General features: G+C 43.1%; 1 protein-coding gene across 1 annotated transcript; it reads right to left on the bottom strand.

Moving 5' to 3' along the window:
* Positions 1–2,534: 2,534 nt before the first annotated feature.
* kbtbd8 (kelch repeat and BTB (POZ) domain containing 8) lies at positions 2,535–57,997 on the bottom strand. Its single transcript, XM_060910210.1, has 5 exons — positions 57,925–57,997; positions 27,783–27,884; positions 12,509–12,716; positions 6,628–7,745; positions 2,535–5,794 (listed from the first exon to the last, which is right to left on the bottom strand). The coding sequence occupies exons 1-5, from the start codon at positions 57,995–57,997 to the stop codon at positions 5,331–5,333; spliced, it is 1,965 nt and encodes a 654-aa protein (XP_060766193.1). The 3' UTR covers positions 2,535–5,330.
* Positions 57,998–123,544: the final 65,547 nt, after the last annotated feature.

The raw sequence follows: 123,544 nt of genomic DNA, 5'->3' as shown, positions 1-123,544 counted from the left end.
CAATATTATATGCAGATATTATTTCTGCCAACTCCAAATCATCAGTCATTCCAGGAACGTTTTTAAAACAACATGCAGCACTTTTTTAGATATCGTGCTTCCAGAAAAATCACTGCGCCAGTGTCACTTGTCGAAACCATGAATCACACCTGTTAGTTATTTAATCCAGGGTTTTTTTCTTTCAGTTCAAGTAAGTTTCCTTTGTCTTGGTGTGAGTCAAATAATCAAGCCCTTCATTCAAGCTAGTGTGACTTAAAGTGCCATTCCACCATTGGATGTATTCTTTGGCATAAAATACAGTATATTTTATGACAACATGACTCGACAGAGAAATCTTTTAGCTTCATCTCATCTCATCTCATCTCATTATCTCTAGCCGCTTTATCCTGTTCTACAGGGTCGCAGGCAAGCTGGAGCCTATCCCAGCTGACTACGGGCGAAAGGCGGGGTACACCCTGGACAAGTCGCCAGGTCATCACAGGGCTGACACATAGACACAGACAACCATTCACACTCACATTCACACCTACGCTCAATTTAGAGTCACCAGTTAACCTAACCTGCATGTCTTTGGACTGTGGGGGAAACCGGAGCACCCGGAGGAAACCCACGCGGACACGGGGAGAACATGCAAACTCCGCACAGAAAGGCCCTCGCCGGCCACGGGGCTCGAACCCAGGACCTTCTTGCTGTGAGGCGACAGCGCTAACCACTACACCACCGTGCCGCCCTCTTTTAGCTTCAAAATGATATATCAAACATAATTTTTTGACAACGACAAGTATATTAATTTTGCGACCAAAGTCACCTACCCTTTTAATTTCTGCGCGGTAGTGAAACGTGATGTCATCGGCAGGTTCCCCTTCTTGTGTACCACGTGTCGGTCTATTTTTAGACCAGGAAACGCCCAAAGTGAGAGAGTCATTTCTCCTCGTATATGGGGGCCAAAAAAATTGCGAAAAATGTTAATCTTTCAGTTAGCTAGATTTATTGGTATTATTTTGATCGCGTTCTATCCGCCATTGCTGATAATATGTGCCATGTCACACATCACGTGGTACACAAGAAGGGGAACCTGCCGATGACATCACGCGCGGAAATTAAAAGGGTAGGTGACTTTGGTCGCAAAATTAATATACTTGTCGTTGTCAAAAAATTATGTTTGATATATCATTTTGAAGCTAAAAGATTTCTCTACCTAGTGATACCATTTATATATGTTGTCAAAATATATTGTATTTTATGCCAAAGAATACATCCAATGGTGGAATGGCACTTTAAGTCTCACATTAATTCAGCTATTTTTCTTACACTGGTATCCCAAAAAAAAACCCACGATGAGATTTGAACCGGGAACCTGAATGAAAGGAAGTGAAAGCGGTCTGACAATCGCCCGTTTGTGTTTATCTGTTTCAAAAGAATTAAACAAGCAATCCAGTCTTCATAAACAGACGTCTCTGTGTGACTGGAAAGTAAAAGAAGCCCTCCAGGAAAGCGTGTTTGGCTGAAGGTCGACAGAGTCAGCGGGCTGGGGATGGAGTTAACGCTGTACCTGAACACACTCCGAATGAGACCAAGTGCTGGTCAGCTGAAGGTGCTGGTCTTCTTATCTTAATGCTGTAGATTATGATATAAAGTAGATTGCAATTACTACTGTAACAGGACATTACAATGTAGTTCTGACCTTGTCATTTTAATGACAGTATGCATTATTACATGGTAATTACATTTCTATTACCTTGTTATGACTTGTAACACAGGGGGCTTGTAATTACATAGTTATTAGATACTTATTACATTGTTATTATGCAGTTGTTACATGGTAATTACATTGTTATTACATGCAAATCTGGCTGGTGCCACTCAGGGTTGCTTGCCTGCATTGTAACTTATTACATTGTAATAATGGTGTCATGACATTGTAATAACATAGTTATTACATTGTTATAACTTGCTATAGTGCCTTGTATTTGCATAATTACATATTTATTACATTTTTTTATGTCACGATACACTTAAAATAAAAAACGAGAAGCAGGTAATGATTGCATTGACAGGTAATGCAATTGCCCTGCAATTACATTGTCATTACTGTGTTATTACTGCAGTTGCCACTTAAGGTGTTTTATTACATTATAGGGATTTAGCTGACGCTCTTATTGTAAGGAGCATTTCAAGATTCCGTGCCTTGCTCAAAGGCACTTCAGCTATTCGGGCTGGTCCGGGGAATCAAACCAGCAACCAACCTTGAGGCCATGGCTTCACTTTTATTATTACAATTTTATTTGTACTTAATGTTGCAATGTTATTCAGTAAAAAGTTATTCTGACTCATCTTTGTCATGTGTTATCGCTCACTCTGCAACTGACTGCCCCACCCTTGAGCACAAAGGCTCATTGTATGGGTTCATAAGCGTGAAAATATGGTCATAATCCATCTGGCCGTCCTCTCTTATAATATGCCATTTACCACTCCAGCCACGGTGGGACACTAATAAGCTTTAGACAACCTGTTCTCATGAACCCACACAGGAATTTTTCTTGAATTATTTTATTTTTCAAATTATGTGCAATGTGAATTTCACAGTTGAGATCAAAAGTATATTGAACAAACTCATACCATAGAGCTAGGCAAACAATAAAATAACAAAAAACACATAGCTATGTACGCAAAGACAAGGAGGTTGATTGGCTTTTAAAGTTGTAGCAGACATCAGGAGAAGTGGAGCTCAAACCCTTTGAAAGCTTTATACATTTTGATGAAGATGACTGGTGTCTGGAAAAGTTAAAATGAGTTCTGTGTTGTTACAGTGAGCATCTGTAATGCTTTGGGTTTTGTTAAAGTTGAGACAGCCATTAAAACAAAAAAGGAGGTATAAACAAAAGAAGCTACTCAGAAAGGAGGGAAACCCCTCCCCTCTGGAGTTAAAATAAGAAACTCATTAGCCCAAAACACAACCCAAACCTACATCTATTCAAGTTGAAGGTAAATTAAATCCTGTTTCAAACAAAACACCTGTGCAAGTCCAGCAAACATATGTTACAGTATTTTACATGAATATCAAACTGTTGTCAGTACAGTACTGGGTATAAATCAGTAATTAATCCTGAGAATGGTCCGGTTCTGGTTCTCCTGCTACTGAGCTTTGTGTAGAAATCTTGATGAAGGCAACTTATTGCACCAGAGTCACAGCTAAGCTCGTTCAGCTTCCATCTCTCCGTCAGAGTTCGAGGACTCCAGACAAGAAAACGTCACGTGTGCTTACACCGCTACCCTCACTCACACGTTGGCCATGTCATCACGTCCGTGCTGGATCGAGCCTGCATGCTTTTTGTGAAAGTGAGTGGGAGAGATGGGTTTTCCGAAGTGGCTTTGCTGTGTGACATCAAAGTAGAGCGTGTGATTGAGACTGAAAATGAATGTAGTGCAAGATCAGCATGCCACAGGAAACGACGGAACAAACAAGTTAACAAAACCAAAATGAGCAATCATGCTCCAACACTTCGAGCTACAACAGGACTTAACCCAGTGGCTGTCTTTAAAAGGGGGGGGGGGGGGGGGGGGAGAGTATTTCTGTACAGGATTGTCAAAGAAAAAGCAGCACCGAGAAACCTTGATTTCTGAAAATTATCCAGAGGATAGACAGACTGATGTTCTTCCCAAATAAGGAAACATCCAAGATTACGCCACCTCGCACTGGAGTCATGATATTCCAGGATAAAAATCAAACTCCATAAAAGGAGTCTGCACAACTTTGACCGTCTAATGCATGCCCCTCCCACCAGAGAAGACGTTAAAACATTTCACTTTTTTTCCTCTCTTAACGATGTCTTGATTGCAGACCACCCATTGAGTCATCCCAATTTTATTTTTTTTTTTAAACTCAATTTTTCTTCAAAATGCAAAGATTAATGCATGTGAAACAGGAAACTGCTGGCATCAAACTGGGGGGCTACCCCCCACCCCACGAACTTAATGGCACTCCGCAGACCTGTTTGGACATCAAACCTGTTAACTGGTTTTCATTAAACGTACAGCTAAAATGGTCCTCAACAAAACCAGATTCTGAGCTTCAAATTCAGCCCAAGTTTCACCACAGGCTCAAATTTATCTTCCCTACATTATATACAATTTATTTTCCCTTCCAGGTATAAAGTGGGTTGGTGTTTGTCAGGACTGGAGTTGAGAACCCTGGTTTTAACCTTGGCTTAAACTGGACCAGTTCTGCGGTACACGACACTGATCCACTCCAATATGGAGGCCGAGTACAACATTATACTCTCGCTAAAATGGCACTGGTGACAAAAAAAAAAAAAAAAAAAAAAAACACCTTTGTATACATTTTGCAGGTTCGGTGCAAGTTTAAACCATGCATCAGCTCGTCATTGTTCTTCAGATCTCAACGCAGTTGAACTGGGGGCTTTTTGTCCCGTTCTGGAACACAATTCGCAAAAATTGAGTTGCGTTGGAGCACCAAACTCGATCGAACCGTGGCTCTCCCAAGGTGTAGGCTCTGAGAAACACCAAAATGGATTCATGGGGAAAAGATTCACGGGGTGCAGCTAAGACTGATAAGAAGAGAGAAGGGTGGGAGGGGGAGTTTGAACCTAACTTAAAAAGCAATATCCAAAGAAACTAAAAAAAAAAAATTTTTAAAAAGCCATTCAGTTACCAAATGACTAAATCAGAGTTAAAACCAAAAGAGAATTTCTCCAGAATTGGTTTAAAGGATCTTTGAGAGGAGAGAAACAAACAAACAAAAAAAAGACCCCAGTACTCTAGCTACCTAACGATGGGCGCCTCACCCCACCAGACCCGTATGAATACAATATATAAAAATGTCTATATAGCCATTTATTCTTATTACTTTGTCATTTGACACACGTAGCAAGTCCTTTCCAAAAAAAAAAAACCCCTCACCTTAGTTCCACTGCACACCAACAAACAAACAAAGGGAAGGGGGAAAAACCCCAAAAAAAAAAACCTCACCTACACCTTTGAGATCAAAGGGGAACAAAAATGGCTCAAGACACAAACGATGTGATAATTGCACTTAGAATCGGTTTGTTTTAAATGTAAAACAAGCAACAGTGAGGACACTTTGTTCTTGTCTCTTATCGGTTAAAAATACTGCCGTGTTCACAACAAGCACTCCTCTGAGGTCACTGAATAATCGCTCAAATTTAAGACTTTCCTCCTTCTCCTCCTGTGTCCGGAGACTCAAACAGCACCATAGATGGGGAACAGAACTACTGACTCCCCCTTCTCCTGAAGGACAAAAAAAGAAAAAAAAAAAAAAGTATATCCCTGCTTCCCACTTCCTCCGGAAATCAAAGCACTTTCTGGAGACACTGAGGGTACAGCTTGGCGACGACGCACTCAAAATGGCGGCCGAGATCCCAGAGGCGCTCTGGTGTCTCATAGACTTTGCTCCAGCTATCGTCTTCTTGGTCGTACTGGTACAGAGAGTTCTTGCGGCTAGTCCGGAACACGTGCTCCTCTACCGTGACCTGGGTGGCGCGGACAAACAGGTGCAGGTGTCCTCCTAACATCATTGCTTTGATGTAGGGGCTGGCAGCCTGCTCGAAGGGCAAATCCTGTCTCTGGCTCCAGCTGTTCTGCTCGAGGTCAAACACCTCCACGGTGAAGGTGCGCTGGTGGTTGCGGCACACGCCGCCGATGTAGTAGATGCGGTTCTCATGCAGTGCTGCTAGTCCCTGGCTGCGCGGGATGTTCATAGGAGCCAAGTGGCCCCAGTAATCCTTACGGGGGTCAAAACAGAAGAAGTACTCGCCTAAAGGGAGGAAGAGAGGGATTGGTAAAAGCAGTGCAGAAGAGAACAAGCGAACAATCAAGGGTTCGAGACTGAACTTGGTTCACAGACACGTCAGGGATCAGACAACCCACCGCATCAGAGCATTTTGGGAGATTACCCGACAACCAGGTGCAGGTCAGTACCTTCAACCTGGACAAGTCCCTGGGGCTAAAGCGAAAATCGGTGGCTGAGTAATTCTGCTTCTTATTTCTGGGAAAGACCTTCGACTACACACAGGTCTATCAGGCGCAACAAACGTGGTTGGCATGTTAAGTTTGAAGCTTCAGAGATTCCTTATGTAATATTTATGCCCAATCTCCATTGGAAAGAGCCTCTAAAAGAAACCTAACCCTCACTTGGAAATTAATGGGTGGACCTTTGAAGAAGTTCAAGCAACATTTTTTTTTTTTTTTGGATGGGAAAATAAAGAAAAACTAGCTCTTGGTCAGTAGCCTGAGGGAAGACCTTCAAGTCAATCAATGATGCAAGGGGCTGCGATAAATGGAGTCCAAGGATCCAAAGACTTGACCATTCAGGACTGAATCATGGAGTGCAAGGAGACAGAAACCAAATCATTCAGCCAACTTGCACTGGTTAGGTCAAATCCAATTTATAGGCCACTTGAGGCAGAACAATTTACAAGGACTAACAGCAACCAGACGCAGTCTGCTGAGGATGTTCTTCTCAGCCAAGGTAAATCTCTCTGAAGCTTGACCAAATTGCAGGTGGTCAACAAATTTATCAAAACATGACCGAGATTATTAAGAAATATTCAAGACTCAAGCAAAATCTAAAATATTTAAGATTCTTACCTTGGAGCACATAGATGCGATCCTTGTACTCCACAGCACTGTGGAACTCCATGGCAACAGGCATCGGACTAACTGCAATCCAGCAATCATCCCTGGCGTCGTAGCATTCGACAGATTTGAGAGCATTGCGCCCGTCTCCCTCGTAAACGCGCCCTCCGAGGGCGTACACCTTCCCGCAGCAGTGTACGAGACGGCATCCAATCCTCGCTCTCAGCATGGGTGCGCGTGCCAGCCACCGGTTGCCTGCGTGCTCGTATTGCCAGACATCACTTTCCGCACGATGATCGATACACGTCTCGCTGCTTCCAGGCCGATAGCCTCCAGCGATGAAGAGGTCATTCTCAGGCGTGACCAGGATGCCGACCTCGCGCAGATCGTTGGGCGGTTTGCACAGCTTGTACACCTTGCCAGTGGCCGTGTCCAGACATGGTACTGTCTGTTTTTTGGCCGAGTGCTTGTGCGCTGCGTCAAAACAGATCACCATCTCCGATGCCGTCATGCCGAGACGTTGCGGGCAGCCATTGGCACCGTTCGCTCTGCTCTTTTCCGTCAGCTCCGTGGGCAGCGCCAGGGAAAAGGGGGCTGGGATGCGGCTCACAAAGGCTTCGTCCAACAGCGGCAGCCGGATGCACTTGGCGAAGATGTCCGCTAGGAACGGCTGCCTCCGTACGGGGTCGTACTCCAGCCAGCGCACGATGCCCTCGTATACATGCTCCTCCTTCTCCACGTTGAGGTTGTCACTGTCCAAGATCCCCACCAGCTGCTCCTTGGTCAGCTGCAGGAACTCCGGTTCATCCACAGCGCACAGGAACTTCCTGCGCACGTAGTCCTGGGCTCGTTCGCGGAGCTCCCGGTGTCCGTACGTGTCAGCAAACATGAACACGCCGATGCAGTTCTGTGGCTCCAGCCGGCTGATCATGAAGTGAGCGCACTGGTCCTGCAGCGCTGGGATCTGGAAGAGACTCGCTGCCGTAAACAGAGCTTGCACGTTGTGCTCTGACAGGGCAACGCGTGACGTGTAGGCGTAGTCCAACACCAGGCTCATGGACTCCGACTCCACGCCCACGATGCGCACCTCGCGCTGGCTGCTCTCCGTAAGGCCACTGGTGAACATTGATCTGCCGTGACAGAAGGAGGGGGGGAGGGGGTCAAAACGAGAACTGATAGTCATAGATTCAGAAATGTTTGCATTAATGATTTTAAAAAATTTTTTAAAGGCATTTTTTGTTTTTCCCCTTCATGAAAGACACCAGAATTCTTCTTTCAAGGAAGAATAATCATTATACCTTTCAGTTGCACGCATTCAAGTTGTTACCAAACGCTTGACCTCTCAAACAAAGGTTACACAACTATGTCACTATTCAAATCACGCTGAGACCTGTACATAATTTAAACGTACAGGTTGCCAGAAATTTTAACCTTTAGCTCCTCCTTTCAAAAGGAGTGTTTTTTTTTTTTTTTAAAAAACAAGGCAACTTAGAAAAGAGCACAATTTTATTTGGCCTGAACAAAGGACAAGCCGCTTTAAGTCACCTTTCTTTCATAGGTGTCGAGCCATTTGTAGAATTTTTACTTTCCTTCTTAGTCCCTGATGTATTCATTACCTCGCCTGCGACAGAGTACGCGGGACGAGGTGTTGTAATTAGGGATGGCGAAAACTTAAAAAAAAAAAATCTTGACCGACCACCAAGCCTCATTAGCCGGTTAAAGTCTGTTAACCTAGGAGTTTAAACAGGGATGCAAACGGCCCACCTTTTTCACAGCTGAATCGTGCAAAGATCCGATTTTTTTTTGGGGGGGGGGGGCGTTGGAGTGTCTGAATAATTTCATCAGAGTAAATTCTGTATGCTCAAAGGAAAGCAATCGGCTCTGCACGATTCAGCCGTGAAAAAGTCGGCATCTGCGCCTTTAGTTTGTGTGGAGAGATTTGATCTGCAATAACATGCATTGTTGGCTACAGACCGAAACATACTTTCAGAATGCACTGGCCAAGGCAGGACTAAACTCCATGCGCCTTCTAATTAGCCTAGTAAACTAGACCCACCCGCCTAGCGGTAGAGCTGTGCAATATATCGTATTTTTATCACGATATCGATATTGGTGTCAAACGATATCAAAATTCATAATATCGATATGAAACGATTTTTTGTCATTTGTCGAAAGGGACGTGCATAATATTTCTACAATGGCAATAAAACAATAACATTGACGTGACAGTAAGGTAAAACGAACCCTTCTGTCCCCTAAGGCACACCGTAGCCTTGCATACGTCATCCATTCTACTCCCACGATATCTCCGCAACAGTAAAAAAATCAGTTCTTCTGTTTTCATACGTGTCGGGTGATTTGATATATTGATTTCTTAATATGTTGTTTGATTTGCTTGCTAATAGTTATAATAATACAATTAACATATATTTACGTCATATTTTTGGATGTGGGACTGGGTAATGTAAAAATGGCATCTACGGAAGAAAACAAGCACAACAATATTAGCACATATCCAGCTTGCTAGCCGTGTTAGATGTATCAAACCGTGTGGATTTAAGTGGAATAATTGCGAGTCGTCCTGTGGTCAAGGCAGCGTTTTAAGGTAAGGCAATTTGGTTATTAATGTTGCCCGCCGCGGCATGTTGGGTTCATTTGATTTTGACTTGTGCATCTGCAGCTCGCATCATGCTTTGAAGTAGGTTCTGCTAAGGACGGGTTTATTGCGCGATGTAGACGGACTCAGATGTAATTACATTGTTTTTAAAATTCCGTGCGCTTAAAACGGTGTCCCCCTGCTAATCATGTAGCCCTAATCATGTGTTGCTTTTACTTTTCTTAATGGCGAGTGAAATATCTCTGCAAATGGTATTTCAATGCTGACATGCCAAAAAGATAGCGGAGTCCACATTTGGAAGATGAAGGAAGAGAAGCCTATTTTCATGCATGTTAATTCTTAAGGACTTGTCTCTATATTGTGCGTGTTTAATGTTGGTGTCTTAACAACACACAAGCTTACGTTGTAGTGTGTGTGTGTGTGAGAGATTTTATCCTTGGCTGGCTACGAGCCAGTGTGGACGTTACGCAGTAATCACTGGTAATACCAGCGCTGGCTCCATCCTCTGTGATCGGAAATGTTGAGTGAGGAGAACGTGAGCCTTGTGCAGGCGATAGGACCTATGCAAAGTACGCGCTTGCACAGTAAATAGTTTAAGTAAAAGGCGTTTCAGGGTACAACAGGAAGGGTTGACAGGTAGCCTATGAGGCCTGTACTATAAAAATGTGGCCCGGTGCCTCAGGTGTTGATGATCAGGGCTTTAAAAAAAGGTGTATAAATATCGTTTTAAAAATCGCGATATCGATATTTACTGAAAAAATCGTGATATTGATTTTTTCCAATATCGAGCAACCCTACCTAGCGGCCAAAAATATTTTTGCCTACGAGTGGGTCTACCACATCAACAAAACACCCCAGGCATCAAATTGTGCCCGCCAATCACAACGCAAGGTTTTTGTTTGGATTCTTTGGGCGGGCTTTTGCAGGAGTGACGACAAAGCTGTGCAACGCTGGAGAAAGCACAACAGGAAAGATGGCTATGGCTAGTGAACAGCGCTCGTTTGACTCCGCTTTGGAATCAGTTTTAGAAGAATTAGACTTGGAGTTTTCATTGAAACATGAGCAGGAAGAGGCTCTCCGCTCATTCCTTTTCAAGAAGGACGTTTTCGCTGTTTTGCCGACCGGCTATGGCAAAAGTCTGATCTACCAGCTGGCTCCGCTGGTAGCCAAAAGGACGGGGCTAGTTTGTGCAGTACAAAGAATTAAACAGCTTTGAAACATTACTTTTTGATTGTTTCTTATTTTCCCGTTATTTTAAATTTAAGGGAAATTATTATTTCACCAAAAACACCACTAAAAAATAAAAACTCTCAAACAGTTTAAGCAAACCCTTGAAAAACACTTGAAAAAAATAAATAAATAAAGTGTATGTTAAGTACGTGGTACAGACTCCAAACTTGTGGTCATTATCTCCAAACTTCTTAATATCTAGAACCTGTTTATTAATTAATACACATTTTGAAAAAATTATTTATTTCAAGGCCTCCCCCACTGCTTTCTGTCGCTCTGACTACGTCACTGTTGCGCTGATTGGTCAGAGCGTTGGCCTATACGCACAGAGACAGTTTCAAAGACAACGGGTTGTTCCTACCCACACCCTTCGGAAATGTCTACAACCGAGACCAGACTATTCACATTTAGTCTGGCTTGCCAGGCTACCTTCTAATAATAATTAAAAAAAAAAAAAAATAAAGTAATTTGTAAGCTAAAAAGCCTGTGTTTACACTTTCTTTTGCCGAGTGGCAGCTGTGTTCAACTGGGGCGGGACATGACTGAATGGGTGTTTCTGATTCGTAAGCTGTCGTCCTTACACCGCATGGCACGCCCCAAGCGTTTACAACACAGAATTCCAAGTCCTCCGCTCCAAAATCAGCAGCTTCAAAACGATTGATTTTTTTTTAACTGACAACCAAAAAAAAAAAATTAACTGGTTGACATTGATTTGGTCAACCACCGGTCAAATGGTCATCGGTTAACATCCCTAGTTGTAATCAGTGCAGTTTGTTTACTTGTGTGTCTGTTAATCTAGCATCTTGACTGTTGCACCAATTGACTTGAAATTTTCAGGGTAGGTGGGCAATGGTCCGTACATCTCATCTCATTATCTCTAGCCGCTTTATCCTGTTCTACATTATCTGATTAAATTTTGGGGGTGATCAGGTCAAGGTCAACCTTTCAGTCAAAATAACATTTTCCATTCCATCTCAAAAACGGTTACCGATAGACAGAGGTTTACTGTTATGAGCATATAGGAACTCCCATATGGCCTTTCATTTGGCACCATGCTCTTTGACCGAGTGATCCTGAAAGGTCAAACTGGGTTTTCAAAGGGCTTTCATTTTAAAAGTGGCTCACGATCGCCAGATATTTACCATTATCAACACAAGTGCCGTATGGGATTTCAGCTGCCACTGTGACCTTCGACCTTGAAATGTCCAATTCAAGGTCATGTACTTTCATAGAACTATAACCTGACAGGTGATGATTGAGAAAGGTTTCCATCATCAACACATGGCTGTAAAACAAGTGCTGCCGGGCGAGGTTTGTTTTGCCTGGCAACACCTGTATTCGAGGGCCATCATCATCGGATTTCTGATTGTAAGTGTAATCTGTTTGTGCTGTTATATTTTAATTAAAAAAAAAAAAAAAAGACCTTAAACGAAAACTAGCTGTGAGATTCATGGAAACTCCGGACTTGGGGTCGGTTTCTGTCCTCTTCCCCTGACTTATTCCACATTCCTTACGATTATTTTTAGCTTGTAAAAATATTTCCTGAGCACCACTCATTTCTGGAACCCTGTAGTTCTTTTCTCAGAACCAACGTAAAGCAGGCAGGCCACTGGGGATATATCTTTTAAAAAAAAAAAGTGAATGTCAAGCCAGGGGGGTGTGGGGGCAGGCTACACCCCCACTGGGACGCAGGGGTAATGCCCTGCTGTAGCGCACATTTTAAAACTTGAGAAACTTTTAGAATAAAATGCATGAAAACTTTCAAATAAGAACAATTTTTCACACTTTCAAGAAATCTTATGCCCACTATTCGTATTTCATCTGACTGGCTCCACTCCTCTGACTGGTCAGTCCGTAAAACACGGAATCGGATGCAAAATAGCAAATATTATGTTTGCACATTCACCGCAAGTCAACACCTCTCCCGGTTTTTGAGCATTTTGGCATACCACAAAATTTATTCAAAACCACGAATTTTCGCAGATCCGCGACCAAATAGCGTGCCTGGTAAAGATAAAATAAAGATGAATCATATGGAACATGTACCTGAAATAAGGACTGATGGCAGCAAGCACGTTTCTGTGACAGGCAAAGGTCTCACCATGGTCCACCTCTACGACGATGTCGGTCAGCTGCGCTTCGTCGTACAGGGCTTTCAGCTGCTGGAGAATGGTGCAGGCGTGCAGGGCGTCTACCCCGTTATAGCTTGTGCTTGCAGGAGTCCCATTTTGTACTTGTAACAACTTTCCAACTTCTGCAGCAAGAAGACGGAAGCAGAGGGCACAAGTTACAACTCGTACGTCAACGTGTTCAATAATTTTATCAACCACTGAACACCCTGAACACTAACCGACCAATATTTAAAACAAAGTTTAATGAGTTAAAGCAAGATGGCCTTTCGATTTCTTAAAATCGGTGAAATTTCGTTCCCTCTGAAATTTGCTCATTGTGATCTCTCAAACCATCAGGCCATTCTGCAGCTGGGAAGTTATTTAATTTGAGGGGATTAAAGCAAATAAATGTGCATGAAATCGCTCGCTTCACACAGTCGAGCAGACAGAGGAAGTCCGCATGTGTAGGTTTACCTTTGACCGTGCACCAACAATTACATCATTGTCGCTAAACGAACAGCTGATCACACCAAGGTGCTCGCTGACCGCTGATATTTATTAGGGTTTTTTTGGTCCCGAGGTTCCTTTCCTTCGTATATAACATAACGCCTTTTCTTCTCACTTTCTTTCCATTACTGTAGTCAGTCTTTCACGTTTCATTCGCACACTCACGTCCTCCATTTTTCTCTCCTGTTTCAAATTTGTACCCCACAATGCCTTGTACAAATGGGGAAAGCCCACCACGTGATGCATGACGTAGTATCTTGTACTGGGTCATGGTGAAGCAGGAAAAAATAGTGGAGAATTCAGGACCACATGGCTTTAAAATTCATGAATTGTTCCTTCCCCCCCAAACTAAAAATTGGAGTCTGTGATTCGAATTCAGTAGCTTTCAGTCCACTAAACAAAAGTAACTGGGAGTCAGGAAAATTCTTTTTATGACCTTAACTTAAAATCTGAAAGGCGGTACAGCTTTAAAGGGACGGAACTGCACAGGACCTAAATGGAAAGAAGAGCTTCTCAAACATGACCCATGACTCAAGAAAACTAAAACAGCATCATGACATCCTTCCCATGACGAATTCCTGAACCCTTCATGGCTACATATGAAGGCGTGATCAAAAGGTTCCAGGACTGTTCCTGTCACAAATCAAATCGGTATGCTGGACGAGTGCCACTACCAGCTTACTAAAGCTTCTCGACTCCATCCAGAGGAAAGCATGACGCATCATTGCTGTGAAAGAATAGGCCAGACTGGAACTAAAACATCCTGTCCTGACATCAACGACGTCTGGTGGCTGCTATTGCTGTGATCTACAAGATGCACACTACTGTAACTCCTGCCCACCAGACCTGAAAAGGATCGCTCCTCAGCTGTATGTGATCAGACATCCAACTCATACCAGCCCATCTCTGTCTTTCAAAACTCTTGTTCATCACTATTTGCTTTCCGTACCATGATCTCACAGGGAGAACTTATTGGCTGCTGTGAACAAATCGATGGACCCTTTTGGTTTCCCATTATAATGCTCTGTTGCCTGTGTTAGTTCATACCTCTTGTGCACCATAGTGTCATGTGAGCAGTAACTCGTGAGTCAGTACACTGCATGACCTCACATCGCCACGTTTTCGTTGTAACATGGACATGCGCGCCCTGAAACGCTTCAGCAAGCAATGACGTAATAATCTGGAGGTGCTTCAAGAGGCATCTGCGCTTCAAGAGGGGCAGGAGGTCACTGGAAGACGACGTTCTTGCCCTCGTGACACCCAAATGCCACTCAAAACTAGCCTGGCTAACGCGACTTCAAAGCTCTACGAGCTATTGGTCTGGCCAAGCTATTAAGCCCAACCGTTTCCCAGAGCCCGTGGTTGACCCGCCTCCCTGAAATGCCCCAGTTTGCTACTGGTCGAAGCCAGAAAAGGCTGTAACGAAGCTTAAACCAATCACATCACTCTTTCCTCTGACGTATGCGACGCGACCGGGCTAACTGGTAGATTAAACTCTTACCGAAGCCGGTCGGGAGCAAGGCGAAAACGTCCTTCCTTTCAATAAATACCTCCAGGGCTGCTCTTTGCTCCGTTTTCAATGAGAACTTCCTGTTGAATGCTTTCAATACAGCATCTATGCGTGAATGAAGCGCTTCCGGCATGGATTCTGTAAACAATCTATGGCTTCCGGTCGCAGTTCTACTACGTCAGTGCCTTGAACACGCCTCTACCCAGGGCCGTTGGAGATGCTCAAAGTTGATTGGTTCCCGATTTTTCGGGAGCTTGGAAGAGCTGTAGATAGCTTGCCTGGCCAGACTAAGCTCGCAACAGGCCCTCGTGTTGCGTCATGCTTAGGATGGGCGGGCCCAGGCTAACTCAAAACATCTCCCCCAGCTCAGTTCTTCACGGCTAGGGGCTTCGATGAAGCGCTCCCCGAGTCGGACACAGAATTTGATGCTCTCTGATCGGGAGTAAAATCGCAAACATGCACGTTGTCACAAAAACAAATAACCGGTCCTGATGTCACACGGCATACCAATTCACGAGAATTACTGTTCGCTCATGCTGCACACACACAACCTTGCTGTGCTCCGTTTGTTCACAACAGGAACAGTCCTGGAACTTTCTGATCGTACCTCATACTCCGATCCGAAAAGGAAAAAAGGCTTCTGCAAACAGATGAGCGCAATAAACGAGAAGCACCTCTTCCACCAAGCTACCCTTTGTTCAGAAACTGAAACAGTTTGCATTCCTGGGCCACAATTCGTTTGATAACCCTTTTCCCTCCTCCTTTCTGGAAGAAACTACATGGGTGGAGCTTCCTGTATTCAGCGGGATTATTTATTAAAAAAAATAAATAAATAAAAAAAACCACACACCACTGTCCTCCTCTAATTACTAGTCAAGTCTCGTTTTTAAATAGCAAAACGTTTCTGTAACACATCAGTTCTGTACGTGTGTGTAGCAGTGTTTCACTGATTGGAATTAGGGTCTTGTGCATCAGACTTTTTTTTTTTTTTTTAATCCTCCATGGTCCAGAAAGATTTCTGCCTCATCCTGTGTACTCCCACAGAAAGCCTGACAAATCCCACCTGCCCCTGACGGCATTATTTTGATGTTATTCTGTCAGGAACCTTCAGAAAATTCACAAATTACTAATTTTAGTTTAAATCACAGCAGTTCAGAACAGAATGAAACACATTTACCACATCTCACACCCCCCATGTGAAAGAACCTGGACTTTCTCCTTGTCCCACAAGCTTCATTTCATCCCCAACCACCTGCCTGAAGATAAAAACCACCTGCTCCTGCAACTTTTACAATCAGATCCCACAGGATCCTAGCCTGGGAAATCCCATGCTGCTTTGCACAATCGTTCCGATCTGAAAAGACAGTATGGAAACTATGGTCTAAAGGCTCGCCTGAGTTAGGGAGCCAATCAGAGAGTGGGGAGGGGTGGAAAGACGGTGACGCGTACTATTCGACAAACAGAAGCTTATAGTTTATTTAGGACTGTTTACAGATCACATTTAATATGGCGGCGAGCAATACGAACCAAACTTTCGATCAAGCTTTAGACACTGTTCCGAATAGTTTAGAGCAGGGCTTTTCAAAGTGTGGGGCACGCCCCCCCGGGGGGCGCCAGAGTTCTTCGGGGGGGAGCAACGCGAGAGACAAAATGGATCGGTTTTTAGTACCTAAAGCTACAGTGAGTGAGGAGACAAAGTCTGGGCCAAGCAAAAAAAACAGAGCCTCCAGGATGTTGCGATTTGCAACTTCAGCGCAAATTCAACCAATCCCCGCGAATTCAGGGCGGTGTTGCAATTATATCCAATCACCGCAACTTTCCCGCAAATTTGACCAATCGTTGGCGTCGTCTTGAGGTGACGTCGACAAACTACCTTCCGCCTTACTTCCGTGTGTTCAAGAGAAGCAGCATGCGCGTCATGTTGCCAGATTGGACGATTTCAAGTGCATTTTGGCAGGTTTTGAACATATTTTGGACTGGAAAACGTCAGCAGTATCTGGCAACACTGAAAGTGTGTTATGTTTACAGTGAAGGACTGTGTGCACTTTATTTTTTTTTTTTTACTTAATACAAGAAGTTAATGGATGCCAACATTTTTGCCAAAATGGTATTTTATTTTCCATTGTTTAGGCAGCTTCAGCATCATACTGTGAGATTCTGTTCAAATTGTTTTTTTCTTCTATGAAGCCTGAGCCATTTATTTTATTAGTTTATAATTATTGTTTAATTTAGTCTTCAGGAGAGACTGCCTGCACACAGCTGAGGCATTTATATTATATTTTAAGGAAACTTCATGTTGTGCTGTGAGGTTCTCTGCACTTTAACTTTTGAACCAACAGGTGCATTTGGATGAGTAAAGCCTATTTTTCTGCATTTTTGTAGTCCTGGTAATCTTTTATATTGGTAAAGTTGTTGATAGGACCATTTCTCAGTGTCTTTTTTAATTAATAGTTTTTCAGTAATAACTTAATATTTAACATATCACTCAATTTTAATCACAAAAAGAGAAAATCGCAACAATTTCTCGCAACTTTCACTTCCTCCCGCAATGTAATCACAACAAAAAACTAAACAATGCAACTTTCATCGCAATTTTTTGGAAAACCCCCCCGCAACATCAGACATTTTAGCCCGCAACAATCACAAAAAAGGCCCGTGGAATCCTGGGGGACTGGAAAAAGAAGGAAGTATGACCACGATTATTTAAAGTTTGGATTTTCATGGACTGGATCTGAAGATGCTCCATTGCCACAGTGTGTTGTCTGCCAAGAGATGCTAGCTAACGATGCTATGGGATGTTTAAAGTGTGTAAAACAAGATGTTTTAAAAAGCACAGATGTTTAAAATGTGAAAAAGGAAAAAATAATGTGTACAACAACCATTTTTTTAAAAATACGAATGGAACATTAAGTATAGCAACAACAAAAATTGTAAGGGGGGGGGGCGCTGTTTATTTGCTCTCTGAGGGGGGGCTCACTCTCCCACACTTTGAAAACCCCTGGTTTAGAGTGAAAGTTTGTTTAAAAAAAAAAGCGTTTGGCGTTACAGTCTTTCGTTGACACGAAGACAGATGCCTTTGCCTTGCTCCCAACAGGGTTTGGTAAAAGTCTGATTTACCAACTAGCCCCTTAGTGGCTAAGCAGATGGGGTTTAGCCAAACCCCGGTCGTTGCAGTAGTCTCACCACTGACTGCCTTAGTGGAAGACCAGGTAAAGGAGGCAGGCGATCTCGGGATTTCTGCGGCACAGCTTGGTCCAGAGCAGGAAAATGCTATCAAGAGTTGCCTCTGCGTTGCTCCAACTACGTCACCGGGTACAACTGCCATGATTGGCCATGGGCTACATATACGCCAAATGATAGACATTCGCAACATCCAATAAACGGCCGTTGACAATCGTAAACCACACCTCCCCTACGAGAAATTCAATAGGCGGATTCCAGACCATATTTCACTTGTGATATGGTCTGGTGTTAACCAGACTAACAGGATCCCGGTCTCAGCACACACCTCAAACACTGATGGCAAAACAGACTCGATGCAAAAACGCACACGAAACTGGACTGGTCCGTGTTCCCTCTAGAGGAAGTTTGATTCTTTGATATGCCTCTTGTACTGAAAAAACTGCATGCAGTTCAACATTAAGTAAAGCTTTACCCAAAAACAAATTATACTTCAAGTATTTAAAAAAAAAAAAAATTTAGTACTAGAGTTAATTTTTTTTCCCTGAAAGCATTTTGATGAAACACCAAGTTAAACAATGCAGAAGTCAGACAAATCTTAGCGTTTCCGGGGTTGAGTGAGTGATGCACCTGAGGCTCCATCATGGCAAGAGCATTTCTAAAAGGAATTATAGTGACTAACATTCAGGCTTGTAGTACTCGAGTCTGACTCATGCCCCAATTTTAAGGACTCGTGACTCAACTTGGACTTGAGCACTGACGACTCAGACTCGTGCATTCACTACATTCAGACTTGTAAATTGGAGACGAGGACTTGGATTTTTTCCTTTTTTTTGTAACATGCCATAATAATTTGGCATAAGATATTTATAGCGACATTAATTTTTCTACTACCGTATTTTCTGGACTATAGAGCGCATCTGTATATAAGCCGCATCCGCTCCATTTTTAATAAAAAAAAAAATTAAGAAAAAAATTATTATATATATATATATATATATATATATATATATATATATATATATATATATATATATATATATATAAAAAACACAACACACACGCCGCACCGGGCTATAAGCCGCAGATATCCATGTTGAAAAATTAGATATTTACTGCATGTACAGAACGATTTTGTACTGTAAATGTACATGTATGTACCTGAACAGATTCTTTCCGAACAGTGCCTTTTAACACGGCAGCAACTTTGCTGATTAAAACGGAACAGAACCAAGAGAAAATAACCGGTATTTATTTGCCTTCATTTCTCCTGTGTTTGAAACCACAAGTCACTTTAATCATCTTCGCTGGATTTGAAAATAATTACCAGTTAGTAATTTGTCGTGCGTGTTCTATCTGCTAAAGATCTGCTAATTCTTCTTTGCATTGATTTTTCGTCTATCTTATTTTTGATTCTACTTCCGGTTAGAGCGCCCCTAGCGGTGGAAGAAAATTCCACAGAATAGCCGCACCTTTGTATAAGCCGCATGGTTCAAAACCTAGGAAAAAAGTAGCGGCTTATAGTCCAGAAAATACGGTAATTTCGTGCAAGAATGTCACACCTGTACGCCTTGGCGTGTGCATCAGATAGACTCTTGGGTGCGCTCCGGACAGCGCGCGTGCCAAGCGGACTCTCGTGCACGCCGTAAACGACTCACTTTCACAGGATTGAGGCACAATCAGCACACCTTTATAAAAATTGTGACAACACACTTACTTTGCAAAGTATTGTGTTGCATTGCTGATACATTACCGAGCCTTATTTCCTTGTTTGGTTTCCTGATCTCCTGTTTGTGCCTCACTCAACCTATCGCCCATTTCGCAATTTTGCCTGCCATTCTGGATTGTTTACCTCTCTTCACTTGAATTAATAAAAACACACCTTTTGCACTTACATCCGTCTCCCAACCATCTGATAGAATACTTCACACTCCCTGTTAATGGCGCTGAAACAGACACCGTCAAATGGTGCGGTTGGAGTCTTGTTCTCTGACTCGACCTGGACTCCTGTTTTTTTAAAAACACAACTTGGACTTGAACATTGGGGACTCGAGACTGAACTCTGACTCGACTACAACACTGCGAACATTAAAACAAAATTACATAAATAACGAAATAAGCTGCTTGACAAACATGACAAACTCTCGCACTTTGTGGTCACGCTGCCTTAAAATCCTCCTCCACAGAATTTTGAAAGTAAAACCCTTCCCTTGTTGTGTTTAAACCAGGACAGCAAAGTAAAAGGTGCTTATTTGTCAAAGATGTCTGACAAAAATACAAAGTCACGAGTCAGCCTTGAATGCCCAATCCAACACCTGGGATACACCACATGATCATGTCTGGTTTTAAACGAAGTGTCTTCTTGAAGGCAGGGTTCATTTACTTTCACAGCATTCCTGCAAATTTACCAACAGCTTTCACAAAGCAAACCGAAGGCAGAAAACAGGAACTCGTTCAGGATGTGCATCATTCTGGTTTGGGGTCAAGTAACGTTTCATAACCACTGAATAACTCAGTGAGGTAGTTCTTTATACACTTATTATATGGACACACGTGCTTTACTGGGAAATATGCCAGTCGTATTTTTCATACAATCTACATCCGGGACATGGAGAACCAAAACCGTCACAAATCTCTACAAGTCATTCATGAAGAAATTGATCAATTGTTTTGATAAACTTTGGGTAATTTTTGTCAAGGTGCCAATACAATAAAGAAAAATCACATGTTGGCTTGAAGATATGAAGTTTATCTTCTCATATTGAAAAATTCATTTTTCACACGAACTACTTTTATTCATTGATTATACAGTGATGCTTGAAAGTGTGCGAACCCTTTAGGCCCCGGTCACACCGCCCGAACTTTGCTGGAGCGTTCCTGGAGCGGTGAAAAAAAAAAAAATTCATCACCGCTCGTAACCGTTCACCACCGTTTAACAAAAGTTGGCCCCCGTTAAAGCAACGCCGTACACGCTCGGCCACCGCTGATGTTTCTCGAGGGGCCCTCCTACCGCTCCGAAAGTTTTGAGCTGCACAAAATATTGCGAGCGGTGAGGAGGGGGCAATTTTCCGCCCCGGCAAAGTTCACCCCCGCTCTACCAACGCCCAGTCAAAGTTTGGCACCGCTAGACGCAAGTTCGTGGACGCTTGGGTCCGCTAGGCCAACACAGAAATCTTGAACGCTGGACCACCGCTGCTTCGCCAGCGTTGCCCAGGCAGCAATTAAACGTTGCACAAACTTCGGTGGAGCAGTTGTAAGCATTTTACGAGTGGACACGGGGTTGCTGGAACGGTGTCGGGCGTTGAAGCAGCTATCCATGGCGGTGATGAACTTTGGTTTGGCGTTGGTATAGAGGTGTCGGAGCGGGACCAGAATTTGGCTATAAACACGGGGAGAAATGGACCAGGAGCTCATTTGGAATCGAGCTGCCATTGAGTTCAGACCTCATCTATATCGAATTAGCTCAAAGTTACAGTAAAACTGCATCACCATGGATGCTGAGAGACTTGCTATGATTGGTGCTAAACCAACTTTATACCCCCGCCGAGCCAAAGCCCGCATGCGCAGAACACCGCTATACCAACGCTCGCGTCACCGCTAAACCAACGCTCGCTACCGCTAAACCAACGCCAGCTTCAGTGGTGCACCGCTAAGCCAGCGCCCGTGTTTTCGATTTCTCATTTTGTGCGCGGTGACGAGCGTTGTCGAAATTCGGCCCCCCCCCCCCCCACCGTTCAAGGAACGCTCCAGCAAAGTTCGGGCGGTGTGACCGGGGCCTTAGAATTTTCTATATCTCTGCATAAAAATGACCTAAAACAGATTTTTAACACAAAGTCCTAAAACTAGATCAAGAGAACCCATTTAACAAATGAGAAAAATGTACTTGGTCATTTATTTACTGAGGAAAATGAGCCAATATTACATATCTGTGAGGAGCAAAAGTATGTGTACCTTTGCTTTCAGTATCTGGTGTGACCCCCTTGTGCAGCAATAACTGCAACTAAATGTCTGCGGTAACTGTTGATCAGTCCTGCACACCGGCTTGGAGGAATTTTAGCCCGTTCCTCCATACAGAACAGCAGCCGGTTTCACCAAGTTAGACAGCGGGTATAGTCGGGCTTAGCATAGATGTCTAACAAATACTGTCGCACAAAGCAGTTAAGACTCCGACTATCTTAAGTCGTACTATGCTGCAAAGGATTGTGGGTATTTTAAGACTCTTCAAAACAACAACAAAAAAAAAAAATGGCGGACAGTGGTCGTTCAGTGCCGTTTAGCCACTCGGAAAATCTGGCTATATTAGAGGAATTTAATTCCTACAAAGACGTTTTATTAGGCAAATTCAGCGAAGAATGTAGCAATAAGAAAAAACAGTGTGGGGAAAAAAAAATAACAGTCTGTGAATAGCGTTAATCCATCTGCGAGAAGAGATGTTGCTGCGGTGCGTAAAAACACCCCCACTGGAGGAGGGGGTTTGAAGAAACTAAAAGTAACCACCGAAATGGTCATCAACATTTACGGTGACGAGTCGCCCTTATTCTGGGGAGTGAAAGGAGAGCGGAGTAACCGGCTTCGCCAGACCCAGCAGCAACTCCCTTAGCAACGTTGAAGCTGAGGCTCCTTCACCCTCAGAGTTGTCATCACCCAGTACCTGCGCGGATGTGACACTACACGAAGAGCCTACCAAAAGGAAAGACTGCAACTTAAATTGAAGAGACTCGCGCAGATGGAGGAGTGATGTAGTAATGTATGAGAATGAGAGAGAGGTTAATTATATGCATAAATGAATTGGTATTTATTGTTTGTTCTCTACTGAATACTTTATAGTTAGATTATAATAGCCTAAATTTGTGCATTACATACTTGCAATGTACTTCACTGCCTTAACATTTCAAGCCTTCTTGTAGTTATTGACATTGATGGCACTTATGGCTTGACTTTTTTTTTTAATTAAATTTTATAGCCCTTAGACCCATATTAGACTGGGGGGAGGGTGTCTTACTTTTTAAGCCTAAAATTAGACTTAAAAAGTTAGTCTTAACTTTTGTGAAACTGTCTTACTTGCATTAGACTGGTCTATAAAGAAACTTAAGACCAATCTTAACCCATAGACCACTCTAAACTACTTTAGTGAAACCGGACCCAGCTTCAGCTCTGGGATGTTGGTGGGTTTCCTCACATGAACTGCTCGCTTCAGGTCCTTCCACAACATTTCCATTGGATTAAGGTCAGGACTTTGACTTGGCCATGCCAAAACATTAACTTTATTCTTCTTTAACCATTCTTTGGTAGAACGACTTGTGTGCTTAGGGTCATTGTCTTGCTGCATGACCCACCTTCTCTTGAGATTCAGTTCATGGACAGATATCCTGACATTTTCCTTTAGAATTCGCTGGTATAATTCAGAATTCATTGTTCCATCAATGATGGCAAGCCGTCCTGGCCCAGATACAGCAAAACAGGCCCAAACCATGATACTACCACCACCATGTTTCCCAGATGGGATAAGGTTCTTATGCTGGAATGCAGGGTTTTCCTTTCTCCAAACATAACGCTTCTCATTTAAACCAAAAAGTTCTATTTTGGTCTCATCCGTGCACAAGACATTTTTCCAATAGCCTTCTGGCTTGTCCACGTGATCTTCAGCAAACTGCAGACGAGCAGCAATGTTCTTTTTGGAGAGCAGTGGCTTTCTCCTTGCAACCCTGCCATGCACACCATTGTTGTTCAGTGTTCTCCTGATGGTGGACTCATGAACATTAGCCAGTGTGAGAGGCGTTCGGTTGCTTACAAGTTACCCTGGGGTCCTTTGTGACCTCGCCGACTATTGCACGCCTTGCTCTCGGAGTGATATTTGTTGGTCGACCACTCCTGGGGAGGGTAACAATGGTCTTGAATTTCCTCCATTCGTACGCAATCTGACACTGGATTGGTGGAGTCCAAACTCTTTAGAGATGGTTTTGTAACCTTTTCCAGCCTGATGAGCATCAACAATGCTTTTTCTGAGGTCCTCAAATCTTTGTTCGTGCCATGATACACTTCCACAAACGTGTTGTGAAGATCATACTTTGATAGTTCCCTGTTCTTTAAATAAAACAGGGTGCCCACTCACACCTGATTTCAATCAATGGGATGACAAACACCTGACTAATTTCACCTTCAAATTAACTGCTAAGCCTAGAGGTTCACATACTTTTGCCACTCAGATGTGTAATATTGGATCATTTTCCTCAATAAATAAGTGGCCAAGTATAATATTTTTTGTCTCATTTGTTTAACTGGGTTCTCTTTATCTACTTTTAGGACTTGTGTGAAAATCTGATGTTTGTTCCAATTTATCCAGAAATATAGAAAGTTCTAAAGGGTTCACAAACTTTCAAGCACCAATGGATATGCCACTCAGCTAGCACGATACTGAACGAGTCGAAAATCTGATATACCATGCAAAAAAGGCCAGCCAATATTATTACTCCTCATACACGGTCCTTTCGGGTGTTCAACACATCTTTCTCTTTCAAAATCTTCTGTACTTAATAACGCAAACCTGGCGGCCAATATTAGCTTATAAATTATCCCAGTCGCTCACTCACTAGCGCTAAAGTTTTACGTCTCCGGCGTGCGACGTCATGTCTTCACAACCGTGCAATATCGTAAACCATATTCAACGCTCCTTCTCCATTGGATAGTGAGACATAACACACATAGGATAAGCGATATGCTAACAATACTGCATGCTATCAAGCCAAATGAATGAAACCCACTAGAAGGGAATGGAACATGTTTTTATTCCATCAAAAAAAAAAAAAATAAATAAGTGTCCTGGATGGATAATAACTCCTGATATTTCACTCTGATGACATCACTCCCAGTGTTTTCCTGTTAACGAGACATGCTTTGTCAAAATGGCGAACCAGTTCAAAATTAAAATTCTTCTGATGAACTTGTGCATGTCTGGATGTGTCCATACAATATAAAGAACACTACACAGCGGTGCGATGATAAAGCTCATCGGCTCGTGTTGAAAAATACAACACCTCATTCGTGATGTATACATTCACCACTCGAAGATAAACATCATATCTTTGCACCACTGTGCAATATCCTCTAGATGTTCAAGTGGTTTTAAACACAACCAAACTGGCTTGTCCAAAAGCTTCATTTTTTGTCAGTATCAAAAGCTTCAATGCCATTACAATTCAATTAAAAAAAAAAGAAAAAAAAAGATCAGGAGAGCACTGAACAAAAAAAAAAAAAAAAAAAAAAAAACCCTATTAACAGAGATATGAAGCCACTATATATTTAATACTCATCATGAATGTAGCTTTTATTATTATTATTAGCAGCAGCCATTGAGGTCATGGTCCTCTCGATGTTGTTTATTGTTTACTTGATGCTCATGACTGTTTACGTCGATATTAAAGTGCACATCATGGGTAAATTCAGGAGCAAGATCAATGTAATTCTCTTATTCTATATTAAACTCTGGTCAAATGTGTCACATTTTGCGCTTTTTTTTTTTTACCTTACGCAACACCAGAAAAATTCAGTTGAAATCAATTCATACGAGTTGAATTGGTCCGCCTCTGAAAAAACTTGGCATTTGGATTTCCCGGCAAACAGTGATTTTCATGACGTCGTGTGCGGGATGCCTCCCTCTGAATCCTACGTCAGCGCTGGTTTGTTTATGAGAAAACGACCTGGTGGTTTTCTGCAAATTTCTTCGTTATCACGTAATTATTAAAATGGTTAACAGATGTATCATAGGAGGGTGTAACAACACCAGTCTTGATGGGATTAGTACTCATCGTTTTCCAAAAGACTGGACAACGAGAGAGAAATGGGAGCTCTTCGTACGAGGCACGCAGAAAAATTGGCTACATGCTACAGCATTATTTGTGGTGCTCACTTCACAAGGCCTGACAACTTTGAGAACTATTTGCAGTGGGAAATAGGCTTCACAAGGCAACTTGATCTGAAAAAGAGACACAGTTCCATCTGTCAGAATGCCCAAAGCAACACCGTCTCCATCTGTCTCAGCATCAGCAAAGCAGCCAGCTGTATTCGTCTCCCCTGACAGAAGGAGAACTGCCGCATCCACTGAGGCCCTCGAAGCCGAGGACCAAGCAGAGCCGAGAAAAAGACCAAGAAAATCGGCAGTTCACAAGTTGACTGTTGCCAGGGTAAGAAATGAGAGAGACTATACTCTAATGCCACTTTTCCACTACAAACGCGGCTGAGCCGTGCCGTGCTGAGTCGAGCTGAGCGGGGCTGTTGGAGTTGCATTTCGACTACAACCGCGCTGAACCGTGCTGGCTGGAAGTGGGTGGACACATTGGGTGGAGTTAGCGAAAGTGGGTGGACGTCAGGTGATGTCGTTAAGCAGCGCAAACAGTGACATCAGTGAGCTTTTAAGTGGTAGTCTCACGACCCGAATAGTAAACAATAAACATGAAGTCGTTAGTGTTGCTGGTCTTGGTGCTGTGGCTTGTTGTCACCGACAACGCGGACAGATACTGGCAAGAGCGTATAGATGAGGCGAGGCGCATAAGGCTTCAGAAATTCTCGTAATTCGTAATTATTCTCCTTCCGGGTTTACGGTGTTTACAGATCCCAGCGTGCTCGCGGGGCGTGTGTGGGCATGTGAGGACACTCCTCCTCACCAATCAGTGCACAGGGGAGTGTCTGCTCACGCCCCTAGCCTCACTCGGCTCGCTTCAGCCCCACTCCAAAACCGTGCGAGTTTTAGGGGCTAAGCAGGGCTGAAGCGAGCCGAGTCGTGCTGTTTTTTGGTAGTTGAAACGCGAGCCGTGTCGGGCTGAAGCGAGCTGAAAAAGGGTAGTGGAAAAGGGCCATAAATTAGGTGTTTGTGTGGTACACATAAATGTTATTTATTGACGCACACAAAAGTAAACACGAAAGCACTGGGCGAGAATACACTTCAGGCGACAATTCCATATTTCAATGCAAAATCGCTAGCTGCTAAACTTGGTGTACACAGGCTGTGCACTGAAACTGTACAAGCTCCGCAGGTGACGTCACGAATGTGGCTCCAGACTCCCTTGGGATTTTTCCAGACCTTTCTGCTGTAGACAGATGGTCTTGTGCAAAATTACCCTTCTGGATGTGTGTGTAAATGGACATAGTTTAATATTTAAAAAAAAAAATAGAAAAAGAGGTCCAGGATATGCACTTTAAATGGTGCTTTCGTCATACAAAGGTGCCAATATTTTCGCCGAAATGCCCATACTCGTAGAAACAAACAAACAGTTTTACTTTAAAAGGGTTGAAGGTCTTTCCTGGAGACCAGTAGCTTTAACTCGTGGTTTGTAATATATTTCTCCTCATCTTTAGCATACGAGCTAACATGACAACTCATTGTCAATTAGCCAAAACAACTAGCAGGTGGCTGCTAGCCAAGACAGCAGGCTCTTTTTTGCTGACTAACCAGGTTTAAATTAAACTAGTTTCAGCAGAACTTTAACTAGTACCTTAGTTAAAATAAAGAAATAAAAAAGCTTTCCTCTCAGGAAGTCAGGTCACAATGACACGTCGTGAAAATCCCAAACCAAACCTGACGTGTTTCTGGGGACGAGTTTAAAAAGCCCACGAGCACAAACCCCACCACAAAAGGCTGGAGGTTTATTGTACTAACGGTTCCGACCAGCACAGAACCGAACCCACTTGACTCAACACCATGTCAGAAAAATACTCACACACCCAGATGTGTGTAAACACACAACCGTCACACAATACTGAACAAGTTCTAACATTCTAGCTGTGGTGCTAATCTGTCCAGGCTAGTTTTGCTAGCTTAGCTTAAATTAGCCAGCAACAGCAACCGGTCTGTACTTTTCCCCCGGCGACACAAACACTCAAACCGACAGCCTTTTAAACCCCGAACACGCTGTTCCCCCAGAGCAAGCGAGCGCCATCTTAAACATAATTCACAATTTTGTTTTTTCCCTTTCAAACTTTCAACATACGAAGAGAAATAAAACTGAGTAACTCTAACCTCCACCGGCAGCCATTCTCGCCCAGTCCGTCTCACTGCGGCTGGGAAAAACGTCACCTGTCGATCTCAGCGCCCCGGAAATAAACACCAGCCAATCAGCGTCTAGAAATGTCTTTCGCCGACCAATCACATGACGCCGTGTCCATATTTTCGACAGTGCATTAAAAGCGATATCAATCACCAGCCCTGGGATTTCATGACACTCCTGATGATTATTTATTTATTTATTTATTTATTTATTTATTATGCAGCACTACTGAGAGATAGAGATTTATTGAAAAATAAAACACCTGACTACTTTCTAGAGACACTCTGAGAAATGTTTTAATTGCCATTTCATAATAATAATAAAAAAGTGGGCGGCACGGTGGTGTAGTGGTTAGCGCTGTCACCTCACAGCAAGAAGGTTCTGGGTTCGAGCCCAGTGGCCGGTGAGGGCCTTTCTGTGTGGAGTTTGCATGTTCTCCCCGTGTCCGCGTGGGTTTCCTCCGGGTGCTCCGGTTTCCCCCACAGTCCAAAGACATGCAGGTTAGGTTAACTGGCGACTCTAAATTGACCGTGAATGTGAATGGTTGTTTGTGTCAGCCCTGTGATGATCTGGTGACCCTGTAGGACAGGACAGGATAAGCGGCGACAGATGATGGATGGATAAAACACCTTACTACTTTCTAGAGAAACTCTGAGAAATGTTTTAATTGCCATTTCATAATAATAATAAAAAAGGGCGGCGGCACAGTGGTGTAGTGGTTAGCACTGTCGCCTCACAGCGAGAAGGTCCGGGTTCGAGCCCTGTGGCCGGCGAGGGCCTTTCTGTGCGGAGTTTGCATGTTCTCCCCGTGTCCGCGTGGGTTTCCTCCGGGTGCTCCGGTTTCCCCCACAGTCCAAAGACATGCAGGTTAGGTTAACTGGTGACTCTAAATTGACCGTAGGTGTGAATGTGAGTGTGAATGGTTGTCTGTGTCTATGTGTCAGCTCTGCGATAACCTGACGACTTGTCCAGGGTGTACCCCGCCTTTCGCCCGTAGTCAGCTGGGATAGGCTCCAGCTTGCCTGCGACCCTGTAGACCCTGTAGGATAAATGGCTACAGATAATGGATGGATGGATAATAAAAAAGCCACTAACGGCGATAAAGGGCTTTCGCACTTGGCGCTATGATGTCTTCTAGCCTCACCCAAGGCAAATAACCTAAGAATCATAAACTTTTGCCCTATTTTCACAAGTACACAAAATTTCCTGAGCTTTTTTAATATTTCCAAAGTGTCAAATCTGTATTTTTGAACTAGGGGGCACTATGTAGTTAATGAAGCCCACCTAGACTGATTTACCATCCATCCATTATCTGTAGCCATTTATCCTGTTCTACAGGGTCGCAGGCAAGCTGGAGCCTATCCCAGCTGACTATGAGTGAGAGGCGGGGTACACCCTAGACAAGTCGCCAGGTTATCACAGGGCTGACACAGAGACAAACAACCATTCACAATCACGGTCAATTTAGAGCCACCAATTAACCTAACCTGCATGCCTTTGGACTGTAGGGGAAACCGGAGCACCCGGAGGAAACCCACATGGACACGGGGAGAGCCAGCTATTGGGCTCGAACCCCGGATCTTCTCGCTGTGAGGCGACAGTGCTAACCACTACACCACCGTGCCGCCCCCTGATTTACCATATCAACTCAAATTATATCATCAGACAAATGCATATGCAAAGTTCCATGAGTTTTTAGCCATGGTGAGCCCCTCAAAACAACACGGAAAAGTTTAAAAATCTCACATTCTATCCAGGGCGGCACGGTGGTGTAGTGGTTAGCACTGTCGCCTCACAGCAAGAAGGTCCTGGGTTCGAGCCCCGGGGCCGGCGAGGGCCTTTCTGTGTGGAGTTTGCATGTTCTCCCCGTGTCCGCGTGGGTTTCCTCCGGGTGCTCCGGTTTCCCCCACAGTCCAAAGACATGCAGGTTAGGTTAACTGGTGACTCTAAATTGAGCGTAGGTGTGAATGTGAGTGTGAATGGTTGTCTGTGTCTATGTGTCAGCCCTGTGATGACCTGGCGACTTGTCCAGGGTGTACCCCGCCTTTCGCCCGTAGTCAGCTGGGATAGGCTCCAGCTTGCCTGCGACCCTGTAGAAGGATAAAGCGGCTAGAGATAATGAGATGAGATGAGATGACATTCTATCCAGCATGGCTGACCTCCTGTTGGGCAGAGTCAAATACAACCAAGTGAACTTTGTCCTGTATCACAAGAGTATTGATCACACCAAATCTTGTGCCCATCCGAGCAACTTCATCTCAACCATAGCTTGTTCTCAGGGGTGCTATGGAGCTCAGGGACCACGCCCAGTCCCTTGCTCAGTGTAAATTTGTGATTTTATGCACATTTGATCCAAAATTCTTGAGTTTTCAAGCATCACAAGTGAGTTGGCACACGGAGAAAAGAAGAAGAAAAACATGCTGAAAACAATAGGGCTGCCTACAGCCTGCACCTCGGTGCTCAGACCTTAATAAAGCATGACTAATTGTGAATATTGAATCCATTATTGAAATTTTGTTTTCATGGCAAACTCACTGAAAAAGCATTAAAAAATGCATGAGAAATCTTAACAAAGCATGTGGATTCAAAATAGTGTCAGATTCTGACCTATTTAAAATGATTTGTGATTTTCATTTGATGTTTAGTTGCATAAACTTGAATAAAGTCTTCCTTTTAGCCCCAAAACTGATACTTCCATCTGATCTACATTCTACGAATTTGAACTAATCAGGCCAGTGTGGTTGGATTTTGTTCAATTTATGATGAATGAAGTCCTAAGAAAATGTATGAACCAATGACTATCGATATATGAGTGGACAACATGGCACAGTGTACACGTATTTTCTGTTTTTTAAGCCTTTTTTGGTCAAAATGTGAAAACTGCAGAGTAAATACAGTCGGATGGACAGTGCATTCGCCTCTCACCCACCCATATTAGTGACGGACACTGTACGTGAGCGTACACATCTCAAGTGCGAATTAAGAAGGCACGTTGACACATGCCAGAATCAGACGACACGATTTTTCACATCTTTCACCTTGGTCACCGTGACAGATCAGGGAATCATAGTGCCATAAATTCTTGCCATGTGTTGATCAGGAGACTGGCAACACTACAAGTTTGACCCTGATCAATCATTGGTCACGTCCTTGTATATCGTCAGGGAGGAGGGTCAAGGAATTGTCAATCATGGTTATCATGGAAGACGTCGGGGGAGTTATCAAACGCGGTGAGAAAAAATAAAAAACTTCTGACATGTTAGACTTTTCATTGGGGTGTCATGGGCCATCACAGACCCCACACCGCTGTTCTTCGACTATGTCACACTACAAGTCCCGTTCGTCATTCCCTATACGTTCATGTTCAGGCCTGACAGTGGAAATTTTCCAGCCACAACAAAACTGTGTCAAAAATCATGTCATCTGATGAGTGTCATCAGAAGTAAACTGTTAATAATTAATGAATATGCAAAATGCTAAATTCTCTCATCTCATTATCTCTAGCCGCTTTATCCTGTTCTACAGGGTCGCAGGCAAGCTGGAGCCTATCCCAGCTGACTACAGGCGAAAGGCGGGGTACACCCTGGACAAGTCGCCAGGTCATCACAGGGCTGACACATAAACACAGACAACCATTCACACTCACATTCACACCTACGCTCAATTTAGAGTCACCAGTTAACCTAACCTGCATGTCTTTGGACTGTGGGGAAAACCAGAGCACCCGGAGGAAACCTACGTGGGCAAGGGGAGAACATGCAAACTCCGCACAGAAAGGCCCTCGCCAGCCACGGGGCTCGAACCCGGACCGTCTTGTTGTGAGGTGCTAACCACTACACCACCATGCCGCCCTTAAATGCTAAATTGTATTTGTATAATTTTAGATATATAAATTTTACTGTTGAATTAGAAACAAGTGTTGCAGTCAAGACCACTGAAATCGAGACCAAGTCATGACTGAGACCAGAGTGTATCGAGACCAAGACCAAAGACCAAGACTTTGAGGGGTTGAGATCAAATCAAGACCAAGACCAAGGCAGGGCGAGACCGAGTCAAGACCAGAGCCAGACCAGTGTGTGTGAAAGAGTGTGGGGGAGGGGTGACAGCCGTTAACAGGAAGAAAAATTTTGAATTACCAATGAGTCACGTTACTGGTTGCATTTGAAGCAGGAAGTTTTACATCCAATCACAGTAACGATGTAAACAAATAAATCAGGCAATGCACAGACAAATTTAGTGAAATCTCCACAGTTGTGGCTGAAATAAAATCCCGAGTCCTCTATGTCTGAGACTAAGAAAAGACTGAGTAAGAATACGGTCGATTCCGAGATGAGACCGAGACCTTCAAAAAGTGGTCTGGAGACCAAGACCGGTCTCGAGTCCTACAACACTCTGAGAAGGTCTGTCCAAACTTTTGCCTGGTACTGTATTCCTGAAAATCATTCATGGAAACTAATTATAAACATGAAATTTTCCCACCTTTCCCATTAATGACCATTGGAATGGGCGTGGCTAAAAAATTATACTGCAGCCAACCATTAGAGGGTCTTCAAGATATTTTGGGTCCCTGTTATAACGTCCAGTCATGTACTATCTCCCATCACTGGTATGATCTGGTTCATCTGAAAAACCATAGCTCCTGCTCGGTTTATAATGTTTCATAAACTCGACGCTGACTAAATGCTGTAGCTCTACTCCGATATCTGTTATCGTGTTGAAATAAATAGCATTTAACTCAATTTATGCCCAATAAACATCGAGCAGAATCGTGCAAATTGTCTCCGATGAAGCTTTCAGAGGAACTGAATGAGAGACGATGGACAAGAGGAACAGATTAGTAACCAACAATCAAGGACAATAATAATGAAACAGCCACGATGTTTTATTTCGGATTCACCCAGATGAGATCGTGAGTGAAATCCCTGTGACTATTTGAAATAAAACGACCAAGAACATCTGTTCAAAAGTCTTCCAGATGTTGCTCAAACTGTTCACTCACATCCCTCAGAAAACATCTGCAAATGCTCCAAGAACACTCAGGATTCTTGTCCTAATTGTTCCATTTGTTGTCGCAAAGAGAGATATTTCTGTTGAACACCATGTCCAGAAGATTCATTCATTCAGCCATATAATGTCTATAATATTAGGTGATACATGTACACGTAAAATTTAGTATTTTCTATATTTTCCACTGCTTGTATGGAGGTGCTCCATCTTACTTCTGCACTATGTTTGCTCTTCCTGCATATTGATGGATTTCTCTGGATGCTATATGCTAATTCACAGTGAATGCACGCCAACATACAGTGAATGTATTACACCAACATTGTTCATCTATATTTCTCTCCCGTCTTGTATTTTCTTTTTTAAGTCCAGGTTTCTGAAACATCAATTACCTACTCGGGATGAAGAACGTGTTGCGAAATTTCACCTGATTAGAAACCTTTGTGTTTTTTAAAACGTAGAAGAAAATAACCAGTGAAACTGACGCCAATACAGAGTCAGTCCCACTATCAGCTTCGTGCCAAACAGGGAATGTATTCTCCCATGAATCTGACACTGTAAAATGACACAAAAAAGGGAGTCCAATAAAACAAAACTGCAATCTACACAATCCATTTCGCTTTCTTTTATCCATTCAGGCTGTGAAATTGGACCGAGCTGCTCTGAAATGAAAGGACGAAAGCTTCCACCGTACTTTTGTCCCCCCCCTCTCATATCTCTTGCCTATAACCTGCTCTTTAGACATATAGAAAACCAATTTCCTGATACAGGTGCATGAGATGTGGTCAGGATTGCATTTGGTGAGAACAACGGTGTAAAAGGGTAGCGCAAAATGCCACCTTCGGTTTGGACAGTCATATTGTAGCACTTGAAGGCATGAACGTAAAAAAAAAAGAAAAAGAACCAGAGGCAACAGCAGCAATGCGAATCCTCACAATTTCTTACAGTAAAATGGTTTGTGTGTAACTCCATGTGATAGGCTGTAATCTGTCTGTGTCACTTGTTGCACTGGGGTAATTTCTGGATCAAAAATTGCTTCAACTTTTTCAGAACTTTTTAAGGACAGTGATTATGACAGTATAAGGCTTCTTGTTTCTTATTTCTTGTTTCAGTTGACTAATTTTCGGATGTATGTTTAACTGTATCATACAAATGTTCAATCAATCTGCAGGAGTAAAATTATGAAACATTTGGTTGAACAAGTAAGAAATAAAACACTTGACAGTGAGCTACGTATTATCCTTGACTTGGAAGTGATGTCCAAGCAAAAGAGAAACCCGGATGTTGGCCATGTTGGTGGAGATGCAAACGCGGAGTCAAGCGACGTTGCATACAAAACATAGTCACGCATGCACGGCTCTCTTTGTTTTTCCACAGCTTTAAGCGTTCTTTTAGCTCTGCCGTATCTTTGTGCTGTATATGGTCGTGGTCACAACAGGACTCGTGACCGTGGCACGTTCCGATTTTTTAGAACTCCGTCTGTGATTCGGAAAGAGGACGAGGAAACTGAGGCTTAGTACGGAGAGGAGACGAGCACGGCTGAACAACATCGGCAGGGCCGATCTAACAGAGGCTAAAACCAAAACAGCTCGTGTTCGCAGTAATCATTTTACCTCAGCTGAGATTCAAAAGCTTTCTCGATAATATCAGGGAAGGATTTTATTTCGTGTTGCTAGAATTTTGCAATAAAATGAGCGTTCTCTCTTGTCGTGGTTCACTCAGTCGTTGTTATAATTTTAATACGTGTATTACCATTTCGCTTCTAGGAGCGCCAGCAAAATTATCCGATAGAAACAATCCAGACTGGGCGCCCACTCAGAAAATGGGCTATGTTTTGGCCGAGGTCGGACTCGATTCTTTGGAACCAGATAGAACGCAATATCTGGGTACTCGATCGTCGGTAAAAGCATCTTATCTTCAGAAAAGTCTGACTTTTTTAAATAATATGGGTCAAAATCACACATATCTATCTTCTCTTTGTATCGAATCTTCACTCAAGTGTTCAAATCGTGGTGATACTGAGAAAATTCAGCATTGTTTACAGATGCGCTTTCAGCGGCTGCCGTCCCAGTCGCCTTGTATATCCACCATCATGGCGGACGCTCATGACGTAGCACGTTTTGACCACATGGTTGAAACTCATCTATAGTTGTTTTCGTCCTCTTATACATCAACAATTTACCAACAGTTACATTTCTATTTTGGTTAAAGTCCATGTTATACTTTTTCCCCTCATATTTCTGGTTACATTTATTGTTGTGAAACATCCACGAAACAGTGAGTTCCTGTTCTTACTTCCGTCAGCAGCTATAAACAGTCGTTCCTTTGCTAGCTAAGAAAACAAAAAGTTAATAAGACAAAATAAAGCTGTTATGATTGAAACAATAACATATTTGAAGGAACTGACCAATCAGATTTGAGAATGCAAAAGTATAATAACAGTACCATTTCCGTTCATGAATTTGGAGAAATAAATACTCAAAATATATTTTGACCAAACAGGACTGTCAGTCCAGCAGCACGGTGGTGTAGTGGTTAGCGTTGTCGCCTCACAGCAAGAAGGTCCAGGTTTGAGCCCTGTGGCCGATGAGGGCCTTTCTGTGTGGAGTTCGCACACTGTAAAAAAAAAAAAATCTGCTTAGTTCACTTAAAAAAGTAAGGCAACCTATTACAAGGGCTTTTTCGAGTAAACTCAACTAAAAAATAAGAGAACTTATTGTAAAGGTTTTTCTGAGTGCACTCAAAAAGGGGACAGAACTTGCAAAATCAATTTGAACTAAAAAATATTTTAACTATAAAAAGCTTTTTCTACCAACTATTGTCAGGACTTCAAAACACAAGTTAAGTTACTAGTTGACACAACTTAGGATAAAAAGTAAGGAAAACCCAAAGCAACAATTAATGCAATCCAACAAGTGATTTATTGCAAAAAAACAGTGTAGAAGCACCACACACACATCACAAGTAGTCTCAAAACTGTCAAAAAAAACTGCCTAAATGTACCTCGATATACACAAATTGCACGTTTTTGAACTCTGTTTTTTCCCCTCTAATCAGAGCACTTTGACTACACACAAAACTTAAATATAAAGACAAATTAAACCGGGTGGCACGGTGGTGTAGTGGTTAGCGCTGTCACCTCACAGCAAGAAGGTCCTGGGTTCGAGCCCCGGGGCCGGCGAGGGCCTTTCTGTGTGGAGTTTGCATGTTCTCCCCGTGTCTGCGTGGGTTTCCTCCGGGTGCTCCGGTTTCCCCCACAGTCCAAAGACATGCAGGTTAGGTTAACTGGTGACTCTAAATTGACCGTAAGTGTGAATGTGAGTGTGAATGGTTGTCTGTGTCTATGTGTCAGCCCTGTGATGACCTGGCGACTTGTCCAGGGTGTACCCCGCCTTTCACCCGTAGTCAGCTGGGATAGGCTCCAGCTTGCCTGCGACCCTGTAGAAGGATAAAGCGGCTAGAGATAATGAGATGAGATGAGACAAATTAAACCTTTGGTGCCAGACCTTTTAAATATCATTCCTCCAGGAATGATGATGTAATGGTTACTATGACAAAATAAAAATACCTTGAAAACCGAAAAATTTTCTTACAATACTTATATAAAATGGTATATAGCATGATGGGTATCCTGAAGTCCAACCTCAAGCTGTTTTTGTTTGAATAGGCATTTGTGAAAATAGAGGAATTTTGGGCAGGCACCAAAGGGTTAAAAAGCAATAAACTACCATTCAAAAGTTTGGGGTCACTTTGAAATGTCCTTATTTTTGAAAGAAAAGCACTGTTCTTTTCAATGAAGATCACTTTAAACTAATCAGAAATCCACTCTATACATTGCTAATGTGGTAAATGACTATTCTAGCTGCAAATGTCTGGTTTTTGGTGCAATATCTCCATAGGTGTATAGATAGTTTTCACATGACGTCACAGAGTCGGGGATTCCCTGGTGGCAGCCATCTTGGAGGGCAAGCTTACCGTACGGGTCACTGAGCACACATTGTAGCGCGCAAGTTACATTCATTTATATATTATTTACATTTATAGTTACATTACTACTATTTAAAGCTAGCAATGGTGCACACCTGTTGTATTCACGGCTGTCGTAATAGGTCAGATGATGAAGTCAAGCGGAGCTTTTATGGAATTCCCACTGTACGGGAGCACGAAGGCGAGCAAACAAAGAAACTCAGCATACAAAGGAGAAATTTATGGCTTGCGAGAATCAACCGCAAGGATTATCAGCCTTCCAAACACAGCAAAGTCTGCTCTGATCATTTTATAAGTGGTAAGTTGTTTAAATAAACAGTCAATTGTGTTTAAGTTTGTTTTTGGAAACCAAAACATGTAAACAATCTCTGAAGAATGCCTAACTGGAACCGCTGAGTGTACGTTTACATTGTAATGTACACTTAATATCGCTCGTTTGTCACGTTTCTATTTGAAACTTGTCACTTCACTCACGCAAGGGTCATTTTTGAAAAACATTTTAGGTCTATTCTGTATGATTTGATTTGTGTTTGGGATGCAAACAGCGCGCCTTTTGGCGGATGCCGCCTGAATCGCGCAGATCCGGGGGTTTTTTTTTTAGGGGGGGCGTTGGAGTGTCTGATTATAATTTCAAAGTAAATTCTGTATTAAAATTACTAAATAAGCAAATCCGTTACAGTCCATGAAACAGGAAGTATAAGGATGAGAAAAAACAGTTTAAATCGGGAAGCTGCGCACATTTGCTCAGCCCGAGCGGTGTGCAGGACTGCGCAAATGTGCGCAGCTTCCCGATTTAAACTGTTTTTTTTTCTCATCCTTATACTTCCTGTTTCATGGACTGTAATGGATTTGCTTATTTAGTAATTTTAATACAGAATTTACTTTGAAATTACAATCAGACACTCCAACGCCCCCCCCCCCCCCCCCCAAAAAAAAAAAAAAAAACCTGGATCTGCGCGATTCAGGCGGCATCCGCCAAAAGGCGCGCTGTGAATATATAAAGTTGTATATATCAGACAGCCTTTAAAGTTTGATGAAGTCAGTTTCAGGCTTTGGAGCAGGCTTTGGCAGCCCTGCATAGTCACTTGAAAATGCATCTTTGTCCACTTCGTAGGGGTCAGTTCCCCCAATCAAAGCCAGTTTGGCTGCATACCATTGTCGTGAGATGTCGTCTAATGTATCTATATACTTCTGTTTGCTTGATTTTGCCGACATTGATCTTTATTTTAGAAAACTGACTATACAACTTCATAAATTCGTCCGAGATAACGTAGCCGGTAATGGCGATGGTCCGTTTTGTTTGCCCTCCAAGATGGCAGCTGGGGGGCGTTCCCCGGAATGCCGTGACGTCAGTGAAAACTATCTATAGAGGCCCATTTCCAGCAACTCTCACTCCAGTGTTCTAATGGTACAATGTGTTTGCTCATTGCCTCAGAAGGCTAATGGATGATTAGAAAACCCTTGTACAATCATGTTAGCACAGCTGAAAACAGTTGAGCTCTTTAGAGAAGCTATAAAACTGACCTTCCTTTGAGCAGATTGAGTTTCTGGAGCATCACATTTGTGGGGTCGATTAAATGCTCAAAATGGCCAGAAAAATGTCTCGACTATATTTTCTATTCATTTTACAACTTATGGTGGGAAATAAAAGTGTGACTTTTCATGGAAAACACAAAATTGTCTGGGTGACCCCAAACTTTTGAACGGTAGTGTAGGTATACCAAATATCACTAAATAGGTGCTGCAGTGTTAACATCCTGAGTGCGAACAATAGGCTTCTGATAATACATAACGAGGGAACTCTGATGCAAGTGTATGAAGGCCAAAACACGGGCTCAAATGGCATTGAAAAGAAAAAATACTTTTTCAGTAATGAAGAATGAAATGCACGTAGTTGCAAACAATCAAAAATTGTATACAAATATTAAAAAAAATAAAATTAAATCTAAAAGGTCTCACAGTATACCAAGTTCAAACAGTCAAAACTCGAACAATGTGGTGTGAGTGTCACATGTAAATCAAATTAACGCAGACACGCCAGCATTTTACTTCTTAGAGACTGTGTTCGTGCAGAACAGCTGTTACCTCCAAGGTCCATGAAAATCTTTTGTATGACCTCATTTGAGATTCTTTGGATATTCCATGTTGACTGCATACAGGAGGCCCAACAAATAAGCAAATGCAGATGGGACAGCCGTAATATCCTGAAGAACAACAGTCTCTTCCAAAATGATGGCTGTGTTGATGACAGTAGGAAGAGACTTGACTGCTGCAACATCATCTTTCTATCACTGTGAGGATTCCAATTTTCACACCTTTGGTGTAGTCTTCTTCAGCATCTGTATCCTGATAGTGTGCAAATACAGAAGACACCACTGATTGAGGCCAAGTTTACATTAGACCGTATCTGTCTCGTTTTCTTCGCGGATGCACTGTCCGTTTACATCAAAACGCCTGGAAACGCCGGGAAACGGGAATCCGCCAGGGTCCACGTATTCAATCCAAATCGTGTCTGGTCCGGTGCTGTGTAAACATTGAGGATATGCGGATACGCTGTGCTGAGCTCTAGCTGGCGTCGTCATTGGACAACGTCACTGTGACATCCACCTTCCTGATTCGCTGGCGTTGGTCATGTGACGCGACTGCTGAAAAACGGCGCGGACTTCCGCCTTGTATCACCTTTCATTAAAGAGTATAAAAGTATGAAAATACTGCAAATACTGATGCAAATACTGCCCATTGTGTAGTTATGATTGTCTTTAGGCTTGCCATCCTTCCACTTGCAAGTGGTAAGTGACGCGCATGCCCGACATGCACTGAGATCACACACACAGCGGCTCAGTCCCAAATCACTGCTCGTGCGCTTCACTCGCGCGCTCTGTGAGCTGCGCAGGGCCGGAGTGCGCACCCTCCAGAGGACACTCGCTGTTCAGGGCGGAGTGATTTGGAGCGCAGGATGCCTGCGGAGCCGAGCGTATCCGTGTATTGGCGTTGCTATGTGCACGCGAATCGTGTATTGGTGTTGCTGTGTGCACACTAATCGTTTTAAAAACGTTAATCTGATGATCCGCTGATACGGTCTAATGTAAACCCCACCTGAGTCAACCATAATTAAAAGGAAAGCTGTACAGATTAATCAGTTTGTTACACACAATCAATAGACTTAACTTTAGAAAGTCATCATAAATACACTACTTACGGTAGCTTATGCACTATGATAGTGTGGATGCAACTGTTTTAGAATGTACTGTAGTAACAATAAACATTAGTTTACACATTGCAGTACAATGTGTCATTCAATATCTGGGGAGAGGGAAGAGGAAGGCAGCACAGTGGTGTAGTGGTTAGTGCTGTTGCCTCACAGCAAGAAGGTCCGGGTTCGAGCCCCGTGGCCGGCGAGGGCCTTTCTGTGTGGAGTTTGCATGTTCTCCCCGTGTCCGCGTGGGTTTCCTCCGGGTGCTCCGGTTTCCCCCACAGTCCAAAGACATGCAGGTTAGGTTAACTGGTGACTCTAAATTGACCGTAGGTGTGAATGTGAGTGTGAATGGTTGTCTGTGTCTATGTGTCAGCCTTGTGATGACCTGGCGACTTGTCCAGGGTGTACCCCGCCTTTCGCCCGTAGTCAGCTGGGATAGGCTCCAGCTCGCCTGCGTCCCTGTAAAACAGGATAAAGCGGCTAGAGATAATGAGATGAGATGAGGGAAGAGGAAGACAGGGAGGCCAGAGAGATGGATAGAGGACAGGGACAAGTTGGTGAGAAAATGTGAGGGGTTTGGGGAGAGGCAGGAAAAAAGAGGGGAGCCAAGAAGTAGAGGAAGAAACACAGGTGACGAGAGAAGACAACATACACAGAGAATAAGAGTGATTATTATTACCAGACATTTCTTGAAAAGACTTGTTGAATCTTCCCTCAGGTACAGTAGAGGGGCAATCCTTCCAAGGCTACTCTTTTCCGGTGTTCTGCAATCGCCATCACCTGAGCACACATAGAAAGATTCAAATTATTTAATACCCACATTTTCATAATTCAGAATTAATCTGTAGTACTTGAGCCAGAGGGTTGGCCGGTACCATCTTCGGGCAGTAAGGCACATAGTGATTTTTGGAATGCTATACAACCTTAGAGTTAGAAAATAAATGATAGCATTGCATTGGTGGTAGCTTTGTATGTGTCATCACCCTCTTTTTACCCATTATTAGTCTATGGGGGGATATATACATGTTACATGTTGATCCTGGGATTGAGATGCTGGCCTCTTCTGCCCCTCGGACCTGCTTGATCCATCCTGGTGCCCTGTGTCTGGTCGGAGTTTTATCGCACCGCTCCTGTGAAGGACGGCCCCATGAGGACAGTTGAGGGTTATACCTGTTAAAACTGTTAATATTATAGTCAGGCTGTCTGTTGTTGCCCAAATGAGGATGGGTTCCCTTTTGAGTCTGGTTCCTCTCGAGGTTTCTTCCTCATGCCGTCTGAGGGAGTTTTTCCTTGCCACCGTCGCCACAGGCTTCATCATTGGGGATAGATTAGGGATAAAATTAGCTCATGTTTTAAGTCGTTCAAATTCTGTAAAGCTGCTTTGCGACAATGTTTATTGTTAAAAGCGCTGTACAAATAAACTTGATTTGATTTGATATATTATGGGTGAATAGGGTAACAAATAGATATCGCCTCAAAACTTCCCCAGTTGATTATTTACATTAAGCTATGAGTAAGCCATGAGCTAGGGGGGCTTACAGTACACCTCTACCAACCAAACAAACCTTTTGTGAAGGTCTTGCTATGCTGAATATCAAACAATGCTGGGATGCACTACCTATTAAAGCCCCATGAGTGAACATTGAAAATCAGTGAAGTACTGAAGACTATGCATTGTCCATGGTGTGAAAGAAGGTGGGACGCGCCTCAGTGCTTATTAAATCACATCTACAGGGTGTAGGCTTCTAGAAAAACTATAGGTTAGGCGGTTGACTTAGATTAACGTGTTTACCCTTACCGTACACACTGAAATTCAGATAATTATTGCTTTTATTTAACCCTTTGATGCAAAACATATGCACACCCCTTCTAATGCACAACACGGGTCAAAAATGACCCGCATTCATTTTCCAGGTCATTTCATGCTGACTGAGTTTTTCTTTGCTCTATCTTTTGAAATCAATTTATTTTATGATTGAATATTCCAAGTATTCTTTAAATATCTTGTTTTTAATTACCACAAATCATTAATTTAATTTTTTCTTTCCTACTTTATGAACAAAAATACTTTTTATATTACTACACATGGGTCATCCAAGTGTGATTTAAAATTAAATGTCTTAATACTCATCTCATCATCTCTAGCCGCTTTATCCTGTTCTACAGGGTCGCAGGCGAGCTGGAGCCTATCCCAGCTGACTACGGGCGAAAGGCGGGGTACACCCTGGACAAGTCGCCAGGTCATCACAGGGCTGACACATAGACACAGACAACCATTCACACCTACGGTCAATTTAGAGTCACCAGTTAGCCTAACCTGCATGTCTTTGTACTGTGGGGGAAACCGGAGCACCCGGAGGAAACCCACGCGGACACGGGGAGAACATGCAAACTCCGCACAGAAAGGCCCTCGCCGGTCACGAGGCTCGAACCCGGACCTTCTTGCTGTGAGGCGACAGCGCTAACCACTACACCACTGTGCCGCCCCTGTCTTAATACTATAATAATAATTTGTTTCAAGTAATTACTTTAGCAGTGAATGGGGCCAGTTATTTATTTATTAACTATGTAGTTAGCTAAGCCAACTACAATAAAATTAGCTAACTAAAGTAGAATATGTCAGCAGCTCGGTAGCTAATAGTAATTACTTGTAACTTTCTGACAAGTAATCTACTCACTCTCAAGGTAACCTAAACATCTCATCTCATCTCATTATCTCTAGCCGCTTTATCCTGTTCTACAGGGTCGCAGGCAAGCTGGAGCCTATCCCAGCTGACTACGGGCGAAAGGCGGGGTACACCCTGGACAAGTCGCCAGGTCATCACAGGGCTGATACATAGACACAGACAACCATTCACACTCACACCTACGGTCAATTTAGAGTCACCAGTTAACCTAACCTGCATGTCTTTGGACTGTGGGGGAAACCGGAGCACCCGGAGGAAACCCACGCGGACACGGGGAGAACATGCAAACTCCGCACAAAAAGGCCCTCGCCGGTCACGGGGCTCGAACCCGGACCTTTTTGCTGTGAGGCGACAGCGCTAACCACTACACCGCCGTGCCGCCCCTAACCTAAACATAATCAATTTTTTTCTAAGGTAATGTTGGAACAATTGAAAAACATTACTTACATGTATGAGATGGGCAGAGGGCGCTGTGCTGAGCTGTGAAATGTCTGACACAAGCACAATTCACAGTTCCAACCAAACGCTGTAGTAAATGCATGCGGGTCGGTTCTGACCCATGTGTGTAAACTTGATGTAGAATTACTACAAAAGCTGTGCTTGTTCATAACTTCAGAAAGGAAAAATAAAAATGATGATTTGTGCTCAACAAAAACAAGATATTTACTGCATATTTGGAAAAGTAAATGACAAAATGAATTTATTTCAAAAGTATATCATAGAAACACTCAGCCATACATGAAATAACCTGGAAAATGAATGCAGGTCGTTTTTGACCCATGTTGTGCATTAGAAGGGTAGTGATACAAAAAGGGTTTTTATTCAAAAAGTAAGAAAGGAAAAAATAAAATAAGGATGTATGATGATCAAAAACAAGTTAATTGAGGAATACCTTGAATACTGAATGATGGAATTAATTTATTGCAAAGATATAGAAGATAAAAACTCAGCCGGGTCATTTTTGACCCATGTTTTGCATCAAAGGGTTAAGTGACATCCCATTCCTAATCCATAGGGTTCAATATGACGTCGGTCCACCCTTTGCAGCTAGAACAGCTTCAACTCTTCTGGGAAGGCTGTCCATAAGGTTTAGGAGTGTGTTTATGGGAATTTTTGACCATTCTTCCAGAAGCGCATTTGTGAGGTCACACACTGATGTTGGACGAGAAGGCCTGGCTCTCAGTCTCCGCTCTAATTCATCCCAAAGGTGTTCTATCGGGTTGAGGTCAGGACTCTGTGCAGGCCAGTCAAGTTCATCCACACCAGACTCTGTCATCCATGTCTTTCTGGACCTTGCTTTGTGCACTGGTGCACAGTCATGTTGGAAGAGGAAGGGGCCAGCTCCAAACTGTAAAAACAGTCTGCATGCCTAGGGGCTTGATTTTATACACCTGTGGCCATGGAAGTGATTGGAACACCTGATTCCGATCATTTGGATGGGTGAGCAAATACTTTTGGCAATATAGTGTATTTTGTACTTTACCTATGCTTCAGTGTAATGTTCCAGGTCGGTGTAGAGAAGTTTGAAGCCACAAATAAGGTGTCTTCCTCGAGATCTTCCCCGCGCACGCAATCTACCGCATGGAGTAGTTTTTCATCCTCCTAGCCTGGCCTTGCGCGCCTTCTGGTTCAGTGTGGAATACCCGTAGCAATTTAAAGCACGCATGCGCCAACATGATGGGGTTTTTTTTGAAGGGGACTTTGCAGACACAAGCAATTAAATATTTAAGTTGAGTCGACTGAGTCACAAAAGTCTGTGAGATAAAGTTATAAAACTTGATAAGATAAATTCATATCATGAGTTTAATATGTTTTTCTGGTCTTCTCAGTTCTGTTTACTCCTTTACATTTTTTGGCAGAAAAAATGCAAGTTCTATTTTTCACACTGCATGTTCTCCCCGTGTCCGCGTGGGTTTCCTCCGGGTGCTCCGGTTTCCCCCACAGTCCAAAGACATGCAGGTTAGGTTAACTGGTGACTCTAAATTGACCGTAGGTGTGAATGTGAGTGTGAATGGTTGTCTGTGTCTATGTGTCAGCCCTGTGATGACCTGGCGACTTGTCCAGGGTGTACCCCGCCTTTCGCCCGTAGTCAGCTGGGATAGGCTCCAGCTTGCCTGCGACCCTGTAGAACAGGATAAAGCGGCTAGAGATAATGAGATGAGATGAGGATCGTCAACCCAAAAATATACGTTCAGTTCCAGATTTTTTGCCACCCTTTATCAAAACAAGTTTCTATATAGGGGCACTTACTTCTGGAGTCTCCAGAACTGCAGAAGAGATGACTACAGCAGAATGGGATGCAGAAGGCATGCATGCAAAAGTGAAGCAGGGGGTCTAATAGTCGTTTAAACGTGTGTGTTTTTGTGCAGGAAATGGAGATAATAGGTTATTATAGACCTGCGGGACTCTGCATGGAGCATCTACAGATGTTCAGAAGAAGCATTCAGCCTCCCGTGTCTCTCTCCACCCGCTGTGATGAGGAGAATAGGTGCACGACGGGATGCAGCGGTAAATACCAACCTGCACTCCCCGCTTCATGTTTAAAAAGTGTTCCGAAGCCCCGTCCTCCCTCTGAGTCATGAGCGAGAACTCGAACATCTGCCGTTACTGCATCCATCAGTCATGTCACAGAGCAAACGGTGAGCCTCAAACTCTCTCTGCAAGCTCCTTGATCACCTGGTCCACAGAGCCAAATTATCTCACCGATTATTTCTCACTTTGTTTACATGAAGACACAAAATCTGACAACGTGGCACAGCGATCCTTCACGGGGATGTCGCTGAGGGGGCCTGGAAGAAGAACGGGGCTGTCACAGGGATCATTTATACACCTCGGCGTTTGCCAAAATGTTTTCGACCTCAAAAGGCTTTGAGTTTGATCCACTTGGACGATGTGGTCATCGGTTCTGTTTCTGGACATCTGAATTTCAGCACAGCTGGTGATTTCTTCTAGAAGACTCATCACTTAAATACTGTTCCAGGTTTATGAGGTGTGTTCGAGCAAAGAAACCACTAAACTCTGTTGGACCTCCAGAACAGAGATGAATTAATACTGCTGTGAGTGTTAATTAAACCCTGGGGATTTTTCTGTTTTTAGACCAAGACAATAAAAACAAAGTCGTCAAATAAAGAAACACCAATTGCTTCTAAGCAACTTCCTGCTCACATTCTCTCTGAGTCTCTGGAAACCCTTCCAAATAAACACAAAGATCAGGGGAAAAGCTAATCGCATATCGTTACTGTATATAATGTTGTACAAAGGAAAAAAAAGACTCATAACATCACTGACAGCATTTTAAAAGTAGACTGACTTTCAGATTTTTCAAATGTAGGTCATAAAAAGAATTTTCCCAACACCCAGTTATTTTTGTTCAATGGACCGAAAGCTACAGAATTCGAACCACAGACTTCCAATTTTATTAGTTTTTTAAAAATAGAATAATTAATTAATTTATCTCCACGTGGCCCGAAATTCTCCGCTATTTTTTCCTGCTTCACCATGACGCAATACAGGATACTACATCATGCATCACGTGGTGTGCTTTCCCCGTTCACGCAAGGCATTGTGGGATACAAATTGAAACAGGAGAGAAAAATGGAGGACGCGAGTGTGCGAATGAAACGTGAAAGACCGACTACAGTCTCATCTCATTATCTCTAGCCGCTTTATCCTTCTACAGGGTCACAGGCAAGCTGGAGCCTATCCCAGCTGACTATGGGCGAAAGGTGGGGTACACCCTGGACAAGTCGCCAGGTCATCACAGGGCTGACACATAGACAACCATTCACACCTACGGTCAATTTAGAGTCACCAGTTAACCTAACCTGCATGTCTTTGGACTGTGGGGGAAACCGGAGCACCCGGAGGAAACCCACGCGGACACGGGGAGAACATGCAAACTCCACACAGAAAGGCCCTCGCCGGCCCCGGGGCTCGAACCCAGGACCTTCTTGCTGTGAGGCGACAGCGCTAACCACTACACCACCGTGCCGCCACCGACTACAGTAACGGAAAGAAAGCGAGAAGAAAAGACGTGATGTTATATACGAAGGAAAGGAAACGCAGGACCAAACTAATAAATATGGGCGCTCAGCGAGCACCTCGGTGTGATCAGCTGTTCGTTTAGCGACAGAATGATGGAACTGTCAGTGCACGCTTAAAAGGAAACCTGCTCATGCACACACACACACGGACTTCCTCTGTCTGCTTGACTGTGCGAAGCGAGCGATTTCATGCACATTATTTGCTTTAATCCCCTCAAATTAAATAACTTCCCAGCCACAGAATGTCCTGATATTTTGTGAGATATTACAGAAATAAACATATATCACAATCACCACATTTCAGAAGGAACTAAATTTCACCGATTTTATGAAATCGAACAGCCGTCTAGCTTTAAGCTTGTATGTTAATAATTACAGTATGCACTCACCGGCCACTTGATTAGGAACACCATCCATCCACCTGATGTTTTCAGCAGTTCTCTAATCAGCCAATCCCTGGACATGCAGATCCAAATCAAGAACTTGAGTGAATGTTCACAATGGTCAAACATCAGGATGGGAAAAATTGTGATCTCACAGTGAAGTGTGACTTTCTTTCACTGTAGCATGGGTGTTGGTTTGAGCCAGATGGATTGGTTTGAGTATTTCAGAAACTGCTGATCTCCTGGAGTTTTCACACACAACAGTCTCGAGAGTTTACACAGACAGAATGGTGCAAAAAAACAAAAAACACTAAGTGAGTGAGTGAGTGAGAAACAGTTCTGTGGGTGGAAACAAACACCTTGTTGATAAGAGAGGTCAGAGGAAAATGGACAGATTTATGGTTTGAGCTTTTTTGCCAGGAAGAATATAGCAACTCGTATAATCACTCTTTACAACCGTGGTGAGCAGAAAAGCATCTCAGCAGAAAAGCAACAGCAGAAGACCACGTTGGGTTCCAGTCCTGCAGCCAAGAACAGGAATCTTAGAATCAAGAACAAGTTCCCATTAAAGTGGCCAGTGAGTGTACAACCCCGATTCCAAAAAAGTTGGGACAAAGTACAAATTGTAAATAAAAACGGAATGCAATGATGTGGAAGTTTCAAAATTCCATATTTTATTCAGAATAGAACATAGATGACATATCAAATGTTTAAACTGAGAAAATGTATCATTTAAACAGAAAAATTAGGTGATTTTAAATTTCATGACAACAACACATCTCAAAAAAGTTGGGACAAGGCCATGTTTACCACTGTGAGACATCCCCTTTTCTCTTTACAACAGTCTGTAAACGTCTGGGGACTGAGGAGACAAGTTGCTCAAGTTTAGGGATAGGAATGTTAACCCATTCTTGTCTCATGTAGGATTCTAGTTGCTCAACTGTCTTAGGTCTTTTTTGTCGTATCTTCCGTTTTATGATGCGCCAAATGTTTTCTATGGGTGAAAGATCTGGACTGTAGGCTGGCCAGTTCAGTACCCGGACCCTTCTTCTACACAGCCATGATGCTGTAATTGATGCAGTATGTGGTTTGGCATTGTCATGTTGGAAAATGCAAGGTCTTCCCTGAAAGAGACGTCGTCTGGATGGGAGCATATGTTGCTCTAGAACCTGGATATACCTTTCAGCATTGATGGTGTCTTTCCAGATGTGTAAGCTGCCCATGCCACACGCACTAATGCAACCCCATACCATCAGAGATGCAGGCTTCTGAACTGAGCACTGATAACAACTCGGGTCGTCCTTCTCCTCTTTAGTCCGAATGACACGGCGTCCCTGATTTCCATAAAGAACTTCAAATTTTGATTCGTCTGACCACAGAACAGTTTTCCACTTTGCCACAGTCCATTTTAAATGAGCCTTGGCCCAGAGAAGACGTCTGCGCTTCTGGATCATGTTTAGATGCGGCTTCATCTTTGAACTATAGAGTTTTAGCTGGCAACGGCGGATGGCACGGTGAATTGTGTTCACAGATAATGTTCTCTGGAAATATTCCTGAGCCCATTTTGTGATTTCCAATACAGAAGCATGCCTGTATGTGATGCAGTGCCGTCTAAGGCCCGAAGATCACGGGCACCCAGTATGGTTTTCCGGCCTTGACCCTTACGCACAGAGATTCTTCCAGATTCTCTGAATCTTTTGATGATATTATACACTGTAGATGATGATATGTTCAAACTCTTTGCAATTTTACACTGTCGAACTCCTTTCTGATATTGCTCCACTATTTGTCAGCGCAGAATTAGGGGGATTGGTGATCCTCTTCCCATCTTTACTTCTGAGAGCCGCTGCCACTCCAAGATGCTCTTTTTATACCCAGTCATGTTAATGACCTATTGCCAATTGACCTAATGAGTTGCAGTTTGGTCCTCCAGCTGTTCCTTTTTTGTACCTTTAACTTTTCCAGCCTCTTATTGCCCCTGTCCCAACTTTTTTGAGATGTGTTGCTGTCATGAAATTTCAAATGAGCCAATATTTGGCATGAAATTTCAAAATGTCTCACTTTCGACATTTGATATGTTGTCTATGTTCTGTTGTGAATACAATATCAGTTTTTGAGATTTGTAAATTATTGCATTCTGTTTTTATTTACAATTTGTACTTTGTCCCAACTTTTTTGGAATCGGGGTTGTAGCTTACATGATTAAACCATTTCATAAAAGCTAACACCAACATTTCCATGGTAATCAATAGCGAATTACCTCATTGTTGATTATTTTCTGATAACCGCACATACTGCACACACTTTATTCCTTCCATCCAACCTTTTTTGCAAGGCATAAAACTCATTCGAATCAATTTTCTCTGCAACACCTGATTTCCTTTTGGTGATCAATAAAGCTCAGTCTAATCTAATTTAATGTAATTTAATCACATAAACCACTTACAGAACCAGTGAGTTGGAGATGAATTAACACCCAGAGCATCACTCGGACTCCAGCCTGTGTGTACCGTGGTTTTACTGAACGTTTAAAAACGATTTCACGCTGCGCTTTTTAGGACATCTTTAAGGTTTCTCTTTAGTCTCTTGGTGTTTTAAAAACTTCAGGGATGCATCATTAAGTGTGATGACCGTTTCTGCGTTTACCCTTCAGGTTTAAAAAAATGCGCACAAATAAAGGGAGCGACGGCTCCTACTGAGAGGGCGACTCATTTGTTCCACATGTCCAGGCTGATGGATTCAGTTTTTACAAACTCCTGCTTTATTTAGCCTCTCTTTAATTGTTAAAAAAAAAAGGCACATGCGAACACGGGCCTGCTTCTCCTTCTTTCTCTCCGTTTCGTAGCCTGTGGCTCTGGTGCATGGTTGAATGGTTCGGTGGTGGGAGGGTGGGTGGTGTGAGACCTCCTGCCTTGAGCGCCTGTGCTCTAATAGTGCGACTCGGATTAGAAAGAGTCGAATCCCCCATGCAGAGAGCAGAGCATCCATGTGTAAAAGCTCAGGCAGGAGATCCATCAGCAAATCCGATTGCACTGTAAGAATTCTGGGCTCCTGGTAGAGATGAGGATTTTATTTCTTTTCTTCTTTTCACTCGTCCCTGGGAAGACTGTTCCATGAAATGTACTACACCAATGCAATCAAACGCAACATGGCTCTAGGACCTTTTCGTACCATGGCAAAGTGGCGCACCTTTTTAGGTTTGTGATGTCTTGGGGAAGAATATTCATGATGTTTGGTACTGCTGCTTCCATGGTTCCCTTTGGGATCAATAAAGTACATCCATCCATCCATCCATCCATCCATCCATCCATCCATCCATCCATCCATCCATCCATCCACATTCATAGAAAAATAAATCTAGTGTCCTTAAGGGTTCTTCATGGGAACTCGAAAAGATTCTGTGTAGTACGCTCCAACTGAGATTTTTCACTTCAGAGAGGGTTGAATTCTTTTGGGAAACTTAGAATCCTTAAACACCGATCCATCCATCCATCCATCCATCCATCAAAAAGGATCCTAGTATAATGCTTCTTCAGTGGAACACTTAAAAATTATCTTTTGTGGTATACAACTCAATCAGTTCTTTTCAGAGAAGGCTCCAAGTTGAGCTCTTTTAGAAAGCTAAGTACCTTTAGCTACCCATCCATCCACACTCATCGAAAAATAAGTCTAGTATCCTTAAGGGTTCTTCATGGGAACTCGAAAAGATTCTGTGAAGTACTCTCCAACTGAGATTTTTTATTTCAGAGAGGGTTGAATTCTTTTAGGAATCTTAGAACCCTTAAAGGCGTCACGCAGTGGCAATAAAAGTTGCATTATTCTGCACCAGAATGCTTTCAAGATTCGAAATAAATTGACCGTCGATTTTTCAAAAGCTTCCCACGGTTGTAATCGGTCCTTATTTGATCATGCCCATCACTTGAAATTTTCCGCGTTCGCAGCGCCCCCTGTCGGTCAATGGAACAGCTGCGTGACGTCATACCAGTAACCACTCGGTGCAGTTGCAATGACGGACACACCAGAAAATAGGAGCGATGCTGAGGAAATTAGCTTTGATTTTACCGATACAGAAGAAGAAAATGGCCCACAAGTAGAGATTTTGAGAGCTGAATGTCCTGGTGGTATCCAGCCTTACAGATTTGAACCTGAGTGCTCATCTTCAGAAGAAAATGAGGACAGTTCTGACGACAGAAACGAAGATGAGAATGAAGACCGGCGACTTGAAGACTTGTTTTAGTTGGTTTCTCTGACTAAATCACTACTTGTGTGTATTTTTAAAGACCATTTTCACTTGAATTAGAATGCTGTGTGATTAATCTATGATTGTGTGTAATACTGATAGCTGTAGGGGGTGAAAGTATAGCTAGAAAGATTGAATTCTAGCAACTTGACAGCTTGCGATCTCGCGAAATGCAGTGGGCCTTCTGATACAGTAGACCCCTTGATATTCCAGTTTTCATCATTTTCCTTTTATTGCGGTTGATTTTAACTTGATATTCAGTATGTTATAGGCTGGGAGTATTGAGCTTTGTATTGTTTAGTAAACGTACAATCGTCAGTAATAAGTGATAATTATTAGTTAAAGGCAGCTCTGTGGCATAAATCTTTCAATTAATCTTCTGTCATCCATTTGCTAAAATTATGTGCCACGTGTTATCAAGACAACACTTCATGTGACAAAGAAAGATATGACAAATACATAAATGTATGAAAATCATTTTGTACAATTAATGATTGATACATAGAAACACTTAAAACGTGTGTGGCAGCGGGGGCGTGGTCAAGCGCCGGTCTGTGACAGGAGGGCGGAGCCAGGGAAGGTGAGTGGCAGAAATCACTACACCTGACGGTAATTAACCTGTGTTGTGTGTTTTCCCAGTAACCGCGCCCTATTTAAGGAGGCAGAGCTCATCCCGGGACAAGAACACTGTGTGTGTTTCGCTATCAGATTAAAACTGGCGGTTATACTGAAAAGTCTGGCAATAAAAAGCCTATTTGTGTCTGAAGCGTTGTCCTGCCATCCTCTGTGCTCCACCCACACTTCAGAGAGCTCTACAGTGGTGCCAAAACCCGGGACAAGGTGGAGCACCAACCTCGCAGCCCCATGGAATCCTCCCCGTTCGCGGACCTGGTCCACGCCCTCGCCACGGCTCAGCAAAGCCAGCACCAGGCACTCGTCACGCTCCGAAAGGAGCAAGAGCGGCGCTTCGAAGCCCTGGTGCTGGCCCAGCAGGAAGATCGCGAGGCGTTCCGGCATCTCCTCGCGTCGGCGGGGTCCACCAGCGCCCCGGCCGCGGGCCCGTCTCCCCTCACCGTGACCAAGATGGGCCCGCAGGACGACCCCGAGGCGTTTCTCACATTGTTCGAGCAGGTCGCCGAAGCCTCGGGGTGGCCGATGGAGCGGCGCGCCTCCTCCCCCTCCTGACGGGAGAGGCGCAGCTGGCCGCGCTATAACTCCCCGCCAACCGCCGGCTGGCCTACGCGGACCTTCACCGGGCCGTTCTCCGCGGCGGTTGGCGGGGAGTTATAGCGCGGCCAGCTGCGCCTCTCCCGTCAGGAGTGGGAGGAGGCGCGCCGCGCGCTGCTCCATCGGCCACCCCGAGGCTTCGGCGACCTGCTCGAACAATGTGAGAAACGCCTCGGGGTCGTCCTGCGGGCCCATCTTGGTCACGGTGAGGGGAGACGGGCCCGCGGCCGGGGCGCTGGTGGACCCCGCCGACGCGAGGAGATGCCGGAACGCCTCGCGATCTTCCTGCTGGGCCAGCACCAGGGCTTCGAAGCGCCGCTCTTGCTCCTTTCGGAGCGTGACGAGCGCCTGGTGCTGGCTTTGCTGAGCCGTGGCGAGGGCGTGGACCAGGTCCGCGAACGGGGAGGATTCCATGGGGCTGCGAGGTTGGTGCTCCACCTTGTCCCGGGTTTTGGCACCACTGTAGAGCTCTCTGAAGTGTGGGTGGAGGACGGCAGGACAACGCTTCAGACACAAATAGGCTTTTTATTGCCAGACTTTTCAGTATAACCGCCAGTTTTAATCTGATAGCGAAACACACACACACACTGTGTTCTTGTCCCGGGATGAGCTCTTCTCTGCTCTGCCTCCTTAAATAGGGCGCGGTTACTGGGAAAACACACAAAACACAGGTTAATTACCGTTAGGTGTAGTGATTTCTGCCACTCGCCTTCCCTGGCTCCGCCCTCCTGTCACAGACCGGCGCTTGACCACGCCCCCGCTGCCACAATGTGTTTTTAAAAAAAATAATTTTTTTCTATCAATACCTAGCCATGACCTTGAAATCAGATCCATTGATAACAAAAGTCACAAATAGTGTTCAGTGTTCGTTGTTACAGCCAAACACAACACACCGATTAGGCATTTTGTATCACAGAATATTAATACATCATTTCATAGTGTTTTGAGTGTTCAAAACTATCCACAAACTGAATAAATCCACAAAATCCGCAATGGAAACAACTCTGGTAAACGCACGCTATAGAGAAAACATGGGGACAGGCCAGCATCACCCAAGGGAGGTTACTGGTATGACGTCACACACAAGTTGACCTAGTTAACGGCTGGCTGCCTAAATTTGGCTGTGCGCGTCAACTTTAAATGCTTGTAGCGGGCGCATCGTGACACTGAGATCGCGGGAAACCGAGGGGCTTGAATAACCCACCAAACCCGACATTTTGACACATGATATAGCCTGATTGCTGAAATTACCGCACGAGGCCTTTAAACACTGATCAATCCATCCATCCATCCATCCATCCATCCATCCCCCATTCATCCATCCATCAGAAAGTATCCTCGTATAATGATTCAGTGGAACACTATAAAAATTCTCTTTAGTTGTGTACAATGGAATCCTTTCTTTTCAGAGAAGGCTCCAAGTTGAACTTTGTTAGAAAGCTAAGAACCCCTAGCTACCAATCCATCCATCCATCCATCCATCTATCTGTCCACACTCGAGTGGCTCTTGTATCTTGACTCCTTCCATGTTTTTGGTTCTTCTTCTGGGGAACGCTTAAAGATTCTCTGTCATACCCTACAACTCAGGAATCCCCTCTTCAAGAGGGGTCTTTCATGGAAGAACCCTTAACTATTCCAAGAACCCTTGAAGAAGGGTTAAAACAAAGGGTCAAAAGTACCATTTCTAGTTCCCTAAAGAAGCTTTCAGTCCCAGTCCATGATTATTTTGCAATTTTTGTTTCTGCCACAAAAAACATAATAATCGCATTTCACATTATAGAAACATTTATGGCATGAGATGGTTGGTTTTTTTAGCAATCTATCAGTCAGAACTGCGTGATTGGGAAACACTTCGCTGTTTGATGCGACACAGATCTTTTGAGGGTTCACTCAGAATGACAAACTAAAGAACCCTAAAGAGGTATATACCTACCTAAGGACAGTCTTTGGATATCCTGTAGCTAGCTAGCTAGCTAGTTTGATAGATAGATAGATAGATAGATAGATAGATAGATAGATAGATAGATAGATAGATAGATAGATAGATAGATAGATAGATAGATAGATAGATAGAACCCCGATTCCAAAAAAGTTGGGACAAAGTACAAATTGTAAATAAAAACGGAATGCAATGATGTGGAAGTTTCAAAATTCCATATTTTATTCAGAATAGAACATAGATGACATATCAAATGTTTAAACTGAGAAAATGCATCATTTAAAGAGAAAAATTAGGTGATTTTAAATTTCATGACAACAACACATCTCAAAAAAGTTGGGACAAGGCCATGTTTCCCACTGTGAGACATCCCCTTTTCTCTTTACAACAGTCTGTAAACGTCTGAGGACTGAGGAGACAAGTTGCTCAAGTTTAGGGATAGGAATGTTAACCCATTCTTGTCTAATGTAGGATTCTAGTTGCTCAACTGTCTTAGGTCTTTTTTGTCGTATCTTCCGTTTTATGATGCACCAAATGTTTTCTATGGGTGAAAGATCTGGACTGCAGGCTGGCCAGTTCAGTACCCGGACCCTTCTTCTACGCAGCCATGATGCTGTAATTGATGCAGTATGTGGTTTGGCATTGTCATGTTGGAAAATGCAAGGTCTTCCCTGAAAGAGACGTCGTCTGGATGGGAGCATATGTTGCTCTAGAACCTGGATATATCTTTCAGCATTGATGGTGTCTTTCCAGATGTGTAAGCTGCCCATGCCACACGCACTAATGCAACCCCATACCATCAGAGATGCAGGCTTCTGAACTGAGCGCCGATAACAACTCGGGTCGTCCTTCTCCTCTTTAGTCCGAATGACACGGCGTCCCTGATTTCCATAAAGAACTTCAAATTTTGATTCGTCTGACCACAGAACAGTTTTCCACTTTGCCACAGTCCATTTTAAATGAGCCTTGGCCCAGAGAAGACGTCTGCGCTTCTGGATCATGTTTAGATACGGCTTCTTCTTTGAACTATAGAGTTTTAGCTGGCGACGGCGGATGGCACGGTGAATTGTGTTCACAGATAACGTTCTCTGGAAATATTCCTGAGCCCATTTTGTGATTTCCAATACAGAAGCATGCCTGTATGTGATGCAGTGCCGTCTAAGGGCCCGAAGATCACGGGCACCCAGTATGGTTTTCCGGCCTTGACCCTTACGCACAGAGATTCTTCCAGATTCTCTGAATCTTTTGATGATATTATGCACTGTAGATGATGATATGTTCAAACTCTTTGCAATTTTACACTGTCGAACTCCTTTCTGATATTGCTCCACTATTTGTCGGCGCAGAATTAGGGGGATTGGTGATCCTCTTCCCATCTTTACTTCTGAGAGCCGCTGCCACTCCAAGATGCTCTTTTTATACCCAGTCATGTTAATGACTTATTGCCAATTGACCTATGAGTTGCAATTTGGTCCTCCAGCTGTTCCTTTTTTGTACCTTTAACTTTTCCAGCCTCTTATTGCCCCTGTCCCAACTTTTTTGAGATGTGTTGCTGTCATGAAATTTCAAATGAGCCAATATTTGGCATGAAATTTAAAAATGTCTCACTTTCGACATTTGATATGTTGTTTATGTTCTATTGTGAATACAATATCAGTTTTTAAGATTTGTAAATTATTGCATTCTGTTTTTATTTACAATTTGTACTTTGTCCCAACTTTTTTGGAATCGGGGTTGTAGATAGATAGATAGATAGATAGATAGATAGATAGATAGATAGATAGATAGATAGATAGATAGATAGATAGATAGAGCAGAAGGATGGAGCTTGCATTGGGTATTACAGTGTGATTGATTCTCTGGCCGTGTGTCCAGTGGGCAGGTCCTGTTTCAGGTCAGACTGTTTCAGGTCGGGATCATGCTCTGGACAGAAATGTGTGCTCACTTCAGCAAAGCCATGACCTCCTCTCTGTCCTTGGACCATGGCATAAAGGTAACAATGAAAAACGATAGACAGCCTTTTGCTTATCTGGAACTGGATATGACAAGCAGAGGATGATTTTTTTCTTGGAGTCTTAGGCGTCCTGATTTTTGTGTCTTTATTTGCTTTCTTTGACAGTTTCCTTCATCGAGGTAAGGACAATGCACTTAAACTAGTTCGCCACTTTCCGGATCATGATATTCAGACCAAAAGATAACGAGACAAGAAGAACTTAGAGAACAAGTTAAAATATGTCCTGTACCTGGAGACTATAAAAAGAAAGAAAGACCTCTGTAAATATTCATTGGACTGCACCTGTTTAATACCTGTATTAACTGTTCTCTCAATCTAAAATTAAATTCATCACTTCTTCAAAATAACCTCGCTCCAAGCGTTCCTGGGAAAAGACACGGCGTGACCCACATGGAGCCGTTCATCGTTCTTTCATTTATAGGAAGCTTTTATGATTGTTAGAGTCATGGTGGATCTGGAGCCAATCTCAGGAACTCTGGATGGGAGACGGGAATAAACCCAGTCTATCACACACACACACATTCGCACACCTTGGGGCAAATTAGAGTAGTCAATACACCTAATAGTGTGTCGGAGCACACCCAAGAACCCAAAGGAAACCCACATGGACATGAGGAGAACATCCAGAGAAACCCAAGCTCAGGATCGAACCTTTTGTAGCTCGCTAATGGAACCTATTTGGCATTGTGTGAAAGAGTGTGTGTATTCTAAATCGTTTTATCCCTATAGTAGATCAGACTCCTTGCTACAAAGCTGGATTTCAATCAGCATCGCTGATTCACAATTTTTTTCCAGTCCTCCAATGAAATGTACGTTTTCGGCTTAGCATAAAAGAATTCGACATAAATCTAAATTTGGTTAAAATTCTGTATCTCTCACATGGCGTTGTGTTGAACTGCCCATTCCTATGGCGTATTTATTTACTGATGGACGAGGATGTTCGGTTGACCGTGTCTGATCTGCAGTTAGCATATCAGTCAGCGATTTATTCACCTTCAGTGCATGAAAACATCTTTCAGCGATACGCGAGACGCTGAAAACACAAACACTCCTCCGATGTTCTGCGTTGAAGCCAATCCACTCGATGTGCCATAAAGTGTTGAGATGTAGTCAGTTATTTAAAGGTCATTGGCTTTGACAACATGACAACACTAAGCAGGAGGGCAACTCGTTTGCATTTCAGCCCGAGTGGGCGTGTGCTTGCGTGCCAACAAAAAGATTGCGCTTCAATAAAAAGATGCTTTGACTTTTCTTTTTTTTAAGTCCAGAATGCTAAACAATAAAATGGCTCGAGTCAGAAGAGGTATTCTATGGTTAGATAAAGGCGTTGTGCTTTTCTGTTTTCATCCCTACAGCCATACATCATTGTTAAATAAGCCTATCAGCGTGTGTACGGAGGATGTGTTTGGGTGAAAGAGAGCGGATCCGGAGAAGCTGGAGCGTTCCTGCTGTCTGCTCCAGCGCCATGGCAGGAATACTAATGACCCGGGCTTTGTGTGGCGGAGTCCCTGACCTGGAGCGCGATGAAAGAGTGTGTGTCTGAGATACAGCTTTTAGGCAGCACATTACAACATCTATACAAGTTATTTTCTCTGAATATCAAAGAAGATCAATTTCAGAAGGCCGGACGGAGAGCAGCAGGGTTTGGGAACGGTTCGGGTTCGACTGTGGAGAAAACTTGATTGAACTCCATCGCTCTTTTCCTCCAGCTTTCAAATGCAGACGCTGCAGGATGAGACTTTGGAGCCAGACACACCAAATCAGAAAAACAAAGGATGCGTCTGGGACGGTTTTCACTCATTCATCAGTCATCGAGTTTCAGTTCACACCTCCGGGCTGTGACATCCTGTGATGTTTCATGAGTGTGAAGAACTTCACGAGAACCAACAGAGAACCTCATAATTATAGAATATATATGATGAAATTCCAAGTTATAATAAAAAACACAAATATATTCATGGATCTGACACCTCAAACACTGAGTCTGGAGCATATTTTACATCATTAATGTGTCTTGCACATGAACAAACACAGGACTCTTTGAGAGAACAGAACCTCTCACCATGAGCACGTTAACATCACATCAGCATCAATTCATTAATCATTAATCATATTAATGATTGACAAAAACTGGGTCTCGACACGACTCGTTAGAATAGCGATCATGAAGAATCACAAATTATTATTTGCGACAATTATTGCGGAGTTCACTGGGTTCCTCTTTCACTATATTTGACCATTTGAGAAGATGCTTTTTTCCACATATTTAATCATAGAGTCTTTTAAATAATCATAAATATCGAAAATATAACAAAATCACCGATGAATGGATAGGATAAATGGAAAGGAATCTTTCAATGCCTTTGAAAACACTTTAAATAAATGAACGAATAGATAGATAGATAGATAGATAGATAGATAGATAGATAGATAGATAGATAGATAGATAGATAGATAGATAGATATTCATCGAAATCATTTGAATGAGCAATTTGAGTTAACACACCAAATAAAAACCAACGTCAAACTCAACTCTTGAACATTTCTGCCAATTATTTTTGAATTACTTCACAAAAATGGATTAATTTCACATCAAGATGAGCACAAACAATATTTCGAGACCTGTGTGAAAGTATGAAAGGCATTTTCACATTTTATCTCAGGATTTCAGGTTCCATGACAACACCGAAGAAACAAAATCATCAAGAAAGATCTTAACCATTTCAGGAAACCCTGCCTTTCTGAAGAACCTTTGGAGAACTCATGAAGCACAATTCCTGCCTGTTCAGCAGCACAAATACTCTGTCGGTGTTTACTCAGAGGCTGCGAACATGAGCACGGCTTCTGTTTCTCTGTTAAAACTGTTAAGGAAAATATGTGCAGGAAAATAAGTAGCGTTGAATGAAATCTGCTCAGTTGAGTCCCATTTAGCTGCCTGATCAAACACATGGCAGTTTTACTCAGCAGCGTGGCTTCATAGGACAACTACAGCACACACACACACACACACACACACACACACACACACACACACACACACACACACACACCAAACTAATGGGTGGAAACTGTGATTGCTGGGGAATGAATCATTTTCAAGATGCAGCTCTGTAGAAGAGCAACATTGCCATCTAGCAGTGGAAACAAAGATCTGCACATGTGCAAGTTGCTGGAGCAGAGCTTCTGAACGGACAGGACACAGGACGCTGCATTTGATGAGGGATGAGTATGATTCAGTTTTGACACTCGTATGTTCCTTACATCTGCACAATTGACCTGCCAGACTGCAGAATACAGCAGAAAGCTGTCACCATGACCTCTGAACAAACATCTCATCATAAACCTGAAATCCTGCATTAATCCAAAATTAACACCTTTTGGATGAATGCAGGTCGGTGGAGATCTAAAAACCATCCCTGCAAAGCTTTGCTGCAAGAAGCGGACTAAACGTGAGTCAGTGTTTAACACAAGTGTTATGACACGATAATACGTGTGAGCCAATCAGATTAGAAAAGAAATTGGGATTTTATTTGTTTGTTTGTTTGTTTGTTTATTGAAAATACGTTGATCTGGATTTCAAAGTTGAATTATTAGAATGGCACAAAAGGTGCGAGAAATCTGAGCAAAAATCAAACATCTCAGGAATATAGGGTCATTACACAATGGCAAGTTATCTATCTATCTATCTATCTATCTATCTATCTATCTATCTATCTATCTATCTATCTATCTATCTATCTATCTATCTATCTATCACACTGTAATACCCAATGCAAGTTCCATCCTTCTGCTCTATCTATCTATCTATCTATCTATCTATCTATCTATCTATCTATCTATCTATCTATCTATCTATCTATCTATCTATCTATCTATCTATCTATCTATCTCCCACTGATACACACACCATCTAACTTTCATACAAATAGTTCAATCATGTGATGCATATAACACACACACACACACACACACACACACACACACACACACACACACACACACACACCTATAGACAGGATATACTGTATATAATTTTGTTAAAGAAAGAAAGAAAGAATATATTTAAAAACAGAAATAAGTAACAATAATCTAAAATTATTATTATTATTATTATTATTATTATTATTATTATTATTATTATTATTATTATTCCTTAACATCTACAAACTATTCAACAAGGAAAATTAAAATAACTCCAACAAAAATTTTCAAATGTCCAAGCAGCTCCTTCTTGTCATCTCAATTTAATTTTCCAATTACAATAACCATCCTACTTTCCCAAGCAATGTTGTTGGTTTTATTTTCATCACAACATCACCTTGTCACGTTGTCCAGCTGTGAGACGAAGCAGCCAAAGGTTCCTCCAGTGTCAATATTTTAATAACTTCCTACAAATCATGTGGTCATCTGGTCCCCATAAACACTTGATTACATGTCTACACACACACACACACACACACACACACACACACACACACACACACACACACACACACACACACGGCCTGATTAACACACTGCAGACACGAACGGCGCCTGCTCTGGTTACACAGGTACCACGTTTGCACAGAAAGGGATGCGAACCAGCATGAAATGAGCTCAAAAGAGATGCTAATGTGTCGGAGTTAACATTCTAACATGAACTCTGGGTCCTGCTGTGGGGGTGGACTGTGTGTAAATGAAGTGGGGAGTGTGTGACTGTGTGGTAATTCACATGTGTGCAGAGAGAGAGAGAGAGAGAGAGAGACAGGGAGACAGGGAAAGAGAGAGACAGCTGGGGAGAGAGAGAGAGAGAGAGAGAGAGAGAGAGAGAGAGAGAGAGAGACAGGGAGACAGGGAAAGAGAGAGACAGCTGGGGAGAGAGAGAGAGAGAGAGAGAGAGAGCAAGAATGAGACAGAGAGAGGGGGATAGATAGATAGATAGATAGATAGATAGATAGATAGATAGATAGATAGATAGATAGATAGATAGATAGATAGATAGATAGATAGATAGATAGATCGATCGATCGATCGATCGATAGATAGATAGATAGATAGATAGATAGATAGATAGATAGATAGATAGATAGTGAGCAAAAGAGAGTGAGAGAGTAAGAATGAGAGTGATCGTGAGCAGAAAAGAGAGAGCGAGAGAGTGAGTGAGAGAAAGTGAGTGAGTGAGTGAAAGAGAGTGAGTGTCTGTGTGCATGAGAGAGGGAGAGAGCGAGAGAGCATGAGCAAGAAAAAGAGAATGAAAGAGAGTGAATGATAGATAGATAGATAGATAGATAGATAGATAGATAGATAGATAGATAGATAGATAGATAGATAGATAGAGTGAGAGCATGAGCAAGAAAGAGAGAATGAGAGAGAGTGAGCGAGAGAGAGTGAGAGAGTAAGAATGAGAGAGGGAAAGATAAGAGAATGAGAGAAAGAGAGTAAGAATGAGAGAGAGAGAGAGAGAGAGAGAGAGAGAGAGAGAGAGAGTGAGCAAGACAAAGAGAGTGAGAGAGTGAGTGAAAGAAAGAGAGTGAGTGAAAGAGAGAGAGTAAGAATGAGAGAGAGGGTAAGATAGAGAGAATGGGAGAAAGAGAGTAAGAATGAGAGAGAGAGAGCGTGAGCAAGAAAGAGAGTGAGAGAAAGAGAATGAGTGAGAGAGTGATTGTGTGTGTGTGAGAGAGACAGAGAAAGAATGAGAGTGAGAGAGAAATAGAGTGAGTGAGAGAAAATGAGAGAGAGAGAGAGAAAGAGAGGTTGAAAGTCCTTATAAAAGTCCATCAGGCTCCACTTTGACCTAAACCTGTCGATAAAGACTGTATAGTGATGATGTAATGATTGGATAACATGCTGGAAAACACAACACCTGCTCACACGGAAACGTGAATCTGAAATTGAACACCTTCGTCTGAAAAACTGGGCGTAACTTTATCACCGTGGATGCCGCAGTGTGTAAATGGCTTCCATTAGTGACACCTTGCACTAATTCAATCAAAAGCCAACTGAATTTCCTTTTCCTCTTCAAGTTATTTCCATCATAACAATCTCATTAAAAAAATTATACATAAATAAATAAATAACTCATACACCCACTCATGATCCACCATAAAAAGAGAGAGCGTTTGAGATCTCGACACGTGCAGCCCCTCGCGGCTCCTCATGCACACGGCAGGAGATGAAACGGGGGGAAAGAATCGCCATCAAACACCTACACAAACGCAAAAGACAGAACGATGACCTTTGATCACGCAGCTGTTTGATGTCTTCACACAGAATTAGCATCAGGATCAGCGATCCGGGCGGCGAAAACGGTTTTTGTCAGACAAACATCACAGCTAGGAATTCACTTTAGCCCAGGAGGTCCAAAGTACAAAAGAGAGAGAGAGAGAGAGAGAGAGAGAGAGAGAGAAATTTAAAAATCTCACCAGTGTGTTCTCGTCCTCCACTCTTCCTTTTCCTGCTGCAAAAATGTAACTCATTGTATCGTGAGCTTTTAACGAAAATGGCAGCCATCATGAACTAATAAAAGGAAGGACTGACCAAACACGAGCAGAAACGATCTCCGAGGTGAGTCGACTGCCGAAGTGCACTGATGCTGTTATCGGAAAATAATCAACAATCGACTGGAACGACGATAACCAACCCGGAGTTGATTATTTTCCGATAACGGCATGTCTTGAAGTGAGGTTATTCCAATCCATGTGTATTTTCTATCCATTTACACTTCCATATGTTTGTGGAATAAAAAAAAAAAATCAAGACTTGTCATGTTTGTTCGCTTGTCACGTTACTGAGAAACCAGAAATGAGAAACTCCTCATTCCTGAAGACCAAACCGGAAAACTTTTGACTGTTCCACAGTCCTGACACTGGAGACAGGAAAAATAAACTTCCGGAAAACGTTAACAAGACATCAAAATGGGTTTTTCTTTGCGAAATACAGTAATAAGCTTTTTATTAAATAATCTGTTTAATATTATTGTATATGTGTGAATACAGTTGAGTATAAATACAGAGGTGATTCTAGAAAATCGCATGCACCGATTGATTAGTCGAGAAATTCGGATTGTTTCTCAATAATCACCTCGAGCGACTCGGCAAAATGGCGGCCGAAAAGAAGTTTGGTCTAAAACTTTTCAAAGGTAAGGTGGAATTGTGATTTATTTTATTGATTTTAAAACAAAGTGACTCGGCGTAGATAAGCGACAGAAGTCTGAGCCGCAACGTTATTCCATTTGCATGCTGCTTTAAGATGATTTTTAAAATAATCACCTGTGTATTTAGACTAAAACAATTATCCGTCTCAGGCTCAGTGAATATCGGCGAATAGTAACCTCAACTTCGGCGAATAATTATTGAGTTTTACTTTGTAGGCTGGGCGGCACGGTGGTGTAGTGGTTAGCGCTGTCGCCTCACAGCAAGAAGGTCTGGGTTCGAGCCCCGTGGCTGGCGAGGGCCTTTCTGTGTGGAGTTTGCATGTTCTCCCCGTGTCCGCGTGGGTTTCCTCCGGGTGCTCCGGTTTCCCCCACAGTCCAAAGACATGCAGGTTAGGTTAACTGGTGACTCTAAATTGAGCGTAGGTGTGAATGTGAGTGTGAATGGTTGTCTGTGTCTATGTGTCAGCCCTGTGATGACCTGGCGACTTGTCCAGGGTGTACCCCGCCTTTCACCCGTAGTCAGCTGGGATAGGCTCCAGCTTGCCTGCGACCCTGTAGAAGGATGAAGCGGCTAGAGATAATGAGATGAGATGAGACTTTGTAGGCTGAACTTCAGTCCGAGCTGCGGGTGAAGAAAATTAATCAACACCCAACCAATCTGACCAATCAGAATCGAGGAACAGCTCTGAGGTTTAATGACGTTATCGTCAGTTAAATTAGCATTGAAATTTTGAACACGTCTATATATTTACAAAATACAAAATCCTCTCGCAGGCAGCATGGTGGTATAGTGGTTAGCGCTGTCGCCTCACAGCAAGAAGGTCCGGGTTCGAGCCCCGTGGCTGGCGAGGGCCTTTCTGTGCGGAGTTTGCATGTTGTCCACGTGGGTTTCCTCCGGGTGCTCCGGTTTCCCCCACAGTCCAAAGACATGCAGGTTAGGTTAACTGGTGACTCTAAATTGAGCGTAGGTGTGAGTTTGAATGGTTGTCTGTGTCTATGTGTCAGCCCTGTGATGACCTGGCGACTTGTCCAGGGTGTACCCCGCCTTTCGCCCGTAGTCAGCTGGGATAGGCTCCAGCTTGCCTGCGACCCTGTAGAACAGGATAAAGCGGCTACAGATAATGAGATGAGAAAATCCTCTCGCTGTAAATGTCATGGATGTAATCGTGTCCAGATTTTGCCTCTGGTTTCACAAACGTTTAAATGTGAGCATTTTTTTTTTTTTGAAAGCCTGTCACAGATTCCTCAAAACTCTGACATGCAGAGGAGGATCTTTGTAGGTCAAACGGTGTGAAGCCCATCTGAAAGTCGCCGATTGATCTCTGCGAAAAGGGGAGAGGGTGTTTAATTATTAAGGCGGCTGCCTCATTTTTAATGCCGCTTGCAAACCCAAAATACACCTGCCAGTGCAGCTCAGGCCCCGTCAGCCCTCATTCCAGCACCGTCACTCAGCATTACAACCAGTTTGTGCGTTAACGATGGGAATGAAATCTCCAGAAGTTCCAGGATGCGCCCTCTCGTCCACAACTGTCACCAATTATCGGATCTCGTTAGTGCTGAACCAGTACTGATGCACAGACTGACCATTTTATACCACGGCACTCTTGAATACTCCATTTTGATAGGTCAGAAGGTGTCGATTAATGTTCGAGAACAGCACTTCGGGTAGACGTTTGGGCTACAAGGCGAATTTCAGGTGGATGTTAGCGTGATCGTTTCTGTGGTAACAACTTGTCTTATAATTAGAGTCAACAGTTAAACTTGGGTAACTGTTGATACGGTGATGTTTTCTAGAAGATGTCCAGCTCACCTTTATGGAAGGAGTCTCCGGTGTCAGAGGTAAAGAGAGAGAAAAAAATGAAAGGAAAGGCCGATGATGGAATGTACGCTTACAGCTGCTATACCGCAAGTGAAAACAAGAAGTAACCTGTTTTCAAGACGTTCCACTTCACGTCACATCACTGTGAATCACAACATGAAATAATTGGAAAATCACTCTGGTACAAGTGGAAGAAAACACTTCAGGAAGTGCACCGTTTCAGCGTTCCCCTCATCTCATCTCATTATCTCTAGCCGCTTTATCCTGTTCTACAGGGTTGCAGGCAAGCTGGAGCCTATCCCAGCTGACTACGGGTGAAAGGCGGGGTACACCCTGGACAAGTCGCCAGGTCATCACAGGGCTGACACATAGACACAGACAACCATTCACACTCACATTCACACCTATGGTCAATTTAGAGTCACCAGTTAACCTAACCTGCATGTCTTTGGACTGTGGGGGAAACCGGAGCACCTGGAGGAAACCCACGCGGACAACACGCAAACTCCGCACAGAAAGGCCCTCGCCGGCCACGGGGCTTGAATCTGGACCTTCTTGCTGTGAGGCGACAGCGCTAACCACTACACCACCGTGCCACCCCCCGTTTCAGCGTTTATTTTGTTTATCCTTCAAGATTATCGGCGATGAGATTTCGACGTCGTGTTATTTTTAACACCAAAACATGGATTCCAGCTGCTCTCGCACAAATTTCTCATATTCATATAATTAGCAGTTATTCCACGAAATCGAGTCGTACATGAGCTGATAGCTATAAGCCGTGTACGACGAGATTGAGTGGAATAACTGTTTTATTTGATCCACATTCGCTGGATTTTGAGAAACGGAGCATTTTTATTTTTATTGTTTGCAAATTCGATCAATAAAAACTTTATACAAAACGTCCAACAGAATCATTTCAGCTTAGAATGTAAACAAACCGGCGAAATGACAGGAGCAATTTGTGAAAAATGCAATAATAATTCTTAAAAAATAAAAAAGATACGTTCTTACCATCAAATACTTTTATTCCATGTTTTGTTGCTTTTTTTGTATTTTTGGGGTTTTGTTTTCAAGTAGAGATTTTATTTCGTCCTCGTTGGCTCAGCAACACGCGCCGCCATTTTCTTCTTCTTCTTCTTTAGGGTTTTTTTGTCAGTTGGTAAACCAACGTGCATTACTGCCACCGACTGGGCTGGAGAGTGGAACAGAAGCTACTGGAGGAAAAAAGGAGATTCTTTTAGCTATTTCTGTTTCTTTTAAATCCTTGATAAAGTGATATATCTGACTTGATACGCTCCGCCATTTTGTTTTTCTCGACTCATGGTATATGAGCCAATAGTGTAGATAGTACACAATAGTGTAGTAGAGTAGTGACAATAGTGTAGTAGAGTAGCCAATCAAAGCACGTGATTGCTCATATCCGGTGAATGTGAATAGAATAAAAAATATTGTACATACTGCTGTATTTGGAGTTGTTTCTCAAAGAGAGAGAAAGAGAGAGAGAGAAGCAATGAAAATCCGTCAGTGCTGAAAAGATAATGAATGAAAAACACAGGAAAGTCTGTACTCAAATTTATATTCATTTATTCACCTCATAGCCCACAATTTTCACAGCAAGGTCAGCGAGGTTAAACAGGCAATGCTTTTATCATTAAAAAGCCTCAGCAGGTCAAAACAAATCAGCGGGAATTACTCGGGAAATTCACCGACTGCTGGGCCTGTCGTTTATTCTGCTGATATTGTGACCCTTTTCTTCTCTTAATGCAAACCATTTTCTCTTTTTAAAAAAAATTTTGTGTACATTTTATACGTACAATATTTTCTCCTAGCCTGTACTAATAAACCGTTATATATCCTTCTTTTGTTCTGTTTCTCTGGTTTCTCTTCTACTGACATTTCAATCCTCGGTCTGTTTTTATTCCCTCATTTTTTACGCCCACTCCTGTCCCTCAGTGTTTTAAGATGAACTTAATTACAAGAACGCACAGCTGATCAGGGAGAAAGTTCATGCTTAAACACGACTCAGAAAAAGATTGGTGGATCTGAAGGGGCGGGGTTAACAACCGGAACTGACTATTAATTACTATTCGTTACAATCCCTGCAACTTTCGTGTGGTGGGTTGACCCTGAACGCGCACACACACATACATACACACACACACACACACGGAGTCAGAACACATCGATATACACACACAAATTGACATTTGCTGATGAGAGATCGCAAATGTCATGTCACTGGAGCACAGATGGGTGAAGACCCTGAGGAACGACACTGAGGCTGAGCAATAAAGCCTGAGAATTATGAAGATGATACATCAGGATTGTGTTCATGTAAACAGGACAGATGACCTCATCAGCCATGTGGGAATGAAATCACTTCCTCCAGGCAGCTTCGCTGAAAGGCCACAGCTCCGGGCTGTGATCAGTATTATCATTCGTTATTCCTAATTATTATTGTGGCTCATTATTTGCCTCCAGACATGTTAGGTCTAAGCTATGCTCCAGATCGTGATGGCAGCGGGTGTGGCCTAAACATGAGTGTTCAATCGAAGAGGAAGATGCTGAAACAAGCCTGAGAGCTCACGGGATGTGACCTGTCACTACGTTTTACACCCAGTACACAAGTACAGCACAAGTGAACATCAAACCCAAATATACATCACTCCAATTCAGTCCAACACACAACTCAAACACATAACTGTTGCAAAATGTGAACAGGTAACTCCTATAAAGTCTCAAACAGAACTCAAAGTCCATAAAGTCCATTATACAGCTCAAATACACAACATGAACACACAACTCCCACACAGTCCAGCACACAACTCATTACAATCCAATACAATATTCAAAACTCCCGTATCGACCAATATACAACTCAGACACACTGCTTGCAAATACATACTCTCCAACACACAACTCAAACACACAACTCAAAACACATGACTTCCATACTGTCCAACACACATCTCAAAACACACAACTCAAACACACAACTTCCATACTGTCCAACACACAACTCAAAACACACAACTCAAACACACAACTTCCATACTGTCCAACACACAACTCAAAACACACAACTCAAACACACAACTTCCATACTGTCCAACACACAACTCAAAACACACAACTCAAACACACAACTTCCATACTGTCCAACACACATCTCAAAACACATCTCAAAACACACAACTCAAACACAACTTCCATACTGTCCAACACACATCTCAAAACACACAACTCAAACACACAACTTCCATACTGTCCAACACACAACTCAAAACACACATCTCAAAACACACAACTTCCATACTGTCCAACACACAACTCAAACACACAACTTCCATACTGTCCAACACACAACTCAAACACAACTTCCATACTGTCCAACACACAACTCAAAACACACATCTCAAAACACACAACTTCCATACTGTCCAACACACAACTCAAACACAACTTCCATACTGTCCAACACACAACTCAAACACACAACTTCCATACTGTCCAACACACAACTCAAACACAACTTCCATACTGTCCAACACACAACTCAAACACACAACTTCCATACTGTCCAACACACAACTCAAAACACACAACTCAAACACACAACTTCCATACTGTCCAACACACAATTCAAAACACACAACTCAAACACACAACTTCCATACTGTCCAACACACAACTCAAAACACACATCTCAAAACACACAACTTCCATACTGTCCAACACACAACTCAAACACACAACTTCCATACTGTCCAACACACAACTCAAACACAACTTCCATACTGTCCAACACACAACTCAAAACACACATCTCAAAACACACAACTTCCATACTGTCCAACACACAACTCAAACACAACTTCCATACTGTCCAACACACAACTCAAACACACAACTTCCATACTGTCCAACACACAACTCAAACACAACTTCCATACTGTCCAACACACAACTCAAACACACAACTTCCATACTGTCCAACACACAACTCAAAACACACAACTCAAACACACAACTTCCATACTGTCCAACACACAATTCAAAACACACAACTCAAACACACAACTTCCATACTGTCCAACACACATCTCAAAACACACAACTTCCATACTGTCAAAAACACACAACTCATGCACACACCGCAAAACACGCAACATCTGTACTTTCCAACACATAACTCAAAACACACAATTTCTGTCCTGTCAAAGACACAACTCAAACACACAACTCAAAACACACGACTTCCATACTGTCCAACACACATCTCAAAACACACAACTCAAACACACAACTTCCATACTGTCCAACACACAACTCAAAACACACAACTTCCATACTGTCCAACACACATCTCAAAACACACAACTTCCATACTGTCCAACACACAATTCAAAACACATCTCAAAACACACAACTCAAACACACAACTTCCATACTGTCCAACACGCAATTCAAAACACACAACTCAAACACACAACTTCCACACTGTCCAACACACATCTCAAAACACACAACTCAAACACACAACTTCCATACTGTCCAACACACAAGTCAAACACACAACTTCCATACTGTCCAACACACAACTCAAACACACAACTTCCATACTGTCCAACACACAACTCAAACACACAACGTCCATACTGTCCAACACACAACTCAAACACAACTTCCATACTGTCCAACACACAACTCAAAACACACATCTCAAAACACACAACTTCCATACTGTCCAACACACAACTCAAACACACAACTTCCATACTGTCCAACACACAATTCAAAACACATCTCAAAACACACAACTCAAACACACAACTTCCATACTGTCCAACACACAATTCAAAACACACAACTCAAACACACAACTTCCATACTGTCAAAAACACACATCTCAAAACACACAACTCAAACACACAACTTCCATACTGTCCAACACACAACTCAAACACACAACTTCCATACTGTCCAACACACAACTCAAACACACAACTTCCATACTGTCCAACACACAACTCAAACACAACTTCCATACTGTCCAACACACAACTCAAAACACACATCTCAAAACACACAACTTCCATACTGTCTAACACACAACTCAAACACAACTTCCATACTGTCCAACACACAACTCAAAACACACATCTCAAAACACACAACTTCCATACTGTCCAACACACAACTCAAACACACAACTTCCATACTGTCCAACACACAACTCAAAACACACAACTCAAACACACAACTTCCATACTGTCCAACACACAATTCAAAACACACAACTCAAACACACAACTTCCATACTGTCCAACACACATCTCAAAACACACAACTTCCATACTGTCCAACACACAACTCATGCACACACCTCAAAACACACAACATCTGTACTTTCCAACACACAACTCAAAACACACAAGTTCTGTACTGTCAAAGAAAAGACTCGAAACACACAACTCAAACACATCTCAAAACACACAACTTCTGTCCTGTCAAAGACACATCTCAAAACACAGCTCAAAACACACAACTCTCACACAGTCTGACAAAACATAAATGCACAGGTCAAACTCACAACTCCCACACTGTCCAAAACACAAGTCAAACCCACAACTCCTATAAAGACGGCTCAAACACACTTGATTTGGGATTTCAGTGTCAAAACCTGAGACTTTTCTTTTGCAACACAACAATTGTTCCAGTCTGTGATTGGTGCATCAACATCACAGCTTCTTCGTGTCTGGAAAGAACAACCAATTCCCCGACTATGTTCTGGAGACTCGTGTCAGTAACAGATGAGGTGATGTGTGTGTGTGTGTGTGTGTGTGTGTGTGTGTGTGTGTGTGTGTGTGTGTGTGTGAGTGATTGTGTGTGAATGATATACAGTTGTGAGACAGAATGTAGGGCATTAAAGCATGTTTATTTAGAAGCATAATGTTAATCTGATGTCATATTAGTCCACAGATTTCCTCCAAATGAGATCATTGTCATACGGGGACCAGGTGTTTGAGAACAAAACTACATTGTGTGTGTGTGTGTGTGTGTGTGTGTGTGTGTGTGTGTGTGTGTGTGTGTGTGTGGTTCCAACAGCTGTTTGGATCTATTCACATCTCTCGGCTGTTCTGGCAATGGAGACTCATCCATATGGGCTGGAGCATTAGAACATTATCAAGCCTTATTACCCCTGCAGTAACGGCTTATTTACGATCAGACAGGCTCATCTGCACGTTACTCTTCTGGACTATAAATATCTGGATGTTGTTTACTCTGTAATGTTGTTTAATGATCAAGGTACAGCACTGAAGTAACAATGAATCTGTGTAAGAATGAACAGATCTTGTATCAGTCATTGGCGTGATTTCGATGAATTTCTTGATGACTCAAATAATGGAAACAGGAGCTTGTGGAGGTGGAAAATTTCAGTCAGTGCTGTAAGTCCATGTGACGTTGTGTTGGAGTCGTATGTAAGATTGGCTCGCAAGCCAGACCCAGCAGACACGAACAATTAACTTGTTTGCTCAACAATAATTACTTCAAACAAAACACTTAAATATGAATATATTTTTAAACACAATTCCTTGTCATTTTTTTCCGCCAGTGATTGCTGTGAAAACATTCAAAGTTTGAACAAAATTTCTGTTCCAGTTGTGTGAAAGAAAATATGCCTAGGTTTAAGAAACGAGGTTGATTTTTAAGTTGTGTGTTTGAGTTGTTTATTAAACTCTATGATAGCTTCATGTTCAAGTTGTGGATAGGAATATATGAGAGTTGTGTTTTTGAGTTGTGTTGAACTGTGTAGTTGTGTGCTTGAGTTGTGTTTGACTTTGTGTGAGTTGTGTGTGTGAGTTATGTGTTTGAGTTTGTCAGAGTTATGTGTTTGAGTTGTGCATTTGAGTTTGTGGGAGTTGCGTATTGTCTGAGTTTGTGGGAGTTTGTGTGTTTGAGTTTGTGGGATGTTGTGTGTTTGAGTTTGTAGGAGTTGCGTGTTTGAGTTGTGTATTGTTTGAATTTGTGGGAGTTGTGTGTTTGAGTTTGTAGGAGTTGTGTATTTGAGTTGTGTGTTTGAGTTTGTAGGAGTTGCATGTTTGAGTTGTTTGTGTGAGTTGCGTGTTTGAGTTTGTGGGAGTTGCGTGTTTGAGTTTGTGGGAGTTGCGTGTTTGAGTTTGTAGGAGTTGCGTGTTTGAGTTGTGTGTTTGAGTTTGTGGGAGTTGTGTGTTTGAGTTGTGTGTGAGTTGCGTGTTTGAGTTTGTGGGAGTTGCGTGTTTGAGTTTGTAGGAGTTGTGTGTTTGAGTTGTGTGTTTGAGTTTGTAGGAGTTGCATGTTTGAGTTGTGTGTGTGAGTTGCATGTTTGAGTTTGTGGGAGTTGCGTGTTTGAGTTTGTAGGAGTTGTGTGTTTGAGTTGTGTGTTTGAGTTTGTGGGAGTTGCGTGTTTGAGTTGTGTGTTGTTTGAGTTTGTATGAGTTGTGTGTGTGAGTTTGTGGGAGTTGCGTGTTTGAGTTTGTAGTTGTGTATTTGAGTTGCGTGTTTGAGTTTGTAGGAGTTGCATGTTTGAGTTGTGTGTGTGAGTTTGTGTGAGTTGCATGTTTGAGTTTGTAGGAGTTGTGTGTTTGAGTTGTGTGTTTGAGTTTGTGGGAGTTGTGTGTTTGAGTTTGTAGGAGTTGTGTGTTTGAGTTGTGTGTTTGAGTTTGTGGGAGTTGCGTGTTTGAGTTGTGTGTTGTTTGAGTTTGTGTGAGTTGTGTGTGTGAGTTTGTGGGGGTTGTGTGTTTGAGTTTGTAGGAGTTGCGTGTTTGAGTTGTGTATTGTTTGAATTTGTGGGAGTTGTGTGTTTGAGTTTGTAGGAGTTGTGTATTTGAGTTGTGTGTTTGAGTTTGTAGGAGTTGCATGTTTGAGTTGTTTGTGTGAGTTGCATGTTTGAGTTTGTGGGAGTTGCGTGTTTGAGTTTGTGGGAGTTGCGTGTTTGAGTTTGTAGGAGTTGCGTGTTTGAGTTTGTAGGAGTTGCGTGTTTGAGTTTGTGGGAGTTGCGTGTTTGAGTTTGTGGGAGTTGCGTGTTTGAGTTGTGTGTAGAAGTTGCGTGTTTGAGTTGTGTGTTTGAGTTTGTGGGAGTTGCGTGTTTGAGTTTGTGGGAGTTGCGTGTTTGAGTTTGTAGGAGTTGTGTGTTTGAGTTGTGTGTTTGAGTTTGTAGGAGTTGCATGTTTGAGTTGTGTGTGTGAGTTGCATGTTTGAGTTTGTGGGAGTTGCGTGTTTGAGTTTGTAGGAGTTGTGTGTTTGAGTTGTGTATTTGAGTTTGTGGGAGTTGCGTGTTTGAGTTGTGTGTTGTTTGAGTTTGTGTGAGTTGTGTGTGAGTTTGTTGGAGTTGCATGTTTGAGTTTGTAGTTGTGTATTTGAGTTGCTTGTTTGAGTTTGTAGGAGTTGTATGTTTGAGTTGTGTGTGTGAGTTGTGTTTACATGAATGAACAAATGCTTGATAATTAAATTCCCTGATAAAATCTGAACACGTTTAAATGTAACTACATATGAACTCGCACCACTCATCTCATCTCATTATCTGTAGCCGCTTTATCCTGTTCTACAGGGTCGCAGGCAAGCTGGAGCCTATCCCAGCTGACTACGGGTGAAAGGCGGGGTACACCCTGGACAAGTCGCCAGGTCATCACAGGGCTGACACATAGACACAGACAACCATTCACACTCACATTCACACCTACGCTCAATTTAGAGTCACCAGTTAACCTAACCTGCATGTCTTTGGACTGTGGGGGAAACCGGAGCACCCGGAGGAAACCCACGCGGACAACATGCAAACTCCGCACAGAAAGGCCCTCGCCGGCCACGGGGCTCGAACCCGGACCTTCTTGCTGTGAGGTGACAGCGCTAACCACTACACAACTGATTCGCACCACTGAATAATTAAAATATATACAGAACCAAACAAAAGTTTAGACACATTTACTCATTACTGTGAATGTGTGTATGTGTTCAAACGTTTGACTGGTACTGTACATTTGGACTAATTTATGACCTTTTGACTGAGAGTCAACTCTAAGAAAGAAAAGTGTGAAGTCATGAGTAACATCACTGCCCCGATTCATGAGTCTTTTTAAGCCAGAAGGCCAAAGTCAAAGTCCACGTTTTGGTCACCAGTGTGAAAGTCAAAGATGAGATACAATGAGTCATGGTAATATTTTTTGTTTGTTTGTTGTTGTTGTTTTTGAGTCCAGCGACGCGTCATCAAAAACATGATGAGTCTGACTCCATGTGCCTCGAGTCCACACCTTTCCTACCCAGCAATCAAACAGTGTAACTCCACACAGTGTCGTCAGAGAGTCAGAGGTCAAAGGCAAGGACAAACCTTCACAGAGATATTGCTGAATACAGAATGCTTCAGCACACATTTTCCTGACACACACTACGGACTGAACATATGTCCACTCTGAACACAAATGAAAGTCAGTGTGACCTGCAGCCATGTGGATGTTAAATGGTCAGACACGGCACACTGACGCCACCTGCTGCACAACAAAGTTACAGCAACACCAAATGACGAAAAGGTGTGTTCAATCATAACGTTTCCCTCAGCAACATATTTTTATTTTTGCTCTCATAGAATTAGAGTGTCTAAGGTGAATTTATATATTCATGTGCTACATTAGCTCTACTAATAATCATGGTTCATGTTAATAATGTAATGTAATAATCATAAATTATATTAATAACTTCAGCTCTTAAATCAGAATGCAAGACATTTCTTGAGGAAAAGCAGGACAAAGTGTAGAGATATACTATTTTATTGTGTGCATTAATAGGCACTAAAATGTATGAAATTAATTAAATACAGTTTTTAAACTTAACGATTAAAGATAGCGAGAAATGGTATTGATCTCGATCTGGAGAGGTGGGCATTAGAAATGACCATTCATTAAAAATAAGCAAGTCAGTAAGTAATCCAGTAAGTACGTAAATAAATAAATGAGGGACTTGAGTTTGTTTTTAACTGATCACATTTTCTTGGTACTTTTCAGTGATAATTTGCACAATAATCTGTACATCAAGAGAATGCATGAAGATAAGCTAATTATAAAAGCTACTGTAATGTGAAAGACTTTTTTTTAATCTGCGATATCTTTAAAAGCTGTATTTTAATCAATATGATAGTGCCTTGACATATACACTTTGAAAAAGACTGTTGTATGAGTGTGTATGAGGAAGTAAAGAGGAAGGCGGCATGCCAATTCCACTGCTGCTGTAGCTCGGATCACTAAACCTCACTTTCATGCCTCAGCAGATAAAAAGCTTGAGTCAGGAATGAGCCCAATAAAAACTGTGAGGTAAATGATCCTTACAGAGGACAAAATCTAAACCAAAGCTGATACCATGAAGCTGAACGGCAAAATATTTTCGCCATCATATGTTTGATACCTTAAAGCTCATAATGATGAACTCCAACTCACATTTTATGTCTTTCCTGCTTCAGCTCCAAAAAGCAGCCATAACTCAACTGTTTCCCCCGTCGGCTTCATATAGAACAGAATTATCTTTTAAATGTTGAACTGTATAGTAGCTGTGTGTTTGAATTGTGTGTTTGAGCTGTATAAGAGTTGTGTGTTTGAGCTGGATAAGGGTTGTGTGTTTGAGTTGTGTGTTGAACTGTATATTAGCTGTGTGTTTGAGTTGTGTGTTTGAGTTGTATAAGAGATAAGATAGCCTTTATTGTCACTGCACAGTCACCCATACAACGAAAGTGACGTGCCACAACTGAAGGTGTATGACTAAAAACACATAAGAACAAGAACATACATAAAAACAAGAACATAGAAAAACAAAAATAGTAGACATGTGTGGCATGACACCACGTTCTAAAGCACACTATACATACAGACAATACTCATGTAATACATATTGACAGAGAGCCGAGAGCCACAGTGTCCGTGCACCCCGCCATCTTGGATATTTTCATTCCAAGATGAAGAGTTGTGTGTTTGAATTGTGTGTTGAACTGCAAAGAAGAAGTGTGTTTGAGTTGTGTATTTAAGTTGTATCTTTGAGTTGTGTGTTTGAGCTGTATATTAGTTGTGTGTTTGAGTTGTGTGTTGAACTGTATAGTAGCTGTGTGTTTGAGTTGTGTGTTTGAGCTGTATAAGAGTTGTGTGTTTGAGTTGTGTATTGAACTATATAGTAGCTGTGTGTTTGAGTTGTGTGTTGAACTGTATTGGAGTTATCTGAGTTGTGTGTGATTTGTGTGCAGGAGTATGAGAGTTTTGATTTTCGTGTGAGTTGTGTATCAAACTGTTTAGGAATTGTGTTTGAGTTATATGTTTGGAATTGTGGGTTTGAGTTTGTGGGGGTTGTGTGTTTTGAGTTGTGTTTGTATTAATAACAAGTACTTACTGATTAAATTCCGAGATAAAAATTTCAATACATGATTAAATGTAGTAACTACATATCAAATAGAACCAGTGAGTCATTAAAATATATTGTATTGGAGCTGTGTGTTTGAGTTGTGTGTTTGACCTGTATAAGAGTTGTGTGTTTGAATTGTGTGTTGAACTGTATAGAAGAAGTGTGTTTCAGTTGTAGAAGAGTTGTGTGTTGAGCTGTATAGGAACTATGTGTTTGAGTTGAGCGTTTGTGTGTTGAACTGTATAGGAGCTGTGTGTTTGAATTGTGTGTTTGAGCTGTATAAGAGTTGTGTGTTTGAGTTGTGTGTTTGAGCTGTATAAGAGTTGTGTGTTTGAGTTGTGTGCTGAACTGTATAGAAGAAGTGTGTTTCAGTCGTAGAAGAGTTGTGTGTTTGAGTTGTGTGTTTGAGTTGTGTGTTGAGCTGTATAGGAACGATGTGTTTGAGTTGTGTGTTTGTGTGTTGAACTGTATAGTAGCTGTGTGTTTGAGTTGTGTGTTTGTGTGTTGAACTGTATAGTAGTTGTGTGTTTGAGCTGTGTGGTTGTGTTTTGAACTGTATAGTAGCTGTGTGTTTGAGTTGTGTGTTTGTGTGTTGAACTGTATAGTAGCTGTGTGTTTGAGTTGTGTGTTTGTGTGTTGAACTGTATAGTAGCTGTGTGTTTGAGCTGTGTGGTTGTGTTTTGAACTGTATAGTATCTGTGTGTTTGAGTTGAGTGTTTGTGTGTTGAACTGCATAGTAGCTGTGTGTTTGAGTTGTGTGTTTGTGTGTTGAACTGTATAGTAGCTGTGTGTTTGAATTGTGTGTTTGTGTGTTGAACTGTATAGTAGCTGTGTGGTTGAGCTGTGTGGTTGTGTTTTGAACTGTATAGTAGCTGTGTGTTTGAGTTGTGTGTTTGTGTGTTGAACTGCATAGTAGCTGTGTGTGTGAGTTGTGTGTTTGTGTGTTGAACTGTATAGTAGCTGTGTGTTTGAGTTGTGTGTTTGTGTGTTGAACTGTATAGTAGTTGTGTTTGAGTTGTGTGTTTGTGTGTTGAACTGTATAGTAGCTGTGTGTTTGAGTTGTGTGTTTGTGTGTTGAACTGCATAGTAGCTGTGTGATTCAGTTGTGTGTTTGTGTATTGAACTGTATAGTAGCTGTGTGATTGAGTTGTGTGTTTGTGTGTTGAACTGTATAGTAGCTGTGTGTTTGAGTTGTGTGTTTGTGTGTTGAACTGTATAGTAGCTGTGTGTTTGACCTGTGGGGTTGTGTGTTGAACTGTATAGTAGCTATGTGTTTGAGTTGTGTGTTTGTGTGTTGAACTGTATAGTAGCTGTGTGTTTGAGTTGTGTGTTGTAGTAGCTGTGTGTTTCAGTTGTGTATTTGTGTGTTGAACTGTATAGTAGCTGTGTGTTTGAGTTGTGTGTTTGTGTGTTGAACTGTATAGTAGCTGTGTGTTTGAATTGTGTGCTTGTGTGTTGAACTGCATAGCAGCTGTGTGTTTGAGTTGTGTGTTTGTGTGTTGAACTGCATAGTAGCTGTGTGATTCAGTTGTGTGTTTGTGTGTTGAACTGTATAGTAGCTGTGTGATTGAGTTCTGTGTTTGTGTGTTGAACTGTATAGTAGCTGTGTGTTTGAGTTGTGTGTTTGTGTGTTGAACTGTATAGTAGCTGTGTGTTTGACCTGTGTGGTTGTGTGTTGAACTGTATAGTAGCTGTGTGTTTGAGTTGTGTGTTTGTGTGTTGAACTGTATAGTAGCTGTGTGTTTGAGTTGTGTGTTGTAGTAGCTGTGTGTTTGAGTTGTGTGTTTGTGTGTTGAACTGCATAGTAGCTGTGTTTGAGTTGTGTGTTTGTGTGTTGAACTGTATAGTAGTTGTGTGTTTGAGCTGTGTGGTTGTGTTTTGAACTGTATAGTAGCTGTGTGTTTGAGTTGTGTGTTTGTGTGTTGAACTGTATAGTAGCTGTGTGTTTGAGCTGTGTGGTTGTGTGTTGAGCTGTATAGTAGCTGTGTGTTTGAGTTGTGTGTTTGTGTGTTGAACTGTATAGTAGCTGTGTGTTTGAGTTGTGTGTTTGTGTGTTGAACTGTATAGTAGCTGTGTGTTTGACCTGTGTGGTTGTGTGTTGAACTGTATAGTAGCTGTGTGTTTGAGTTGTGTGTTTGTGTGTTGAACTTTATAGTAGCTGTGTGTTTGAGTTGTGTGTTGTAGTAGCTGTGTGTTTGAGTTGTGTGTTTGTGTGTTGAACTGTATAGTAGCTGTGTTTGAGTTGTGTGTTTGTGTGTTGAACTGTATAGTAGCTGTGTTTGTGTTGTGTGTTTGTGTGTTGAACTGTATAGTAGCTGTGTGTTTGAGTTGTGTGTTTGTGTGTTGAACTGCACAGTAGCTGTGTATTTGAGTTGTGTGTTTGTGTGTTGAACTGTATAGTAGCTGTGTGTTTGAGTTGTGTGTTTGTGTGTTGAACTGTATAGTAGCTGTGTGTTTGAGTTGTGTGTTGAACTGTATAGTAGCTGTGTGTTTGAGTTGTGTGTTTGTGTGTTGAACTGTATAGTAGCTGTGTGTTTGAGTTGTGTGTTTGTGTGTTGAACTGTATAGTAGCTGTGTGTTTGAGTTGTGTGTTTGTGTGTTGAACTGTATAGTAGCTGTGTGTTTGAGTTGTGTGCTTGTGTGTTGAACTGTATAGTAGCTGTGTGTTTGAGTTGTGTGTTTGTGTGTTGAACTGTATAGTAGCTGTGTGTTTGAGTTGTGTGTTGAACTGTATAGTAGCTGTGTGTTTGAGTTGTGTGTTTGTGTGTTGAACTGTATAGTAGCTGTGTGTTTGAGTTGTGTGTTTGTGTGTTGAACTGTATAGTAGCTGTGTGTTTGAGTTGTGTGTTTGTGTGTTGAACTGTATAGTAGCTGTGTGTTTGAGTTGTGTGTTTGTGTGTTGAACTGTATAGTAGCTGTGTGTTTGAGTTGTGTGCTTGTGTGTTGAACTGTATAGTAGCTGTGTGTTTGAGTTGTGTGTTGTAGTAGCTGTGTGTTTGAGTTGTGTGTTTGTGTGTTGAACTGTATAGTAGCTGTGTGTTTGAGTCGTGTGTTTGTGTGTTGAACTGTATAGTAGCTGTGTGTTTGAGTTGTGTGTTTGTGTGTTGAACTGTATAGTAGCTGTGTGTTTGAGTTGTGTGTTTGTGTGTTGAACTGTATAGTAGCTGTGTGTTTGAGTTGTGTGTTTGTGTGTTGAACTGTATAGTAGCTGTGTGTTTGAGTTGTGTGTTTGTGTGTTGAACTGTATAGTAGCTGTGTGTTTGAGTTGTGTGTTTGTGTTTTGAACTGTATAGTAGCTGTGTGTTTGAGTTGTGTGCTTGTGTGTTGAACTGTATAGTAGCTGTGTGTTTGAGTTGTGTGCTTGTGTGTTGAACTGTATAGTAGCTGTGTGTTTGAGTTGTGTGCTTGTGTGTTGAACTGTATAGTAGCTGTGTGTTTGAGTTGTGTGTTTGTGTGTTGAACTGTATAGTAGCTGTGTGTTTGAGTTGTGTGTTTGTGTGTTGAACTGTATAGTAGCTGTGTGTTTGAGTTGTGTGTTGTAGTAGCTGTGTGTTTGAGTTGTGTGTTTGTGTGTTGAACTGTATAGTAGCTGTGTGTTTGAGTTGTGTGTTGTAGTAGCTGTGTGTTTGAGTTGTTTGTGTGTTGAACTGTATAGTAGCTGTGTGTTTGAGTTGTGTGTTTGTGTGTTGAACTGTATAGTAGCTGTGTGTTTGACCTGTGTGGTTGTGTGTTGAACTGTATAGTAGCTGTGTGTTTGAGTTGTGTGTTTGTGTGTTGAACTGTATAGTAGCTGTGTGTTTGAGTTGTGTGTTGTAGTAGCTGTGTGTTTGAGTTGTGTGTTTGTGTGTTGAACTGTATAGTAGCTGTGTGTTTGAGTTGTGTGTTGTAGTAGCTGTGTGTTTGAGTTGTGTGTTTGTGTGTTGAACTGTATAGAAGCTGTGTGTTTGAGTTGTGTGTTTGTGTGTTGAACTGTATAGTAGCTGTGTGTTTGAGTTGTGTGTTTGTGTGTTGAACTGTATAGTAGCTGTGTGTTTGACCTGTGTGGTTGTGTGTTGAACTGTATAGTAGCTGTGTGTTTGAGTTGTGTTTGTGTGTTGAACTGTATAGTAGTTGTGTGTTTGAGTTATGTGTTGAACTGTATAGTAGCTGTGTGTTTGAGTCGTGTGTTTGAGTTGTGTGTTGAACTGTATAGTAGCTGTGTGTTGTAGTAGCTGTGTGTTTGAGTTGTGTGTTTGTGTTGAACTGTATAGTAGCTGTGTTTGAGTTGTGTGTTTGTGTGTTGAACTGTATAGTAGCTGTGTGTTTGAGTTGTGTGTTGAACTGTATAGTAGCTGTGTGTTTGAGTTGTGTGTTTGAGTTGTGTGTTGAACTGTATAATAGCTGTGTGTTTGAGTTGTGTGTTTGTGTTGAACTGTATAGTAGCTGTGTTTGAGTTGTGTGTTTGTGTGTTGAACTGTATAGTAGTTGTGTGTTTGAGTTGTGTGTTGAACTGTATAGTAGCTGTGTGTTTGAGTTGTGTGTTTGAGTTGTGTGTTGAACTGTATAATAGCTGTGTGTTTGAGTTGTGTGTTGAACTGTATAGTAGCTGTGTGTTTGAGTTGTGTGTTTGAGTTGTGTGTTGAACTGTATCGTAGCTGTGTGTTTGTGTGTTGAACTCTGCAGAAGTGTGTTTGAGTTTTGTATTTAAATTGCATGTTTGATTTTGTGGGAGTTGTGCGTTGGCAGACTGATCAGTATAAAAATGAAACTCCTTCCTGTGATAATTAAATAAATAAAAAGTTGGGGAGGTGCACTGAATCACGGTGCAGGTTGATGTTGTGCGCTTTATGGACAGAAGGGGGCGAACTTTCATTACACAATCAGAATTCATTACAAAGTGGTGTTTCCTGTTCGAGTCAACTTGATCAGAAAACCACACCCTACTAACTTACTCATTTAACGAACTGATGTATTTACTGACTTACTGCCTTGCTTGCTTTTCTCCCTGTACTTATTGTCTGATGTCATTTCTTACACAATGATTTACTGCATTAATTCCTGAACTAGTGACTTGATGTGTTTGCTTGCTTGCATATTTAATTATTTGCTCATTTGTTTGTTGGTATGCTTGTTTACTGACTATACTTCTTGTATTTACTTATTCCAATTAAAAATTATTGACTTTATTCATTTGTTTGCTTCTTTACATTGACAACTTATTAGTTACAGTGCACACGTCTGCTTGCTTGCTTATATAGTATTTATAATTTATTCATTTATTTTTTCTTATTTATTTATTTATTTATTTATTTATTTCCTTATTTAATTTCTTTTACAATGTTTTTTTATATTTAATTAATTATTTGCTTGCTTTTTTTATTTCTTTGCTGATCAGGTTCAGTCCAACAAAGTGCTCAGTACAGTGGAGAAGTCGACGATGAAATGGTTTATTTGGAGGAACTTTATAAGCTGAAATGGAATGAGATCAGAGAAAGACACGACTGTTTGCATGAGACCGATTTAAATTTTGATGAAATATTGTGACACCAGATTTGTTGACTGGCTCTGAAGGCGTTGGAGTCGTGAGCGTGTAAATACACGTGCTAGCTTTACGTTTTATACGTGTGTATGAAGTGAAAATAGGCTACTTTAGCATTTTAACACAGCAGCTTTTTGAAGTGTTGGTCAGTCAGTTTTAAGTAATTAAATCAGCACTGTTATCATTTTACTCTTATGATTTAAGGACTTTCACCTTTAACAGCATTTTGCTGAAGACCCGGGAGGAGGGATGAACTGTGGAAGCCTCCGAATGCAACGTGTCCTTCAACTGGACATTCAGATCCTCAAAAGTATTCAAAATAAATAGACAAATAATAACAGGAAGTTCGTGGAACTGGAAAATGAAATGCAGTGTGTAGTTACAGAACAGTGTGTGTGTGTGTGTGTGTAGTCCAAGCAGTGTTGATATGAAGAGCAGACAGTGTTCATCCTCATCCATCTTAGACAGATGGAGACCAAATGCAATTTATTGCCCAAACCACTTGTGTGTATCGGTGTGTGTGTGTGTGTGTGTGTGTGTGTGTGTGGAAACAGACAAAGTGAAAGTATTGCCCACACATTTAGTGGAAATATGCATATAATAGAGTGGGTATAAATGTGCATGGAATAGAAAACTCATTCCATGCACATTTGTGCATGTGTGTGTGTGTGTGTGTGTGTGTGTAAGTGAGAGAAAGAGAGAGAGAGAGTATCATATTGCTGCGTTATGTGCTGACACGGCTCTGCATGTTGCACCTGGTGTGTGAGAGGAGATGGCCAGCTGCTGATGCTCTACACACACACACACACACACACACACAGTGACATTTTCATATCCTGATTCAATTTATATGCTCATTTCTCCTGCACAAACTTGACACTCTTTGTGCAAAAAAAATCTAATTTTAAATAAATATAAATTATTCATCAAGAAAAATAATACAAATTCTAACACACACACACACACACACACACACACACACACACACACCTTCCCCAATTAATCAGTGTCATATCTAAAACATTTACTGTATACAGCCCATATTTGCATACTCGATCCTGATTGGCTCTTGTATTTTATGATGTAATAACACTTGCATGTGACATGTTCAGTGAGATTTTCACCACTGTCCGGTTTCTTCAATTAATTTGCATGATATTTTTTGCACTTTTCCCAGTCTGTGCACGCACATTTAATTAATCACACTTTTTATAAAGCAGATCGTGCCTTTGAACTTCCTTGAAACAGTTTGGCTCCAGTTCTGTTGCGGTTCCTGGAAAAAACTGCTGACGAAAAGTCAGAGCCAGACTGTGTAAGCTCATCTATCTTATCATTGCGCAGAGAGAACACATTTAAAAAACGGCTTTCATTCAACATCACGGATCACTCTGCAACATGGAAGCGGGAGATAAAAAGTCTCGGCTCGCGTCCATTCCAGCTCTGCCGTGCTCGGCTATTCGGTTCACGGTTTGAACAGCGCTTTCAGCACATCATTCCTGTACTTCTGAAATCAAGTTCTCACAAAAAAAAAGTTAATCAATTCCGAAACGATTTGGAATGGAAATAGAACCAAGATGGAATTACAGATGAGATGATTAGAAATCTGGATCCACAGAGATCATGGTGTCATGAATACACACACACACACCTGAAATATTCTCAAAGACTTCGAAAACAGGATGAGAAACACACCACTTCTTGATTTCCCTTTGCTCCAGATCTGCTCCCATGATTATTACAAACACCTGTCCGTCATGATTCGTCCTGTTCTGTCTCATTAGCTCGTGTATGCATTCCTCTCTGATTGGTTAATGGCTTTGTGAAATCTGCAAGCACTTCCACTGCAGTTCAAAGTCATGTTTCAAATCATGGAGTTCCCTTGTTTCCCGAATTCTAGCTTCCAACAAATTCCTTTTGCCACCAACTGACAACGGGTTCTGTTCTGATTCGTGCACCAAATTGTGAATCGTTCTGAGCATTTCGTCCAAAAATACATTGGTTCGGAACCTAAAAATTTGTTTCCTAGCTGGAATCAAAATATCACTGGTTTTTCCAGCATGAACCCTGATGACATCAGTGGGCGTGTCATTAGTTTGGAGAGGAAGCAGAGCACGGGAATCGAGAACACAACGGAAAAGGATACATCTTCAGAAAAATAGCCTCAATTGCCCCTTTTCCACCAAAGCAGTTCCAGGGCTGGTTCGGGGCCAGTGCTTAGTTTGGAACCGGGTTTTCTGTTTCCACTGACAAAGAACTGGCTCTGGGGCCAGAAAAACCGGTTCCAGGCTAGCACCAACTCTCTGCTGGGCCAGAGGAAAGAACCGCTTACGTCAGCGGGGGGGCGGAGTTGTTAAGACCAACAACAATAACAAGACCGCGAAAGTTCGCCATTTTTAAGTGACGAGAAGCAGCAGCTGTACAAATGCGAAGTCATCCATTATTATTATTATTATTGTTGTTGTTGCTGCGGCTTCTTCCGTGTTGTTTTTGCTTCGATATTTGCGCCAAGGTTTATGCAAACGTAACTGACGTATATAGCGACGTAATGACGTGGCTTCCCTTAGCGCCGCGAGCTATGGAAAAGCAAACTGGTTCTCAGCTGGCTTGCAAGTTGAACGAGTTGTGAACCAGCACCAGCACTGGCCCCGAACCAGCCCTGGAACTGATTTGGTGGAAAAGGGGTATATGAGGCTGTAGAAGAAGAAGAAGCCTTAATTTGTCACATGTACACTCAAGCACAGTGAAATTCATCCTCTGCATTTAACCCATCTGAAGCAGTGAACACACACAAGTGAGCAATGAGCACACACACATACCCAGAGCAGTGGGCAGCTATGCTACAGCGCCTGGGGAACAGTTGGGGGTTCGGTGCCTTGCTCAAGAGCACCTCAGCCCAAGGCCACTCCATGTTAAACTAACCACATGTCTTTGAAGTGTGGAGGAAACCTGAGCACCCGGAGGAAACCCACACAGACACGGGCAGAACATGCAAACTCCACACAGAAAAGCTCCTGTCAGCTGCTAGGCTCAAACCTAGAACCTTCTTGCTGTGGGGTGATAGTGCTAAACAATACACCATCATGCCACCCTAAAAAACCCGGGTCGCAAAAATGGGAATCTTGCATGATACCACTACACCAGCAGCACTGGTTCAGAACCTAAAAATGTAGGTTTCGAAAAACAACAGTAGTTCATACCAGCCACTGTTGTTGTGTGTGAGTTGGAAATCTGATCACTCCTGTAGGATGAGCAGCGATTTTCATGAAATTGCACGTGACCCCTGTGTTGCCGCATCCATGGCAGGTAGTACCACCTGGTGAACAATTCTTTTTGGAATGTCTTCAGAGTCTTCTGGGTGAGTTTCAGTGAAAACGTCCTAGCAGTTTACAAACAGTAGTGTTTGGTGTGATGAGTCACCCAAAATTTTCAATCACCCATAAAATATTAAATATGACAAGTGGCGCCATCGTCTCGAAATTTTTATGCACACCCACCTGGGGAACATTGTATGTGAGTTTGATTGAAATCCGATCAATCCTGTAGGAGGAGGAGTGAATTTTGTAAATTGTGGATGGACGACGAAGACAGACGGATGATGCGTGATTGCATAAACTCATCCGGCATGGCCTGCAGCCAGATGAGCAAAAAAAAAAAGAATAGAAACAAACATCTGAAATAACAGAACAAAGATTCAGAGGTAATCAATGCGATCCATCATCTTGCACAAACTGTTTACTCCTGTTGTGAATTGTGCAACACTCTCCTGTCAGGGTGCAGGCACTTATGGAAGCAGTTGCAGGGGAGGTTGGGTGCGTCATAAACTGGCAGCCAAATCCAAAATGTGAGACTGAAGGCAGAGTCAGGGTCGAGTGAAGAGTCAGTCGATCTACAAGCAGCATGTCGGAGCAATAAACAAGGTTCAGATATAAACAGAAAGCGGGGTCAGGTCAGGTCAGTAAAGTCAGATTCGGCTTGGTCTGATCAGGTACAAGTACGCAGAACAATACTTCGCACTGGATGTTTGTAACTGAGGTTCTGAAGTAGTGCAGGTTCAATGAGGAGTAATGACGGACAGCTGTAAGAATGATGAGAATTTCGGAGGGGGAAAGCGCTGTGGTGCTTGGGAGTTGTAGTCCATGGTGGCCATGTTTGGAGGTTGCCATGAACTCTGATTGCTGGCACTTTTACTGACACCTCCATTCATGAAGCAGCCTTGATTTCAACGGTTCCGCTCAAAACTGGTGTAAATGTGGGCTGGTTCACATAATACTTCGATGCTTTTCCACCAGTTCTGCTTGTTTCCCTAGTTCCCCAGTTCCCCTAGATCCTCTAATTCCTCCACTTTCCCAGTCCAAGTTTCCTTGTCATGGATTATATCGACATTAGTCCTTCCTGAGCAGCACGGTGGTGTAGTGGTTAGCACTGTCGCCTCACAGCAAGAAGGTTCTGGGTTCCAGCCCAGTAGCTGACGGCAGCCTTTCTGTGTGGAGTTTGCATGTTCTCCCCGTGTCCGCGTGGGTTTCCTCCGGGTGCTCCGGTTTCCCCCACAGTCCAAAGACATGCAGGTTAGGATAACTGGTGGCTCTAAATTGACCGTAGGTGTGAATGTGAGTGTGAATGGTTGTTTGTCTCTGTGCCAGCCCTGCGATAACCTGGCGACTTGTCCAGGGTGTACCCCGCCTCTCACCCATAGTCAGCTGGGATAGGCTCCAGCTTGCCTGCGATCCTGCACAGGATAAGCAGTTACGGATATTGGATGGATTTGTCCTTCCTGAGCTATGATTATGAATTTGTCCTGTGGTTTAAGGCGACGTGACATTTGGGTGTTTATCTGTCCGAGCGATCATTTTCAAGATAATGGATTATTCAGTGGTTGCAAATCCTTGGGAATTTGTATCAGAAAATTTGGATGCAAAATTCCAACTGAGGATGACGGTCACTGTATTTCTTTTAAAAAAAAAATCCATTGGTTAGCGCTGTCGCCTCACAGCAAGAAGGTCTGGGTTCGAGCCCCGTGGCCGGCGAGGGCCTTTCTGTGTGGAGTTTGCATGTTCTCCCCGTGTCCACGTGGGTTTCCTCCGGGTACTCCGGTTTCCCCCACAGTCCAAAGACATGCAGGTTAGGTTAACTGGTGACTCTAAATTGAGCGTAGGTGTGAATGTGAGTGTGAATGGTTGTCTGTGTCTGTGTGTCAGCCCTGTGATGACCTGGCGACTTGTCCAGGGTGTACCCCGCCTTTCGCCCGTAGTCAGCTGGGATAGGCTCCAGCTTGCCTGCGACCCTGTAGAACAGGATAAAGCGGCTACAGATAATGAGATGAGATGGGAAAAAAATCCATCACCATCACTTAGCATGATTGCTGGGTTTCATGTGACATCACATCGGCCTCATTAGTTATTCAGAACTTTAGCTGGTGGTCTTCCAAAGCTCAGTTGACAAAGCGTTTGTACGGAGAAGGTGCATTGCTCGCGTGAAAAATGCCTTATGCTTGCGTTGTTTTAGGTTGTTCGAATCAATCAAACCGTGAAACTGATAAAAGTTTCTTCACAGTTCCCCATGAACTAATAAAAAAGGGTGAACGAACACAGGATTTCACAAAAAGACGTCGAGAAAGACGCCTTTCGAACCTCTCACTGAAATCGAAGGGAGTCGAGTCGAAGCATGCTCGAGTTTGCAGTGATCACTTGGTGAAAGGTTTGTATTTCCCTCTCAGCTCTGGCCTTAGTGTTTTCCAAGTACTTTTCGTGCTGTGTTGTTATTTTATGGTACTCTTTTAGTCACAAGGCGCTAAAGTCCCCAACTGTTTCTTTGTTTACTCCTCACAAAGTGCATATGCATGAAGGTCGCAACAAAATTCTTCCCCAGCCGTACAGTTACAATGCGCCGTGATCACTTCTCCGTCTCGTTTAACTAAGATCCAGGTCTTTAAAGGATATGGGACATGAAACATAAATGCACGCTATATCAGTTTCTTTCCATTAAAAATATGAATTAATTGCATCAACAAATACAAAATCATCTATTAAATTCAGCAAAATCGTTATATTCGTGATGATTATATGGCATTTCTGTTCGACTTCCGATATGCATATTTTACAACCGGAAGAGCCGCCGTCACGTGATCATACGTCACAAAAACTTTCGGGCACAGCACAAGCGGGTAGATGAATGGAGAAGTGGATGACAAGAAAATTGTTTTTATAGTCTTTAAAGTACATTGGACATCATACATTGGACATCATGGTGTATTGTGCTGCTTATGGTTGCAATAATTCCAATGGGAAATGCCCTGGAGTAAGTTTTTTTGCATTCCCCAAGGACCCGAAGCAGAGGAAAGTGTGGGCTCACTACTGCCGTAGAAAAAACTTTGCACCTACTGTTTCCCACAAACTGTGTTCGGACCATTTCACAGAGGATTCTTTCAACATTAATACTCAGGTACTGAACGAAATTAATTGCCAAGCCAAATTTAAGAGGCTACTTAAAGATGGAGCCGTTCCCAACGTCCCAATTCAGGAACAAGACGGCGGAGTGAAACCAGAAGTGCTACGGCCACCACGAGGTGCATTCGCCAAGCGTCTGAAAGCCGAGGTAAGGATTAGTATTATAATTTTGGGTGTATCAATTATTGATTATCATAATTCTGACTCATTTACTCTTATATCTGTCCTTCTTTGTTTACGTACCGAATCGAAGAGTTGTGGTGAAGTTGTAGAAGAGTTTTTTTTGAACTTTTATTTCATTTTATTATTCTATATTTTATTTCTACTATTGTTTAATTCTTATTATTTTTCTTCCCCATTTATTTTATGTAATTTTATTATCTATCGTTTACTGTTTTGCTTTTACTCGAAAAATATCAGCAAAAAAAAACTAGCTTGCAACGGACTTTAGCTAGCTCTATGATGAACTTTCAATGTATGATACAAAAATAATACTTCTTTCAACAGATCATTAGCCTTTGAGCAGAATTGTTTTTAACTTACCAGGAAGTGTTATCGAGCCGACCGCTTTCAGTTTCATGGGGACTGAATGAACTCTCACTCTCAGAATCATCTGACCCGTCAGAGTAAAGACAAGATCCATGTTCATGTGAATTTCCAGCTATCGGTTCGAATTGATAGGGTCTAACTTCACATCTCTGTGAATCATCGGGAATGTCACTGTCGATGGTGTCCATTTCGGTAACCTGTTTACATTAGATTCCCAAGTGCTGGCTCCTTGGAAAGTTTTTGTTACGTCACGGGTCACGTGACCGCTTAGCTAATTAACGAATCCTTGTTTTACGCTGATGTATAAAAAAACTTGAATAATGTGATGATTTTCACATTTTTGACGCCCTGCAGTGATTTAGATGGCATTTCTTATGTCCTTTATACATAATTATACCCGGAAAAAAATCCATGTCCCATGTCCTTTAAAGGGGTTTCTGAAGGTCTTTGTGAATGATTTAGCTGAGAGATAAGAGCCAACACAAGTGAGAATCAAGTCAACTGTTGTTTCACTTCAACTCCCAGCACTTCGTTGTAAAGACGCGAACGAAAAGCTTTAAAAAAAAAAAAACACTTCCACAGGCAAAAACAAGACAGGATTCATTCGGCAGCGACTTGATCCCGAGGTCCTTTACCCAGCCACGTACAAAAAAGTTGTAAGCCTCCATACTCTTCCACACTTTCATCTGTTTTGCGGTGTAGAAGGACGTCTGCAGCACCAGATAGTTCGAGATGTCGGGGAACTCGACTGAAGGGTAGTTTTCAAGATCGTATGACAAATCCTTCTTTCCCAGACTGTAGGGGTCGATTCCATTGCACATATCAATCTTCTGAATATATCTAAAGCCAGCAGTGGCTTCTAGATTACGAGCGTACTCTGAGAAGTTATCGCTAGTTGTTTGCACTACAGCAGCCGTTTAGACCACCAGCAATTTCACTTCCGGTAAAACCGCTAAGAAAAGTCACGTGACTGAAACCCAGCAATAAACACTATATCTCTCAGAGCCAGAGTGGATTTCTATGCGTTTGGGACTTTCAAGTCCAGGTTTCATCTTTTCCCTTTTGTAATGCGGAGCGCAGGTGGCCAAGTGGTTAGAGCGCGTGACCGCTAAGCGAACGGTCCCTGGTTCGAGCCTCGGCTCGACGGGGATCTGGGGCTCGCTCCCTGTCCACCCAGCAGTGAATGGGGACCTGGTGGAAACACTGGGGAAGTTAAAGGCGGTGAGGAAAGGAACTGGCCACCCTACCTCACTATGCCGATGGCCCAGGACAAATGCGCTCTCTAACAGGCACTCCCCCAATGTACGAATCGTATATGGGACTCCCCTTTGCTTTTTTTTTTTGTAATGCAGATATACAGTGCTCAGCGTAAATTAGTACACCCCCTTTGAAAAGTAACATTTTAAACAATATCTCAATGAACACAAACAATTTCCAAAATGGTGACAAGACAAAGTTTAATATAACATCTGTTTAACTTATAACGGGAAAGTAAGGTTAATAATATAACTTAGATTACACATTTTTCAGTTTTACTCAAATTAGGGTGGTGCAAAAATGAGTACACCCCACTGAAAGTCTCTGGAGCAAAGCTAAATTGTCGACTACAAATGTCTAATTTAACAAGAATACAATCACAGGTGAGTCTAATTAGTCATTACACAGGTGTCCAGCAGACAGTTGACTGTGTTACTTAAAGAAAACCCCTTCCCATTTCATGCTGTCAGCAATGGCACCACATGGAAGATAAATGACACGAGACCTGAGAAAGAAAATAATTTCTTTCCACCACAAAGGTGAAGGCTACAAGAAGATCAGCAAAGCTTTACTTATCAGTCAGAATACTGTAGCAAAAGTGCTACAAAAATTTAAGAAAGATGGAACTGCAACCATCTCACAGAGATGTCCAGGTCGTCCACGGAAGTTAACACCTCGACAGGAGCGTCTTCTGATGAGAAGGGTTGAAGAAAATCGGCATGCAAGTTCACTGCAGTTATCTAAAGAAGTAGAAAACCAAACTGGGGTGACTATTTCCCGTGACACAATACGACGTACGCTGCAGAGGAATGGCATGCATGGACGCCGTCCACGAAAGAAGCCTCTCCTAAAGCCCAGGCACAAAAAAGCCCGCCAAGAGTTTGCCAGGGCCCATGCTGACAAAGATGAAGACTACTGGGACTCTATACTCTGGAGTGATGAGACGAAGATAAATGTTTTTGGAACTGATGGCTTCAAAGCTGTATGGCGTCGCAAAGGTGAGGAATGCAAAGAAAAATGCCTGGTGCCTACAGTGAAACATGGTGGTGGCAGTGTCCTTATGTGGGGCTGCATGAGTGCTGCTGGTGTCGGGGAGCTGCATTTCATTGATGGAATCATGAATTCACAGACGTATTGCTCTATACTGAAAGAGAAGATGCTACCATCACTCCATGCCCTTGGTCATCATGCACTTTTCCAACATGACTAAACACACATCTAAGGCTACATCCACACGACAACGGCAACGAGATGTTATTTAAAAATATATCGCGTCCAAATGGGCAACAATCAGTAAAATATCAGGTCCAAATGGCAACGCAACGCTTGCTGAAAACGATGCAATACACATGCCACACCTCTAGGGGCGCTGTAAGACGGTCCCTTCGGAGACACCAGAACAATAGAAGAAGTAAGGATGCATATTAGCCACAAAGTCAGGAAAATCTGTTTGTAAAATTACATTATAATGACCAAATACAATGAAAAGTGTTTTTCCAGTCTCACCTGTGAAAGGTAATCCCATGTGATCTCGTTTGGATGGCAAACCTGTTGGTACAGTTAAACGCAGCTAATCTTTATTCTCCGCTTTGACCTCTCCAAAATGGCGGCGAGGATGACCTATGATTCTACACGGAAGGCGGTGTCTTTAATGGTCCGGAATAAATTGAATGCTAATTAAATAATGATTAATTTGCTCCTCTACGCCCTTTTTGAGGAATGTATTGTAGGACTTAAACCCACATCTGAAGAGGTGAGATTGCTCTTTTTTTCTCTATTTTTGCTGGCGGGATTGACTCTCTCTCTCTCTCTCTCTCTCTCTCTCTCACTTTGCACCATTACACAATAAATATTCACAGTCAAAATATTTTGTAAGCGCGTTTCATGAACCAAGTTATAGGATTTGTTGACAACTCGCATCACAATGAGAAGATCATTGGCACTACTGGTGTTAAGAATCAGACCATTTCATAAATGAATATTTTGCTGTAGAGCTGCAGTGTTTGTACAATTGCATGTTTTTGCTTCACTACTACTGTCACTATTCTGCTTCTTGCATTACTACTGTGAACTAACACTGAACATAATAATAATATCTAAGCTCGTGTTTCACTCTCACTAGTGCTCTGTAAGGCTTTTTCCTGGTGATATTCGTTACACTTCTACCCGGCTTGAAGCACTCACAGTCATGTGGTTGTGACATCATCGTAAACAAATCCGTTTTACTCATCCAGACGACTTCACAACGGCAACGTTGCCAGATCTTTCCACTCTGGAACCCGTTCTCAAAAAGATTGCGTTTTGGGCACCCAAAACGCCGGTGCCGTGTGGACGCCAGGCCTAAACGATAAGCAATTGTATCGGAGTCACCTGAATCCGTTGCCGTGTGGACAGGGCCTAAGGCCACTGTTGGATTTCTGAAGAAGAACAGGGTGAAAGTGATTCAGTGGCCAAATGTGTCTCCTGATCTGAACCCAATCGAACACCTATGGGGAATTCTGAAGAGACAAGTTGAGCATCGCTCTCCATCCAGCATCCAGTCACTAAAAGAGGTCGTTGTTGAAGAATGGAAAAAGATTGATGTTGCAAAATGTCGCCAACTTGTTCATTCCATGCCTAGAAGACTTGGTGCTGTCATTAAAAATCATGGAGGCCATACAAAGTACTAGATGTAGTAGTTTTTGTTGTGGGGTGTACTCATTTTTGCACCACCCTAATTTGAGTAAAACTGAAAAATGTGTAATCTAAGTTATATTATTAACCTTACTTTCCCGTTATAAGTTAAACAGATGTTATATTAAACTTTGTCTCGTCAACATTTTGGAAATTGTTGGTGTTCATTGAGATATTGTTTAAAATGTTACTTTTCAAAGGGGGTGCACTCATTTACGCTGAGCACTGTATATTTATTTCTTTTATGCGTTTAGGAAAGTAGAAGTGTGGGAGCAGGGGATTTAAATCCCAGAGCAAGCACGGGTTAAGCACTTGCCTCGAGGGCATCCTGATGATTAGCATTCTCCAACAGGATCAAACTCATGACCTTTTCCATCATAGCCATTTCCCCACCATTAAGTCTTTCCCAAACGAGTGGTTTTATTGCTCTGCTCGTCTCCTACATCATCACAATAAGGCTTCGTATTGTCCATGTTGAGTAAAAGAGCTCAGCAATGTGTTAAATATGCAGCGTAGATGAAAAAGCTACTGTTATCTCAGCATATGTAAATGATCGGTTTGATTTGGGATGCAAATTATAACTGATCTGCATCCAGGAGTGTGTGCAAAGAGGACGAAGTTGCTCTTCTTCAGTCAGTAGACAAACTTTAGCCCATTCATGGAAATGTTCCATTCGAGTCACGGTCGTTGAATGTGATCTTGTCTTCATGTCAGAGCCATTCAGGGTGAATAATGAACACTCAGAAGGACTTCTACGAACATCTTTCTCCTCTCAAAGGCACACAAGTCCACATTATCTTTTACGCTCCGTCTGTCTCATACTCTTTTTCCCAAAGGCAGCCCCGCCCTGCATCCTGTGTGGACTTACAATCGATGGGTTCATTGTGTTCAGTGTGTGAATTCTCTGGTTCCCAGAGTGCCATGAAACAACAACATTGTGTGTGTGTGTGTGTAGCAGTACTGCCATGTCCACGCTTTACCCTACAGGACTTTTCAACTAGATGCGATGGAGAACGATGGATATTTAATATTTACATTCAATTTAAAGTGGATATAATGAATCAAAGTTGAACACTGAGGTCAAATTTCAAGTGTCGACACTTAAATGTCTTTCAGTATTTAATGTTTTAATGAAGTATCTTAGGGCGGCACGGTGGTGTAGTGGTTAGCGCTGTCGCCTCACAGCAAGAAGGTCCTGGGTTCGAGCCCCGGGGCCGGCGAGGGCCTTTCTGTGTGGAGTTTGCATGTTCTCCCCGTGTCCGCGTGGGTTTCCTCCGGGTGCTCCGGTTTCCCCCACAGTCCAAAGACATGCAGGTTAGGTTAACTGGTGACTCTAAATTGACCGTAGGTGTGAATGTGGGTGTGAATGGTTGTCTATGTGTCAGCCCTGTGATGACCTGGCGACTTGTCCAGGGTGTACCCCGCCTTTCGCCCGTAGTCAGCTGGGATAGGCTCCAGCTTGCCTGCGACCCTGTAGAACAGGATAAAGCGGCTAGAGATAATGAGATGAGATGAGATGAAGTATCTTGAGTGCTGTTTGAACTGGAATTACAAGTCAGGACTTCGTGTAGATCTTTTCTTTTCTTTTTAAAACATGTTCTCATTTGAAAATTCTTCCAAAAAGCTCTCAGGAAAAGTTGAGAACATGATTTCAAGGTTCATGTTTGGAGAAACTTCATGACTTCTTCCAAATTCATTCATAGAAATCAGACAAAATCCAAACTCATCACTTTCAACGTGATTTTCTCATCTCATCTCATTATCTGTAGCCGCTTTATCCTTCTACAGGGTCGCAGGCAAGCTGGAGCCTATCCCAGCTGACTACGGGCGAAAGGCGGGGTACACCCTGGACAAGTCGCCAGGTCATCACAGGGCTGACACATAGACACAGACAACCATTCACACTCACATTCACACCTACGCTCAATTTAGAGTCACCAGTTAACCTAACCTGCATGTCTTTGGACTGTGGGGGAAACCGGAGCACCCGGAGGAAACCCATGCGGACATGGGGAGAACATGCAAACTCCACACAGAAAGGCCCTCGCCAGCCCCGGGGCTCGAACCCGGACCTTCTTGCTGTGAGGCGACAGAGCTAACCACTACACCACCACGCCACCCCTCAAATATTTAGATTTTTACATAATTTCTGGAATAAACCAAGACTATCTTCGAAACTTCATGAATTTTTTAAGCTGCTTTGAGAAATTGTTTCATTATAACGTGTGTCAGTGATGATCATGATATTCGATTGTGTTTGGAATTTGACGCTGGTTTTGATTGGTCCTCGTGCTGCTTCTGTCACACAGAACCGCCATCTCCATCAGTCCTTCACAACCTGTTGCACAATAATGTTTTTGTCGCAGTTCACAATAGGAAAAAGTGTCAGTCGCTGTTTGGTTGCTGAGCCGTAGGCCTTGCTTTTTTTGTCAAGTGTGTTTTCAGCTCCGATGGGAAAAAAATGCAATCGTCAGAGCAACTGGAAACGCTCAAGTGTGCGTTTGTGTGAGAGGAGCGGCGCAGCTGTGGAGCACTGGAACAGAAAGGCACGTTGTGTTGGAACCACAACAAAGAGCAAAGAGGCTTTTCTTTCCTTTCTGTTGCACGTCTAAGGACAAACACCTCAAAGCTCTCACACCCTCCTTCACCTTTAACCCTCTGCTGCTTTTTACACCTCAGCAGGACTGAACGAACGGATCGAAAAGGAACCGTTTTCGTCTTCGGTCAAATGTTTGAAGATACATTGTTCAAATAAATGTTTTAAAGTATGTTATGGATATGTGATGTTTTCTGAAAGGAGATTTTTACTTTGTGTTTATGGAAGGAGTCTCCACTGTCAGTGCTTCGTCACAGTCAGAAGTAAAACTGACTTTAAGGACGGAGGGTGGTTATTTTCCAGTTTCTTGGTAACAAGACAAGCAGTTTTACACTCGTAATAATGTCAAAGGAAAAAAAATAGAATGACTGTTTATAGCTGCGAGAACGTGAGCAGGAAGAACAAGCTCAATTGTTTCACGGATATTACATGTCGTTAAAAGTAATGATAAACAGATAAAAAAAACAGTGGTCCTGATGTGCACATCGGCTGTCTGACCTGGGTATCTCGTAGCTGGTTCCCTCCAAAGTTTCCCTCAGGATAGCTGGTGCTCGAGCTGCAGTTTTATCTGGAAAATTTAATGATTAGAGGCACCGGGGCCGAAACAGATAAAAAGGAAGTTGTTCTTTAATAAATCAGAAAATTTCTAAAAGTTGGTAAATTGTCACTTCAGGACGTCCCGTTTGAGGTGAATTGACAATTCAGGATGTCCCGTTTGACGTAAATTAACACTTCAGGATGTCCTGTTTGAGGTAAATTGACAATTCAGGACGTCCTGTTTGAGGTGAATTGACAATTCAGGATGTCCTGTTTGACGTAAATTAACACTTCAGGATGTCCTGTTTGAGGTGAATTGACAATTCAGGATGTCCCGTTTGAGGTGAATTGACAATTCAGGATGTCCCGTTTGAGGTGAATTGACAATTCAGGATGTCCTGTTTGAGGTGAATTGACAATTCAGGATGTCCCGTTTGAGGTGAATTGACAATTCAGGATGTCCTGTTTGAGGTGAATTGACAATTCAGGACGTCCTGTTTGAGGTGAATTGACAATTCAGGATGTCCCGTTTGAAGTAAATTGACACTTCAGGACATCCTATTTGAGGTAAAGTGACACTGATATTTTTGAGGAAAATAATCATCTTTTCAGGTGATCACAGTAACACCACTTTATCCAATGACCCTGTCATTGATTATTTTCCTCGAACAGCATGCCCTAAATGTTTTCATCTTATTCCTCACATAAAACATCTGCACTCACTCCTGATGATCACACTGACATTGAATAAACAAGACACTTACTGGAGGGAAAAAAATTACTTTTACTTATGACAAATGATCTCATCTCATTATCTGTAGCCGCTTTATCCTGTTCTACAGGGTCGCAGGCAAGCTGGAGCCTATCCCAGCTGACTACGGGCGAAAGGCGGGGTACACCCTGGACAAGTCGCCAGGTCATCACAGGGCTGACACATAGACACAGACAACCATTCACACTCACATTCACACCTACGCTCAATTTAGAGTCACCAGTTAACCTAACCTGCATGTCTTTGGACTGTGGGGGAAACCGGAGCACCCGGAGGAAACCCACGTGGACACGGAGAGAACATGCAAACTCCGCACAGAAAGGCCCTCGCCGGACGCAGGGCTCGAACCCGGACCTTCTTGCTGTGAGGCGACAGCGCTAACCACTACACCACCGTGCCGCCCCATGAGAAATGATATTTATTAATAAAAAATTTTATTAAAAGAGTATTTTTCCGGCGGCACGGTGGTGTAGTGGTTAGCGCTGTCGCCTCACAGCAAGAAGGTCCTGGGTTCGAGCCCCGGGGCCGGCGAGGGCCTTTCTGTGTGGAGTTTGCATGTTCTCCCCGTGTCCGCGTGGGTTTCCTCCGGGTGCTCCGGTTTCCCCCACAGTCCAAAGACATGCAGGTTAGGTTAACTGGTGACTCTAAATTGAGCGTAGGTGTGAATGTGAGTGTGAATGGTTGTCTGTGTCTATGTGTCAGCCCTGTGATGACCTGGCGACTTGTCCAGGGTGTACCCCGCCTTTCGCCCGTAGTCAGCTGGGATAGGCTCCAGCTTGCCTGCGACCCTGTAGAAGGATAAAGCGGCTACAAATAATGTGATGTGATGTGAGTATTTTTCCTCTTGAGATCATTTCTCTTATTAAAAAATAAGAATAACAATAACACAAGAACAACATCTGTTATTGAACAAAAATTGTTCAGGACAATCTTGTGAAGAAAAAAAAAACATCAGTAGAATCAGAGTTTAGCAATTACAAGACAACATTAATCATGTCCACTCCATGGATTGATATCATGTGAACAAAATGTATGAATAAGAATTGTTAAATCTGATGAATCTGTTAAAATAAACACTTTTTCCTCGTAGATTTATCTTACAGGTGAATCGATACTGAAACCCTGACTATCACCTGATCCTGATATCGATATCGATACTCTCCCAGTGTTTTTATTTATCTCTCTTTATCCAAACATAAATTATTTTCCAAATCCAATTCCCAACATCAGATCCATCATTTTTATGCCAGAATTGGCCTTGATCCTGATCCTTGTGTATCGGATCAGCGCCATCTCTGATTCTCTGATTGATACTTTCAAACCTGATTGTACATCATAAGAGACAAATCTTGGCATCTTCTCGTCCCAGATCAGGTTTCGATACGCTCCGTATATCTTGGAAATGCAACAGCACAGCTTGTGTGTCGGAATGTGTGTGGAACATGTGTTGGCTTGAGACTGACAGGTGTTGTACGAATGGCATGATTGCCGTGAGAACAGGCCGTAGTCGGACCGGTCCAGCTGCATCCAGCGCCCACGCTAAAACAGCCAGAACCGAGCGGAAATCCTGCGGATCAGGTCGCCTTCGATGACGGCTGAGGAGCGTAAATCAGAGTTGAGAAAGAACGCGTGGCGTTGCTTCAAAAGCATGCGGTTTGGAGAGCTTCTGCTCTGCCATTGCAAGATATCTTCTTCTTCCTGGTTTCCAGTTCGATTTTAAAAATGGGCTGAATGAAGACTAATAAGCTTTGAAGGAAACCTGGACACGAGACGATAACCAGGAACTATGACCATTCCGATTACTATTGAATAAGCATCCAAAAGTTTTTTTTGTTTGTTTTTCTGTGAGCATTATGAAAATTCATGGAGTTTCTCCTCACCACAATCACCTCCTACTTGCTTGAGATTGAAAAGCAAGCAAGCGTTCTTTCTCAACTCTGATTTACGCTCCTGAGCCATCATCGAAGGCGACCTGATCCGCAGGATTTCCGCTCGGTTCTGGTTGGTTAAGTGCATCAATGGTTGGAGAACTCTTTTTTGCGACTATGTATGTTGGAAAAAAATGCTTGAGAAATCTAAAATTAAATTGCAAACATTAGCATCACCATGAGGGCGGCACGGTGGTGTAGTGGTTAGCGCTGTCACCTCACAGCAAGAAGGTCCTGGGTTCGAGCCCCGGGGCCGGCGAGGGTCCTTCTGTGCGGAGTTTGCATGTTCTCCCCGTGTCCGCGTGGGTTTCCTCCGGGTGCTCCGGTTTCCCCCACAGTCCAAAGACATGCAGGTTAGGTTAACTGGTGACTCTAAATTGACCGAAGGTGTGAATGTGAGTGTGAATGGTTGTCTGTGTCTATGTGTCAGCCCTGTGATGACCTGGCGACTTGTCCAGGGTGTACCCCGCCTTTCGCCCGTAGTCAGCTGGGATAGGCTCCAGCTTGCCTGCGACCCTGTAGAAGGATAAAGTGGCTACAGATAATGAGATGAGAATGAGCATCACCATGAAGCAGTATTCATAGCCGTATGAAGCAGGACAGAGAGAGAGAGACGTCTTTCAGCATTTCCGGGAACATAATAAAATCTAAAATGTTTCACGGAGGTTGAAACACACATATTCGGATGTGTGTTGATTGATTCGTCCTCACCTTCCAGGAGTTATTCTTTTATAAACCAAATAATGTTCACCTGAACTGGATTACAATTTCACACAAAGTTACCACAACTGTTAACTGTGTGATGATGTCGTGTGTTGTCATGAACAGTATGGAAATGTCCATGGGAAGCTGGTTTGTTGGGTTAAAAAAAAATGCCTTCGACTGCACGCAAACACGCCATATGGAGTGACAGCTGTTTGTTTTTCGCATTTCGCTGGTATTTCGCTGCCCTTCTGTTCCACTGTGCCCCGCCCTGCCCACACACACACACACATTGCCAGGTGTTTGACAGAAGCCCTAAAGATTTACTGTATGTTTCTCCAGGCAGCAGGACGGAGATGTTCTAACTTGTGTGGTTTTATCATCAAACTGCAGTTGAACCAATTCGATTTGATTTCATGTTCAGAGACAGTGTTCCAAATTAATCGGAGGCAATGGGGCAAAGAAAAATGCCCAAAGACAACATGAATACGAAACCTTGACTCAAACAGGAACCTGTCCGCTGGGTGACACCCGAGTCATGTGATTATAACAGCAGGAAGTATGAGCATATTGAAAATAAGAGTCCTGGGATGAGCACAGGACACTTTTAATGATTACAGCAGCAGGCCTTAGGTACAAATATCCAACATCTGAGTGAGATTATCAAGTGAAGAAAGCGTGAAACTAATTCATAGTTATTCCACGAAATCATGAGCTGATCGCTGAAGAGGCGCGTAGCACTGAGTTGTCTATAAGCCATGTATGACGAGATTGAGTGGAATAACTGTTTTATTCTATCCACATTCACTGGATTTTGAGAAACGGAGCTGTAGCAGTTCGTTAGGGGTGAGTGGAGCACAGAGGACGGCAGGACAGAGAGCAGGTTGATAACTGTTTTATTGTCACACTTTTCAGCGAACACTTTCATCAAACACACAACCGGCGTCTGGTTCGGGGCTGAGCTCCTCTGCTCTCGCTCTCCCTCCTTAAATAGGGCGTGGTCACTGGGAAGACACAGACAAACAGATTAATTGCCGTCAGGTGTAGTGCTTCTGCCACTTACCTTCCCTGACTCCACCCTCCTGTCACAGACCGGTGCTTGACCACGCCCCCGCTGCCACATACCCCCACCGCCCAACTCAGGTCGGGCGGCCGTCCGGCCCACAGCCGACTCCCCCCCCCCCCTTGACGGGAGAGGAAGTCCGCCACGACCATCTGCGCCCCCGGCCTGTGGACCACCTTAAAGTTGAAGGGTTGGAGTGCCAGATACCAACGGGTGATCCGTGCGTTGGCATCTTTCATGCGGTGGAGCCACTGGAGGGGCGAGTGGTCCGAACAGAGGGTGAACGGGCACCCCAGCAGGTAGTAACGGAGGGCAAGGACCGCCCACTTGATCGCCAGACACTCCTTTTCAATGGTGCTGTAGCGCCCCTCATGCACTGACAGCTTCCTACTGATGTAGAGGACGGGGCGGTCCTCCCCCTCCACCTCCTGGGATAAAACTGCCCCCAGCCCTCTGTCTGATGCATCGGTCTGCAACACAAAGGGGAGAGAAAAGTCAGGGGAGTGTAGAAGTGGCCCCCCACACAGTGCAGCCTTTACCTCTGAAAAAGCCCGCTCGCATTGCTCCGTCCACTGGACCGGATCTGGTGCCCCCTTTTTAGTGACATCAGTCAGCGGGCTGGTGACGTCTGAATAATTAGGTATAAACCTACGGTAATAGCCAGCCAGCCCCAGGAACTGTCTCACCCCCTTTTTGGTGTTGGGCCTCGGGCAGGCCGCAATCGCTGCCGTCTTATTAATTTGGGGACGCACCTGCCCATTGCCCAAGTGGAAGCTCAGATACCGTACTTCCACCCGCCCAATCGCACACTTCTTTGGGTTGGCTGTGAGCCCCGCTCGCCTCAGTGACCTAAGGACGGCCCTCAGATGTTCAAGGTGCCTTGGCCAGTCATTACTATAGATGATGATATCATCTAGATACGTGGCCGCATACGTGGCGTGGGGGCGGAGGACTCTATCCATCAGCCGCTGAAACGTAGCGGGTGCCCCAAACAGCCCAAACGGAAGGGTGACGAATTGGTGTAAACCAAACGGTGTGGAAAAGGCAGTTTTTTCTCGGGATAGTGGAGTCAAGGGGATCTGCCAATATCCCTTTGTCAAATCCAGTGTCGAATAAAAGCGAGCAGTGCCGAGTCGATCGAGCAACTCATCAATACGAGGCATTGGGTACGCATCGAATTTAGACACCGCTTTGACTTTTCTGTAGTCCACACAGAACCGGACCGACCCGTCGGCCTTGGGTACCAAGACCACCGGGCTGCTCCAGTCACTGTGGGACTCCTCGACGATGCCCATTTCGAGCATGGTCTCAAGTTCTTCCTGAACCACCTTTTTTTTGTGTTTGGGTAGTCTGTAAGGGCGGCTACGCACTACTACCCCCGAGGGCATCTCTATGTGGTGCTCTATGAGGTTAGTGCGACCGGGAAGGGGCGAGAACACATCCGAAAACTCAGTCTGCAACTGGGCGACCTCCGTGAGTTGGGTCGGGGAGAGGTGGTCTCCACAGGGGACTGGAGAGGTACGTGATGTCAATGCCCCTTTTTGAACCTCTGGCCCCAGCTCCGCCTTCTCCTGAACCACTGACACCAACACCACGGGGACCTCCTCATTCCAGAGTTTAAGCAGATTGAGGTGGTAAATCTGTAGCGCCCCACCCCTGTCCGTTCGCCTTACCTCATAGTCGACGTCCTCGACTCGCTGTGTGACCTCAAAGAGTCCTTGCCACTTGGCGATCAATTTGGAGCTCGACGTGGGCAACAGTACGAGTACCTTATCTCCCGGTGTGAACTCTCTAAGGCGTGTACCCTTGTTGTACAGGCGGGCTTGCCGTTCTTGGGCCTGCCGCAAATTCTCCTGGGTTAAGTGGGTGAGCATGTGGAGTTTTGCGCGCAGGTCCATAATGTATTGAATTTCGTTCTTACTTTGTGAAGGTCCCTCCTCCCAATTTTCCCACAGCACGTCTAGAATGCCGCGCGGCTTACGCCCATATAATAATTCAAACGGGGAGAACCCCGTGGAGGCTTTGGGAACCTCTCGCACTGAAAACAACAAGGGCTCGAGCCACTTATTCCAATTACGTGCGTCCTCACTTACAAATTTTTTAATGATATTTTTGAGGGTGCGGTTGAACCGTTCCACTAAGCCGTCTGTTTGTGGGTGATACACGCTGGTGCGGATCGGCTTAATCCCCAATAACCCATACAGTTTGCGCACTGTCCGTGACATAAATGTGGTGCCTTGATCAGTTAGAATCTCTTTCGAGATTCCAACTAGGGACATAATGCGGAAGAGCACCTCTGCAATACTGCGTGCTGAGATATTGCGCAGAGGCACTGCTTCCGGGTATCGCGTTGCATAGTCCACCAGAACTAATATAAAGCGGTACCCTCATGCTGACCGATCTAATGGCCCAACGAGATCCATCCCAATCCTTTCGAACGGGGTCTCGATTAATGGTAGGGGGCGCAAAGGTGCTTTTGGAATGGCCGCTGGATTCACTAACTGGCATTCGCGGCACGCAGTACACCACCTACAAACATCACCGCGAATCCCCGGCCAATAGAATCGGGCCATTATTCGGGCTAGTGTCTTATCCTGCCCTAAGTGTCCAGCCATGGGATTAAAGTGAGCCGCCTGGAATACCAATTCCCGGCGGCTCTTTGGAATTAAAAGTTGCGTGACTCGCTCTTTAGTTTGAGTGTCCTGCGTCACTCGGTATAACCTATCCTTCATAATCGCGAAGTAGGGGAAGGATGGGGTGGCGTTCGGCTGGAGCGTTTGACCATCGATTACTCTCACTTGGTCAAACGCATGTTGCAGAGTCTCATCTCGTGATTGTTCTAATGGGAAATCCGTGAGGGATTCTCCAATAGAGAGAGGAGGAGACGGCGGCTCCTCACTCTGACGCGGAGATGACGTGGACGGCTCTGTGACAGCTGCTCCCGCCAAAGCGACACCGGGACCTCCCCCTGTCAAATGGCAGGACCCACTCTTTACTAAGCGTGTCATTAAATCCCGAAATCCCGGCCAATCAGTCCCCAAAATTACAGAGTGGGTAAGGCAAGGATTAACCACCACCTTCACTATAAATTTTTCCCCTCGGAAAAAAATGTGGACCGACACCAAAGGGTAGCTGTGAACGTCCCCGTGCACACACAACACCTTCACCCCCTGTGCTCTCCCCAATGCCTCGTGTTGCACCAGGCTTTGGTGAATTGAGGTCTGGTTACAACCAGAATCCACCAACGCCTGATATGTATCCCCTTGGATACTCACCGGTATGCAATACGCTCCGGCCCGATCGAGGGCGGCCTCTGGCGGGTCGGGGATCCGAACCACCGCGCCCACTTCTATCGCCGTGCACTGCTGTTGAAGGTGGCCCGGCTCCCCGTAGTGCCAGCAGACCGGCCCAGGCTTTCCCTCTGCACCGGGGTTCTGGGGCTCACTCACCTGAGGTGGGAGAGAGACAGACACAGAAGGGAGAAATGGGAGGGCACCGCGGGTGCGGCGGGCCGGCTGGGGAGGTGCCGGCCCCCACCTCCACAGTGGGGGAATGGGGCGAGGACGGGACACAGGAGGAGAGAGAGAGAGAGAGAGAGAGAGAAGAGGAGAGAAAAGAAGATGCCGTCTGCTGTCCTGCCGCCGGGACAGCCGCCAAATGGTCCTCCGCCAGCTCGACTGCCTGATCCAGCGACGCCGGGCGGTGGCACTGGACCCACTCCGCGGTTCCTGCTGGCAAGTGAGCGATGAACTGTTCCCGCACCACCTGGTCGATGATTCCCTCGGCGTCGCGGTTGTCGGCCCTCAACCACCGCCAGCAGGCGTCCCGGAGCTGCTGGCCAAATGCGAACGGCCGGCCGACTTCCTCCAAGCGCAACGCGCGGAAGCGCTGGCGCTGCTGTTCTGGGGTGCGCCCCACGCACTGGAGGACGGCCCACCGGAGGTCCGCGTAGGCCAGCCGGCGGTCGGCGGGGAGCTGTAGCGCGGCCAGCTGTGCCTCTCCCATTAGCAGGGGGAGGAGGCGCACCACGCGCTGCTCCACTGGCCACCCCGAGGCTTCGGCGACTTGCTCGAAGAGCGTGATGAACACCTCGGGGTCGTCCTGCGGGCCCATCTTGGTGATGGTGAGGGGAGACGGGCCAGCGGTAGGCGCGCTGGTGGACCCCGCCGACGCGAGGAGGTGCCGGAACGCCTCTCGATCTTCCTGTTGGGCCAGCACCAGAGCCTCGAAGCGTCGCTCTTGCTCCTTCCGGAGGGTGACGAGCGCCTGGTGCTGGCTTTGCTGGGCCGTGGCGAGGGCATGGACCAGGTCGGCAAACGGGGAGGACTCCATGGGGCTGCTCGGCTGGTGCTCCACTTTTTCCCGGGTTTCTGCACCACTGTAGCAGTTCGTTAGGGGTGAGTGGAGCACAGAGGACGGCAGGACAGAGAGCAGGTTGATAACTGTTTTATTGTCACACTTTTCAGCGAACACTTTCATCAAACACACAACCAGCGTCTGGTTCGGGGCTGAGCTCCTCTGCTCTTGCTCTCCCTCCTTAAATAGGGCGCGGTCACTGGGAAGACACAGACAAACAGATTAATTGCCGTCAGGTGTAGTGATTCTGCCACTTACCTTCCCTGACTCTGCCCTCCTGTCACAGACCGGCGCTTGACCACGCCCCCGCTGCCACAGGAGCATTTTTATTTTTTGCAAATTTGGTACATAAAAACTTTATGCAAAACGTCCAACAAAATAATTTCTGCTTCGAATTTAAACAAACCGGCAAAATGACAGCAGCAATTTGTGAAAAATGCTAAAAGAATAATTCTTGAAAAATAAAAAAAGATACATTCTTACCATCAAATACTTTCATACCATATTTTGTTTCTTTTTTTGTATTGTTTTCGAGTAGTTTTTATTTCGTCCTCAGTTTGTTCAGCAACACGCTCCGCCATTTTGTTTTTCTCTACTCACAGGATATGAGCTTATAGCCTAGTAGTAGAGTAGCCAATCAGAGCGCACGATTGCTCATATCCAGTGAATGTGGATAGAATAATAATCTTTAACCACTTTTTTCACATATGCACTTTCAAGAGGCTACTTACACAATTCCATAGGAATTATCCGGAAGTCGGAAGTTTAGCCGGCTGTTTGGAAATATCAAGAGCAAATCCTTCTTCCATGACAATGAAGATATTTAGAAACGCTATGGTGATTCAGAAACGCCGGAAATACCGTAAATGACACAGTACAGTCTGGAATGTGCTGTGTGCATGCAGGAATGTGGTGTAAGGAGAAAAAAATACAGTACACACGTTTAACCCTCGATTCAACAAGGACGTCAGGGTGACACGCCCTTTAGATGTGAGCTCAAATGGGGTCATATATGATCGCCTGTTACGTTGACGCTTCCATATTAGTCGTCATACGGACTTGGTTCTGGCCGTAATGAACGGGAATGGAGCGGATCGTTTGCTCGAGGATCATTCTTCCCTGAAAATGTGTTTGGAGGGTAAAGTAAAAGTTGATAGACTGAGGACACGTCATCTCATCAGAGTACAAAACAGTCGATAGAACAGTGAGCTTCAGGTTTTTTGTTTTGAGACAAAAAAAAGTCTTTTCTGTTTACAGTGTTTACTATTTTACAGTTATTCCATTCGACCATTCGAGAAGGCATTCGACCGTGTCCCCCGTGGTATTCTGTGGGGGGTGCTTTGGGAGTATGGGGTTCGGGGCTCTTTGCTAAGGGCTGTCCGGTCCCTATACGAACGGAGCAGGAGTCTGGTTCGCATTGCCGGCAGTAAGTCAAACCTGTTCCCAGTGCATGTTGGACTCCGGCAGGGCTGCCCTTTGTCACCGGTTCTGTTCATAATTTTTATGGACAGAATTTCTAGGCGCAGCCAGGGGCCGGAAGGAATCCTGTTCGGGAACCACAGGATTTCATCTCTGCTTTTTGCGGATGATGTTGTCCTGTTGGCTTCTTCAAACCAGGACCTTCAGCATGCACTGGGGCGGTTTGCAGTCGAGTGTGAAGCGGCTGGGATGAGAATCAGCACCTCCAAGTCCGAGGCCATGGTTCTCGACCGGAAAAGGGTGGCTTGCCCTCTCCAGGTTGGTGGAGAAGTCCTGCCTCAAGTGGAGGAGTTTAAGTATCTCGGGATCTTGTTCATGAGTGAGGGAAGGATGGAGCGTGAGATTGACAGACGGATCGGTGCAGCCTCCGCAGTGATGCGGTCTCTTTACCGGTCCGTCGTGGTGAAGAAGGAGCTGAGCCAAAAGGCGAAGCTCTCAATTTACCGGTCGATCTATGTTCCGACTCTCACCTATGGTCATGAGCTTTGGGTAATGACTGAAAGAACAAGATCGCGGATACAAGCGGCTGAAATGAGCTTCCTTCGCAGGGTGACTGGGCGCTCCCTTAGAGATAGGGTGAGAAGCACAGTCACTCGGGAGGAGCTTGGAGTAGAGCCGCTGCTCCTCCACATCGAGAGGAATCAGCTGAGGTGGCTCAGGCATCTTTTTTGGATGCCTCCTGGACGCCACCCTGGGGAGGTGTTCCAGGCATGTCCCCCCGGGAAGAGGCCCCGGGGAAGACCCAGGACACGCTGGAGGGACTATGTCTCTCGGCTGGCCTGGGAACGCCTCGGTGTTCTTCCCGAGGAGCTGGCCGAGGTGTCTGGGGAAAGGGAAGTTTGGGCTTCCATGCTTAGACTGCTGCCTCTGCGACCCGGTCCCGGATAAGCGGAAGAAGACGAGACGAGACGAGTTATTCCATGAAATCGAGTCGTACACGAGCTGATAGCAGCTATAATCCATGTATGACGAGATTGATTGGAATAACTGTTTTATTCGATCCACATTCACTGGATTTTGAGAAGCAGAGCATTTTTATTTTTAGCAAATTTGATAAATAAAAACTTTATATAAAACGTCCGATAAAATCATTTCCGCTTAGAATGTAAACAAACCGGCGAAATGACAGGAGCAATTTGTGAAAAATGTGATAATCATAATTCTTGAAAAATTTTAAAAAAGATACGTTCTTACCATCAAATACTTTTATTCCATTCTTTGTTGATTTTTTTTGTATGGGGAGGGGTTCTTCTTCTTCTTTAGGTTTTTTTTTTTTGTCAGTTGGCAAACCAACTTAACGGTGCATTACCGCCACCGACTGGGCTGGAGTGTGGAACAGGAGATATTGGGGGGGGGGGGGGGGGGACTGCATTCTTTCAGCTATTTCTGTTTCTTTTAAATACTTAATAATTTTGGGGGTTTGTTTTCGAGTAGAGTTTTTATTTCATTCTCGGTTGGTTCAGCAACATGCTCCGCCATTTTTTTCTCTCCTCACGGGATATGAGCTGATAGCCTCATAGTAGAGTAGCCAATCAGAGTGCGCGAATTGCTCATATCCAGTGAATGTGGATAGAATAATACGGTTTATTTTTTTCGCGGTCCAGTTTCCATCAGATCCTGCACTCTGATTGGCTGGTAAGCGGGTCCGTATCCTACGGTATGGAGCCCAGTTACGGACCCCGATTACGGACCTCTGGCGACTCGCTCGCTCACAACAACAACAAACATAGTGGCAATTTTTGTCAACATTTTTTAATAAGATTTATTTACAAGATTTTAATCAAAAATCTTATAAATTTTTGCCAGCATTTCTCAGGAGAATAGCATTAATTTTACAGCATGGATAGCGATAATGACAGTGTTCACAGCGAAAGCAAGTTTTACTACCCTGAGGAAGAAGAAATAAAAGAAAACATTTCAGGAGAAAGCTAAAACCTGTAACTTGCTAACGCTGAGCAAAAACATGGCTGAATCCTGAATGACTCCTATTTGTATAAATAGGGGACTACATAGGCGGCAAAATGTAGTTTTTTCCTGCCATGGAAGTGCACTTGTATACCGAGGAGGAAGCAATTTGCATTACAGCCGTGAATGTACTGAGCCGAGTACTGAGCCGAGCGAGGCCAGAGGGCCTCGCTCAGTACTTTCAAGACCTTGGTCACGGTATTTCACGATACAGACCTCCCAGCTGGGAAATAACATATATGTATATGATGTTTACTGAATTTACAACTCCGAAGAAATGCAGGAGGAAACACGATAAAAATTATACGTCACTCATGCAACTCCTGCACGATAAAGAGTTGGAAGAGTTTTTATTTGCAAATGAAAAAAGAAGAAGGCGCAAGAGATAGACGCATGGATGTTGATTCTACTGATTGTTAAACACAGGCCTCTGTCTTTTTCAAAGCTGAGCAAATCCTCTGTTCATTTCAGAAACACAGGTCGTAAATTTGGTGTGACATTTCACTGGAAGCTGAAAACCATCACTCTTTGTCTCAGGATTCTCTCTCTCTCTCTCTCTCTCTCTCTCTCTCCTCTCTGTTTGTCCTCATTCTCTCCACAAACTGTAAAATGCCTCATTTCCTCTCCGACATCTCTCCACTTTTCAGCCAAGCACGATGAGCTGAACACACATTCATCACCTCAGAGTAAAGACCTCTGAACCTCTGTGAGCCATTTTCATGTCTTAGCTTTCATGAAACGGTTGTTGCTGTAATCTCTTAATCTCTCATTAACATCTGTGGATGACACTGCGTGTGTCTCAGAGTCATGTCGGATATACATGTTCGGTATATATGTATATATGTTCATGTATATATACACATGTTCATATATACATGAACATATATATGTTCAGAGGTTTTTCTTTCTTTCTTTGGGCCATTGTACATATATATACAGTCCTGTGTAAAAGTCTGAGGCACATGTAAAGAAATGCTGTCGAACAAAAATGGCTGAAAAATAATGAAATGTTTCAACATTGTGGAATGTTCTGGAAAATGAACTCAAAACTGAACTCAAAACTGTTTAAAAAATTATATAAAAGCATGTTACTAAAAAATATATGAGAATGAGGACAGGCAGACTATATAGGTGATGATGAAATTGAGAGTAAGTCTGTGACTGGTCTTCTTGTATTTAGTGTATAGTTATAGGTAAGTGTATATGTATGTACTGTATATATGTATTGTATGTGTGTCTATATGCATAACATAAGTATCTGTATATATGATTTGATTTGGTCGATATTACTGTATACCATGTCGGTATGTCTTGGTATGTTGGTATGTTTTCTTTTTTGTTTATTGCTTTTGTTTTATTTTGTATATATAGTTTATTATGGTGGAAAGTGACATTTGATTGGCGGTGGTATAGAGGGTTAGGATTGGATAAGTTATTAATTCTTCCTAATCCTTTCTGAACATTGTTATGTTATTGCCTTGTGGCTACACTATCCTGTTTGTTTATGACGATGTTTTGATTATTGCATTTTTTATTTAAATTTTTTATTTTTATATCTTTCTTCTTTATTGTTCAGAATAAAGTAATCAATCAATCAATCAATCAATCAATCAATCAATTAAAAAAATAGTATAAACAGTAATCAGTAAGCCGTAATAAATGAAACAGAGTCAGTATTTGGTGTGAGATGAAATTCCCTTTGCTTTAGTCTCTGGTCCAGTGAGTGCAGTTTTATGCGGAAATGAGCTGTAGGTTTTACTGAACATCTCACAGAACCAGCCACGGTTCTTCTGCACACTTTGTCACACTCGCATCTTCATTTTGAACCAAAACCCAGCAACCTTCATTATGCTTTCTTGTTTAATCTGAAAAGTGCTCGCTTTTAGAATATACTGCTCAGATACAAACATTTCTTTTTTCTTTAACATTTAATTTTGTGCTGGAAAACAAACATCTGGAATGCTAAAATGTTTTTGTACTGTTTTGACTCGATAATGTATTAGTCATAAATTAGAAATCTACAACAAAGTTTGTATGAAAAAAAATAGTGTGCCAAAGACTTTTGCACAGTACTTTATGGATATATTCAGAGAAATATTTACAAGAAAAAAACTCAGGTATTCGCTTCGATGATAATGTTCATAAATTTGTGAGGAAAAAAAACTCTGAAATTTTCTGAGATTCAACTTGGAAATGTCCAAAAAAAAAAAACCTCCTGAAAAATAGTGTTTAAAAATAAAAAAGCTGGGGGAGTCGGTAGTATCCAGAAAAAAAAATCCCTCAGAATTTCCAAGATTAAACCCATAAATGTACGAGAAAAACCTTTGTTGTATATCAATGTTGTATATTTACAACCAAAAACCTCATATATTCTTGGATATACAAACAACAATCACATCCTGTTTGTCTTCCCGGCTGCAGTGCATTCTGAGAAAGGTAGCTGAAAATCTCTTCACACTTTATTCTTTTATTTTGCGCAATCGAGGAGGAAAGACTGCGTTTCCTATCACTCTGTCGGCTCAGCCGTGGCATCTGAGGTGTGATGACGTTGATCAAAACTTGCAAAGTGAAGCGATTTGGTTCTTTTAAAAAAAAAATCCCAGATTACGTTATTTTTCTGAATTTGCTTCTTATAAATTTATGACTTTAATCTCAGAGAACTTTTGAGGTTTTTCTGGCAAGTTTATGACTTTAATCTCAGAAATTCTGAGTTATTTTGTGCGATATTAACCCCTCCCTCAGTGTTGTAATTTTTTTTTTTAAATATTATCAACACTGTCATATTGTCACCCAGGCTTACAACAGAACAGATAAGGAAGATTATCAGAAATATGGATTTTTTTTTTAATCAATGGCACTTGAGTCACTCAGACTATCTAGCTATTTATTTATTGAGGCATGCCAAGACGAGGAAATTCCTTTCATAGAGATGTTCATAAAGTCACAACAAGTCTCCGTTTGTTAAAAACTTGTATAATTCCCATAATTACCTTTAATTAAAGCTAGACGGCCTTTCGATTTCATAAAATTGGTGAAATTTAGTTCCTTCTGAAATGTGGTCATTGTGATATATGTTTATTTCTGTAATATCTCACAAAATATCAGCCCATGACCATGACTGCGTGTATGAATGCGTTATTAAGAAAGTGTGAGTTTCGCAGTAATCCGTGTTGACGGTGTGTGTTGCAGTGTACTGTAAGCAGCACTAAAGCTGTGAATGTTGCATATGAACTGCTGTGCATGTGCACGTATCAGCTATAAGTCCGCGTGTCTCTACAGAGCTTTTCCTGGTTCTCCCAGAGGAACCCGCTGAAGATGGCTTTCGAGTGTAACATGACCTCAGCACTACATTTTCTGATGCGTATCATGTAGCGTAATCACGGCTCCGACTCTCGCAACATGAGATTCGAACCATTTTGTCTGGTGCTTTACATTTTACTCAGAGGTCATGAGTGATCCTCATGGCTGCGTCTCATCAGAGAGATTAGTGTCTTCCAGCCAAGTGTCGTTCCAACGGACCACTTCCTAAAAGAGTGTAAGTGATGAAAAGAGAGGGAAAAATGAGAGAGAGAGAGAGAGAGAGAGAGAGAGAGAGAGAGAGAGAGAGGGCCAAGTCCCAAATGTTCCATCTTATCTGATGAGGCATCCACTTCAATTTGCAATTTTAATGAAAATCAGACACCTGCACTGTGTGTGTGTGTGTGTGTGTGTGTGTGTGTGTGTGTGTGTGTGTGTGTGTGTGTGTGTGTGTGTGTGTGTGAGAGAGAGAGAGAGAGAGAGAGAGAAGTTAGAGAGGAGGTGAGCATTGAGGCAGACAGAGGGGCAAAGAGGGACAGAAAGAGAGGGGGAGAAAGAAAGAAAGAAAGAAAGAAAGAAAGAAAGAAAGAAAGAAAGAAAGCACTGAAGCAGAGAGAGAGAGAGAGGGCAGAGACAGTGAGACTGAAAAGGAGAGACAGAGAGATACAGAGAGAGAAGGAGAGAGAGACAGATAGAAAAAACAGAGACAGAGAGAGACGGAGAAAGACAGAGAGACAGAGAGCAAGGGCAGAGACAGAGAGAGAGAGACAGAGAGAGAGACAGAGAGGCAGAGAGAGAGAAAGGGCATAGAGAGACAGACAGAGAGAGAGACAGAGAGAGACAGACAGAGAGAGAGAGAGTACAGCCAGAGAGAGAGAGGAGTGAAAAGACGAGTTCTGGGTGTGTATTGAACATGCCGTGGCTGTGGATCTGGTTTCCTGCGCTGGATTTCCAGCTGGTGAAGAAAGAGAGTCTTTCATACGGTGCGAGGAGAAAGAGATCTTCTCACATGCTGAAAGAAGGAGGCAGTGATGTCTGCTGTCTGCTGCCGAGCCGGACAGGAGAGCCGATTACTCCCCGGGGAAAAGACCGACACCACCCTGATCCTGCACCGCGTCCACCTACACACACACACTCACATACACACCTCCATTCTGTCCTCCACCTCTCATTACCATACATCAGCAACAAGATCTGTGTACAGGGAGATCTGCTGCATGCAGGTACACACACACACACACACACACACACACACACACACACTGGGACAAGCCACACACATTGTGGAGCGAAAGAGGAAATTTGAGTGGGAACAAAATCAGAGCAGCTTGAATGCAAACGAGGAAAGACAGGAATAAAGGAAAGAGTGAAACAGATGAACAGTGGAGGAGACAGAACAGAGACATAAACCATGACAGAAAGACAGGTGGGAGAGTGAGACAGGAAAGTAAAGTAGACAAGGGGAAAAAACAGCAACATTTAATGTGAATATTGAGAGAAAGAAAACAAGAGAAAGAGAGAGAGAGAGAGGTGCAAATGGAAAAATGAATAGAAGCTGAAAAGATGGAAAGAGAGGGATGGTCGAGTGATAGAGGAAAACTGAGTGGCCAAGAAAAAAAGTAGCACCTGAATGTAAATCGAGAGACAGGAAGAGAGGTAGAGAGTGTGAGAGGAAAATAGGAGAGAAAAGGATTGCGAATGAGAGAAGAAAGAAAAAAAATCAAAGCTGAATGTGAATCAATGAATAAAGATGGAAAGAGACAGCAGGAATGACAGAAAGAGGGACAGAGAAAGACAGAGACAAAGTGAGAGAGACAGAGTGAGAGTGAGACAGAGGTAGAGCGTGAGAGAAAAATGAGTCTTGTGTGACAGAGGGGACAAGACAGGAATAAAGAGTGAGACAGGAAAATACAATAGGGATATGAATAAGAGGGACAGGAAGAGAGAGAGACTCAGAAAGAGACAGAAAGACAGCGAGAGAGAGAGATATGCACAACTTTCCCGAACTCTGACCTTTCCCATGATTCATTGCTGTGTCGTAGCAGAAGCCGGGATCTTTCTTCCGCTCTACGGTGTTGATGTTTGTAGCTAACGCTAAAGCCCGGCGCACACGGGAGATTTTCCGTCACTTTTTGACAGAAGCGAAAAATTGCTTTGTGTGCGGATATTTGCGAAGGCGATTTTTTATTACTTTCGACAGATCGCAGGTATCAAGCATGCTTGATATTCTGCGACAAAAAAATCGCCAATCGCTGACTTGTTGCAGAGATATCGCCGCGTGTGTGTCTTTGCAATAACAAAGTGATCACCTCCAAAGGCAAAGCCAATCCCTGCCTGTGAAGCAGTCACATGATTTCCACGTGACTTGCATCCCCCTCCCCAAATTGCCTACTGGTCGCAGATAACACGCACACGCAGCGACCCGAGAGGTGAAACTTGCGTCCAAAAATCACAATACGCTTGCGACAAGAAGTCGCCCGTGTGCGCCCGCTAGGTAGGTAAGAATAAAGATGACTAAAAGATGGTTAGACGGGTCTGATTTTCTGACGTGCTCTGGGGATCCTACGCTCACAGTGCCGCATCCGTGTACCCTCACGGAACAGACAGACGACATGAAGTCGTGGCCAGATGTCAGCTATGTTGACATTGTCAGTTATTTTATTCTTACCGAGTGCATTGATGACACGGAGTAAAGAAACTACAAAAGCACAGAGGCATCCAATTATCTACGCAATTGGCAAAATTATGTGTAAAAGAGAGAAAGGGCGAGTTTGTTTGCTTAAAGGCTGAGTTTGAGTCTCGCCAGAGCAAAAAAAGGGAAATAAATCCTGCAGTCATGCAGCAGCAGCAGTGATCATCTGGAAGGTCGGCCATGTCAGAGTCGAGCGATTGGATTATTGTATTGGTTTCCTAATAATGTAATGTTTATAGATTGTAAGTCACTTTGGACAAAAACGTCTGCCAAATACCAGAACCATATTAACCATAAGCACCTAGATCTACTCCAATAGAGCTGTACCAGCCAACCGTACCGTAATGTTTCTTGTATTCGCTCAAGAAGCAAAAGCTAGGAGAGAAACACAGGCAAACCATTTTAATGCAAATGCTGTCAAACTTTGGAAAGAATAAACACACCATACTTCTATAGGGGCGGCACGGTGGTGTAGTGGTTAGCGCTGTCGCCTCACAGCAAGAAGGTCCTGGGTTCAAGCCCCGGGGCCGGCGAGGGCCTTTCTGTGCGGAGTTTGCATGTTCTCCCCGTGTCCGCGTGGGTTTCCTCCGGGTGCTCCGGTTTCCCCCACAGTCCAAAGACATGCAGGTTAGGTTAACTGGTGACTCTAAATTGAGCGTAGGTGTGAATGTGAGTGTGAATGGTTGTCTGTGTCTATGTGTCAGCCCTGTGATGACCTGGCGACTTGTCCAGGGTGTACCCCGCCTTTCGCCCGTAGTCGGCTGGGATAGGCTCCAGCTTGCCTGCGACCCTGTAGAAGGATAAAGCGGCTACAGATAATGAGATGAGATGAGATACTTCTATAGTTCCTTGTCGATGTATTTGTCCAAGCGTCTTCAACTCCTTCACCCCCCTGATCATTCCAGATATTAGATGGTATTTGTAGGCTGTTTATTTACACTAGGGCTGCATACCGGTACACGGTACTGTGTACCGGTACTGTACCATGAAAATCGATTCGGTACAGGTCCAAAATACCGGATCATGAAGTACCGGTACTGTACCGATATAAATTTACACCAAGTATCTGCTTATTTTGTGACTGGAGATGCGTAAATCCTACCACAAAGACGAAAATTTAGCACTGGAAAAGACGTAAAATGCCGTGCTGAAACTTGAAATCAGAGCCATCTTTGATTTGAGATCCTCTCACCACGGTCTCACGAGACATTGCGAGAGCTTGGCTGATCCAGCGTTCTGATTGGTCAAAAAGACTCAAAAGCAGGTCAGCCATTTTTCCTTTGCTGGCATTGCCAGTCTTTGTTGCTTTGTGTAATTTTGCCGCGTAAGTTAAAGGCCGCGGACTGTGCGTAGTCTGTAGTACTCTAGTGTAGTCACTTCTCGCTGTGAGACAACTTATGACTTTTTGTCCCAAGTGTGAGACTGAGAGGGTGACTGAGAAGTGAGGTAGGAAACCTAGTTATGTTCGGTTTTCTTTGAATAAAGATACTGACAAGTTGTCAACAGTTTATTAATGTTTCTGTCATTATTAAAGAAGTTCAGAAGAATTTGTCAAATTGTTCAGGTACAGGTCTGGACCTGTACCTAAACCTCTGTACCGGTACCTGTACCTGATGTTACGTTTAGGTACGCAGCCCTAATTTACACTTCAGCACTGGTCACTCTCGGATTCTCCTGCACTTATTGTTCGTCACTACGAATACAAACGTCAGCTAAATGACTGTAATGTTTGAATAATGTACAATATCTAAACAACAATTGCGCAGAATTAATATTTTTGATTCAGGTCCAAAATGCAGCGGTTAGTGGAAAGACAGGAATCGCATGTATAGATGAGCAGCGTATGGTGCTGGACAACACGTCCTGTGAGGGCTCAAAACAGATTCCATACATAAAATCTTTCAGCTTTCACGAGTTGTTTGTGCACCCGACGGTGAACCAGAAAAAGACATCATTTTAAAAAGCGTTATCCTCTGACTAAAACACGGTTGTCGTGGTTCGCTCCGCTCGGCTACGTTCGGCTCCCTCAGCCTAAACCGGAAATCAAAGACCGGCATCCGGTGGAGGCGGGTGTCATGGCGACCCCCATTGTCTCTCGCAGGAAAGCCATGGATAGAAAGAATGACTGCAAGAGAGATCGAAAGAGTCAGGAAGATAGAGAGAGACAGAAAAAAGAGAGTAAAACAGTGAGAGACAGAGATAGATTATAGAATGACAGGCAGACAGACAGACAACAAATGAGGCAATGAGAGAGACAGACAAGTGAGGGAGTGTGAGGAAGACAAAGAGAAAGACAACAAGAGAGACAGACAGTGAGAAAGAGACAAAAAGAGAGTGAGACAGTGAGAGACCTACATAAATTATAGGATGACAGAGACAGACAGACAGCAAGTGAGGCGGCGATAGAGAGACAGACAGTGAGAAAGAGACAAAAAAGGGTGAGACAGTCAGAGACAGATTATAGAATGACAGAGTCAGACAGACAGCAAGTGAGGCAGTGAGAAAGACAAAGAGAAAGACAACAAGAGAGACAGTGAGAAAGAGACAAAAAGAGAGTGAGACAGTGAGAGGCAGACAGACAGATAGCAAGTGAGGCGGTGAGAGACAGACAGTGAGAGAGAAAAAAGGGTGAGACAGTCAGAGACAGATTATAGAATAACAGAGACAGACAGACAGACAGCAAATGAGGCAGTGAGAGAGACAGACAAGAGAGAGAGTGTGAGAAAGACAATAAGAGAGACAGACAGTGAGAAAGAGACAAAAAGGGTGAAACAGTGAGAGACAGAGACAGATTATAGAATGACAGAGACATACAGACAGACAGCAAGTGAAGCAGTGAGAGAGACAGACAAGAGAGAGAAAGTGAGAAAAAGACAGCAAAAGAGAGGGAATGACAAAGACAGAGGGACAGAAATGCATCAGAGACAGTATCAGAGGAGACAGACAGTGAAAGAGGAAGAGAGTGAGAAAAACAGAAAGACAGCAAGAGACAGACAGTGAGAGACAGACAGACAACAAGTGAGGCAATGAAAGAGACAGATAAGAGAGAGGGAGTGAAAAAGACAGAGACAGAAAGTGTAAAAGAGAAAGTATCAGAGGAGAAAGACTGTGTGTGTGTGTGTGTGTGTGTGAGAGAGAGAGAGAGAGAGAGAGAGAGAGAGAGAGAGAGTGTGAGAGAGAGAGAGAGAGAGAGAGAGAGAGGTCATGGAGATATTATCAGTCCATTACCAGCTCACCTATTCACACACACAAAGCCAGTTCCCTTCCTGCACAGTGGCCTTAATGTAGGGCCGAGCACACACAGTGAGCCGGGGACAAAAGCGCAGCAGTGCAGGTGTTGGAAGATGCCACGGCCAAGTGAAAGGACTCTGAATGTCCTCCTGTGTCCTCACGCTGGCATTGAGTGAGGGAGAACGGATCCGGCGCACCTCTCCACCCCGGCCGCATTTTTCACCGGTCAGTCGCTCCAGGAGCGATCTCTATCTCAGGTTCTCACACTCCACTGTGACCCACACTGCACTTTCAGACAGACCTGAATGGACACACGGCTGAGTGCTCTGTACAAGGACACCGTGTGTGTGTGTGTGTGTGTGTGTGTGTTCTGCTTTATGTTTTCTTACCAAAGGACTGTTCCACATGATGGCTCTCCATGCTGCTTGTGAGCTGAATTCTGCTGTACAAAGACTGTATGACCAAAAAAGATTTTTTTTTCCATTTAAAACAAACTCAAAACCAAAAATGAAAAGGGTTTTTGAACATCTCAGTCTTGTTGCTGATTGGCCACATTTTGAGAAATATCCAGTCAGGATCTCGTCTTTCCGTGTTCATGAATTTGCTGTTGTGTTTTGGTGAAAAATGACTCAAATTGACCAGAGAACAAAAAAGATCCCATCACTAACGAGAAATTCTGAGTTCCATCACACAACGTCTGACTTCCGGACATTTATTTATTTTATTTATTTATTTAACATTCACTGGATATGAGCAATCTCGCACTCTGATTGGCTACTCTACTACTAGGATATCAGCTCATATAAAACAAAATGGCGGAGCGTGTTACTGAAATAACATGAAATAAATGAAATAAAAGCACTACTCAAAAACAAAATCACAAAAATCATCAAGTATTTCAAAGGAACAGAAATAGCAATAAGAATATAGTTCTCCCCCTCCCCCAATATCTCCTGTTCGACACTCCAGCCCAGTAGAAGAAGACGAAGAAGAAACAGAATTCAAATTCAAAACACTTTATTTGTCCCCTGGGGCAATTTAAAAGAAGAAGAAGAAGAAGAAAAAGAACCCCCCCAAAAAAAGCAATAAAATATGGAATGAAAGTATTTGATGGTAAGACCATAATATTTTTTTATTTTTCAAGAATTATTATAATCATTATCGCATTTTTCACAAATTGCTCCTGTCATTTCGCCGGTTTGTTTACATTCTTATCAGAAATGATTTTGTCAGACGTTTTGTATCAAGTTTTTATTTATCGAATTTGCAAAAAATAAAAATAAAAATGCTCTGTTTTTCAAAATCCAGTGAATGTGGATCGAATAAAACAGTTATTCCACTCAATCTCATCATACATGGATTATAGACAACTCAGTGCTATGCGCCTCATCGGCTATCGGCTCATGTACGACTCGATTTCATGGAATAACTGTTAAATATATATCGTATCTATACAGTACATTGTATACAGTACACTCCAGTCGTGATTTCTGTGGGTGGAAACAAACGCCTTGTTGATAAGACAGGGTCGGAGGAAAACGGACAGATTGGTTTGATCATTTTTGCCAGGAAGGATATAGTAACTCATATCATCACTCTTTACAACCATGGTGAGCAGAACAGCATCTCAGCATGCAACAGAAAACAGAACACATTGGGTTGCAGTCCTGCAGCCAAGAACAGGAAACTTAGGCTACATCCACACGATAACGGCAACGAGATTTTTTTTTTTAAATATCGCGTCCACATGGGCAACGGATCAGTAAAATTTCAGGTACATATGGTAACGCAACGCTTGCTGAAAACGATGCAATACACATGCCACACCTCTACGTGCACTGTAAGACGGTCCCATCGGAGACACCAGAACAATAGAAGAAGTAGACGCATGCGCATAAACCCCTTCTTCTGTAGCATCAGCCACATAAAGTTTTGATTATTAATCAGTAGCATAAAACGAAAGACGTGGAAAGAGGAATGAATGGGGGTAGATGGAAGCTGGTACGCCAACATTCTGATATCCTCCAGAATTCTTTCATGGTCCGGAATAAATTGAATGCTACATGTTGATGGATTACTTTGTTCTTCTACGCCCTTTTTGAGGAATGTATTGTCGGACTTAAACCAACATCTGAAGAGGTGAGATCGCTCCTTTTTTTTCCCTATTTTTGCTGGCAGGATTGTTTTTGTTTTTGGAAAGCGCACCGGCGGTGCGCGGTTTGGTACTGCTTCCGCAGTGTTTGGACTAAAGACTCTGCCCTAAGGGCTATTCTCTCTCTCTCTCTCTCTCTCTCTCTCTCACTTTGCACCATTACACAATAAATATTCACAGTGAAAATATTTTGTAAGCGCGTTTCATGAACCAAGTTATAGGATTTGTTGACAACTCGCATCGAGTTCGTTACACTTCTACCCGGCGTGAAGCACTGACAGTCATGTGGTTGTGACGTCATCGTAAACAAATCCGTTCTACTCATCCAGACGACTTCGCAACGGCGCCGTTGCCAGATTTTTCCACTCTGGAACCCGTTCTCAAAAGATTTCGTTTTGGGGCACCCAAAACGCCGGTGCCGTGTGGACGCCAGGCCGAAACGATAAACAATTTTATCAGATTCACTTGGATCCGTTGCCGTGTGGACAGGGCCTTAGAAACAAGAACAAGTTCCTATTAAAGTGGCCGGTGAGTGTACAGTATAAAGAGATTTACAGCAGGTTGAATCTCATTACCAATAGTCTAAGCTTGCAGAATCACTAAAAATAAGACCGTGTGCGCAGTGTGTATTATAAATGAGCACAAAAGGAGTGCCAGCTAACTTTTTTTTTCTGGGAAAAAAAAAAACATTTATTATTTCGATACTCACCTCAAGGCATACTATGAATTATTCATGAACTGCAGTGAAACTAACAGTAATGAGGACTGTGTGTCCTTTTCCTACTCTGTAACTCGATCCACTCTGGACTCATTAATCCCGCTGTCGAGCTCGGATCACTGTAAGTTTCAGATTTAACACGTTTAACACTGATAGCTGTGCAGTCATTAAAAAGTGACTCATATTTCCAGCTCATCATCACCTGAAATCATGTTTCGCTGCATATCAGAACAACACTGTGTTCTGTCTGCAAGTCCGAGGCTCTCGAACGGGATTTGAGTGATCGACCCTCCAGGTCCTGATATAATCCATGTTGGCAGCAGGTGTGTGTGTGTGTGTGTGTTTTGAAGGCAGTGGGCATTAACTCATATAGTATTTGTGATCCCATGCCAGGCTTTTAGGAGTCGGGTGGTTTGGGGTGTTTGGGATGGACTGCATAACTCTGAGACATCTGGAAAAGCCCTCAGGGTTGCCATGACAATGGCACGCAGGGAGTCGGACAGGTGTGCGCGTGCGCGCGCATGTGTGTGTGTAACAATATCTTGGGTGGAGGCTCTCGCTATGGCCTGGTTTATGGGGTGCACAGTACCAGATCTAAAGAGCTGAGGAGAAAAATAATGTCTCAAATGTCTAAGTGCAAAAGAAATCTTATTCACGCGTTATTTTTTGTCGATACATTTTGAAATAAATAGCTGCGTTCCGCCTGGAAAAGGAGAAACATACATTTCCAAACATTACGCCTTGTGTGGCAATCATTTCCTACTGTACATAAGAAGAAGTAGAAGAAGAAGAAATGTGTACATTTATTTCGTAGCCCAAACCAAACGAAATATTCCCACCAGAGTTACAAAGTTTGTATTCATTTTCTTCCTCCTCATGCATATACTGATAATCTCCAATAATCTCACAGCACAGCTGACTTCCATGCCATGATCCTACAAAACTCTGTAAACTCAGAGCAGAGCGCTGAAAACGACAAAACAGAGACGAAACAGTGAAAGTGCACTTTGCATTCATCTCATCTCATTATCTCTAGCCGCTTTATCCTGTTCTACAGGGTCGCAGGCAAGCTGGAGCCTATCCCAGCTGACTACGGGCGAAAGGCGGGGTACACCCTGGACAAGTCGCCAGGTCATCACAGGGCTGACACATAGACACAGACAACCATTCACACTCACATTCACACCTACGCTCAATTTAGAGTCACCAGTTAACCTAACCTGCATGTCTTTGGACTGTGGGGGAAACCGGAGCACCCGGAGGAAACCTACGCGGACACGGGGAGAACATGCAAACTCCGCACAGAAAGGCCCTCGCCGGCCACGGGGCTCGAACCCGGACCTTCTTGCCGTGAGGCGACAGCGCTAACCACTACACCACCGTGCCGCCCACTTTGCATTCAGTCTTCCAATAATGCAGCTCAGCCACTGCACTGCAACCACTAACGCTGATACTAATCCTTCCTCTTTTCATAGGGTGCCATTACTTTTAGTCCGAATCGAATGACTATTTTTATGTTTTGGTTCATTTGCAGATTTAAACTTGACTGCGTGAAGTGGCACTAACTCAACTCACCAACACTTATACGATTTGAAGACGATTGATCGATCTACGTGATTGAGTTTCCTCAGGCGCGAACGTACGATTCGAACGTTTTACCAAACTATCGATACCATATTTCTTATGTAAATTCTCCTGCGAACAATTCACAAATAAATTAGCTCTTATACAGTTCAATAAATGAGGCTCATTGATGTTTTGTTTTCAATTATACAGAGAAAGATTGGTATTTAGTTAAGTAACGGATCATATTAAAGGGGAACTGAAGTCATTTTTAAACTTGCTTTATTTCTTAATTAACATGTTATTCAATTACGTTTTTGGTTTTAGTAACCTTATATCGTGACTTGTACTGGCAACTAATCGCAATTAAATATTATACTTATTGGCCTATTCAGTTTTTAGCCATGTTGAATTTAGTTCGTTTGGTCCACGGCAGGCGTCGCTTATCCGCGCGATCTTCACGAGACTTGTGCGAGACTTCGAAACGTGAAGCGTCCGCACCGCCATTTTGAAAACTGTTTTCCAAACGAAATATTGCACAAAAACGAGTTTAAATGATGATTACGGACTAAATTTTCAAACTTTCCTGATTGCTATCAAAACAAACAAAACTTCCGGCTTGATTACATCAGCATTTGAAAGACGGCGTGCGCGTCTTTTGATAACGTTGGTGGATGTTGGTCACTTTGATTTCCGCTGTACGTTTTACTTCCATGCTACGATGTCTTGCACAGGTCTCAGCGAATCTCGTTTACGGCCATTGCTTTGAAATACGGACTGATATATTACAGAGCATATTTCAAACACTCATAACTTGCTCTAGCAGCGACAAAATAGCGATCAAAAATGCATTCCGATATTCAAGGACACAGATAGAGGGTGGGACGGGTGGGATTCGTCCCACCCAGATTTAAATTCACCTTGTTCGGTCCCCCCCACTTATAGGGAGGAAAAAACGTATAATGCTGTCTTTCTTTGCATAAGGCAAACCTCACGGAAAAATCAAAAGACTACCATTCGGTTTATTGAGGTGCACAGCAGTACATACATAGTTGCAACAACTCACATAAAACAAAACAAAGACTGATATTCGGTTGGTTGAGCTGCGCAGACTGCACAGGTTGCGAGCTCGAGCTTGGTTGCTATGGTTATCC

Source organism: Neoarius graeffei, chromosome 26 (genome assembly GCF_027579695.1).
Source record: "Neoarius graeffei isolate fNeoGra1 chromosome 26, fNeoGra1.pri, whole genome shotgun sequence".
In the NCBI taxonomy this organism is placed as follows: Eukaryota; Metazoa; Chordata; class Actinopteri; order Siluriformes; family Ariidae; genus Neoarius; species Neoarius graeffei.
The sequence above is the reverse complement of the archived record's forward strand: the minus strand, read 5'-3'. Positions and strand labels throughout refer to the sequence as shown.

What these genes read in the sequence shown, in the direction of transcription:
- kbtbd8 (XM_060910210.1), bottom strand. Translation starts at nt 57,997, where the DNA reads ATGGCGCTGGAGCAGACAGCAGGAACGCTCCAGCTTCTCCGGATCCGC. An exon ending in TTCACCCAAACACATCCTCC is followed by an intron (nt 27,885 to 57,924) that starts GTACACACGCTG and finishes AGACATTTCTAG; the next exon opens with ACGCTGATTGGCTGGTGTTT. An exon ending in GAGAATGGCTGCCGGTGGAG is followed by an intron (nt 12,717 to 27,782) that starts GTTAGAGTTACT and finishes TTCTTGCTGCAG; the next exon opens with AAGTTGGAAAGTTGTTACAA.